The sequence below is a fragment of the Platalea leucorodia genome, assembly GCF_965183815.1.
Source record: "Platalea leucorodia genome assembly, chromosome: 9".
NCBI classification, from domain to species: Eukaryota; Metazoa; Chordata; class Aves; order Pelecaniformes; family Threskiornithidae; genus Platalea; species Platalea leucorodia.
Window position 1 is genome coordinate 25323658 of NC_138831.1, and position 123494 is coordinate 25447151.

The 123494-nt window shown below is 43.7% G+C and overlaps 1 protein-coding gene across 3 annotated transcripts; it reads right to left on the reverse strand.

Moving 5' to 3' along the window:
* Positions 1-23650: 23650 nt before the first annotated feature.
* PHF2 (PHD finger protein 2) lies at positions 23651-111078 on the reverse strand. Of its 3 annotated transcripts, XM_082321989.1 has the most exons (22): positions 110622-111078; positions 67699-67784; positions 62520-62634; positions 58838-58998; positions 56417-56558; positions 53398-53584; positions 52654-52816; positions 51105-51192; positions 50102-50208; positions 48810-48901; positions 47422-47511; positions 45721-46092; positions 44670-44789; positions 43290-43408; positions 42445-42623; positions 42150-42223; positions 40268-40425; positions 31761-32038; positions 29943-30038; positions 28912-29021; positions 27446-27707; positions 23651-24734 (listed from the first exon to the last, which is right to left on the reverse strand). In XM_082321989.1, the coding sequence occupies exons 1-22, from the start codon at positions 110717-110719 to the stop codon at positions 24646-24648; spliced, it is 3186 nt and encodes a 1061-aa protein (XP_082178115.1). In that variant the 5' UTR covers positions 110720-111078; the 3' UTR covers positions 23651-24645. The 3 variants fall into 3 exon arrangements, with proteins under 3 accessions (XP_082178115.1, XP_082178116.1, XP_082178117.1); XM_082321990.1 differs by lacking the exon at positions 29943-30038; XM_082321991.1 differs by lacking the exon at positions 27446-27707.
* Positions 111079-123494: the final 12416 nt, after the last annotated feature.

Consider the following 123494-nt stretch of genomic DNA (forward strand, 5'->3'; position numbering starts at 1 on the left):
GTGAGTGTCGTGGTTTAACCCCAGCCAGCAACTAAGCACCGCGCAGCCGCTCGCTCACTCCCCCACCGGTGGGATGGGGAAGAGAATCGGAAGGGCAAAAGGGGAAAACTCGTGGGTTGAGGTAAGAACAGTTTAAATACTAAAGTAAAATAAAAATAGAACAGTAGTAATAGTAGTAATAACAATAATAATAAAACCAAATTATAATAATACAATAGTAATACAAAGCCAGCGATACACTCTAGAATTGCTCACCACCCGCCGACCGATGCCCAGCCCGTCCCCCAGGCAGCGATCGTTGCTCCTCCCCGGGCCAACTCCCCCCGCTCATATACTGAGCATGACGTCATGTGGTATGGAATAGCCCCTTGGCCAGTCTGGGTCAGCTGTCCTGGCTGTGCCCCCTCCCAGCTCCTTGTGCATCCGACAGAGCGTGGGAAGCTGAAAAGTCCTTGACCAGTGTGAGCGCCACTTAGCAACTACTTAGCAAGAACAAAACATCAGTGTATCATCGACATTGTTCTCATCCTAAACCCAAAACACAGCCCCATACCGGCTACCAAGACGAAAATTATCCCAGCTGAAACCAGGACAGTGAGTAACATCTATACGCCCACGGTATCATCAGCTTGGATAAATGTAGTACAGTTTGGTCCCCAAACTGCCATGCTGAAAACGAGAACTCGGATGGCATCTCCTTGTGCCCTGTTCTGCCCTCGAGGTGCGAGCAGAGCTGGGTCCGAGGGCTGGCTTTGGCTGTGCTCACAGGATCGCTGTTGTCTAAATACATAGGGGGGGAAATGTCAAAATGTTAAAAATGGCAACGCTTTATCCACTGTCCACTACGGAAAAGCTTACTCCTTTCTTTTGACAGAAAAATGTCTTTCTCCGGCCAGCAGTTCCCTCTGCTCTGCATGGATTCAACCCAGCATCACTGAAACACCACTGGCAGTCAACACAGACACACAAATTGCATGTAGGTCAGGCCGTAAACTAGGCTAAAGGTAAAAGAGAAAACTTCCCAATTCTGTAAAATTCAGCGTGTTACATGTAGCAAACATGGAGAAAGTAGAAAAAAAAGGTTTATCTCTGAAGTGTGCCCTATGGTGTTCCACCTTTGCACATCACAGCAATGAAATATGAGTTGACAAAGTCTCCTAAAGGTGAATCCGAACACATTAGCCATCAGGAATCTGGCATTATGTCTCAAAAAAGGCTTTTACTTTGCAGGTGGGTCCCACACATTTCTCTGTAGGTCATGGTGGAGATTATGTTTCAGGTCAGCAGCCTAATGAGGAGTTGCCCTGCCGGGCAAAGGAATGCCATATGGCCTTTTTTCCCTACTTAACACATTATGAAAGCTAAAAGAAACAGCATTTGGAGCTGTCTTGGACTGTTGAGCGTTCGTGGGGTAAATGGGAATAAACATGCAATGCAGCTTGTGAACAAACGCTAGCAAAATTAGTTTTGTACTAAGCAATATTGTTTTTCTGCTATTTTAACAGATTCTGGCAGTTATTGTTTAGTATAGCTTGGCAGTGTATAAGAAGATTTGTTCTTTAAACAAGACCCCACTTAATTATTTACCAGCATCTCCTTTCCTGGTTAGTATAAGTAAAGGCAGCTTCCACATTTGTTCTGCCGCAGGAAGAAGGCACTGAAATAAGTCTGATGGGTAGGTTGGCCTCCCAGATCTTTCCAGGAAAACCTGTCACTCACATACTGGAAGTTCCTTGCCCTGTAAATATATTGTGATCAAAGGGCTACAGATCTGGCGAACAGGTGCTGCATGTTGTGGCTGTGGGAAGAACTACCTAAAGTTATAAAGTGAGAAGAAACCAACCTGGGAAGAATGAGGGATGGGTTTCTGAGACTGCCTTGAGTTCAGCTGGCAAACACTTGACAAGAATATTAACTTCCAAAAGACTTAAAAATGCAGATTTTTTTTTTTTCAGATTTTGTCAAAGCTTTTTTGGGGCTCACTTTGTCTGTGAGTCTGTCAGTCTGTTTCCCTCACTTTCTCTTTTTGAGCAGTGGGTTGAGAGGTTGGTGAAGGGATAGACTCCAGATGTCAGGGAAAAAAAAGAAAAAAAAAACAACCCAGAACTGATCCCAACAGAGAACGTTCTGAATCAATGGAGTACATAGTCTAACAGCCCGCGGACCCCAGCTCCATTTAACAAAGGCATTATCTGTGCCAGGAGCGATGCTGCCTCCTGACTGTATTTGTACTACAAGCTTATTCGTATTCAGAGGAAGTGCCCTGGGTCGGTGCATGTTCAGCTAGGTAACCCCAAGGTCAGGTTTAATTGATCTAAAAGGTGGCACATGGCAGTGAATGAGCTCTAATGATTTAGATAGTATCTATTTCACATCAAGAAGTTTCCACTCTGAACAGACCTAATCGAAAGTAATTTGAAAATTAGGGAAAATAAAAACCATGCCCACAATGACCTAAATACCTATTTCCTTGAATTTTATGCCCTAAATAACCTCATTCCTGGGAAGTTTAATTTTTCCCTTCTGCTAAATATACAATTGCCTGGGAGAAATGATTGGTCATAATCAAGCTTTTTAAAGCTGCAACTGTTAAAATATTATTGTTCTACTAAGAATTTTGGAGGGGAAAGCAGCCAGTATAGAAGGAGGGAGTGAATATCCCCAGGCTGTCAGAGTGAATGTCCATGGGAACTCTACTCATGCAGTACTGCTTTCACATTTTTATATATGTGTATGTTTATATATTTATCTTTTATTTACATATTTATATATTTATGTATATGTTTATATATGTGTATATATACACACATAGTGCGTGTATATATATATGTATGCAGTGTGGGGGTGGGGGTGTATATACATATGTTTAGGTATGAGACATTTAGTATCCTCAGCTTCACCTCCTGCTTTCACAAAAAAGATTATTTACCTTTTCAGAGAAAAGTGTGATTTTTTTCTCAGCCTCACTTAAAGAGGAAGAGTGAAAAACCAAAGGAGAAGGCAATGTGCACATGCAGATGGTGCCAGTGTGCTGGGCTGTGGTGTGATGTCCCCTGGCACAATGTCCCCATCAGGAGCAATGTGCTAGTGTCCACCAGGCTCTGAGCTATTGTCGTCTCGCCATACGTGTCTTATGCTGGTGCTTTACACTCCCTCCCTGGCCTCTGCACCCTTGCATCTTTAGGCAAAACACGGATTGCATGGACTACGTGGTCAGGAGAGGGCTACCCTGTGTCCACAGCCAGATGGGAAATATTTGCTGAAGAGATGCTGAAGACTTCACAGGTGTGTTCAGGTAATCCCAACAGGTTAGGCATCTCTGACCCAGACATGTGCCAGCAGGGTCAGGACAGCTGCATTTTTTTGCCCAGTGCTTTGTTGCACATCAGATGCAAACCCATAGAAAGCAGAGGTTTTGCACTGTGTCTGTGCCCTACGCATACTCTATACATTTGGTCAGGCATTTCCAGGTAAACATGTGACGCACTGATGTTCAACCAAGCCATGATGTCTGATACTTTTGGACTTTCTGTGCCTTGAGTAATTGTGGCGTGCCTACATTTGTGCTGGGAAATCCCAGGCAGAAACATGTTAACCCTCTAGTCAGGCATACAACCCTACACCCGTAACCAAAGAGGTTGTGGGATTTGGTTTGCTAGCAATTAACATATTGAAGTATTTGTTTGGAAAACTAGTGATTTCTTTATGACCTTGAGCCATCAAAGACTAAGCATGCAATTAGTTTTAGCTGCAGCAAGGCATTTAGAGTCAAGCATGTGTTTTAGTGCTTTGATAAATTAGGGCATAGCAGAAACAAATTTGAAAATAAAAAATATACAGAAAGTTGAGGGGAAACCATTTCAGCTTGCAATCATGCCATTTTTACAGGATACTCATGTTACACAGCTCTTTTGCTTGACAACAATATTGTGTGCTCCAGTGATGCGATTGCCTGTATGTGGATAAAGCTAAATACGCTCTGCTGTATTGCAACACTGGCAGAGTCCAAGTTGTATTAATCCCCTGTTGTGCTCAGCCCAGAGCTATGTAATTCAGCATAGGGGAAGCTGAAGGGCTTTGAAGCAGCAGAAACCTGATCTTGTGTTGCCTTCAGGTACAGATGGAACTCTATCATCTAGTTTAAATTTTAATATCAATTTCAGCAGAGGAAAATCATAACCATAAAGATGGTTATAACCATATAACCATTATAATCATAAAGATGGTTATAACCATATAACCATTATAACCATAAATGGCCTTAGGGGTACAAATAGTACCTTAGAACTTTCCTAAGAGAATTTCATAGTTATTAATCTACAAATTAATAAGATTTAGACTTTAAACAATTTGTCCAGAAGGTCCAGCTGTGGGAGGAAGGTGGTAATGGCTTATGTGCTAAACTAAAACACCTTGCAAGTCTCCATGGGGACAAGAAATGGAAGACGCATACAGCATTTTGGCTGGCTTCTGGGGGAAAGCAAAAGGGAAGTCCACAGTGATTGACCCTATGCACAGGAATTTGCTATGTGCACAATGGGAAACCAAGACAATCCACTTATTTCAGTGGTAATTAATAATTTTCTTACAGTCTTTTGTCATGCTGAATTTTACACTAGTTGCTTTTTTCTCACCTGTGTAACGTCTTGGTGCTGTTGCTTATTTCTTTATGGTGTTCCTAATATAAAGTCTCCCAGGAAGCCCCTTCCTTCAGCTCGTTCTGGGGTGGTGATGGCAGTGCAGCCAGGGAGTGTGTCAGGATCCGGCACAGCACGGCCTCAGGCCTGGAGTGGCAGCAGCCACTGAGGTCCAACCTGTTACAGCCTCCCACTGCTTTAGGGAAACAAAAATGAAAGAAAAATGCACACAGTCCCAATGGGTAGAATACATTGTCTTTTCTTTACAAAAAGAAAAAGAAATTGGGGGGACAATTTAGGGGACAGAGAGGCAAATGCCCTTGTCTGTCTGAAATTACACTCCTGTGCCTGAATGTCTGTCCTACAGCCTGTGGAGCAGTGGTCCCTGGGTGTGGAGGATGCTGCTGGTGTGTGCAGTGCGATCCTGTGACACAAAGGAGTGGAAAACGGGGCCATCCAGCCACCCTTCTATGCTAAAATGCCTCTTTCTTTATTCCTCTGTTACCATCTAGGCATCTCGTGGCAAAACATGGACATTTTAAATTATAATTTGCCTTTGCTGAGCTATCGATCCTGATTGTGCCTGAGATTTGGGAGTTTCCCAAATACAATAAGTGTGTTTACATGCAGTAGTCAGAGAGGAAATTACATGTGAAAGCACTCAATAAGGAGATGGTATTTTGTTGCAATTATACATAAGCCTTGTGTTTACATGGGGTTTTTAAGGAGAATTCAAAGCATATCTCCTTTTTGTGATGCATCAACAAGCATATCAAATGATTGTTCAAAAAGCTTGTGCTTTTTGCAAAAATAGAAACCAAATGGCTGAGTAATTTCCAACAGAAAAAAAAAAACTGCTATAGCAATTCCATGGTCTATTTAAAACTTCTTTATAAAACCTTTTAAATAATAAAACTCTACACTCCCAATTAAAAAAAAAACTATTGGCTCTGGTGGTTTCATGTTTCTAAACATTATACATTGTAGGGCCATTATAGGAACTGCATACTTTTCCCCCTCCAAAGACTGCATGTTCAACTCTTTCTCTTCTGCAGTTGGTCCTCTGGCCTGACCCTTTCCCTGACGTGGTTAGGGTCACGTCCCACGTCCTTGGCACTGCTTTGGAAGTGACTGAGTGTCTTTGGAGCAATTTTCTTTCACGGCACTTGGGCTTTGCTGTGTTGAGGACAGGCTGACACTGTCACCGGCTGAGTCTCCTGCTCTCAGCTGAGCTGGTGCCTCTCGTAGATGGTCCCATGCGGGAGCGCTCCTTCTGAACCCAAAAAGTGTTTGCTGGAAACCCTTACTCTGACCTGCTTGTACTGTCTGCTGCAGGAGATTTCACTGAACCTAATGGGACCATTCACAGAAACAACCATCTGATACACAGATGGTGAAAAATAAGAAGAGAGAAGAGAGAGAGGAGAGGAGAGGAGAGGAGAGGAGAGGAGAGGAGAGGAGAGGAGAGGAGAGGAGAGGAGAGGAGAGGAGAGGAGAGGAGAGGAGAGGAGAGGAGAGGAGAGGAGAGGAGAGGAGAGGAGAGAGAGGGAAAGGAAAGGAAAGGAAAGGAAAGGAAAGGAAAGGAAAGGAAAGGAAAGGAAAGGAAAGGAAAGGAAAGGAAAGGAAAGGAAAGGAAAGGAAAGGAAAGGAAAGGAAAGGAAAGGAAAGGAAAGGAAAGGAAAGGAAAGGAAAGGAAAGGAAAGGAAAGGAAAGGAAAGGAAAGGAAAGGAAAGGAAAGGAAAGGAAAGGAAAGGAAAGGAAAGGAAAGGAAAGGAAAGGAAAGGAAAAGTTGTAAACCTTCAGCTAAGCAGGAAAGGTCTCCTTTGGGAAGGAGTGATTGCAAAATGGAGGCTGATGCCAAAGCCATTCAGAGGACTTTTCTTTTTATTTGCTTCATATTTCTTTCATGGAGGAATACAAGTTTCCACATCCATGGGGTCCCGCAACACTGCTGCACTTTACCCTGACTGTATCCCTCGGCTGTGTCACCTGGCCAGCCTGAAACCTAAGCTTGTCTGTACAACCCAAACCAGGAGTGCTGAGTGTGGGGCTGTTTCTGCAGAGAGTGTGTTTGTCTGTGAGCAATGTAATGAATTAATACCTTTTAATTAAATTCTCCTTTGTCATATTAGCTGCTTTTTCAGTGGCCACTACAAATTCTCTTTCAAGTGTCACACTTGAACCTCAGCTAGTCACAGGCTACATTCAAAGGACACGTCTAACCTTCTGGTTCATGTTACAGAGGTCCCTTAAAAACAATTCTCTTTTTCCCTAACAGAAAGGTCTGGTAATTTAGCCTCAAAACAAACAAGTTAAACACACTACAAACTAAACCCAGGATCTTTGCACTCCCGTTACAGCAGCAGGCCAGCTAACATCATGCGTAAACAGGCAGATTGGCTAATGCTCTCATACTGTAAACAGGATACGTTGTTTTGTGCAGCGGCATGGCACCTCTGCTTTTGCATCCATCCAGTTCAGCAGGCCAGGAGGTGGGGCAATGGGGTGGCAGCATAGGCTCCCTGAGAGTAAAGAGTCAGGATTATACACAATTTAATCACTTACATGGGGTTAAGTTGATTGCCAGGTTTGTAGCAGTGCATGCACAAGCTGGGGTTTGAAAACAGCTGCCCATGCAGCAGTGGATTTGCTCATGCTCCCTTGGGTCCTTGCATATCACTGCTGAGCTCAGGAAGTCCATCCGTGCCTGACACGTCCAATGCCCAGGTGGCTGCTCTGCAATGGAGCGCTCTGCGCATTGCTCTGTCCCCTTTGCCCAGCCTGATGCGTTTCTTACCCCTCTCGTGGCCTCCTAGTAACTGAAACAGGGAGGTGAGCTGCTAAGTCTGTTCCTGCTGGAGGTCTGGACATGACCTGTGGGTAGTAGAGCATGTTGGACTGGAGCTGTTTTGTGGCAGAAAAGGTGATGAAAGTTTCTGTGGGCAACCCCTCAGATTTTTGCCAGGCTCAGGGGATCTGAGCACCCTTGGGAATGGAAGTGCCCTTATCATACCCATCTGACCAGGGTGGGCAGCCCAGGATGCTCTTCTGGCCCTCTGAGCTTCGCAAGAATTTTTCTTCCCTTCCAAGTCCTTTTCTAAAACCAACCTGAGTCCAGATGTATGTACAAGCAATCAGCATCAGGCAGAAAACTGAGAGGAAATCCAAGGTGTGCTTACCTGTGTAGGTGCACATTTATTACCAAAGAATCAGTTTATATCTTCACCATGAAGATATAAATCAATTTGTATCTTCACCATATCTTGCATTGATAGCTGCTTCAAGCAAATGAGGTCTCACTCTTACAGGTCTCGTGGTTTTCCCCCATGATGATGTCTCCCAATGACTTGGCACTGATTTCTACTTGAACAGTGAAGATCCACAGTACTCATTTGTCAGTCTCCAAATTTCCATCCCACCTCTCTTTTTTTGACTTCACTCTTTGCTTGGAGGTATCAGTGCTGCATGCGAGCAAGCAGAGCAAGGTACTGTTCCATATATCCAGTGCTGATTGTAGTAAATCAGAGGAAACTTTTGTGATTTAAATCTTCTGGCATATGTTTCTATGTTTAATGCTGTTTAATGAAAGCTGCTTTTCTTATGTGCATGTGTACACACACATTTTTAGACATATTTTTCCAATTACTTTCATACAGCAGATCACATTCAAATGGGACTCTGAGTCTGGACTGATGGTAGCTAAAAACACATGGACTTTTTGCACGCACTTGCAATATGCTAAAATCTTTTAGTTATTAACAAAGCCACGTTGTTGATAATTTTCTTTTGCAAGGGAAGATTTAGAGGCTTGGCTGTTTAGATAAAGAGGAACTCCCATGTAGTCCCAGACTCAAAACCATAATATTTCCTTTGCTGTATATCGTGTGATTTCTCCTGGATGGCGCAGTGATCTGCCTCAGGATTAATGAATGCTAATACCTCTGCCCCTACTTGACTGAGACACAGCTGATAGTGCAAGCCAAGACCTGGAGTGCGCTTTCCAGTGGAGACAGAGGAGAGACAGTGCTATCTACTACCTCATTTGAAACTCATGGCAAAGTGCAAGTCACCTGGTAGTCTCGGAGTGCCAGGCATTTGCTAGGATGAAGCAGTGCTTTTGTTCCTGGAGTCACTTTAGCAACCCTGAGCTCGGGAGGAAGCACCTGATGATGGTGTTGATCCATATCTAAGCACCTGCAGAAGATGGCTAAGCAGCAACTCAGGGAGGCTGATGGAAGTAGCAGTTATCTGTGGGTGAAGACAACATATTCTTTTCCAGATCCATTATTTTTCCTTTCCTCCCTTCCCTCTTTCCTCTTCCCCAGCAGATCCCCAAGTTGTGGAGTCTGTCTCCAGCTCAGTATAAGTTACCGACTATGTATTTGATTCTTCTTTTTTTAGCTGTCTCTAGATTCACTTTCATTCACTCAATGTAGAGGTACAGTGTATAGGAGACATACTGGGATGGGGCTGACAAGCATGACGTCATCCGTCCTACTCCAACCTGTTGGCCAAGCGGCATTTGCATGCCAAGTGCCTGCTTTTCTTTGAACCTGAGACGAACAGAAATGCGCATGTGTTCAAAATAGCAGTGCATCTCAAAGGCAGAAACATTTTTCTGATTAGTTTCAGGTTTATAACTTTCAAATTAAATCAGAGAAAGCATTTCTGCTTCTTAAAACCAGACTTTTCTGATCATCCTCTTCCTCCAGTCATGGTCATTCCCAAGCTGCCAGGAGCATGCTGGCAAGTGCTGCTGCTGTGGAAGAAGGGGCTTAGAAAGTACTTGGCAGTGTGGTCTCAAGAGGAACATCATGCCAATACCTTCCACTTTTAATTTTTGTTACCTAAAAGAGTCCCTTCCCTGGCAGTCCTTAGAAATACATCAGCTTGTGCAGGGACAGATACTAGTGGTCTGGTGCCTGGGCAGGCAGCTGGGGTCCCCTCGGTTTTGGCTCAAGGACCATGCTGGCCACACCCTGGCCACTGTCCTTCTATATCTCATGGAAAAAATGACTGAAGTGTGGTTTCTTGTACAGCAGACGCAAGGAGAACTCTTTTCTGTTGGGGTTTTCACACTCTGGTTGCAGCTGAGATGCTCTTTTCATACCCTGGACTGCTGCAAAGTGCTCTTCTGAGCAGGCGTGAGCACTAGGGCTGCTCTGCCAGCAGCACTCAGCCTCACAAATCCATCTTTCCCAACCTCCAGCCCCCAAAAAAGCGCAGACATGATGTGTTCCTTTCACATCCCCCAAACTCCCCGAAACAGAGTGCCACGTGCCAGGCTCAGGTTAACCCCCCAGTTTTCCATGCTGTCAGAGCTCCAGGAGCATCATTCTGACAGTCAAAGCAAGCTGCTCAGCCCATGCCATGTTTGCCTGCAAGGAAATGGGATGTTTATGTTTATTCAAATTGATACTGATGGATTACAATTTTGTTCCATTTAGCAGCTGTTTGGACCATTTTATACCGCAAAAGGAGATTAAGATCCAAAGTACTGTAAGGCTGTGTTATTAATAACAGCTGTTTAATAGCAATAACAATGAATAAGAATTTGAAGTATGGCTTTTAGCTATTGTTATGTCTAAGGTTAGTTTGTTTTTCCTATATATAAATATATATATATATATATATAAAATACATATATATATATATATATAAAATATATAAGGAATATACCGATGGGCAAAGTGAGGTCTTTCCAGATAACCCCCCCCAACTATTCTAGATTTCTCATCCTAGTCACTCATTACAGAAAATAATGTTTAAGAAGCAGTGTAATGCGTTTTGTGAATCTGTAGGTAGATCTGAGCTCAGGACTCCCACTGTAGGGCCGTGCAGAAGGGCTGCAGCCAAATTGCACATGGATCTATCAGCCACAAGCGCATTGTCCCATAGCAAAACTAAGCACATTTTTCAAAGGGAAATGCTTCTTAAATACTGTGTCCTGCCAGTCTGCCTTTGGTACACTGAATTAGCTGCTTGTTCATGGGATGCTGGCAATAACAATGCTCTAAGAAATAGCAAACCTTTAACTAGCAGCAGCAATGACACTTTTCTCCATTGGAATTGCTGCATAGACAACAACTTACTTCTGTCCCTGCTCACCTCTTAGGGTTATACCCCACCAGAAGCCCTGCGTAGCCCATGGGAGATGCTGCTGGGGCTTCTGCTCTCCTTGCTCAGATCTGGTGCCTAAGCCAGGGTCTGCCTTGGGAAAGAGACGTGGGCCAAGGTTTATCTATCTCACCCAGCCCAATGTGTAAATAGGGAAAGATGCCTGTATTTGAGGACTGCAGGCACCAAATGGCCTATTTATTTACCACTGTGCAAATCTGTACTGTGCACATATAGCAGGATTAATGTGACTTCCTGGGACAGATGTGTGCATATGAAGTGCCTCACCTGGCCAAGCAGTTACTGACCATTTAAGGTCAGAGTGGAGATAGTTTTCAGAAAGAAATCTCCCTTGACTTCTGCATATAAATAAATTGCTGCTGACAAGAAGTAACTATAACAGAGTCTGGTTCCTTGTCATTATTGGCTAGCGCAAGGAAGAAGATAATAGTTGAAAATACAGCTTTAAATGTGAGGCACCCTTTTATTTTGTACAAATACTCTAAAATTAGACCATATAAAGAACACTAAAACATATGACTATTACATTTTAAGTGACCGGTTAAATCCAAAGAAAAAAATCTTGGGTTCTTATCCTGTCTGACAGGTGGCTTACTTCTGATCCCACCTCTTAATCTTTGAAGTCATGTTTTCTTTCAAAGTCAGTAATTCTGTTTTAAAAGGAGATTGGGTTATGTAGGACAATGTATTATGAAGCATAGAGTGCGCTGCTGGCAAATAAAATATTTAAAAAAAAAAAAATTCAAGATCAATTTGTTGACCTGGCGACACTGCAAGACATATATCCATTTCAGAGGTCTGTGAGTTTGAGGTTGGATAGTTTTTATATATTTGCAGTATTTAACATGCATGGAATTGTGCACAAGTAATGAGTTCCAACAGGATCTGTTGGTAACATTCCAAACATACCTCTTGCTACTTTCTCTGCAGCGGCGTTCCTGGTAGCGTGTCACACACTGCACGGACATTGCAGTCTGAGTGAATGCAACTGCGAGTGCTGCTGGAGTGGGCTGGCCTGCAGCACATTAATGAATGATGATGGTTGGTTGGGAATTGGAAAGATGATGGTTGGGTGGGAATTTCCTGGAAAGGATCATGCCAATCATATGGAGTGAGGTCCTGAGGTTCAGGCTGAAGCTCTGCTCCTTACACTGTCCCTTACCTGCCCATTTAGTATTGTAGTTATCGTGTTCCTCCTTGCATGCACACGGCGGCTCAACCATCTGAAAGGGCTCTATGTTGCCTGAGGTTTACAGGCCTTTCCCTTGTGCCAGCAGGTGCACGGCATTTCATGGCAATGTAGGAATATGTGGCCTCCACTTAACAGGGATCAACAAGAAATTAATCTGATGAGATAGATAGCTTTTGTGGGTTTCTTCCTCCTCAGTGCAAAGTTATACTGAACCCTCTCCCAGCCCCTTTTCCCCTCTATTGCCAGAAAATGCTGCTGCGAAGGAACACGTGACATAGAGGTACAACCAACGTACGTACCCTTTCGGAGGAGGCGCAGCAGTAGGAAAGTGGTGTTGTTGGTGGTGTGATGTGGCTGGCAGTCCACCTCCAGCAGCGGCTCTGATGGCAGCGATTGCAGTGCCACGCTCTGCCCTTACCAGGACAAAAAGCCCTGCCAAGAACAATTGGAAGCAGATGCTCTTAGGCTCATAGTCGGTCCTCCAAAACCCGAGGATATCCATTTGCAGACACAGAAAGAGGCACGCTAACGTTGCCCTTGCTAACAGTTCACCAGCCTTTTTGTCTACTGCAAGGTAAGCATGAATCAAAAAACCACTTGCTGCCCAAGTTTTACAGATTTATTTCTCCCCCTGCTCCTCATTTAGCAAACCAAGATTGTTAAAACTCAGGAAAATATTTCATGAGGCTCCTGTTGCGTAATGATTGAGTTGGTGTTGCTCTTGAATAAAAATGATAGACGAGGGAGGTCAGAAATGGCCTAGGAAGGGTACAGCTGTTTTGCCATATAGTTTTGTGAGTTACAGGTTATCCAGCCTTGCCAAAGCAGAGGGGTTGGGGGAGATTAACTGTGGTCTTTGTCAACAGTCATCTGGTTGTTAATGTTCGTTAATGTATTGCTGAGAGACTAGTGGAAGGTTTTGCAGCGAGCACTGTGCAGATCTACAGTATCAATAGCACTACGCAAACTGTTTCTTTTGACAGCAAACACAAAATCTATAGAAACAAAGAGTCTGCTCTTTTTAACTCTGAGCACCAAAATAACGAGGACTTTTGGTTTACTTGCTCATTTGCTTTTATTATAGGTGACTTGATATTCTGCACAATAAGGAACATGCTCAGAGGAACAGGCCATATTTTCAGACATGGAAGAATTATCTGGAGAAATGCCATCCTTCCTCCTGTCTCTCTGATATCCTCTGGGCTCATCGCTCAATAGCTCTGGCCTGTCAGAAGAACTGATGAAGGCACCCAACTCTTTATCAGACCTTGAAGTGTGCCAACACCCTCCATTCCCAGTAATTTCACTATATGTAACCGGATAATTTACCTTTGGTGACCTGAAAACCCATGGCCTTCCTCACACACACAGTCTTGCCCTATAACCAACCCAGCCTCTCACCTTGTGGTCCCATTCTGCAAATGACAACTCTGTGAATATCCTTTTGTTTGCTTCTCCCAGGCAATCTTTGCCCCCCCCCCCCCCCTTTTTTTTTTTCTTGCAAGCTCCCTTCTGTACATGGAGTAACGTTCCTGTGACTGTCACAGGGGTAGTTATGTCCCTCCCTCTGAAAGGTCTGTTTTGACGTTCTGAACATATTGGACTCTTCATAATAGAAAGGGTAGGAAAGACTTTTGGGGACTTCTTGTAAATGATGTATTAAAACAGGCAGCACACGTGAGATTTATCAATGTGAGATTTTTAGGTGTTTGCTTTGTATCTCTCCCCTCTCCTTATACATGGTAGACAGTTAGCCACCAGGGGTGATGGCACCAGACCCTTACAATGCGTGTGGGTGGTCTCCAGAGAGGTCTGGGTATTGTGGGAAGGCCTGTAACTAATAAGAAGAACTTTTCTGTCGCAAGGATGAATCAGGCCAGTGTGAGTTGCTATAGTTGGCATTAGCACTGTGGTACCAGCTGGATTACTCCTCAGATTGTCCCCCTTCTGTGGGGAGATGCATGGTCAACTGAGCTGAACTCTGGAGAGCAAGAAGCCAATGGCTGGCAGCTTCCTTGATCCAAAGCCCACTGAGGTTGATGGAAAGCCTCAGCACTGTGACTCTGGCAATGTGGTGTCAATAGTTCACAATGATGAGAGTTTGGAGAGTACTTTGGGGAGCACCCACTTGGCTTGAATGTGAAGGGTGAGTCTGACAGTGGAGCTTCTGTCATTTCAATGAATTTAGACAGTTGGTGAGAAGGCAACCCACACCACACAGACACACGAGCAATCATCAGAAATGTTCGCCACAACAGCATCTCCAGCAGACATATTTTATTACTTGTGCTCATATCATGTCCTATGAAAAGTCAGTTTGGGGCTCTGACAATCTGCAGGTACAGTATTTGTACTTTCTCTCCTTTTCACCTAAAGAGCGATGAGAAGCGTCACTTTTATCAAGAGGAGAGCACTAAATGCAGAGCCAGGACAGCTCTAGAATATGAAGGGCGCTTGGGCTGCACCAAGAGGACACTTTCATGGCATTTTCACACTGGAAGTACACTTGGAAAGTGCACAGAAACTGGTCAGAAGGAGAACTCATCATGCTGTGTGTGCCATTGCTGTATGAAGGGCAAGTGTTCCTCCAGCATGACACAAAGGGGACATCTGCTCTGGCCAGTAACAACACATGCAACGCAGGATCCTACTGCCTGCAGGTCTGTGCTATCTAAACAGTTGAGAACTGTAGGAATCCAGCTAACTACATTGTTAGTCCTACCTAAAAAATACTCAGCAAGGCTCTGGAAGGAATAAAAGTGCAAAGTGATAATTGGGAGCTCAATGGAAATACAACTGCAATGGGGGTGAGTAAGCCATGGTGGTTTGAGAAGCATCAGACATGAGGAATGAGTCATTTTCATGAGATAAACCACCATATAAACAGGCCCCATCTGATGTTTTTTTCCTCTTCATATGCTACTGTACCCAGCTAAAACATACTGAAAACAAATGGCAGAGTTTCTTAATTGAAGTTAATTGCTTTGCCTGGATGTATTTAATTTCCTGTTCAATTTTAAGCATTGGGCAAACAAACTCTAGCGTTAATCTTTTCTTCTTTCCTATAGCAAATGTTCCTTTCTGATCCTCAAATCATATTTGTGACATTGTGCAGAAAATGGAGAATCACAATGTCCTTGGTGATTTACAGGGTTTTTTTCCCATTGCACATAGCTCAGAAGCTTATGAAAAGCTCTGACTGTTAAGGTCACACATTACAAAGCAGAGTTACTTTCTCTTTGGACATTTGTGGCTAGTGCAGGCTTTCGCCAGTGCTGGAAGCTGGTGGCCTAAGGAGCAACCAGAACCTTCCTGAAACAGCCCTGGATCAAGCAGAACGTTGTAGATGAAAAAGAAAAGCATTAATGAGCATCATGGATTAAATCTGCCTGGATATTAGAGGGGCAAAAAGTCAATTTACAGTGGTTTTCAAATGGCTCTGTGATAGACAAGCTACAATGAAAGTGTCTGGCAATGAAACAGTGTCTTGGAAAAACTGAGGTGTGTAGCTAGAGAAAAAGAAAAGTTTCCTTTGTCTCAAGAGCAAAAAAGTCACCTAATGCAATGAAGGCTTAATCCCTGCAGATGGTCTGAAGACACAGCATCTTTATTCTCTTCTCACTAGCATCTGTTGAAAAGTTGTCATCGCTGCTTATGCCTAATGCCGGACAGGGAACAATTTGTGTAAAACCTGCTCAAGATAACAAGCTCGTTAATAGCTTATATTCTGTGTAAGCGGCCAAGGTACACTTAGCTATGACAGTTTTCTTTCAGTGGGCTGGGGAGCTGTTATCAGCTCTGACAGGGCAGAACGGGTGGAATGTGGGGAACAAAAGCCCCACACAAAGGGAGCACTTTAGGTCTGGAGCGTGTCTGGCTTCCTCCAGCTTCCTAGAGGCTACACAGTGATGGGGCACACGGTGAGATTCTTTAATTAATATTTCATTCTCAGAGTGAGTTTCAAGTTATCCCTTGAGAGAAGTTAAAGGTTTGCACATTTTGAGGCAAAGTAACCAGGCTGGTGAGCTTGAATTAAGAAAGTATGTTGAAAGGAGCTGTTACAATCTTTAACCTTGGGCAAGGGACACGTAAACCATATGGCATTAGTTCACTTTTTTATTGTATAACTTGTTCTATGTCCTATTTTACAGTCTGCTCCAATAAATTTATACATAAATGCTGCTAGGAAACATTCACCCCTTCTTCCCTTTCTACCTCCTCTGGACTGGGGCATCTGATATTCTGTATTCCGCGGAGGTGTTTGTTTTCCAAACCAACCCACCAAATATATATTTTATGACAGCAATAAAATAAAGTGGCTATGTGGCTGGAACTGCTGAGCTCAGCAAAGAAAGTGAAAAAAATAGCCAGTGGAGGAGAGTTTCTGCTGCTGGCAAGTGCAAGGAGTCTAGATAAAGCAGGCTGGTGGGTCATCCAGCCTTCACAGTGAAGAGCTGTGTGACACATGGGTGTAGGGCTGCACACATACGGCACATTGGGCACTGCAGTAACAGAATCACATCAGTCATTACCAGCAAGATTATAACCACCGATGTAGCTGAAGGATGAAACTGTGTCACTCATCATGGGCCTCATCCTTAGGGTTCTCTGTCCAAGGGAATGGGAAAAAGAAAGGCTACTTACTGGCAAAACAGGCAGAAGCAATTCCTCTGAACTTTCACAGCAAGCCACTGGCCAACCTGGGAACATCATCCAGCTTTCAGCCTGCCAGCCCGGGACAAGCCCACGCCGTCAGAGCCAGAATGTGTAGCAGCATGCTCCCACCCTTTCCCTCAGGCTGGCGCTCACCGGAGCCTGCTTGAGGCCAGCCAAGAGGACGTGCACCGGCTGTGGAGGGAAGTTCTCCCCAGAGCTGATCAACAGAGGGTGGCCCTGCAAGCCTAGGTTGGTTGGAGCCATCAGGTGGCTATGGTACTATGTCAAAGCTGAGCTGCTCTGTCCAGCGTCTTCTCATTCTCTATGCCATGGGTTATTGTTAGGCAGCGGTCTCTTAATACAGCTGTAATTCCTCAGGATACAGCTTGCTCAAGAGAGCAAAGTAATTACAGATCTCAGACTTGTAAACTGGAGGTACAATAGGAAAAATTATGCCACTATGTGTTGACTGGTTTACCTATGAGCTTATCAGGTGCAATTTGAAGAAAGCCCTCCCTGGCTGTGCACAGAGAGAGAGAAGCACTTAATCCATCTAATGGCTCCCATGACATTGATATACTACCTCTTTCACTGCTGTGTTAAGGACCTCTCAAGCATTCTGCTTATGCACCCCTGGGTGACATTATCCTGGCGTGTTATGGCCGCTGGCACACCTAGGTTAAAAAGAATCCTGTGGTGTCTCAGGGGAAACCAGTTAAATTTTTATTGTCCATTCATCAAGGTACAGCCCGAACCCTGTAGAGACTCCTTCTGTGAGGAGCTGTGCTCGAATTATTTGCCCAGTCTACCACAGTGGTGCACCTTACTTGCATGAAGTGTCTCACCTTCACGGCCTGTGTAGCGCTGCACCTTCTGCTTTGATCAAGATGTTCCTACAAAACAGCATCTTGTTTGTTCAGCCTGCCAGCAAATGAGGGGGGGTATCGGTCTGCTGGGGCTGGAGGTACATCATGGTGCGGCAAAAGAAAGAGGAAGGGCAGAGAGGAAAGGAAGGAAAGGAATTTTGGGGGTCAGGGACTTCTCAGTAGGTCTGTGAATAGCACCACATTAAAGAGGGATCCAGCTCTGAGAAAGGGCCATTTGTTCCACATCACAAATGCAGGGAACATAAATCCTCTCTGAGGTAGATGGTCCCTGTAGTGTAAAGTGGACCAAGAATGAAGACGTGTGGGGAGAGAATACACAAATGGCCTTGTGCTAAAAGTCCTCCGGTTATATCGAAGAAACCAACACCCAGACTTTGTAGTACCTTCTTGATTGAACCATCACCATAAAACAGACCCTGCACACTCGCGTGGTTCTTACAGAGGTCTGCGGCACAAGTGCAGAGTCTTTGTGAAGTAACAGCAGGTTTTGCATGACCACAAAGCAAGGTATGCAAAAGAGCTGTGGTCACAGCAGAGGTCTGACCCGTGGTGCCCACTGCCCTCCCCCAGCTAACAGTGAGAAATGAGTGATGAACACCCTTACAGTATGGGCATGAGGCTCATGTGCAGGCTGGCGTGAGGAGCTGAACCAAAGATGCCCCAGTGACCTCAGGAAGAAAGAGTGCATCGTGTTTTCCTTGGGCTGCCAAAGAAAGCTTTTTAAACAGTAAATGAAGGAGCAGTGTAAACACAAAGCCTTTTAAGATGTGTCTCCTTGTCACTTAAGTGACTGCTAATTAATAATTTGATGGAGTTGAAGGTGAGGCAAAGACTCGTAGTCTGCACAGGGTCTGAAAACGCCTACCAGTGTGCGAAGGGGCGAGCCAAGGAGTGAGTTGAGCCCTGCCTGGCAGCTATAGGCTGTTATGTGCCTTTCTCTGAGAAGTGCGCCATGGAGCTAAATGTTTAGTAAATACATTTAGCTGGGGGAAAGAAGTATGTGAAGTTTGACAGAAGAGTGACCTAAAAATGGGCCTCAAAGTGGGTCTTCCCAGCAGACTGGAAACAGAAGGAAATTATAATTATTACACTTTTAAGAGAAGAGGAGAAGCAGACTTTCTCTCATGACATACAGAGAACAACTTCAAAACTGTTTACACAAATGCTGTGAATTCTGCGGGGTGGGTACGACAAATCCATGTCAGACGTTAATGGAAAGAACGGCGTTTGTAGTGCAAGATGGCAGCATGCCACCGTTTTAAGTAACAAACGTGCTCTCTGCAGTGCAGTCAGTGTGCCCTGATCAGAGATGAAAGATGAATGTAGGGCGTGTGAGATTAACGTGGGGCTGTGCCAAATGTCCATTTTTGAATGATTCTTGTCAGTTTAAAGACAGAAACAGTAGAAATCCAAATGTTGTTAGCAATCATTTACCAGGAGCAGCCAACAGCCTCTCTCAACGTGTACAGAAATTACCTCCCTGGCAATGGCATTCTTTCTATACTGAGCAGTAGATTTATGAATTTCCAGTTGCCAATCACTGTAAAAGTAAAATGTAAGGTGCACTTATTGTCCCTCCTGCAGGTAGCTCCACATTGGCAAAAAAAAATAATTAAAAAGTATTTCACCTGAGTCTGCAAAAGTGCCCAGTACAGCACCCATTAAGCACAGTGAGAATACCCGAGGGTGTTACGTGCCCTCAGCCAACTTAGCAGGAGTAAACGTGTTACACCCTGTGGCCTCTTCAAATGCCTATGGGGAATGTAAAGTGTACCCATGCTGCATGTGGAGCTGGACAAGTGGAAGGCAGCAGGATCTCCGCACAGCTGATCTTGGAGTGGAGGTTTGGAGCAGCATTCGCCAAGCACAGCAGCAAGGCAGAGGGGACTAGGACAGTCCGGGGGCTGCTAGAGGTATTGCATGTTGACTGCAGTTGTACAGGCTGTATTTTCAGTGTGAGATATTGTAACAAAAAAAAAAAAGTGACTTTTTGTCTCACTGGTATCCAAACAGCTTTCACTCGTGCTTGCTCGGAGGCCTGCTGGAGAGCCCTGCTGAGGAGCTGGGGAGAGATCAGACCTGTGCCAGGCATCCTTTGTCTCTGTTGTCAGCATGAGGCTGCTGTGTTGACGGAAAGCACCGAGCCAGCCAGAGGGTAAGTTGGGCTGGCCCCCCATTTTCCTATCTATGCTCTAGTTTTTTGTATTACATTTGTGTGGGATAAGAACTTGTCAAATGCAGAGCCTTCTGGAGTTCTTCCAAGAAGGGGTGGAGGAGTTGCCTGGAAATGGTGTTAACTGCACAGGGTCAGCAGCCCATCTGTAGAGACAAAGACGCTATTACACTTCTACCAACCATGCGTAGTGAATGCCAGGATTGAGCTACACACCTCATCATCTGGTGCATAAGCATATGACTGAAAGACACCGACTACTTGGGGGCACGGAGGAAGGGCAAAATCTGTGGAGGCAAAGGAAGCAATAACAATTCAGGAAATAGGCAAGAGATTTGAAATGACTGGACGGAATCACAGACTGAAGAATGATTTATAATGAGCCACTGCACGTTCTTCCTAGGGAAGAGACTGAAAAAGCCAAGATAAACCAGGAGAATGGCGAGAAGCCCCTGGCAACCCAAGAGGCCAGCAAGGCAGTCCTTTCTGAAATGCCATCATGGAATTATCCAAGAAGCAGCATGTGAAACATGTTTGCAGCACTAGCCTCAAACCTTACTACTGGCTACGGATAAGGAAGGGTAAGAAATGCTTTGGAAAGTGTAAAGACACTGTTCAAACTTCTGATGGCCATGCTACATGTAATGGAAACCACATTGTCCAACAATTAAAGTTGCCCATCCTGCTGCCAGGAGGCAGGCCAGGCCGACCAGCATCCTGCAGCAGGAATGCACAGGGGCTGCATTGCCTGTGGACAGCCCCGGGCCGATGTTGCTGGAAAAGCCTCTGTGCTTGTAAACGAGGCCAGCTCGAGTTGTTGATTAAGATGAAGCACTTGGGCTCTCCTGTCCATGCTTTCTAAAGGCATCCAAAGGGGACTTTGTGAAAGCTAGGATCCTCCCGGCTGAATCCCAGGGACATGGACAGTCAGGTTCTGTACTGCATTGTCCCATGCCAGCCCTGGGCTACTGCAAAGGGGAGCTGGAGCAGCAACTCTTTTGTCACTGGATGAGAGCTGCAGCTCTGTACCAATTTGCCAGTGCAGTCTCCTTTGGACTGTAGCAACTACGGTCTGTCATTGCTTATTTCTGAGGGTGTGTTCTGCACAAACTGAAGCAGAGCTTTGCAGTGGCCTCCTCGGGCTGCTGGTAGCTGTACACTGGAACGAGTCACAGGGCATCCTCAACTGCACTGGAATAAACCTGGTAAACAAAGGCTGTACGGGTCACCAAGCCTTAGGAGGTGTTAGGCATTTTATTACAACAGGTCCTATTTTACAGGCTGTGGTTGTTTCTGAACTGTGAACTCCCCCAGCTGGTGAAGGCCTGCTATTACCATCAGACACCTTCCTCCAGTCCAAAATGTCTCTGTGAGGACATACTGCAAGACCAACCCCAAAAACTCTCCAGCATTCGGGGTCAGTCGGAGGCCGGAGGGGAAATCTGAGCGATGCAGATATGCAGGATGATGCACTGACATAGCCTACTGAAGCAAGCAGTGCGGCAGCATGTCTCGTCTGTCTGTTTGTGAAGGGGAACAAGGTCAACATGCGTTTACAGATGTTGAATGCTTGGAGGGGTTTGTCTGTCTCATGAAGTCTGAGCACCGTGGGATGCTGGGCGGGAATGTGGGAAGAGCCAAACCCCCAGCAGCTGTGGGCACAGCAGTTTCTCTATCAATGCTCTATCGATATCCATGAGGAAACGTCACACTTAGACTGCTTCGGGGTGTGACTTCAGAGAACACAGCCACAAAACCTGGCCCATGGCACATGTTTCAGGTCACTTGCACATTCTTTTGGCCTTTTAACATAAGATTCTCTATACATAACAGATCACTGACCATCCCTGATGGACCTTAAAGCCTTATTGCTAACACATAAAAGCATCAGGAACACTGCTGCACAGCATAAATGGGAAGGCAGCATGTACCAAAGAAACTGCTGTTCACCTGCTTAGCAGCACACACCCTCACGTGGTCTTAAAGCACCTGGTCATGCTGCTGCACTGATGCAAGGGGACAAGCTGAGGTAGGAGTTTACAGCCAGCAAACATCGTACTCTTGATCCACTCTGAGTTCATGCGGGCACCAACCTGCTCTAGCACGTGTTGGAGATGGAGCCAAAACACCCTTCCAACAGGAAAATGAAACATTTTATTTGGGCTCTAGGTGAGCTTCTCACCAGTTCAGTGAGCCAATGCAAGATGCTCACTGGGAATACACAGGCAGGAGTGGGAAGATGTGGGGATGCAGGCAGGACACATCCCGGCTGGCAGTGGTTTCACCGCTTTTGGAGGGAACCCTTGAGTAAAGGTGGGAATTAGGTGGGATTGGGAGCTCGTGTAGTCGGAATCACCATCTATCGAAAGCACTACTGGTTTTGCCTGTGACTTTGTAAGGAGCTAATGGTCAACATTTGACTAAGTAAGTTCTCTGCTGGATGGCAGTGAGAGAGGACCAAACTGCTGCCTCTTTTGCTAGGTCCACCCAGGGCCTGAAGCCCTGTTCCCCACAGGAACATTCCCTGGGCCCCCATATATACCTGCTGCCTGTATATACTTGCCATGCTGTCTTCGGCCAAAAGCTTACCCTTGGTTGAAAATAACTTCTCAGCCTTCCTTTAGATCCCTCAATCCAAATGGGTTCTCAGAGCCTTCCCCTGGGAAACAGTCTTCACCAACTGACCACGTGTCACCACTGCCTGCCTGCCTTGAAAGCTGACATCTAACAGATCAGTTTTGCAATGCCTCATGCTGCATGTAGTATCAGGCATCCACCTCTCCTGCGCACCCATGGCCTTTGTGTTTGCCTGCTGTGCATCACTGAGACCCAGGACAGACACACGGTGTAGACATTTCAGAGGCAAAGCCTCCCAAAAAGGAAGCCATCCCTCAACTGCACACCTGGCTGCCTGTCTTTCTTAAGGAATTACTTACAATGAAGCTTCATCAAAAGGCAACCTGTTTGAAGAGATGTGGCCAGTGAAAAGATCCGCATTATCCCATCATGTCATTGTCATCTAGTAGCCAAATACAACATGATTGGGGTTTGAGGCCACATCATGCTTACCTCTAGGCAGAGGACTCTGCAATGCTAACCTTGAGCTGGCTGGGGCTGTCAGACGGGGTAATGGGTAACTGCACAGGCCACAGTTTGCTCGTGTCACTGCCAGCATTGCATGGCCAAGTGCCAGGTAGCAGCCTATGTGCGGGCAATGTGAACGGCCTTGTGTTAGGAAAGAGAATGGCAGGAGCAACAGCAGTGGCACATGTCTATGGGGACCACATTCAGCCTCTCTGTGATAACCAAGGAGTATTTGGAAAACAGCCCCAGGGACAGGAGGGTCAATCTGGAGAAATGGCTCAAATTTAACGGTGAGATATCTGATGTTTCAATGAGTGAAAAGAAGGGGAAAGCCTGTAGCACCTGGTGACCTCCAAGATGGAGGAAGGAAGCAGAGGGAAACGAGTATGTTTGCTTGTCCAAGGGAGGTGGATGATGAGAGCAGTGCCGGGTGGTGGGCAGGCATGTCTGGGTGGACCATGGGGTATCTTACCAGGACACTCAAGCCCATGCCAAATTAGCCAGGGCTTCTTGTGGTGCTGCAGCAAGCAGAGGTCTTGGTAAGGGTTTTGGGTAGCAGATGGGGCACTGGCTGAGCACCCTGTGGTATGCTTGTAAAGGGGCAGCGGAGCCCCCCACCTGCCTGCTCCTGCTGAGGAGGGGGCTGGACAGGGCCGAGCGCCACGCCAGGCTGCCTGCCCTCCTCTGCCCGCTGCAGGCCTCTGCCCGCTCCTCCCGCCCCAATGCCTGCAGGGACCCCGCAGCTGCCCCTGCTCCCCCCTGAGCCCACGCACTGCCCCTCGCCCACCGCACAAAAAGGCCAGGCCCAGGCAGTTGTGTACAAAACCTGAAATAGTTTACTTTGCTTTCTTTTTTTTTCTTTTTGTCTTTTTTTAAACTTTGCTCTAGGTTTACTTAGATTTCGTGAACTCGATACAAGAGCATTTGATATGAATCGGTAAATAAAACACCGTCATAGATAGCCACGATAAACTTTGTTAGAAATGTACATGTCGCGAAAAAATAATAATACTAATAATAATAATCATAATAAAAAAAGCCGGCGCGACGCCCAGGCCAGCGCGGCCCTCACAGCCCTCGCCCATGGCCGCGGGTGGCTCTGGTTCCCCGCGGGCGCCACGCCCCGGTAATGTGTGTATATAAACAAAGCCCATAAGAAATGTACAAATATAAAAAGCTACAAACATTAATAAATTACATCGTCACAAAACACGGAAACACTCCACAAGGTGCTAGTAAAATAACTGTCTCCCTCCTCGTACAAGAAGTTACGCAAAGAGCTGGTACCAGCGGGCGGCGCCCCGGAGAGACTTTCCCCTTATAAAAAACCGGTGGTGGTTATTCCAAAAGCTATGTACAAGCTACATTCTAGGAAAAGGATGCCTCGGGAAACGCAGCTACACAGGGCGACAGGGGGTTGCCTGAGAAACGCGCCCAACGCCTCACAGCCCAACGGCCCCCTCCGCGCCCCGACGGCCCCGGCCCGGCCCGACCCGGCCCCGTGGCCCCGGCCGGCTCCGCCCGGCAGCACCGCCCCACCCGGGCCACCCCCTGCCCGCTCGCCGGGCGGGAAGAGGCGCGGCGTGGCGCGGCGGCTGCCCGCCTCGCTGCTGCTGCGCCGGCTGCTTTCCCCGAGGGCCGGGCCGGGGCCGGGCCGAGGGCACCGGCACGCTCCTCCGCGGCCGGGATTAGTATTAACTTTTTGCGGCTAGTCACTCTCAGCACTCTGAGAAAGGACATCTATATTAAAAAATATTTATAGCAGGATTCTGTACACTCCGACCGCTGAAAGTTAAAGGGATTATTGTCGTGGTGGCGAAGAGTCAAGCGGCAGCGTCCCCGAGCGCGGCACCGCCGGGCTGCCCGCCCACCCCGCCGCTAGAGCAGCAGCTTCCCGTTCCGGTGGATCTTCAGGATCTTGCCGAGCCGCTGCTTGGCCGTGGCCATCCCCTTCTTCGTGCGCTTTCCTGGAAGGAGAGCGGGGGAGCGGGGTGAGGGCCCGCTCCCGTCCCACACCACCCCACAGAAACAACCCCTCCGGCCCCACACCGGCGCCTCCTTCCTCCGGAGCCCCTCCAGGCTGCCCCGCAGCCAGCCCAGCCCCCTGCCCAGCACCTCCACGGCCACCACCGCCCCTCAAGCCGTCAGAGAGGGCTCGGCGGGGCACACGGCCTCTGCCGACCCAGCGCGACCGCGGCTGGGGCACGCTGCTTACCTGCACCCAAGGACACGTCCCTTTGAGCACACCCCGCTCAGGGTGCAGGCTCATCTCATCCCTTCTCTGCTGGGGCTCCTCCTGCTTCCATAGTGCCAGCCCTGCTGCCCTGTGCGCTCACCCGGCCTGGCTTGCCACTCATGGGTGACCTATTTGCCCACAGGGTGACAGGTCGAACCCAGCCATGCCAGCACTATCCCATTCCTCAGTGCCTCATGGGAGAGCCTGCACAGGCACCCCACAGCTCCTCGCACCCAGCAGGCTGTTGTAGTGCCTGCTTTCACCACGCACCCACACACTCTCAAGGGATCTCTGGGCACCTCTTTGCCATCCTCCAAGGGAAACCTGCAGCACAGGGATGCTGAGCTCACACGCCACCATGAGTCCTGGGCCAAGCACTGCCCTGAGGACACCTGGTCCCTTGCCCACCGCATGGAGACCAATCCACGTACTATCACAGCTCCACATTTCTTGCCATCTCTTCCGCTAGCACTAGAGAGACCACCTGCATCCAGCCTTGCCAGGACACTGAAAAGACGTGCGCGCGCGCACACACACACACACAGACACAGACACAGACACAGACACAGACACACACCCCTTCCTTCCTACAGATTCAGGCTAGCACCAAGGCACTACAACACACCCAAAGTGAACAATGTTCCCTGTCCCCATACTGATGAGCTGTGCAGTTCAGTGAGGTCTGTGCTCCCTGTGTACTGCTCCGCAGGGACTGGTGCAGCTACCACAGCTGCTCGCTGCCCCACCGCTTGCCAGCTACTGCCTTATGGCCAGAAACTCCCCTGGTCGCCAAGGCACCTGGGACTGCCAGGCACAACACAAACCCACGCAGCCTTTTCTCTTCCCATCATGCCGCCATTGATGCATTCTAGTGTGATACCTGCAGAGACTCAGCTCCTCTCTACTTTTCCCATCTGCATTAAGTGCCCCAGCCTTAAAGACCATGACAGTGTGGATGACACTTTCCATGGGAAGTTTCCTCATTTCTCATCCTTTTGCCTCACTCTTTAAGACTGAGAGACCTTCCCTGAGGAGGTCCTAGAGCTCCCTAATTCTGCTTCATCCCACCATCTCCTTCCACAGTCCCTTCATTCCCAGTGATGCCTAATCTGGCAGTCCCCAGGCTCAGGAATCTCCTGTGCTCCATGCAGAGAGATGCCTTGAAGTCCCCTTGGTGCCCCCAGCTGTCCCAAGACCCTGCACAGGAGGCCCTGAAAGTGCTCTGCTCCCTGTGAGGTCAGCCACTTGCTTTCTTGGCACACGGCTCCTTCCCTCCTTTGAGGACTGAGCTACACAACGGGCAATGTGTGATCCATGTGCCTGGTCAGGCTCCCTTCACAATGCCCTGACTGGGTCACCCAGCCCACTGGCCAGACTGAGGTTCGGCTCCATTCAGCACTCCTCTTCCCATCACATCTTCCACTGGCTTGGACCTGTTTCACTAATGCCACCATTTCACCACAAAGACACAATTCCAGGCAAATACGTTCATTCCACTCCAGTTCTGCAGACAGCCACAGGTATTACCAGCTCCTGGCAGTACCCTAGCACCTACCACAGGCTATGCATGTCCTTCTGTATGGCCCATTCAAGCTGCTCTCATGTTTTACTCTTCGGCAGGACACCGTGCACTACCTCTAATTTGCTCCACTCAAATATACGGGAATGCAGGGAACATCTGCCACATTGCCTGACTTTTTACATCAGGGCCTCTCCCAGTGGGATTGCACACTTAATCTTCACACTACACGGTGCCTGTCCCACGCACCTGCCTCTGTCACGCTTTCTTAGAAAAGTTCAAGCAGAGAATAGGAGGTCCTAGCCCAGATTCCAAGACAGCCTCAGCTTTGTAACGCTTTCCCTACAGCAGATAAGCGACCTCTTCCTCTCTCTTGGCTTTGGTTGTGTAGCTGTGTTACTCCCAAGGTTTGATATTCCTCTGCTCCCTTGTGGCAACTCTCAAGACAGGTTTGCAGATTTGCACTGCTCTACACCCGCTGGGTAGGATGTCCTCATGGACGTGTCAGCACACGTACCAGTGTACAAACACCAGCCAACCACAGTGGTGCCTGACCTAGCCCTGGGCAGAACAGCCTTCATAGATGCATCTTCCCCTGCAGAAGGCTTCACCAGACAGGCTGGATCGTGACGTGACCACTGCAGGTGTTCCTCAGGAGCCTCGGGGCATGCTCAGGAGCACTTTCTAGCATGGGATGCCTCACACCCTGCAACAAACAGCCCAGCAGCAAAACGCATATTTGGGCCCACAGTGCCAGGACAGCCAAGGCCATGGGCCCTATCTCTGACCACACCTGACCTCCTGAAGCACTTCTACACACCCATGACAGACACATCATGTGAGGTCCCTGCAAAAGGCATGGATTACATGACCAATTCACCCTTCCCCATTCCTACACCATAACCCCAGACGTATCCTGGTACCTTTGGCAGAGGCATTGTTCTGCGAGGATGATGAGGGTCTCCTCTGTGTGAGGAAAACACCAGGTGCCATCGGCTGCGATCCCCTGTTAGGCTGGGCGACCCCAAAGGTGCTGGCCCCTGCGGTGTACTCGTGATCTGTGAGGCTGCTGGCATGTGACTCCAGCTTCGGCTCTGGCGAGCTGCCTTCCTGAGCCGGTTTGTTCGCGTTGTTGGTTGACAGCTTCTTTTTGGTATTTTTTTTCTTCTTGCCTTTTTGTTCCTCCTTTAAAATGACAAACATGAAGCTCAGATTAATCCCCAGAAGACCTTTAGCTACGGCAAGGGCCAGCGGCGTTGCTTAGGGTCCTGATACAATGAAAACCCATGAAGTTTGCCATGTACAAACTGCTCAGGGTCTGTTCCGATACCATCTCGCTCACAGCTCGCTCTGCTGCATGCACACGCTTGCCTTTCTTGCATCTATGTAGGTGCTTTGTGCAGAGCCTCCTTGTTTGTTAACTCTGCGTAAACTGCGGCGAGTGGGAGCCAGCCAGGACCAAAATGACCCTGCCTTGGGAGACCAGCGTGGTTTTGCATGAACAAACCTTTCGATGTTCCACAAAAACTGTCACCTCCTATCTTCAGGTATCTTCATACACTTTCACAATAGCATGGAGGATATTAAACATTCCACTGATTCACAGACTCTGCTTCCTGCTAGGACAGACATTATCTCTTGACCTGTAACTGCACTTACACATACATACCATGAGAACTGTCACCATCCTGTTTCCCTTGCCTGCCTTCAGTTCGCTTCTTGATGAAACCCTGCCACCATTCTAGAGCTCTTCTACTCAACCGTACGCATCACAGAAGCCCAATGCCACCAAAACCTGCATCTCCAGCAACTTGCCAAGGTGTCTCGCCAACCTTGCTCCAGCAGACCTTGTCACCTTCACACCTCAGTGTCACATTTGTGGGGCGTTAGGCACTTAGCATCTATCTGACCTCTTCAGAGACTGGACACTTATCAACACCCAAAGCGCCTCAATATCTTTGCTAAACTGACCCATAGTTACCCACGGTTCACCAAACCTTTGGAAGTAAATCCTTATGCTTCCCAGCAGCCAATTTCCATGGACAAGGCAATCACACCAGTCAGACTCTCAAATACACATCAATATGTGGTTCACGCACACTCCTTTCGGGCAGCCTCCTCCTGTCTTAGCCTGGTAGCTATGCTCGCTCGCTCACACTTCTTTACACTTCTGACACATCTCCTGCTCTGCGCTGCAGCATTGTCGGATATGTTGCGACGCTATTGGACTTTCATCCCGTTTATTTCCCCTGAGACTTCTGAGCCTTGTGTCACTGGCATGAATAAACACTGAGGAGGACTGGCACTGCACTGCTATTTGGGCATGACTCTGCTGCTGGGGGAGAGGGCTTTCATTTCCTGACAGCTACTACTTCTCAAGCAACCTCACCTGCTGTGACAACTTCGCAGCAGCAGCGGCGAGTCCAGTTTCAATGGAGGCAACTCTCGTGCCCTCTCGCACTGGTCTGTCTTGTCGAGGCACCGAGGGGCCAACTCGTGCTACAAGGAAAGCAGATGCAGATGAGACACGCAGAATGTGCCCGTGTGAGCAGCATAACCACATACAGGGCAGCCAGGCTCTGCCCTCCTGAGCAGGGAGGGCCAGGGGTGCCGCAGCCTCTGCCCTTCCTTCCCCAGGATGTGTGTGAAGGCAGGAGGTGCCAACAGCCTCCAGTCACAGTGGCTTGAGAAGCTGCCAATAAAGATGTAACACAGCTGAGCAACTTCACTGGCAGCTGCAACTGCCTGTAGCCAAAGCCACGGGAGGTTTCCGCCTACACTACAGATATAAGCGACTCCAGCATCATCTCCAAATGGACAGTGTTCACCGCCCCATCAGCTGCGAGTTGACATGCAGTGCCACAATGGATGAGACATGGGCTGCTTGTCACACATACAGCAAGCCGTGGGGACTCCCCTGTTAGTGGGCCACATCAAATGGGTCTAAGGGACCCCCTGGCCTCACTGCCTCCGGTGAGCTGCAACAGAAACACCCTTCCAGACCACCAGCTTTGGCTGAACCTGGAGGAGACCATTCCCACACTCTCTCTCATTTCTCTTTACACAGTCAACACCTAAAAGCCGTGGCTACTCAGCTGTCTGGGCTTTCACTGTTACACTACTGCTCAGGTGGCTGCCAATTGTTCCATCACCGGGAGGGTGAAGAAAAAGAAATGAACAACCCACCCAGGAATGACTTTTTCTTGCCAACTGATTGACGGAGAAAGGCTAACACTGCTCGGCATGAGTCCCAGCGCATGATATCACCTCCTACTGCACTGGAAAGGATTAATCCTTCACATGATAAGGAAATTGCTAGTTGTGGTCTTACAATTTCCACACTCCTTGAAAAATGGCTGGTTTTTTAGGGACCTGCACAACTTAGCCTGACTCTGGGCAGCACAGACCATATGGACTTACCCGTTGGACTGTAAGGGGCATCATCTGAACTTTTCCTTTTCTTTGATCGGGATTTGAATACTGGATTATCTTCATCTGATTCAAGAGAAGGGTAAACTACAGTAGGAAACAAAGGCAATAGTTTCAGTGTAGGAAACAGCTCTACCCTGCATAGAGGCCCACCTGCTCTGTACAGGTGTGGTGACTAGAGGCATCACAGCTAGGATAGCAAGGTCCCCCAGAGGTACCACTGCATGGTGACACAGCTGCAACACTCAGGGGACTTTCTCCTGCTCTCATCCACACACTACACTTGGGAGCTGCCGTCATTAAACTGTGACAAGCTGGTTCTAGGATACACAGTGAAACTTCTCAGACAGGAAAAATCAGTCATGTCTGTGGAACAGCAGCACAGCCAGAAGAGGCATAAACAGGTTTCCTTATCGCAAGCAAGACTGGTACTGAAGATACATCTGCCAACCACTTCATTCAGCACCACACCTTCCTGGCCCATACGACTCCCGCACAGTTAGGCAGAGACAAATGAGACATAATGTGAGCATCCAAAAGATGAATGTGAACCATTCTACCAAAGGACCTCTGGGATAAACACCAACTTACCTAAATTTTGTCCCAGCCTTTACTACAAAGTTTCTGTATTTTTTTTTCACATGCATTTGATTTTTTTGCCAGTTGCCATTTGTTACATTGCTACTGATTTTGGCATTACTGTAGCATTTGGCCATTGACACTAGAAGTATGCTGATCAGACATGGCACTAACAGAGCCTCTGGAAACCAAGCCTGCTCACCACAAAGACTCTCAATTCACTGGCAGCACAGACACATAATGAGCAAATCCACCCCTCAGTAGAGCAGAGCCTTGTTCATGCATGGCATCTGTCTGTAAGCCACACCCATGTCCAACAGCCTCATGGAGCTGCCCTTTCTGAAATCAGCTTCCAGCACTACCACTGCATCCCAGCGCATGCAGTGTACTCTAAATGGCTGGGCAGCCTTCTTCTGCAACATGTCACAGCATTTCCATTTCGCCTTGGCATTTCTGTTAATAATGTGAAAACACACACTCCATTTTTCGAATCGTAACAGATGATTTCTGATGGCCATGCTTGCCGGGGAGACTTAAACACACATGTAGACTCTCCTGTTGCACAGCATAAACCTCTACCAACTTCTTGACCTCTTTGGGACTTCAGGCTTTTCAGTCCCTATCAGTCTTCAAATCACTACTTTTCTTTATTTCCACACTTCTTATATTCAAAAACGCTCCTGCAGATTATTATGGCAGAACTGATATAACTGATGCAAACTGGCTTTGTGCCCATTTCTGCTTCAGATGCTTGCATTCTCTTCCACCACTCAAAATACCATTGGATCCCTTTTCCAAGTACAAATTCAACCTCTCACTCATCTTAGCTAGATATTTTATTGCTATTGTGTAGACAAGGACATTTCTGTCATAAGTACCAGTACCTGACACACATTTCTGGGACAGTTTCCTGTTTCTTGGCTGACTGCTGCGGTTTCAGTGGACTTCCATGCCTCTTAAGATCTGATTGTGAAATGCCTCAAATACAGTCTACCTGGATGGCCATATCACCACTGGCTCTGTAGTCAGTCTACCTATCATACAGCGTTTGCTTAATTTTGCTGTGTAGACCTCTTGCACTCCTCCATACCAAAATACCCATTTGATTTCAATGTGACAGAAAGTGAGCAAGCATATAATGAGAAACATGGGGGGTATTTGCAAACATGCACAAATACGTACATGCATACCCCAGCACACACTCACTCAGACTGCTTCGTTTGTACTTACCGTAATCTGAATCTTTAAAACAGGCATCTAAGTGGTCCTGATCTTCATCGTAATCTTCAATGTCAATACTGTTCTTTGTGCTTTTCTTTAGTAACCGCTTGCCAGCATTTTTGTTGCTGCTGCCACCTGTTTTTTTAGAGTTTTGTGTGGAGATGGAGTTATTCTTCGCCTGATTGGTACCCCATGATGTCTGGAGGCAGGACTCTGATGACTGGAGGTTTGCCATTGATAGCATGCCCTGGATTGCTTCTTGCGTGCTGGGTGAGGCAGGTGGCTGACTGTGGGAAAACATTGAGAAATACAAGAGCTATTAGTGATTCCAGAAAAACACAAACCCCTCACGAACAGTTGGCTCCTTTCACTGCACCATGTTGCTGGAAGAGATTTCCTGATTACTGCCCTTTGAGCAGCTGGGCATGCCACAAGTGGCACCAGTTATTTTTATGCTAACAGCAATATCACAGACAGCACATTAGATTTAGGGTTTGCAGAAGCCAGGAAGCTGTGTGCCGCACGGCTGGGCATGTCATGGGCAGCTCCCTAGGGGCTCACTGGTGGGTGAGGACATGGGTCAGATAACTTTTCAAAGCCCGTAACAGTATTCCCAACAACAAGTGTCTCTACTACCAACTCTGAGGACTTATGGGTCAGCACTGGAGGGGGATGTCGTGGTGAGCTTCTGCTACATACTGCCAAGCAAGTAGAAGAAGAATTTGAACAATTGGAAGGAAGCTCATGATCACAGGCCACGGTTCACACTGGGGGCTGTCACCACTCCAGGATCTGCTGGAAGAGCAACATGGTAGGGCACAAGCAATTCAAGAGATTTCTGCAGTGCATTGGAAGGGTTTTCTGATGTGGATGTGGGATGGATTGATTATGGGAGATGCTGGAGAGATATGGACTGGATGGGTGGACTACAGGGTACGTAGAACCTTGCTTTCATTGAACTTGCTTTTTGGTATTTTATCGCCAGTTGTCAACAGGCACGGCACATCCACTACAGAAAGAAATACATTCCTACAGAGTAGGCTGAGGTCAAATGATATGTAAATTCTGACTGGCATGTATGCTTAGCGAGGTGGGAAAACACACTCTCCACGATACAGAAGAACGTAGAAGAATGATAATCTCATCAGAGAATGCCAGAAATTAATTCTGTGACAGGCAGAACACATCATCAAATATTTCTAGAACTTTGGAGTTTGGGCAAATAGTGAAACGCAAAAAAACTTGCTGTGGTAATGATATTTTTTACCGTTATGCAATTGAAGCCACTAACATACAGCATTTCCCAAATAAATTAGCAGTACCACATCGCTTTCTCTTACTTGATCTTAATGTAATCCACTTTAAACCATTACAGGACTCCAGATAGAGTAATGTACAAGACATAATGGGAGCTTCTGGGCACTAATTGCATTTATAAATAATCCTGAAAATGAGTTAAGACTGGTGTTAGCAGCTAGCAACTCAACAAATAGAAGAACATTGAAAAAACTTATTTAGGAAAGAGACATTTTAATCCCTTCATTATCATGCCAGATGCCTCAGCCTTCTCCCTGTCAAAGGCATACTTTGCACCATCTATAAGAAATAAATGTATTTTCTTTCCATTTTTTCTCCTGACTGTTTTTGCAAACACTGGACTCTCAAAACACTGCAAACAGACCATCAAACACTGACCACTAAATGGGCAAATCAGAGAGGAACTGCCTTAAGCAACACAAGCTTCAACAAATAAATTGTGGAATATGATCAAAACCAGTGGTTCTGAGAGTCAAACCACAACCTGAATGTGTGGGTGAAATGTCTCAAAGAGACAGAGCTGCACACGAGGCAAAGTGTTTCTCATTAGGGCATGTGCTTGCATGTACTTCCATTAGAGGTATTTCAGCTTTCTAAGCCAAAAAAATTCAAGAAGAATCAGGAAGCAATTTTTAAGCTCTGGAAGGCCATATCCACTTTCTGTAGCTTCAGCAATGCTTTAAAAAAAACATTTATGAAAGTAAACTATTGGTGAGTTACAACTATGACTTAAAAAACATTTAAAATGAGCATGGGAGCAGGAGCAAAGCAGCCAGAGTGCTTCTGCCCCCGTGCTCCCTTTGCAGCAGCTGGCTGGCAAGGGCCCTTTGAACACACAGCGAGGTGGCACTTGGCGATAGCACAGACCCTGCCACTGCTCTGCAAATCCTAACAGCCTTGCTTTCCCTTCCTCAAGCTAAAAAATAATGTTGTAGATGAACAGAGGAAAGGACACTCTAACAAAATGGCTGGTAGCAGTTTGTGCCTTTTGCAGTGGGTTCCACTTCAGCATTTTGCACAGCCTCCCTTTGCAGGATTTTATTGTTTCCTTTTACTCTTGTAAAGACAAGGACACACAATTGAGAGATTAGTTTACTGCAACAACCATTTGCTGCCTAGCAAGCATCTGGTGATTTTCAGCTGTGTATAGTGCAGGAACTGAAAGAGGTCCACACTGGAAACTGCCAGCTTCCCCTGCAACACCCAGCACCGCACGGTAAACCTTGGTGCAGCTGCCACACTGTCCACAGGCAAAAGAACCACTCAGATGATTGCCAAAAAGGCATAGCCAAAGCAGCATGGTGGACGCCTGAATGACCCACATGGCTGGGCTGTAGAGGATGAGTCCAAGGTATGCCAGGCCTAGCTCTCACCCAGAGCCCATGCTGAGCTGGTACAGAGCCCAATGGGCCAAGATGGCACCCACACTGAGCAGCCTGAGCTCGCGAGCCTGATAACAAGCCATGTCCATCGCCATCACCAGCAATTGCCTTTCTGATGCTGCTCCCGAGAGTTGAAACTGGCAGCATGTTTTCACATTATTAACAGAGAGAAGCACCATAACAGAAGGGAAAATTTGCTGTTAAAACTCATCCCAAATAAAATCTCCCCCAGGGCTGACCAGCCTGCAACACTGGTTGGGACAGTGTGATGAGAAGCAGGGAAGGGCAATCTGAGGAAGAAGACATTGGTCTGTATGGCACAGATGGCTTTGAGCCCTACACACAGTGCTCTCTGCAACTATTTATTGTATTGGGTTTAAGCCTTGGGGCCTCAGTGTCCCAGAACAGCTTGCTGTTGCTAGCAGTATCTTCCTCAGGGAGGAGAGCACAAAGCATCCCTTCAGGCCACATTTTGTGGGGCTTTCACTTTGCCTGCGTTACCCGCCTAAACTTGACAAGAGCATCTTTTCCCTGACAGCATGTTCCAGGGCGGGTGGCAATAGGGAAACAGCCGTGATCGTGACCAGAATACACACAATTCAGCATGGGCAGACTAAGGTTTTACCTCCTTAGTTGAGGCTGGCCCCTGCGCTGTCTGGGCGCAGGAATCATCCCAACACCCTGAAGCTAGGAGGAGATATCATGCAGGGAGCACGTGCCTCACTTTTCATAACCAATTTACTACTGCCATCTCTCTCTGAGGGTTCAACATCTCTAGGCAGATCATCTCCTTCCTTTGATAAGCACTTACTGAGCCTTTCACCTATACTCTCATATTTAGAAATTGAATTTATTAATTTCAGCAGAATATTACTCATTGAGGGGTGGCTTCTTCCCCATTCTCCATGCTGCCTACACAGATGGCTGGAGGCACTGAAGGGCAAGGGGGAGATGAGAGGCAGTCAGCTCACTAATGTCTCACCTCGCCTCTGAATAACTATCACCCGGTCTCATCTTAAGATTAGGGGAAAAACAGATAAGGGCAAAGGAAAGTCACAGGAACCACTGAGCATTTTCTAAATGGAAACAAGAACTAACTTGAAACAAGAACTATCTCATGGGGTTGCAGAGAAGACAGAGCCAGGCCATTCTCGGCGGTGCACAGCAATAGGATGAAAGGCAGTGGTCACAAGCTGCAGCAGCAGAAGTCCTAACCCGACACATGAAGAAAAGGTCCATTCCGAGGGTGGCTGAGCAGCTCACACAGAAAGGCTGCAGAATCCCCATCCCTGAATATACTTAAAACTCACCAGGGCAATGCCCCAAACAACTGAGTGAAACTTTGCAGCTGGCTGTGCTGTGAGCAGGCGGCTGCACTAGGTGACTTCCCGAGGCCCCTTCCAACTGCCGTTACTGTGGAATACTTCAAATAAGAACCATTGAAAAACAGTTGTGCATGTAAGGGGAAGGCAATAAATCACCATCCTCTCTCTGTGATAGTAGTTCCGTGTCATTTCTGCATTTCCCCTCACCCCACCTGTGGCCAAATGCAAATGAACCACAAAGAAGTGGAGCCAAGATAGTGATGACTTATCAATACTTTGGAGAAGTCATGGTTGTATAAAACTAGGGAACTCAAATAATTTCAAGTACAAAAACCAGTATTTCCTTCCATTTTTTAATCAGACCTGGAAACAACAAATAATTTTTCTCATTTCAATATCATGTGACTACCAGTCCTTCCAAGCTTTTTTCCATATTCCAGTTCTTTCAGACTGTTTACACATTTACACATTTACATTTACATTTCAGACTGTTTACACATTGCCTTTCTGCAGTACCTCTGTCATTATCTCTCCCCATCTCACTACCATTGACACAAGTACGGGAGATGCAGCTCTCTAGAGCAATCTAGGTAATGCCATCAGGGGATCTGGTTTGGTCAGCTGCAAACAACAGTCCAATATTTTACAGAATAAAGTTTCACACAATTCAGATAAGGTCATTATCACAAAAAGCCCTGACCTGCTTCCTAAGTTACTGCTGGGGTTCAGCAGCTTCGGCGGTGGTCTGACAGGGCTCCATGCTTCCCACTTGAGAGCTGGCTCTCATCTGCACAGACCACTGTGTGAGCAAAGGAGATTCCACATAGACCTAGCTGCACTACTGCTACGTGGAGTATCCAGAATGTACATACATATATATATGTGTGTGTATATATATAAATACATACATATGCCTACCCTTTATCTGCCTTAGAAGTAGAGAAAGATGGAAATTGTTCCTGAGAGTCAGACATGACCACATTGGCATTATGTTGCAACACAGTATATTTGTATATCATGTTTCTTCCATTTTTATTTTTTTTTAAAAAAGCACGTTATGGCCATTTAAAAAGCCTAGCATAATTATGAAATGAAACAGTAATTTCATTTATGGGGAGCTTTTTTCAATCAAGCTGCAACACACACTGCCAAAGCCTAATTTTTTATACAAGAGCCAAAATTAATGTGACACATTCCCACTAAACTACCACACACAGTGTAGTAATTCATGTAGAGTTTAGTTATGAGACTGCGTTTGCGACTTTGATTTCAGAAACCGCAAAGTCTACAAATACACTGGGTACAGAGCCCAGGCTGAAGGGAGGAAAAATGAAAGGCCTGAGTCCTACTCCATTACAGAGTGGCAGTTTTAACCCACTGCAGACAGCAAAAGACACCTCTCAAGCAAGAAAGAGAATCTTTGAGGACCATTTCTTTAACCTGTTTCTTCTGCTTAGCACTGCATTTCTGCACATCGTCAGCAGGCAGCAAACCATGTTACACATGGAATGGTTAGTAATGTAAACATGGCCAAGGCAGATTTCTTTTAATTCTTACAACGGTTGATAAATTTTCTGATTTTATACCAAACTTCAAGCATGGGAGTCATATTACACTGGCAACTTTATTCCCAGAGTTAGATACGCCTACCTACCTGCTGACATGTCTAATTACCTGCCAAAATATAAGTGTAAATTCAACACAAACACTAGTTCCATTATGCACCATAACACAGAATGGAAAAGGAATTCACAGGAATAGTCAAATAGACAAGTGCCAACACGATTATTTCTTTTGAAGAGCAGGCAGAGAGTTGGGGCCAAATCTCAAGAGATGAGGAAAATCTAGAACCACTGACCCACTTGAGCTCAGACAAGAAAAAATATTCTGTTTCCTGGGAACTGCAGACACATTGGTACCTCTCCCCATACCCTCCACAATCACAGGAGGTGGCTGGCTGTTTTGATCAACCACTCCTTGCTAGGGGGGAAGGCAATAATGGAGGAAAAACAGGACTAAACTGAGATTAGACCTCTTCCCTAGAAATAGCAGCCTTGTCAAGATAAGCCTTCTAAGGATATGTAGTGACTATCTTACTTGATTTAAAAATCATTGGCTTTTTTCACCCCCATTAGGAATGAAAAGAGAAGTCTTACAGGAGACTGCATGCACACCTCTGTTCAACGCAGAGATGAGGATCCCTGTCACTGTGCTGCAACAACTAATAAACTCTAAATGTTGATGCACAAGAGCAAGACTATCTCTCACAGAGCTGCCTGGTACTTCACGACTGATGTACCCTGCATGAAGCCAGTCTGTATAATATGCTTTAATCTCTTCCAACCATCTAAGCTGTGAAAGAGACAATTGCCTAATAAATTGAGAAGGTTGAACCAGAAGATGTTTCTGGTTCAGCAACACTCCCTCCTTTAGATTTCTCTGTAGCTCTGTCACCACACTACAACCTTAAAAAACTCCATCTTCTCTCTCAACATCAAAAAAAACATCTTTTTTTTTTTTTTAACTCACTGATAAAATTTGCTTCTATGGTTTCCCTTGGTAACTTATTCCATATGTTCCCCTTTGACCACAAGGCATTTCTTTTGGAATTCTCAGTTACGGCTTCTAACTTCCAATCTTTCCCAGGCTTAGATAATATCTTCCTCTCTGAGGGGACCTTCTCATTCCACTTTAACAGGTCCTTTCAAATTTGCAAGCTGCACTTTTCCTGGGTCATGCACACCCAACACCCAGCAAGGGCACAGCACGGGTGAGGAGGATAGCACCAGTCTCTCTTTGTCCAGTCTGTTCTCAACTCTCAGACCACTCCTACAGCTATTTCTACTTCCTCCACAGGTTCTGTGGCTTTGCGTAACCAAGAGAGACCTAGAGAAAGCGGGGAGGAAAAAGATGCTCTTGGGGTACCCCAGCAATCACTGAACATAGTATCTGGCTTTCCTACTCAAAGCAGATGATTGCTTTTGCTGCTTTGCACCTATAAAATGGTGCAACACACCTCTTGCTTCCAATGCAACATCATGAGAAGGATAATTGCTGCTTTAAGCAGCCAGCCTGGAGAACCAACATGTCCTGCCTGCCTGGTGAAGGTGGTTTTCAAACGAAGGCAGAGTGGAGATGGAACTGGCTTATTAAAATGCCAAACAAGAATAGTCTTACTGCATGTTTCACATCACGTTTCCCACATCACCACCTAGCCTGTCATTCTCACCTTTCAGAGGATAATTCCTTTCTTTGCACAACAGGCATATTTAGAGGCTAAAAACTTGTGCCAGCAATTTACCAACAGCCCACAGCTTCCAAAGGTACCAAAGCTGTGGTCCCTGTGGAACAGTGCAAAGTGCTTAGGTGAATACCTCTGGTTTTCAGCAGACCAGAAGGGGGACAAATCATTCAGCTAAGACTGCAGCAGCAAAGATCTACTTAATCAGCAGACTACTAGGGAGCACAGGGCATAAGATGTAGCAGTTCACGTCTGCAGTGCCATTCTGTGCATGGAGGCCATAAACTCAGCTGATATTCCCAAAACCCCTGACTGGGGATTTGTTCCTAAGGTTTGAGTTAAGCAGGACATTTCCATATCTGAAGAGTCCCACTAGCTTCTTTTGAAATTACATACATGCTTCTATTACCTAATTCTCCATCAGTGGTTTAAGATCAGATGTGGCCTGTAAAGAGTAGTGAACCCATACATTTGTTTTGAGACAGGCCCAAACAAAACCCTTGTTTCAGACAGTCCTAAACAGCAGGATTTGAGTCTAGGAACCATATTTTCCAATTTTGCATTTCTTTTCACTGCTCACTGTTTGGATTACTAAAAGATCTAGTCTTGTACCTTATTAACTATATTCCAAAACATTCAGTGTCAACTTCCATGTCCACCTACAGTGGTCCCATATGAAACACAACCAAGCCCAGGCAAGCACTTCCATTTTAGGTATAGAAGTACCCATGAAAGAGCTTGTTTTTTTCCAAGCCATGTGTTTTGGTGGGGAGAAGAATGATGACCAGGGGTGTGAGGGAGGGTAGACGGTTTCCTATTTTCTTCTTTCAAACGTTCGACATTCGGGGAAATGCGCGGCATCTTACAACGCCTTATGGAAGGAATCCTGGTCATTTAGATTACTTTATTATATTATTACTACATTAAAAAACATTATTCATGACCTCAAGCTGCCTTCACTGAGCTCTTTCTTCCTTTTGAATGATTCATCTATTATAGTATTATTGCTAAAATGGATGTTCAGCATTTACAGATGTGAAATGCCTCTATTTGTTTAAATTATACGACCAAAATCTTTCCCACACATTTTCCCACCTCTCCCTCCAGATCACAGGACAAAGGAAGAATTTGCATACTGGAGCAAAAGCAGTTACTGAGCTGCAAAATTCATCCTCTCTCACTCACACACACAACCACAAAAGAGCAATTTTTCTTTACGGGCAAGAGGAAGAAACATCCTTTGGTGCGTACCTGTTGGTGTTATACTCTAAACCCCCAACTTCCTTGCTTGCCTGCAAAAGATCAAGAATTCCTGCTGAACTTCCACTCTCTTTCTTTACTTTGGAATTGCGCCCTGGCTTTGCCTCCGTGTCAATGTGAAGCAAATCTTCATCTGACGAGTCATCACTCTGTAAAAACAAGGAAAAGGCTCAAAAAAGGGGAAACTCACTGAGTTAGTCAACAAGAACAGCACAATAATTTCTGCAGTCTGCTGTTCCTCCAAAGACACAGGGCTAGCTGTCATTAAAGAAAAAACAAACAAAACAAACAAACAAACAAACAGTAAAAATCAGTTTCCTTGCAGCCTGTAGGCATAGTAGGTTTTTCTTTCCCCTTCCAACCCTGGAGAAGCAGCTTTGAGATCTGATCCTGCACACGGGATCAAACCACTGTAATGGTGTTTCCAAGTGCTGTGTTGCCTTCTCAGCCCCTGCTCCTGTACATAAGACCATGACCCATGTAGCAAAAAAAAAGAATGTGTGGCCATATCTCTGTCAGCCCAGATATGCATCAGGGCACAGGTCTGTATCTTGCAAGACTATTAACATAGCCAATTCAGACACAGGGACAGACCCACTTCTGCCATCCCTTCTGCTAGAGAACAGGATGATATGACAGAGGAATGGGATAGACACATATGAACAGTGGCATCTGAGGCCACTGAAGGAAGCTACCTGCATCTAACTATCTTTCTGGGGCTGGTATCTCTATGCACTATAGTCAAGCATAACAGAACAACTTTTTTCCCCATTCCTGCCCTGCTTTCAGGCCTCTAAAGTCCCAGCCCTTATTGCTTAGACTGCCAACCACTGTTCTCCCCAGGAACTGGCCTCCCTCCTTAACCTTCTGCACAGTGAGATACCAACATGTTTTTCCATGTTCTCTGTGCACTGGTGTCCAGATGTCAACTACTGACTCAGGCGAGGTGTGCACTTGCTCTTTAATATCCCTGAGCCAAACCAGGATGAAAAGTATTCCTTAGTTCTTAGGGCCTAACATTTCAGTCACCTACAGTTCTGTGTTAACAAGCTATTTTGCTTTTTCTGACTTATTCAGATATTATAATATGAATTTGTATTAACCACAGTTGGGCAAAACATTTAATGTCATTTAATTTCCAGCATTGAGCTTCAATGCTAACACAGAGCAAACTTATGCCTGAAGGTAAGCTATCAACAGGCACATTGACACTGCCTCAAGTTAGGGACGTGCTAAAGTATCATGCTGAGTCAAGGGCATTCTAGATGCAAGCCCGTAATAGGCAGAGGGAGACGCTGCTAAGTGATAGCAAACAAAATCTTTAATTGCTACTCAGTAGGTATGAAGGGCTTGTAGTAATGTGAAATGTGAAATGACATGAGTTCAATTGTACTAGCATTACGCCAAGTTTCATCTGTCAAACACGAACATGGAAATTTAACGACCAGTGTTCAATGCACATGGAAATGGGAGGACAGACACAGGTGGGGAGCACAGCTTGAGACAGAGTCCTGTGCCTGTCAGCAATGCAACATCAAGCCAGGTACAACAGAAAACTCCTTCTGACCCTTCCTATTCCATCTTACGGCTTGCTCCTGTTCTCGTGTTGTGATACAACTGTCACCGTCCCCATGCATGCTTCCCATCAGGCCTGATCATGTACAAGCAGTTCAAGCCACAGTACCAAATTATGTTTAGTCTTGGCAATGTCTGAATGCTTCCTATTCTGAGCAGACTGTGGCTGCAGAATGAAGGAGAGGATGTGACAACAGCCTGTAAGAAGGCTTTGCTACTGCCATTACAGTACTACCCCACGTACTGTGAGAGACATACAATGGGTGTTTGCTTGTGATAGGTACAATAATAACCATACCTTGTATGATACCGACTCCACCTTTGGCTTCTTAACAGGAGTGTGCTGCAGAGTGTCTTTTTTGTCTGATAAAACTGAATTTAAAAAAAAAACGAAAAACAAAGTCATGGTTCTTTTCCCTTCAAAAGATAGCACTCTTAAGCCATAACCTCTAAAGCCATTCAAATCCACTTATATTTGACTGACAGTTAAAACATGGCTTTATTATAAATCATATAGATTTTAAAGACTCATTTTGGACAATCAACACATAAGACTGTTGTGCAGATACAGACAAAATAGGAAATATTCTTACAGGGCAGTTCTCTTTTTGTAGTGTTTTTCTTCCTTCTGATTGGAAATTCATCAATTTTTAGTTCACCATCATCTGACACATATTCATATTCATCTCGTACAGGTTTTGCTTTATCTTCTTTAAAATTCTGCAGTGACCCAAACACACTAGTATTCAGCTGGGTTTTGACTCCCTTTGAACTGAAAAAAAAAAAAATTACAAATCCGTAACAATACTCTGATTAGAAAACATTTTGTGAATTGACAGAGAGGCAGACAATGAATATCTTTATGTAGAAATCTCAGTCGACTTGAATACTTTCAGAGGTGCCACAGCAATTCAAATAATTTTACAAACACACTCCTGTACCTACAATTTATATCTCAAAATATGATGCCAACTAGAGTAGCCTTGGCTGGCTTCAAATAAGCACTATATTATTTAAGGCTGTCTCAAGGTATATCATGATATGCACAATACACATGCAGCATGGAAGTTTGGTATGCAGAGTTCATTGAACAATTTCTTAAAAATGTACCCTGAGTAGGATCTGCACAAAAACCACTTAATATAACTCAGCTAGTAAGAACCTGAAGTGCCAAAACATGAGACACTGCCTGAATGCTTAAGACACTATTCTCAAGCAAACTACCAGCCTCAAAGATAGGTCGTTGCTGTTATGGTCAACTATGCTGCTTTCTAAGTAAACTCAAGTTCTAGAGCGAAGAACTTTTTGCGTAAGTGTATTTTCCACATTGACCAGAAAGGCAGATTTTTATCTTATTGTATAAAAAAACATAAATAATGACAAGGCTTTTTAATCTGCTTTTTTTAATTGATGTGTATTGTCATATTTTTTTACTTACCCAAGCAACTTCTTATTAGAGAAAGAGAAGGTAAATTTGTTGTCTTTGTTTCCTGATAAAGGCGTCTTTTCTGATTTGTGTTCCTCTTCCATTTTTAGAAGTGAATCAGGTTTACTGTTCTGAGAGGCAAAAGACCCAAAACAAAACAAAAAAAATAGTTGAATGAGTTGTTGATATTTCAGATTCCTAGGTAACCTCAGAGAATCCATTGATCTATATGCAGAGAAAAATATGTTCCCTCAAATGTGGTAAGTAATAGAGGATTATACTCTTCCTTAGACTACATGGGTTTTAGTTCACAGACTTGTCCCCATTCAAGAAGCACTTCAGCACCAGTTTAAGCAATGCCCGCCACAAACACAATGCCAAATTTAAATATTGCTCTCTTAAATTGGTGCAGACTGATGTAAAATACTACACACACATTTCGTGAATCAGAGCACAGGCTAAGCACACTGCTCATCATGATGCTTGTGTGCCTAAGGACAGAATCTAGCACAGTGCCTATAACCTCGCAAATGCGACTGCATTTTATTCTGAAGCTCCACTTGCTTCTTTCACACCTTCAGAAGAGCTTGAATTATGAATTTAATAATTTAATGTCAAAGTCATTCAGTGCAAAGGAAGCCTTTGATTAATTTTTAAGTATCGCCTTAATACTTTCCTAAGCTGTTCTGGCTGCAGAATTAATTGGTACATACTGATCTAATCACATTAACCGCGATTTTTTTTAACACAAAAAATTTAGATGTCTCTAATGTTAATGATTCATGATTCTTAGTGCATGTACTTTTGTTTTGTTTTGCTTTGGGGAATTTGTTTGCACCTTTGTCATTAGAAGTTCACAAAGCAGGTAAAGTTCAGACAGCTGTATCTGTGAGAAAGCCTAATGTCACCTTGTTTTAAATGGTACCTGGAGAAAAAACGTATTATTCTATGAATGAATTTTACTCACCCTACATTAGCCCTCCAGGAAGGCAAACTTTTAATTCATGTGGCATAATTCAGATTTCATTAGCTCTACTTTTACGCCATCATTAGTTATTGATTTCTCTGGAACTACTCCAGACTTACAAGTATTACGACTACGTTAAAGTAAGAAACACAAAAGAGATCAGCACTGAAAAATCTGACTATTAACAGTGTTCCCACTGGCTTCAACAAAGATGAAGATGGACAATTCGGCATATACTTTTGAAGAATCTGCCTCCCCCCCCCCGCCCCGTGATTACTTGATTATTTTCTGCTCAAAATTTTTTCTTTGGGAACTGAAAATTGGTGCCTTGTAGTCTCTGCTTAGGCAGACCTATGAACATTTCTCTACCCTTGACTTATCATTATGTGGCAGAATCAACAGCAGAATTTAACATAAGATATTACCTTATATTTCCATTTGGCTTCTGTTTTGCTTTTATTTTGCTCTCGAACTTCAAATTTCTCCACCTCATTCTGCTTACTAGCAGTTTCCTTATTGGGAACACTTAAAACATTCTTTGCAGCCTGGGGAAAAAGTCAGCATGTGCTCTTAAAGAGGATGGAGTGTTGGCATGTTACAGAAACACATTTTTTATCTGGAATATAACATGATATATTTTTGAAAACTCTTCTGATTCATTCTTTTTGAACCCAAATAGGAGATTCAATCAAATATTGCTGCTTCAGAGAATGGAGAAGACTAGCTGCATTTCTCCTTGATATACCAACATACAAGATTACTGTAAAAACCTGCTAATCTCCTTGCCTATTGCTCTGTGGACAGGTTTCTCAAACTGCATACAAACTACTAAAAAATTCAGAAGCATTTTAGAATAGACTTATGGATACTTCTTAACAAACAGTGTACAATACATTACTCCATCAGTGCCTCAGTGAAATCCTGGCCCCTGCTGAAGTCAGCAGCAAAATTCACGTGGAATTAAAGGACATCAAAATGAAACTTGTCCTACGTGGGCAAAAATGGAAGCAAACTATTGTTTTATCTTCATTCACTCATTCTAGAGCAAAATCTCATGCAAAATGAGATTCCTTCATCTCTGATAACCAATTATGGAAATGCACACAAGAATGCTAATAACACTTGAAATAAGACTATAATAGTTCAAGAGGCAAAAAAAAAGCCATTTAAAATGTCTTTTAATTTTCATCTCGCCTCAGTCTGGGAAGGGAACTGGCAGTAGTTTGCCAGACTTGGCTTGAATCAATAGGTTTCTTGAAGGCTCCATATCAAATTAATAACCAAGCAAACAGAAAAATCAAATTGAACAGTCAGGTAAAAAAAAGGGCGATAAGCTAGCATTTGCAAAACTCTGATTTATTTCAGTGGAGACAGGGTTTTACACTGTGTTGCTTAAATTATTTTTTCATGAGACCTAAGGACTGATTTTATCACTATTATGGTGAGAAAACAGGAAGAGGTTAAAATATGACCCACCTTCCCCTTCTTTGGCGTCTCGATCTTTGTCAAAGCCTCCTTTGTGTGTGCCTCCAGCAAGTCAAGATTTGGAATGGCTGGCGGTGGACTCTCTTTTGCCTTTTTTCCTTTCTTTTTTCCTTCTCCCTTAACTTTTGGTGTTTTGGGAGGCTTAGGGGGTTTGGGTGGCTTGGGAGGTTTGGGGGGTTTGGATGGCTTGAGTTGTTTGGGGGTTTTCACAGTTTTGGGCGTCTTTTTTTTAGGGAGCTTTTCTACAGGTCGGGGCGGAGGTGTCACTTGGACAGGTGATGGTGCCTCCTCCTTCTCCACAGGGCAGATCTCCTCGACATTTGTGTTGGCACTTGTGTCTGCTTTGCTGGCTTTTGAAGCATTCTGTAGCACAAAATGGGAAGGCATTCAGACCCACCTGTCTCACGTTAGATATTCCCCTGCACCCTCCATTCCTTGGGGAAAAAAACCCCAAAGATTCCCCCTTCGATGAAGGGGTAACTGCATTCACAGGTCAGGCTGGCCAGGGAATGAAGACCACAGCACATGCCACAGTAATGCTCTGCTCACCACCAATTACTGCCCCCACATTGCTCAAGCACAGGTTTGGCCTGGAGAAACTCAAGTGGCTTCACAAGGAATGTAACTCTCACTAGGTTATATCATCAGGTAGGACTGCTAAATGGACTGCCCATACAAACAAACATATGAAATGAATGGTCTTTTGTTTAAAATGCTAATCAGCTTGAGCACAAACCATTTCCATTTAATTCAGATGTGATAAATGTAGCAGAATCATGTTTCATGCCCTCAGGAAAAATAAGCAGTAAAATAGCTGCCCAATTAAAATTAACACTGTCTGACTAATTAAAAAGAAATTATTTTCTGCTTAACTTGCCATTCTGACAATCAGAAAACTTACATACTACATCGAAGAGGATAAAAGGACACGACAGATTTCAATTTTGAGGTCTTCGGATATAGTTAGAAAAGGGGTGGAATGTAATGCAATGTCTTCTTAAAACAACTGAACTAGCTATTGCCACCTTGCACTGTCACACATCTCCACTAAGTGGAATATAATACCAGACTTAGTGGATGATACCTCCATGTAACCTCCTTTTTTGTTTTTTTTTTGGGGGTTGTTTTTGTTGGGTTTTGTTTTGGGTTTTTTTTTGCGGGGGGTTATAATTATAATCGCATTTGCTATAGTGACTTTGCCTAGAAGCCAGTCAAGAGCAAGGCTTCCTATTGGGACAAAGTACAGAATAATAGTCCCAAGCTCAGACAGTGTCATAGGGAAGACCCATGAACATAAGGAAAAGCAGATACTATGTAGGGAGCATGATCACGGGGATGGCAAGTGTTCTTTGAGTTCTATCATATTTTTGGGTAGAGAGTAGCTAAAGTGAAAGAGCAAATAAGGATGGTGAGGGGATTGTGGCCAATGCGGCTAGGAGAAGGTGGAGGAGGAAGGATGTAGGACAGGCAGACACAGCATAAAGCCGAGTAGAAAGCAAATAGGAGCCCAGAATATCTGGCGAGTCAGCCACGGGCAAGAGTCCTGAGCAGTCCCCCTGCCGCGAAACCTCACATGAATTCTTTTAATGAAGAGAGTGGGAAAAAAGATTCATTTATTTCAAGTCATCCACTTTATAGCCTAGATTATTAAAAGACCCACAATATGGTTAACATTATGAAAAGAGCACAAACCTCACTTAGTCTTATTTCTTTGGCAAGGTCCTTGATAAGTTGTGCTGGTTTGAAGTTTTCTGGTAGTTCATCTTCATGCTCTGCTAAAGCCTAAAACAGAACAAAGACAGACTGCTGTTTCTGTGCATGTTTTTTTGAAAAAATATTTTAAAGAATCTCATTAAGTAACACATCAATATTTTTCCTAGATACTGAAATCAATACTGACTGCATCAGTAAGTCCAAATAAGGAAAAAATATAATTTTTTCCACTTCTGGATGTTATTGTAAATAGTTGTCCTGAGAGAACAAAGTCAATAGTCTTTTTCAGATATTATTGCATTTTCACAACTGTAATACCACTTTGCTTACCCCTTTAAATGAGATTCTGTGGAAAATTCCTTTTCTACATCTACAAGGAGAGATTGTCTTAGGCTGGTGTCTTCAATGAGTATAATAGGCATATACATTGTCAGCAGAGTGGTTTGGGAGCTCCCTGACAGGACTAACAACATTTGCATCCACATGTCATGTTATAATATTCAAAGTTCAGCTTTACCTAAATGCCAACACAGTCTCACTTCCTTTGACTCACTACTTCTCATCTGCATGGCAAGTAGAAAAATAAACAGGGTGACATGGAAAAGAGGGCTTCCACACCAGTCAGTCCTTCTTCCTCCCAGGAAACCAGGGAGCAATTCTGAATTCAGCCTCAAGCACTGGCTTTTTGCAGTAGGGAGCAGCCAAGTCCCTGACTACATTTAAATCTGGGACAGCCACCTAACTGACCTAACTGTGTATGCAACATTATGTACTCAGCTGCTCATCCCTTCTTAAAATGTCTGAAAATCCTAAAGCTGGTAGTTCCCCTGTTTATGTTTTATGATTGAGTGGCCTGTCTTCTGCAGCTAATTCCCCAAAACTCTAGGAGCAACACACTCAAGAATAACACTTCTGAAATGACTACAGCAGGAAATTCAGGCTGCAAATCCCTTTAAGCCTTCTCTCCAACCAACATGTATTTCCTGGCTCAATTAACATGTTGATTTGCGGGAACCGGGCACCTTGTGCACACAAAAATGCAGGCGTTGTTCTAGGCCTCACTCGCATACACAACCTCTGCTTAATTGATTTGGCACATGAAAATTCTCAGAGTCAGGGAGAACATTCATTCAGTATCCTTTTGGCAGTGTGCAGAATGGACTTTTTGAAAAACCCTAGTGGTACCTTTTTTTCTGCTGACTCCTCGTGTGGCACTAGGAAATCCCAGCTATCGCCCTCCTTCCCTTTGAGATTTTAGAATTAGCTGTTTTGCTATAGAGATATCATTTGTTCTAGCATTTGCTCTCTGTTCCAGTGACTGACAAACCTGAGGAACACACAATATTAAAACAGGCTGCTTCTCCTACCTGTTTTTTAGTCCATGACCTGAAAGCACCATTGAGAATTTTTGCTCCTTGGAGTAAATGAGCAGGAGGTTGTTGCCCACCTTTATGCAAACCTAAGTAGAGGAAAAAAACAATACCATTCAAACACTGCTAGCTAAAGTTGTTTTACATAAAGTCTTTAATTTGAAAAAGTCGAACTGTGAAAGTTAACTCTTTGAAAGTTGGTCACCACAAATGAATCCCTATTATAACTTGATCGTAATAAGGAGTATATTTACTGTGTCATAAATCCAACTCAGCCTTCCTACACTGTGCTCCTGTAAGTTATGTCTACACTGGCAATCCTTCTGGTTCTTTTCTTGGTCCCGTAATCAAGCTAGCTTTCATGTTCATACATCCTAGGCTGGGGGAATAAAAAGGTACCATCAGAGGTTCTTTTATTCTGACTGAAAAAGCAAGTACCAATATGTAGAAACAAACATTATATTGGCCAAAGCATTTCACTTCTGCATGAGTACAAGCTTGCCTAAACTTTTCCCCTCATTCCAGTTCTTGTTCAGAGTCGGTCACAAGGGGGCCCCCTTCCAGGTGACACCCAGAGGGACCCCTCACCTTGCTTATTAATTAGACACATTTTTCTCGTTATAAAAGGATCCGGTGGGTGTCTCTAGACTCGTTCTGTAAGAAGAGAAATAGAGGCAAAGAGCAAAGTGAGACCGAATCTGTAAAGAACATACACGCATGGATGTTTGGATCAACTCTGATTGGGAAGATTTTGAATTGCACAGAAAACTTTGCTCTAATTCTCAGTGCTCCTGCTGGCCACACCTCTGATGTTCCTGCGGCCCCATGTATATGCGACCTGCCCACGTACTTGAACCGGTATCAGCAGAATGATGGGAGAAGGAAGTGCTACTCTATGCCTTGGGCTGACGGAGCGTGTAGTTCATTAGGTTAAAACAGGGAATGAATCCAGGCTTGACAGGCAACTAAAAACTAAAAAAAATGTTACAACATTATTTGCCTCTGAGGCAACTTAAATACATTTTATAAAGAAGACTAAACCTTCCCTTAGGCATAGGTAAGAGGGACAGTTAAGGTCCCTCCTAGAGCGAGACGGCAGGATATTAAGGGGAGAGCTGGTCCAGACCAGCATGTTCTGCTTGTATGTTAAAAGTAGTTTTCAAATAGTTACAAGGCTGATTTTGGTCACCTGTCCATCTTCTATGTGACATATCAGCAGAAATTGAGAGTAACTATTTTCAGGCCCCCAAAGCTAAGCAATTAAGGCAAGCAAAGAAATGCAGTTTTACCTTTGAATGTCTCTAGTAGATGCTTTCCCATATACCAACATGCAGTTTCGAAGTTTGGAAACTGGGTGAGACTGACAATTTTCAATCGTCTTTCTACTTCATATGCCCTGCAATACAAAGCCACATGAATTTAAATCGTAGCAGGTCACAAGTATGTCACACAGTGACAAGCACTGCTCATAAATGCCCGAGGTTCATTTTGCAGTGCTTCATTTCTTTGTGCTGCTACCATGTATTCTGGCATCAGACCAAAAGCAAAATATAAAAATAACATTAAAAATAACATTGCATTAAAAGAAAAGCACAAGCAGGATCTGACATACAATAATCCCAAAAATCTGATGCTCTGTAAGAATCGGACACAGTTTCAGATGGCAGTCACTGCCAGTTTAGAACTCTAGCGCTACAGAAGCAACAGTGAACAGACAGAAGAGAAATCAGAACCAGAAGAGCCCTACCATGTCACGTGGATTTCAAGGAAAGTTTCAGCTATGCTAACTGATGAAACCTGTAGTTGCTGGTCCAACCTTTCAAATTTGTTAGAGCACTCAACACAAGTGTTTGAAGTAAGACACTGTGCGATACAGGTGTAAGATTGTTTAATTCCATTATTTGTCCAGCATCAGTAAAGAACTTTTTTTATTGTCTTACACTGGGCAAAGAACCCAGATGAGCAGGTGGGGGCTTATCCAGAAGGCAAATGGCATGTTCTAGGGTAAAACTCCTGACAGTTTTTAACAGTTCTTCCTTCAGGACTTGGCCACATCAATCCAAGCACCTCACATATCCTTCTATGCGCTATGCAATAGGTGTTAAGACAGTTTGGAATAACTCAGCATGGGAGAACACAGTAGAAGGGGGCAAATGTGGGTACGCTTTCCAAAATTGTCCAGTAGAGCTACATCAATGTTACCGCAAATGTAGGCTAATTAATAGGAGAGAGGATGGCCAATTTATTAAAAACTGAGCCTCTACCTAACTTTAGATTTGAAAGACAGATTACCTCATCTGCATTTCAACACTTAGACTATGTAGAAAATGTCCTGCAAAGGCCAGGCAGTCTACAGGTGTTAGAGTTGCATAAATCCAACCTAAAAGAGAAAGAGAAGAGTCCCAAGGATAAGAACTTGAATCACAGTAACAAAGACTTTATTCACAACATGATGTTTATGCTTCACTTAGCAACTTACTTCCTAGGCACCAATACAGCTCTGCAGCCCAAGTCAGCACCAGAACCGCATACGCTTTGAACAAAGTTGCATATGGCCCCTTGTTTGTTTTGCATGATAAAGGCCCAGCCCAGGAAGGTGCTACACACCTTTGACTCCCAGTCCCAGGACTTCCTTCAGTGGTGGCAGACAGTGAAAGGAGCCATACTGTTCACACTGACATTACCTTCTTGTTACTGTGAAAAGCAACAGCAGCTACATAACGGTAGCTGCTTTCACATCACCATAAAAATCTGTGACAGCTCCTTACACTGACTTTATTGTAGTGCCAGGAACAGGTGTTTTCCAAACACTTATTGTCATACAAAAATCTACCTAAATTAGTGAATCTCTATAAATTGCTCCGTGTTTATTCTACCATCTGCTCCACATATGGTCATGAGAGAAATACCTACTTTCCACTTTTTACAGTCAAAGTAAAATTCAAGTGTGTAAACATTCTGTGCAAGAATATACTCACACACAGAAAAATGGCATTACTGGATACTGCCTCCAAAACACAAGTACCAGTGCTGTTACTTACTCATGCTGCCTGGAAGCCTCAACTCAGATTATGGATCAAGTGGACAGTGCATCATTGAAAGGCACATAGAGGGAGAGAAAATCCCTGTCCCACACAGATTACAGTTTCAACAGGTAACACGGAGTGCTGGAAACAGCAATGCAAATGAGGAAATAATTGTTCATGGTGAGAAGAAGGTGAGGGACAGGAGTAGAACTGCATTCACTTAAAACTCTGCGCTATCTGCTGATCAACTCCCTATCCTTATGAAGATCCTCCCAGGAACTGAGAAAAACAAAATCCACCATCCCTAACCTGCAATGAAAGCCACAGTCTATCAAGTAACCCATAAAAATCTGTGACATCCAGGTCTTCAGCCTCATGCGAAACCACAAATGCACACCCACACTCGTGCAGGCGCCTTTATAGTTCCTTAGTGTCACAGGGAACCAATGACCATGAAAAGGATTTTGTGGGGAGTCATGGTCAGCAAGTAATTCAACATGAATTCTCTGTTAGATGGCAAGAAGTACCTATGTCATGGTTGGATACAGAGAGAGAACTCATGAATTACTGCAACCCAGCTAGACCAAGAGTGGAAAACTACCTACTAGTTGTGCTTTAAAAGGGTGCTAAAATATTGAAAGAAAGCAGTAAAAGTTCTGATTTTTTTTAAGCATATGAAATTATACTTCTACTGAGAATTAGACTTCAAACTTCGTCAGAGAAAGTGGTCAAATCACATCCCTCTAGCATTTTGGACATGCTATTTCAGCAGCTCTAAAACGAGCAAGAAACCTCACCTGCAATAGCCTGCTCACCTGATGGAATGAAGAGTGTCTGTCCTTGTTTAACTGTGCATTTGTAACATTTATCTACTTGGTCTGCAAAAAACATCTCACTGTGGTTTGCTGCCGATTGCCAGCGTTCATAAAGAGAAATATTTGCAGAGGCTGGTTTGATGAGATAAAATATCTTTTCTCCCTGAATTAGAAAATATAAAATTAGCAACAAGCAGCCAAACCAAGCACTGCTGCACTGGCACAGATTCATGTACACACACGCGCACACACAAATATTTATCTAAAGAAATATATAGTATTACATATTTTAACACTATCAAAATAAAATTTACTCGACAGCTTTGTACAGAATGGCTGAAATAATTAAATCGCTAGCTGACCATATTTGCTCAGATTTGTGGGACTGATGTTGCCAAAAGTTTACAGTACCAGATTCCATTATCCTGCAAAAGCAGGACACAGTATCTTTCAGGTCTTAGGTGATGTGTGTGCAGAAAGCACTAAACAAATATTAAAAACCAAATACAGTGAAAACACACAGACAACTTCCACACTCCAAGTGGCTTCCTCGCTCAGCAAACCCTGGCACTGCTGAGAGCATACCCACTTACAGCAGTTAAGGCTCTGCACATTTCTTACGGATATAACAGCACCATGGGGAAAAAAAACCTGAGACCTGAATTTTTGAGAGAATTTTAGGATGGCCCTCTCATGTAAAACTTAGTTCATTACTAGATACACTGCAAAAACAGGATGCCTCACCTTCAGCACGTGGTACCATGCAGAAGCTCCTCCCGAATCTATGTGGAAATCCGTGTAGCTGTCCTTCACACAGATCAGGCAGTACTTGGTAACTTTGGGTTTAGCCAGAAGAGCATCATCAGGCCAATAGTTTTCCACCCAGGACAACTTCTTAACTATATCTGGAGGCTCTACAAAACTGGACATCCTTTAGAGAGAGAATTGAAAACAAACATGCATCTTTTTAAAAAAGAGCACAAGGACCCTGATAAAACAAGCGGAGTGTGACTCTAATACTTGCATGGCAATCTGAAGCAGCTCCTTACATGTCACTGGAACTGCTCTTCATTCAGAAAAATTGTGAAAACTGTTTACAGACAGAGATTTAAGGCTTTTTAAGTATGATGACTTAGCAACAATCCTTTGACTTCTTTCAGTAGCAGCATTTATGATCAAGTATATGTTGTTTGTATTTTTCCAGTCCCTACCTCTTGCTATGTAGGCTCAGTTATCAATAGCACTGTTACCACAGCTGCTTTTCCAGCCACCTTCAGAAGAGAAAGTGAAATGTGTGCTCTCTTACATAAATGGTCTGGCAAATCTTAAAAATTTGCAAGTTAAGCTCAGTATTAAAAATCCTAATAACAATCACATTAATACTTAAGGACTAAGTAAGTCTTGATCTGATGCTGAAAATAACAGTGATCTTTTTATTTAGAATGACTAAACTACATTAAAACCTCAGAAGAAGGAAAAAGTCCAATTTGGGCTAATAATGTGAAAATATTTAAAATAAAATATACATAATATTTATTTATATAATCTATACAAATTAATATATTTACATTGAACATGTATTCATATTGCATATATTTATTTATATAATTTATATATTATGTTTACATTAAATATATAATATATACCATAAATCACAGCTAAAACTATGTAGTGGCATGATAAACAGGTATTAAAAGCATTTCATCCCAGAATGTGCTAAATTTTATATTTTAAAAGTCCAAAATTTGGACTAATATTTGCAAGGGGTGGAGGTTCACTCTTGGACGCTCTAAAATATCACGTCAGTAAGAATATCTGCACTTCAAACTAAAATTAAATGCTCCCATGTGTCATTTATGTTCACTGTCAAACACTGATAACAATAGCTCCATTTAAAATGGCAGGGAAAGATGGAGCAGTGCATTCAATTAAAGTGTCACTGTCTATGTTAAGAAATAAAATATTTGCTAGTTAATGTCTAAATTAGCAGCATATGAGTGACATCTCCAGCAGTTCTTCAGAACAAAAGACCTCCCGTTATTCTGGGATAATGGCAGAAAGCTAAAAAAATCTCAACTGAAGATAGTGGTAATATTTGAAGCCTGTAATTATTAGAGATGCTTTCTGCAGAAATGGGTGTGCACTAACTACTAAAATACTAACTACAGAGCTAAAGGTAATGGCTTTAAAAAAAATGAGCTTGTAATTATTCATCAGCCTTCTTTTTTAAGGCTACTTTAAGTCTTCTTGCTAAAATGGAATGCTCCCCGAAACAACCATTATTTTTTTTATGTTGGCACTCATCATCTTCTGTGTAGCGTCTGTATATAAAGGAATCTTTTCCTTCTCTGGCACTTCCCTTCTGTAAGTACTAGCTACCCAGAAGGACTACAAGAACTGTAAAAATGATCTGTGCAGTTGCATGAAGTTCAGTACATTATAGATGCATCTGCCTACTTCTGGAATAAAAGCACAGCTCAGGTGATGAATACAGCTATATAAAACACAAAGCAATAACCTGAGCATTTACATCAGCTAATTATCCTATATATAAAACATATACTATAAAACATGAGGAGAATAGTAGGCTTCCTGTCATTGAGGACTGGTGATATTCACATAGCCAGCACCATTACCTCTGGCTCATCACCATCATTACCTCATCACTAAAGCACCTCAGCCTCAAATTCAGAGCTAATCTGTACCGTCACACCCCTCAACTTTCCACCGAGAAGTCAGCATCACTCTAGTTCTGAACTGCTGTCATACAGATTACAGGTTAACTCGCAGAAGCACTGAAACTAAAACTATAATGCATGGTATAGGATTACAAAATTATAATAATTTCAAACTTACTCTCATTCAAGGACATCCAGTGACATGTTACGCTATACCTAGAGCCACACCTCATCTATTCACTTACTCTACACTACTTTAAATGGAAAATTTCAGTAAGCAATATATGATGCGCTCAAACCAGTGCTACACAAGCAGGATGTTCACTGCTGTACAACGCATTTTAAAAAAGAATGCTCTGAGGAGATCACCATGTTTCAAGATCACCTTAAGATGGAAAAAGGGCTGTTGTTGCCTTAGATCCATCAGGATTCCCATCTCATCGAATATTAAAAAATAAGCCCCCTTATGTCTATGTTCTCCCACGAACCCATATACAGTTTTATCATACCTCTGTGGTCATCTCTGTCCTCCTTTCTTTGGTCTTACCAGTATTTGTCGAGCTGTATCTAAGTACCTAAGATCATACTAGGAACATACGTTATCATTCACTACCAGGACAGGGCAGAGAATTCACTCCTGGACCATCAAGTTACATTCGAGTCATAAATCACTAGGATCTAGTTGCAATGAATTAACTATACCTATACTACTAGAGTTAAAATAAAACTGAAAGGTGCTGTTCTGATATGTGAGCACTGATGAATGTGCTGTTCTGATATGTGAGCGCATGAATGCTGACGATATGCAGGTGTGAATTACCATGACAAATGCTGGCCCATTTAGTCCACTGTGTACCATTCTCCTCATATAGGAAATAGCACTTCCATTTCCGTGCTTTGCCTGAACTGGCTGCATATGGATGATGCAGGAGAGAGTCAGAGCAACAAGAAGCCGCTATCCCACGGTTAAAGCAGTACCTCCTAAAGAGGGAACCAGCAGAGAAGGCAGAGGCTGTTCAAACTTCCCCAGCCGAACCCCACCACGTATCCCGGACACTGTACAGTGCAGCAGCCTGGACTCTTACCTTGTGTCTGAGAACTCCAGGTTGGTCACATTGAGGACCCTTTTCCTGTTTGTACTGTAGTAGTAATCCACAAATTCCTTGAGCTTCATCTTGCAATCTTTCTGTTTGGTGACATCAGTGACATCAACACTCCTCTCTGGTCCTACAAATCAATTCAATGAAAAAGAGAGATTGAAGGGCAGCCTGACTTGCCCCATTTTGTATGCTTGGGGGTGAGTTAACATTTTGAGAAACATCTCAATCTTTTGATTTTCTGATCTTCTTAGCCTTTGTATCTTCCCTGTTGTTTATGCATGTATACAAACATGTATAAAAGATGTGTATATACATAAAATGTAGATGCATAAAATGGTGTCTTTGTATTCATGTCCCTGACGTTATTATTTCTGTAGTTTTTATCTTTAAAGGATTACTGTTATTTTGAATCTATTAATTTCATTATGGATTTTATTTGCATAGTGAAAATTATACGCAAATATCTCTATATCCACAGAGTAAGCCCTACCCACCACACTGTAAAAGTCTCATGATTGTAGACAAAGTGTAATACTGTATAGGATATCTTGCCAAACTGATTTTCCAAAATTGTAAGTTTTCTTATGTTCTATTTTAAATTTTTGCTTTTGAAATCTATAATTGAGGAGTTTTGCAGGAAAATTCCCATTTTTTAACATGATATTTCAGGTGTGCCACAAAAAAATTGACTTTCTGTTATTTTACCCAAAATTACACCTATCAAAAATCCATCCCCTCTGTATTAGAGTACAGAGGATAAGCTGCTAGTACTTATATGTTTCTTCAACAGAACTTGTTGGATGCAAATCCCCAGTGTTAATACTAACAGTATTAGTCAATTAGTGGCATTTAACACTGGGCACACCAGAGTACACATGGGGAAAGTCAGAGCTTTACAAAGAGTGTCCATTTCTAAGCAGACTCTCTTATCCTTTCTGCAAGAAAAGCATCTCTCTGGTCTTTCTTCCCTTTAGTTTTAATTGGCCTTATTTTTCCTCTCCCAGTGTTTCATTCATGGTTTTTTCACATCAGGAGAGGAAAAAAAAATCTATTTGTTTTTTCATGAAATGCCAGAACAGTAATGATGTATTTGGCAGTCTCGGTTGTGGTGTTTTGTCCTCTGCTACTTTAGATTGTTTCTAAAAGACATTCTAGGTCCAATGTAATGAACTACAGAACAGTGAGATAAATCCCTGCCTGGGAAATCGCGTTCAAGTGAACTAACCCTATGGAGATTAGATCAGCACGTACTTGTTCCATTCACTTTCAAATCTGGGGCCAGCTCCAGATTAAACAACCCATGTTCTTCCCTCCAGCTTTTCACTAACTATTTTGTTGGTAGGATGGATTATTTCAGCTAGAGGCTGAGAGAAAGCCAGCAGATGCATAAGGAGCACCTAGGTCATAAAATCTGCTAAGTGGAGCAGATGGGCAAGGAAAATATGTTTCCTGTAGAAGGAACAGGATAGAGAGAACAATAAAATCAGGGGTCTTGAATTCTCCTTTATTCATAGTTATCTCACTGCACACAATCACTGCAAAAGCAATAGATACAGTCAGGAACACCAGTGGCTGGTGACAGCAACCTCCAGTTTGGGGAACAGGTCAATGGCCTGGTAAGGAAAGGGGAGGAGAAGGGGGTGGTTAGCAGACTGTATAAGGAGATAAAGGGACCATGAAACACAGACAGATACATTGGAGCTAGAGTCATGGCTCCAAAAGGACGATGCCTTGCCAGAAGAGGGGAAGGAGAGAGAATCGGACAGAAAGTGACACAGAGGAGGGACAAAGTGAGAGAGGACAAGAGACAAGATCACACGTGCTAAAGGAAGAAGGATATGGAGACAAGACAAGCGACTTCAGAGCACTTCTACGGCTCCTCGCCAAGGTGTGTCTTCCAAGGTGGGATGATGTGATGACTTGTGAGAAGATGCAGTACCATGCCCTGCTCAGGTTAGAGACAGGAGGATGCCAAAATGAATCCAAATGACCAACAGCAATGAAAATAGCTCTCACTGATAGCAGTGTTAAAAAATGTACTGCCTTTGCAGAGTGGGAGTCTCAGTATTCCTTCAATACAAAGCAAGATGGCAGTAATCAGCTAAGGCCTGAAGAAACAAGTTTTTAATACTACTATGACTGTTTCTTTTAATGCAGTGCTATGGAGTACAATGCAGTCTGGCTCAGGCTCACTGTAAGATACACAAGTTGGTACAAGAAACAAGAGTGAATTAATTGCTAATTACAACGTACCACTACATAACAAATACTGAAGTCAGCATAGCTCAAGACACAGACAACACTTTACAACATATTTTACATTTTTTTATACAAATAATATATATATTTTTTGAAAAGCAGCTGAGCTCCAAACAGTACAATGCTACCTGCTTGCCAGATACCCACCGACGTAGTTTTCAACATCGCTGACGTAGAAGGTGGGTGCGGGCACGGACAAACCGAGGCCATCCTTCTTTGGAACGAGGATGGGCTCTGCAAAGCCATTTTCTTCCAAATATTCTGTTGTTAGTTGGCTGCCTGGCACTTTCACGACTATATCTTCAGCACTGAAAAAGTAAACACAGATTCAATGGTGAGGTGCTTCCATGCAGAGTTTGGCACCTTCTGCATTTCACTACTGAAAGTAAAAAGTAATGAATAAGCAATAATATGCAAATTAGGTGCATAAGAAAAACCAAAAAGCCATTTATTGCAAAGCACGCAGGGCACACTAAAATTATCTGGAATCGATTCACTCAAGCCTCATGCACCAACTGCCGGAAACTCCTGAAATAACAGCTTACAGAGAAAGACCATTTTCCTCGACTATAGGGATCTGTCAAGTTACCAGTGATCAATGTTAAAGAAATTAGTGTTAAATGTTCCACTCTAAAGAAGGCAAGATTAAAAATGTTACATAATCTCAAATAAATTTTCCAGGAAATACTTTGCAAATCATTTTTATGTAGTCAAATAAATTGCCCTGGAAATATTCTGCAAATCATCTTCAAGTCGCTGGGAGGGGGTCTGTCCCAGTTTCAGCTGGGACAGAGTTGATTTTTTCTTCCCAGTAGCTGGTATAGTGCTGTGTTTTGGATTTAGTATGAGAATAATGCTGATAACACACTGATGTTTTAGTTGTTGCTAAGCAGTGCTTACACCAGTCAAGGACTTTTCAGCTTCCCATGCTCTGCCCGGTGCACAAGAAGCTGGGAGGGGGCACAGGCAGGACAGCTGACCCAGACTGGCGCAAAGGGCTATTCCATACCATATGACGTCATGCTCAGTATATAAACTGGGGGGAGTTGGCTGGGGGGGGCAGTGATCGCTGCTCGGGAATGGGCTGGGCATCAGTCAGCTGGTGGTGAGCAATTGTAGCACGTATCACTTGCTTTGTATATTATTATTGTATTATATTACTACTACTACTACTACTACTACTACTACTACTACTACTACTACTACTACCACTATTCTATTTCATTTTACTTCAATTATTAAACTGTTCTTATCTCAACCCATGAGTTTTCTGATTTTCACCCTTCCAATTCTCTCCCCCATCCCACTGTGGTGGGGGGAGTGAGCGAGCGGCTGTGTGGTGCTTAGTTGCCGGCTGGGGTTAAGCCATGACAGCGCCAAAGAGACTCGGGAAAGGGCAGCTTCATCAGACAACCAGCTATTTGCACTGACAACTCTCAAGGGGAATTCAAGTCCAATTTCTAGATCTTTTCACGAGCAAAACACTTTGAATTCAGAGTGAGAAATGACTGTATGTGAACGACCATCAGTCCCAAAAGCGCCCTGCCACCGTGTGTAGTTTGCCAGCTGGGCTCCGAAAATCGGCCGGCAGGCCGGGGCCACGGCTGCCGGCAGGGGGAACAGCAAAACTTTGACCGTTCACCCCAAAAAGCACTACCTCCCCGAGCAGGTAAGGCTAATACATGACTGCCCTCTCCTGCAGCAGTTCTGAACTACAGCTCACGTCTTCACACGGCACCAAAAACCGGCGGGAAAGGGGACGAGGCTGAGAGCGCCGCCATGGCGGCTGGCATGCTCGGGCCTCACCGCCTTCGCCGCCCCATGAAGCTCAACCTGCGGCAGAGCCCCCGACACCCTTTAACTGTGGGTGCTTCCCCACACCCTTTGCTATGGGGGCTCCCCCTTTGATCCCACCACACAGGGAGAACCCCTCGCCCTGAGCCTGCTCAGGCTGCCCTGGCAGGGATACACCAGGCGGGAGCTTTGAACCCCAGGGAGAACAAGATGGCTGGACGCAAAGAGGGATAAGCTATAAAAACCCAGCTTATTTTTGCGTCACCCCAGCCACAGTGCATCAGCAATGGCTGATCAGGAGGCAAATTTAATTAATAATTAAAAGGAATGTTCCTCATTTATGTGAGCACTGGTACCATACAACAGCAACGTGCAACGTGCAAAGAATGAGGCTGGAGATCTTAACGAGCAAGAAGAAAACCATGATTTACACCTAAACCTCTTCACTTACTTTAACAGTGCCCATATATATCTTGCATACTTGTTCAAGTCTGATTTGCTTCTATATGTGCCACAGAACCTTACACATAGTCGTAAAGAGATATCAGTACCACAGCACCTAGTAATGATTGTGCCAAAATGGAGAGGCTGGCACCTACACTGAAGTACTTGAACCATCAATTTAATTATTATTACTACTCTAATGTTATTTTGGTATTAAGCATTCAGGAGCGGCGTGACATGAATTATATTTTTTGCCTTTTTGCTCTCTTCACTGCTCCTTTTGATCCGAGCTTCACCAAGGGACTAACCATAGGTTATAATTTACTGTCATGTGCTGTGAATCAGCAATGATGTTGCTGTCTCTGAACTGAGACCCCCTTTTTCCGTTCATCACATTCTGACTGACAAGTGTTGGGTTTTCTTCTGTGAACATCTGCAGATTTCATTCATTTTCTTCAGAACAGAAAATTTCTCAACAAGACTTTGTTTTACTAATGGCACAAGTGTAGATGTCAGAGGCCTGAATTTTGCAGGCACTCCTTTTGGCTACAGACCCTTCTTTCTCAGAAACTTTAATTTGGCAGCAGGATTTTCTTACGTGCACATTTATGTGAGAAACAAACAAAAAAAATGGGGGTCCATATTTTTTTTTACAATTTGGGAGTGACTCATGAGATATTGCATATGTAAGTGCAATCTCAGTGACCATGCAAGGTTACTGAAATCATTCTGCCTAGGTCTTAAACCTTTTTTAAGAAATTAGCTTTGCAACCTGACAAATTGTTCTGTACGAACAGGCCCAAATAAAAACAGCCAAGCAAGTAAAAATACTGCGTCCTGAGTTCAGTGAAACACATCTGTAAGTGCTGCAAACACTTTGCAGAGGTATTTTCAGCCTTTTCCTTAACGAGCCTGACCAGTATCTGAAATTAAATGTGAAATCAAATTCTCCATAAAAAGGAAGAAGTTTGGTGTTTACCAAGTACACTTTACCAGTCTCCAAGGATTCTTCTAAAATAATTAGTCTTTAATAATTAAGGATTTATTTGGCTAAGGCCTACATTAGAGAACCAGAAGAAAATCATCACTCATACAAATAGCTGTGAAGCAGCCTAATAAAGTGTGGAACATGTCACCTAACAATTAGCACTATTCATTACCCCAAATAAGAGAGCCTCTGTCACTGTAGCAACTGAGGATGTCATTGTTCTTCTTTTCAAGATGGAGACAGACTTCAGCAAAACCATTAGTATTTTTGAGAACTGAATAATTGTATGCAATAAATTGGTTAGTTTCTTATGCAAGCGAATGTTGTAGGGGCCAAACGCACTCTTGTTCTTGTCTTCACAAATACTAGCTTCTGTAGAAATCCACAGGAACTGGGCTCAACCAAGAGTAGATTTTAATATGGCTGCACAAATATAAAAAAGGGAAGAGCCTGGGACATCTGCAATAAAACAGCACTCATTTAAACTTCATAGCTCTCTACTATATAATGTTTTCAGCAGGCATCATCATCAGCTTCATAGGAAACTGGCTGTATATGTTTTATCTCAACAGCCCTGTCCGTGCGTGCTGCTGAACAACCTACCTTGGAAAAGTACGACTTCGAAGTTCCTTTATAAAGACTTGGCTCCCATTCTGTACAGGTTTGACCTCTGTCGTCTGTCCAGTATCGTGTTTATGCCAATTTCTTTTCTTTTTCACTGAAAAAGAATAAATTGGACAGTACCATATGTTAAGTAGAAGATAATTATTAAGACATTTGAAGGAAGGACAAATCTTCATTTCATTTCTTATGCGAGCAGAGAAGAGGGAACCCCCACTATGCTGCACTGCATATTTTAACATTGCTCTCAATTCACCATTAGACAATTATACTGTAGCCTGAAGATCTATTACATACTGAACAGTGTTCGTTTTGTAACATAAGGGCAACCAGACGGATAATTACTGAGCTGCACAGCTACCACAGGCTTTATGCAAACACAGGCTCTGGACGTTTTGTACTTGCCAGACTACACGCTTAATCCTTATCATAAAACTCTTAGAAAGCCACTTTCCTGCCTCCTCAATATGCAGTATAGATCTTTATGAATATGTTTGTCATGAATTACCTTATTCTGTCTGTCCAGCAGTGGCAGATTTGACATCAGTTTTGATGGGCTCTGAATTATGCCCTGCACACAGCATGCACATAAAAGGAAAAAGGAAAAAAAAAAAAAAGACACAAGGGCACCACAAATGCAATTTCTAGAACTCCTCTTATTCCTAGGTTTTGGAAGGTAAGCCAGGCTTAGGCCTTAAGTTGATGACAGCAGACTGAAGGCCCCCTTGACTGTGCTCCCAGTGGGTAAGACATATAGGCAAGTTCATAATGGAAAAAGGGTCAGCTGGAATAAGCACAAATAAGTAAGTCAAGTGCCAATGTAGTTCTGCCTTGCCTCTTTGACAGCCAGATAATGCAGAGCAAGAAAAACTGGTCCAGCTTTTTCTCTTAGTCAGCACTATCTCTCTCAGCTGTTCCTACTTCCACAGTCTGTCCGGACATGCTCATTTTGGTAGTAAATTTTTTTTTCCCTCAAGTGCATATTCGTACCATTTCAAGCCTCCATTAGTAGAACTTCCATATGTCACGACTTTCTTTTATCTTTCACCCTTGTTTTAAATCATGAAACTCAGTATTTTATCCCAAAATCAAGATCTTGGGCTTTTCTTATTGTTCAAAACAGCTGGGGAAGGAACTAGACTCATCAGTAACCATGCACAGACAGCACTCTTTCCTCGCTCCTTGCACATGCACACACACACAGATCCACATACTTTTTCATTAAGAAAGGAATCTGGAGGCCACAGCTATAAGACATGAGGTTCAGAAAAAGCTAACTTTGTTTTCCCAACCACAACCCTGGAATAACTTGAGTAAAGACATCTCCCAACAAATCCATCCCAGGTTTTGCACAAAGCATGTTGGTTTTATTAGTTCCACGCAGCTCTCCAGCCTAGCTGGATATATTCATTAAAGCTGCTAGTTCTTTATCTTAATGACTCTCAGGCTTCATGTATTAATTCAATGCTCCTGGTAACAAAGGAAACAAGCCCTACATGAATGCCAAACCTTCCTCCTCTCCTTCCCTTTCCAGTGACTGCCTCCTCCCCCTCTCAGCAGATCCGAACCAACACTGGAACTCTTTGCACAAGTCCCAGTGAAACAGGTGTCACTTGCCACAGTGAAAATTAAAGAGCTTATCATATTAGCGTGCTCTTTTATTACACTTAAGCTAGCATGGAGCGTCGAGAAATAAAAGCAGTAAATCAGTGCTGAATTAAGAAATTCACTGCAACTCTTCAAAAAGCACTGGGGAGCTATTTCCCTTGGCACTGAGCACCAGCGAGCATCCACCTTTCACATTCACCTCTCATGCAGAGGCAACAAAGATGTCTCCGCTGCCAGAACGCGCTCCCCAGGAGGTGCTATCTCCTGGACAGCAGCAAGCCGGCTGCTGTAATCCAGTATACTACATCAAACAATCAACGTTTGGCCTATTTTCAGCCATTCTCTTCATGTTTCATCTTTACCATGAACACCACAGTAACGATTAAAGGCCCATTAATGTGCAACAAATACTAGCTTTGACCAGAAAGGCCACTTTTTCTTAAATGATTACAGATTTCTTTTTCTGCAGAACTTTCTGATCCAAATTTGACCATTGGAAAGTATAACCCACTCCTTCTACAGAAAACCCTCCAGCGGAAAAAGGGAATATAGTTTTTATGAAAACTGTATCTCAGAATGAATAGTTCTAGACTTCAAAGGTATACTTATATTATTTCAAATGTATTTATGAGGAAGGGATACATAGAAGCACCCTGTTAGTTCTCTATTGATTTATATTAAAGGTTGTAACTACTTAAAAACAGTTTCAGCCTGACTTTGGTTTGCTTGCATTTACATAACTTCACTGATTCCAAAGAATTTCTCCTGATTTTCACTGCTGCAAATGAGACAGCAATCAAACCAAACATTTCAGATCATGTTATGAAAATGAGTCAAGTCTGCCTAAACACAGCACTTAGATTTTATTTAAATGATGTCAGAAAATTTTGTGTGAATGTGTATAATTTTTCCCAAAGAGGAGTCCCTACAAATTTCATTAAACTGAAACGGCTTCAAATGTCATATGACAGGAAGCAATCTTCTGAAATAGTAGCCACTAAGCCACATTGGTAAAGTGGAAAAATGTAAGAAGAGGAAAATTATTTTTAAAGTTGACATCTGGAAAACATATATTGTGGAATGCGTGCTCCAGAAATACGCATATATTTTTAAATCCAGACGAGTTGCATAACAGACAATTGGTGTCTGTGTTTCCCTTTGCTGATCTTGCAATAATTAAATCCTACCAGTGAACTACTGGCTCTGGAACAACACTGACTCGTTTATTTCAACACTGATACTGCTAGATAACAAGTTTAAACATATATTGTAACAGTTAATAAACAAATACAAGTGATCATCTCACAGAAGTCCCAGCAGAGCCCAAGTGCTGTGTAGCAGGATGCTCTGCATACAAATGCCTGACAGAATGAATGCATTAAGCCAAGCTGTTCCCGCCTTCATTTAATCAGTCTTTTAAGTTTCCTGGCCTATTGCACTCCACAAGGAGGGGCTACAGGATAACAGCCTCATTTTTCAAGAGGATCCACAATTCTACGAGTTAATGGTGAAAATGGCTATGCAGCTTGAGAACCTGTGATCTTGCACTTCACCAAAACTTAAGGTAAGGTTATCAATAACTAATGTTTAAATGTTCCCAACATTTTTACACTCGACTACTTTGATGATTGGTCTTGTATGTCATTAAACTTTCTGCAATGCATTTGAAGGGAGAAAACAAAGTCGTATTGCTGTACTGCAGAATTATATAATGTTCTGTATTCCTATCACACTGATAACCTCATACATTGATAAGACTAGGACTAGCGACAGCGCTCCAGAAGCACTTTCTGCCATGCTGTGTAATGCAGACTGAGGGACGTACTGCCAAATTGGATTTTTATTTGGATAAAAAGAATTGGATAGCCAAAAACCTTCTTAAAGCATCAGGAGATTGTTGTCGATTCAACTCTCCTCATCTTAACTGGTATATTAAACTTGTAATCTTTTTATCAAAACTGCTATGTCTTGAATTATAAGATTATGCACTGCAGTTTTTATAGAATTGATATTTAATTCCTGATTATAAACTTTTGCTGCTTCTGATTTTTTTTCCCCTTGCACTGAAAAGTAGGTGCCTTTCATCATTCTTAATTCAAAGCAAAGTGAAAGAAATCAAAGCATCAGACATCTCAACGTTATACAAAACTCATAGAGGCTAGAAATCCTGTGCTGCTGCTTCTATACTGGGTCAATAACAGCCTGGGAGTACCTGCAGTCATAGCCCCCTTTTCAACACAACCCATTCTAATACCAAATTGTTCACTTGAAGATGATTTGTGGTTATTTGTTTGACCAATTTCCAGTGCATTTGTCAGAAATCTTCCAACAAAAATTAGAAAGGTCGACTCTTAAATCAAAACATTTTTGTCGGGACATATTGATTTTGTTAAGTCTTTCAGAACAAGCCTCCCAAGGGTTTTTTTGCCAGCTTGCCAGCTTTTTTTGTGGGTGCCCTGCTTGGGCCAAAGTTGTTAGCAGACCATCTGGGAGACAGGAACAGCTGCAGGTCCTTCAGGTTTCCAGTTCACACTTGATTTTGAAAAAGTCAAAGTGGAAAAATTATTCCCATTTCTGCCCCCAAAACAAACATTTCAGACTCCTCCCCTTTTGCCCTAGAAATTTTTTTAACTTTTAAGGCAGTACAGAAATAATTGCTTGTTTTTAAAATTACTGAATTTTAACTCAACAAAACTTAGTTTCCAGCCATCCGTTATTTCATACTAAAAAAGGAACACTATGATTTGTTCAGCTCCTGGGAGATGAGCACAGTGCTCTTCCTCTGTGTGCTGCTGTAAGGTTGCAAAGCAGTGAGAACCTCCACATCATTGTTGCTTATTTACAATAAATGGCTTTCAAGTAAAGCATTTCATCTTTTACAGGGATTGGTTCCTTTTCTTTTTTTTCCCCCATTGTATAATAGAAAGAATTTGTGAATTAATCTGACCAAAGCAAACACATCCTACAGTTCTTTCCCAGGCAAAACTCCCACTGAGATCAACTGTCACTTTTACTCAGGAGAACTTTTTCCTGTGAAAGAACTGCAAGAATTGGCACCCTCAGTGCATCCTACAATTTTGACTGCCACTGAAATCGCTACAGTTTTATATCCAGGCCAAGCATAACATACTGTTTCTTACTCTGCTCATCAAAAACACCATGTCATTTCCAAAACTCACCTTACTAGAACTAGCTGTCTCTGTAGGATTTTTCTAGCCCACAGTACTAAGTGCCTTCACAATTCTTAATTCTGGGCGAGGAAGGAAGCATTATTTTCATTGCTGGGACTGGGGACTGAAGCTGTCCAGGTAAGGTGCCTTGCATTAGCTCGTACACACGGCCTGAGGCCAGGCAGAGAGCTGCATCCAAAGCTCCACAATCCAATCCATGGTTTTCTCCCCCTAACATCTTTTTTCACCTCATGGTTTGAATTCTAGTATTTATGACACATGATGTTTAGGTCTGTCTTTTTGTAATGAAAAAAAAAGCTTCTTTTGTTTAAACATACAGAATCTGCTATGTATCTGAGGACCAGCTGTGCAAGTATACTTACAAGTGGACTTTCCATGGGTTTTCTCACAATTTGGACAATGATAGATGTCGATATCTGGTGCCTCCTCTTCTTCAACACCTACGCAGCTGGAATATATGAAGGCAAATATTACATTAGCTTGAGTCCATCTCCAAACATGCAAGCATGCAATTAATAATTAAAAACACCAAACCCCAATAAGCTGTGCATTTACTACGCAGCTACGCTGACTGCTAATGGTTATATCAAACCAAAGCTTAGGTGCTTTTTACACTAGTACAGTCAGCCTGGATTTTTTGCAGCCTCCATTCCTGATGTGGTACTAAAAAAGGTGTCAGCCAGAAGCCCACTACCAGCTCACAGTGGACCTCCATTAAAATGTGGCAGAGAGTGCTAAAGAATTTTTTTTCCCAGGGACACCATTTTGTATCTACATAGAGTTCTCCAAGCACCATCCCACACAGACCTCATTAACAAAACACATCTTCTTTACCAAGCATGTATGGACAGCTGCTAGGTACCAGAGTAATCTTGGCAAGGTATACCATACGCAAGACTTCTATAGGTTCCATCTCTATTACAATATATGAAGGTGAGGAGGAAAAGAAGACACATAGCTCACAGCACTTCTGGCTGCCAAGAAGATGGGTTGTATCATGGCAGCTGCTTAGAACACCCACCGAGATTATTTTGGATGGCACAACATATGCAACAGTACGGCGCAGCCTGCGGGCACGCTGCGTGAATGCAATCCAATGGCAGAACACAGCGCTGGGGAAAAACAAAATGAAACTGCAAAGGAATGAAGTACCAAAGATAAGAAGTTGTTGCGCAGTCAAAGCACCGAGCAGCCAGCCAAATAATCAAACTCCAGAAAGGCACTGTTCCTTCTGATGTAGGGAAAGCAAACAGGATTCTGCTCCTGCTTGCTCAGTCTGAAGTGGCCCAGGCTGCAAGGCATGTTTGCAACAGAAAAAAAGAGTTTCAGCTGGGTGCTGTGAGATACAGCCCTCGTGTCATGGCTCCATGAGAGCTCAACTAGGCAAGAGGATCCACAAGAGGCAACAAAGGTAGCTTCACCTTAACCACCTGCACAAACAAGGCTAGATCACACTACGATAAGAGCACTCTTGGAGTTTCTCTACTTCACAGCCTGAAATGCCTTCTCAGTGCTCTTCAGTTAGCAGAAAACACCAATATATCTGTTCTGCCAGAGAAAGGGTTTGGGAACATGTCACGGCAATGCCATCTCCATGCATGTGGTAGCGTTCAGCCTCCTTGCATCCCACCAGCAGTGCAAAGTGGTGATTAGTGCAGAAAGATGAGAACTTTTGGCTGCTGGTTCTGACCCATAGGAAGTAGAGGAGAGGATGTTTGCTTCTCTCGCACCAGCAAGGCAACAGGGTGGGTCAGTTCTGTCAAGTCACTTACAGAATCTCTCAAACCATTCTAATTGCGTTCAAGCTCAATACCACAATGTCAAGCAACAATACCACCATGTCCAAAATTACAAACAAGTTAAATAATTAGAGAAATTCATGTAGGTTGGATACACTGGTAATTACTAAACGTGATGGTCTAGATGCCCTAAACTACTGGTTGCTGGCAGACAGGAAGGTGCATGGATAAAGGAAGGACAATGTACGATCATGCATGCCCACCTCTCCTATGCCTTTTTAAGCCTTGCAAGTCACTGCTATTGTGAACCAGCTACCTGGCTCCATGGAGCTCAGAGCTCTTTTGATGACTTTGGCAGGGGGTGTGCAGGTGTGTACATGCACACGGCGTATGTGAGCACACACGCAAACACGTGCATGCTTGGGGCAGGAGAAGTAACTGTTAAAATACACCATGACGCTCTCTGTTTACAAAGGTGCCTTTGAAAGAACTTTTGAATCCAAGGCACACAGTGACATGTAACTGTATGCATCATGACTACAAACCACAGATCTACTTGCTTTTAGAAAAGAGCATCAACAAAACCCATATTGAGTCTGCAACCAAGCTGGAAAAAGCCAAACTAGCTAAGATATGGAAACAAACCTTTTTTATAACCATTGTAAATGTTTTGTCAAAATAAGATTCTGCCAGAAACCTTAGTGGATATTTTCATCCTGTTGCAGCCGCCAGTGTGCGTATGGGACCCAGCTCCCTCCAAGCCAAAGAGTAGAGGGTGAGAGAAGCTTTGCAACCAAAGCCAGAGAAACTCTCATTTTTGTGAGTTCAGCCTGTGAACAGGCTGGTAAACCAGACATTAGTTCTGAATCATGTAAAAGCAACTGCAGATTTGGCTGATGGTTTTTTTATTAAATAGTTACTTGAAAAAATACAAAATTATTGGGTCTCCCTGGGCAGACAGCATGGAAAACTGAAGAGTAAGTTTGCAGACAGGAAAAATCATTGCAACAATCCAGTCCTCAGAGTCAAGTACGTACAGGCAGTAAAACACCAGATTAAGCAGCAGAAAATTTAAACAAACCCTGGCAGATTAGAGCAAGCATAAGAGAATGTAGAGGATTCCTCTACCCATAAAGCTGCATCAGCTGCTTATGCCACTGGATTCAGCTTGTTAAGCTTAGTAAAGGTATGGATTAGGCTCTATACAAGGGCTTGAAAAGTCTATATTTAGCTAAACTAAGGAGATGAGACCCTTGGGCACTGAATGCATTGCTATGGGAGGACATATGAAAAGCTACTGCACTATGTGAAGGCTTCAGTGTGGTGGGAGCTATTGTTCTGAGAGCAAGTAAAAATATTTAACTAGAACAAAATGGAAAAGTAAAAATAACTGACCTCAAACGCAAACAGTCCTCTAAAAGATACAGTCAACTTTTCCAACTACAACATGGCTTTTGAATAAGGTTTGGCCATTTACAGCTACTCATAGGCACAAGCCGCTATCCTCACCATATGCGAAACTGCAAGTACAAACATCCCTACTGAGATGTCTTGGGTGATCTTTAACCAAAATATGAACCAGTTCCAGTTTGCACCTCTCAATGAAAAGAGCCAGGTATTTCCACCAGCAGAACTGTTTGTGGGTTTCCATGTCAATATATGCATAAAAAATTGAATTTCCACAGTTAAAGACAGACTGACAGAGACAACGCCTCAAGAACGTTCCTGCCAGAAGAAGAATGAGGATTTCTTGCCGGGTGTATTGGTTTTATGTGGCAAGGTTTTGGTAGCGGGGGGTCCATCAGCTCCTCAGCAGCAACCTACCCTTGAATTGGTCTCCAGAGCATTTGTACTTGTGAACAAGAACTAGAAGGAGATTGCCAGCCTTGGCAGAAGTCAGCGCAGAGTCCTGAAGCAGTCTCCCGCCTAATCTATGAATGTATTTTTTCTCAGAGTGGTTAATTAACAACAGAATAGAATCAAAGCATTTCTCCAGCTGAAGAAAATCAAGTCATCTATAGCAGCTGAACAGTGCTGTCCTTCCCATCAACCCTCCAAATTCGAGCACAAATGGTGCTTTGTGTTTTGCATCTATTTTTTTTCATGAGAACGCTCCACTTTTTGGTCCCTCCAGTTTCTTTTTTCAGCCCCATTTGCCTGAGAGAAACACAAACATGAAAAAGGCTCGAGCCAAGCGTTTGACCCCCTACAACGATCAAACGGGTTCAGAGTCAGACAGTGCAGGATCACAGGCGGCATGCTTGGGAGCAGCCTCCAGCAACCGGCCCTGCTGCAGCCAGCCCCACATTAATCTGTCAATATAAGCCCTGGATGAGTTACCATCGACAGAGAAGAACTGGAAAAAGCTCTCAGTAGCACTTTTGTGTGATTATTCAGATCCGCCAATGAGATAAAAACGGACATAAGAGGTTCAGCAAAGGAACTGCAAGGCAGTTGGTAAGGCAGAGCTTGCAAAAGGATGGGCAGGGAGCAGGGGGCCAAGTGGCAGGAGGCAGAGCTGGAAGCAGCCTTTTGAACAACAGCAGGAGCAGATTTATTTGCTTCATTTGTACCAGCAGCCCAGGAATCTGTTTCACAAAGCCTGTAGATACCCCAAAACTGTGCTGACATCCCAGCAAAATCTCACTCTGCTGCAAGAACTCACAAATCAAGTAGCGCAGTATTTACATCTGTGAAAGAGATCACTAAACACATCCTCCTGTTTGCACAGCAAGGGTACCTCATGGACGCTGGTGATCTTGTACTTGGAGGTATGTGCAGGTACAAAGTGTGTGTCCTCCAATGAAGTATTTAGGTATGTCCCTGACTATCTGAATTATCTCCAGCTGCTGCTTTTTAACTGTGTGACAGTTAAGGGGTTTGGCAGAACCAAACACGTTCTTCTCGTGGAAAGCACCAGGTTCCCGAAGCAAATTAGGAGAAAACTTTTATTTGGTAAAGGATAAGGAAGCAAGGAAAGAAAACTCTCCTCAGACATGCTGCAAAGCCTTGCGCTCGCTGTCCCATCAGTGTTAACGTGTGACAGGCTGCAACCATAACGTGCCAGCTGGGAACTGGGGCTGCAGCCGGCGTGGAGGGTAAGGATGCAGGATGCAGGATCATCAGCCCCACAGCGGCAGCCAGCATGCACCGCTCTACTATCGTGCTCGACCTATAGAAAACTTGTTCCACCTTTTTGCCCAAATGCAGTAAAGATGGCATAAGAGATTAATGATTGTGCATCCAAGAATACCTTGTTGCAACAATTTAAAACAACATAATGGTTGACTTTTAAATGGTACTTAAGTCATCTAACTCAGGTTGAGGCAGTGTAGTAAAGCTAAGTTGATAATGAGAGAAAAATGAAACATTATTACTGATGCATTTTAATTTTACCAAAACTGTTATAGGAAGAAAAAAAAAAAAGAAAACTAAAGCCTGATATTGCAGCTGTTTAAGCTGACATGTCACATATTTTACAGTGACTTAAATGAGAATTAGCACAAACAGAAGCATTTGCAGTCAGAGGCTACAAATTACATTTTTATTAGAAACTCTGCACTTTGCCACTTTAAAATGAAATTGCTTCTGTGTTCACAGTGAAGAGATGTTCAGATTTCAGTATTCTGACAAAGTTAACAATTTTTTTATGCAGGCAACAATAATAAAAAGTGCGTAAAATCAGAACTGTTTTTATAGCATGAATGGTTACAAGGACCTTGATTTGTTATCTTCAATGAGGTGACATTTTAAATAATTTTAGGAGAAAAATTAACCCACATAGTATGCATTCTATCAAAACTATGTAATCTCCATTATCAACCAGAAGACAAGTACAGAAAAATATAAAAAAATAAAACAACCAAACAAAAGGCTATTTGATGGGAAAGACAATAATATCTAGTAATACATAAATAGAGCAGAACAGAAAATAAAAATCTTAACCTCTGAAAAAAAACAAAGACGTACATTTTTATCCATTCCCAAGAAGCACTCTTCAAACACAGCACAAACATGAAACATAAGGTCTTCAGACAGAGAATTGGGTTTCTAAGAAAGGTTGCAAGCCAGCACAGATGGGAATGACGGCAGCTCCCCGGGATGCTCGGCACCTGCATGCTCCTGGAGGGTGATGCTGCATCCTTTGCTCTTTGCTAAACGGCCATTGACCACTCTGACTCCAGATGGGAAGGGGCACCCGCGCTCCCACCTCACCCCCTGAACTATAGGTCCCAACTTCTGGAGTGGGGAAAAGCCCACCTTTCCCCATGTTGTACACTTTATCAACTGAGAAGGTCAGCACAATTGTACCTTTTTGCAGATGAGGAATTTGTCACAGGCAGGATTGGAGGGGTTTGCTCATGTTACCAGCAAGCCAACAGCACAGCCCAATGCATGGCACAGGTCTTCAGAGCTCACTGCCCAGTACAGTGGTGCCTGCCACATCCATGGTCAAATATATTGCTCAGAATTTGTAACTAGCAAATAAATCACTGGACTAGTTGTTATATTCTGTGTATTTAACTTAAAATCTGTTTTCAACCTTTACCACTTCACCAGAAGCATACTGAAGGCTTAGGGAATTTTAACATTGGTAAAAAATGACACTTCAACTCTTATTTCACACAACCACATATCTGCTTCTCCTTTTCTCCCTGAATCAGTCCAAATCCAAGTAACTATTCCTAGCCACAAACCTGGGATACCAGCACTGCATTAAGTGTCAGAAAGTGGTGACCGATTTCGCGCTCCTTTCTCTTCTCTCAGAAGCTGGAGGCAGTGTCAATGTTACGTAAGCCAGGAGAGCAGAGGGTGGTTGTGCTGATGGGCCCATCCAGTGTGCTCGGGGTCTGGCAGGGGTACAGGCAGCAAGGGTTCTCGGGGCCAGCTGCTGGCTCTCAAGCAGCAAGCAGCTGCTCCACCCCAGCACATGAGGATAAAGCATGAAAGCCCTGGGTGGGGAAGCTATCACAGTGCCGAAGAGGCATTCATGGCATTTTTATAGGTAATAAAGGTCATAATTAGTAATTAACCTAAGCTCATCCCTACCCCTTACCAACCAGTATAATTTCTTGATGTGTCATTTATCATGCGTTGCACAGTAATAATGCTCTTCCTTAACAACAAGGTGTCATTTGTAAGGAAGGTAGCCATCCAGTTTCAGAAGCCTCCACCATCTGAGAAAAACTATAGGTACTGCGGGAAAATCAGGACTTCCCAGCAGCAGAAAGACTCACGCTCCACATTTTGATGCCAGGCCAACGTTAAGTGACAGCAGTTTCTTGTGTCCATATCACAGTATCCAGAAATGCAACAACCAACACTGTGGACACAAGAGATGTTAACACAAGAAAAGGGAAAGAAAGAAGTCATTCCAAGAGCAGTGAAATTAGCTGTTCCTTGGATTTGAGTCTCATGTGCTCTTTTTCTGGTGGCTGTTACGGGGTGAACTCTGACCAGGGCTCTTCCATGTATGCTTTCCAGTGTCTAAGGAGCAGATAGACAAGCCTTTTCCTAAGCAGAAGGATTTGTCTCATCTAATCAGCCATGTATTTTCACAAAACATACAGGAATTTTTGAGACCTCAAGCCTGCTTTCGGATACGGTTAAAGCTAAACAGCAAGTTTAAAAGTCATTTGGGAGAACAGAAAGACACACACGTCTGTGCCACTTCAGGAGGACGCCCAAGAGCAAGCAACGGTAAGAGAAAACCCATGTGTGCTGCCTTGAGCACATGTGCAAGCATCCAATACATGGGATTTGTGGAATTAGGGCCTAAATGAGAGATAACCCTAGCTATACTGGATAGCTAGTATTTCACGTCACCTTACATATGCTCACCCTCAGTGCATTAGAAATATAAATTTAGAGGGAAAGACCTCCTTTCAAAACACAACTGTATCTGTGTGGTTCCCTTTAGGAGCACAGCAGCTTCAGCAACATGCAAACATAAAGGCAAGGAAAATCTGCACTATTCATCGAGTTGTTTTGACTGTCCTTAATCTCAATTAAATTATGTAACTTCTTTGACTCAATTTCACCACCTGTAACACAGTAATATTAATACTTGCCTGATAGCCTTGAAGGCTGCTGCAGTATAATTAACAAACATTAGCTCAGCGTTTTGAAGATGACAATCACTGTGCAAGTGCTGGGTTGCGCTACCTACATGCAAAGCTTTTGCTTTAAAGGTTTGTCTCTACTGCCTGTAAATTCCGTGGGAATTTACGAATACATGTCTTCCTTGTGACGTTATCCTTTCCTGGGCTTCACAACTTCACGCATTTTCATGGTTACTTTTTTAAACTAAAATTTACATTTGGATTTCCACAATTCTGGGCCCAACACTGGGGCTCATTTAAAGCAAACACGCTGTGTATTTGAAACAGGAAGAATTAGCCTCCTCCAGCTTATAAAAATCTTGAAGGGGCTTCTTTTCTGTTTTACCCAATTTTGACCACGTTCCTTCAATCTGAAGGCGTTGGAGGAAAAACCAGGAGAAGGTGCAGGCTCTACAGTCAGCAGAGACTGACCTCTGGTGATTTCATACTGTCTAAGGGATGCTAACTACAGGCCCACAACCTTAAACTGCACCTTAGCAGGGAAATGACCACACTATTGCCACCAGGCTACAAGCAAGTACATATGGCGTATACCAGGAATACTGTGCTAATATAGGACACATATTCAAGTAACTAACTCAAGCACTCAAGTACTTCTGCATAGTTGCCATACCCATAAAAGCCATAAAATCATTCAAGTACTTGGGGGCTGGAGGTATGACATTAGAAAAGTTCTATTCCAGCAAACAGGCACAACGCTATCAGTCCTGCAGCTTCCTCCTGGCTGAAATCAGGCAGGACTGCAAGTGATGCTCTTCTTACTCTTGAGATATACTTCTCCCTTGATGTGAAAAGCCTGGTCCCACCACCCGTTCCAGCACCCAAAGAGAGGGATGTGCTGTCTCAGGGGCACAGGTGGGATATATCTCCACTTCTACCTTACTTATTATTTGGGAATTCTCTGGGGCATGGGGGTGTTGCCCACTCTTTTTGATGTTTGCAATTGTACTGGAAGTTAATTGCTTGCTTTTAAAGTAGGCACCCTTTCCTTTTAAAAAGAGGAACAGAGTAAATCTGTTTGTTACAGTCCAGTTGAGAAATGCAAACAGGATTGAATTACAGTAAGGAGCTGCTCTCTTTGCTTCTTCATCCCTGCACTTCAGCCAGTTGTATGAGTTTTGTTGTCTTGCATAAACTTTGCTCTTTGGTTGACTGAACCACATTTTGCAATTTTTTTCAAACTTGTTTGCCGTTGTGGTATGCAGCGGAGGATTAGCCCTTTGGGAGAAAGCATTAATTACTTGACCTCTATAAAACTATTTGTAAAAGTGAGTGAAATCAGGACCTCCCTGAAAACCAAATGTTACCGCCAACTAAGCCAGCTGTAGAATATTTTTTTAATTGCAAATGGCTGAGGGACTTCAGGGATGTTACTGGCCAGTGCAGGTGCTTGGCACCTCCCTTGAGTAAGAGATAAAAATCTGCCCTATTTCTGGTGTGAAGACCCTATCCCTGCAGTATATATGCATTGAAGTGTACATTCCACCTACATGTTTATCACAGCCGTATCTGCAAAGGTCTCAACATAATCTCTCAAACCCCAATGATGTGAAATGATTGGCTGCTTGGAATAGGGGCTTGCTGCTCTTGCTGAAAGCGGCAACCCACACTGAGCTCTACAGAAAACAAAAATCACAGGCAGATTTTTAAAAACACAGATTAAACATTTTTCAGAAGGTACACCCCAAATTGCAAGGAAAGCCAAAATAAAAGCATAGAAACAAAATGCAGACATTGAGAACTTAAATTACATTCAGAGAATTACAGATTTTATGTAATCAACAACATCCAGATTGTTCAAGCCTGAGTCATAAAACAAGTTTAAAAACACCAGAAACAAATCACATTTAGCAACTGAGGCTATTATTATAGGATATGTTTCCCTAAGGTATAATAGTTTTGTCTCTATTACACTGAACACTATTAATGATAATCCGTCCTCAGTTGCTATTTTTGTGAGTAGGCTAGTTGTTGTGGAAAAAGACATCTTGTTTTTTGAATGCGTTATATCTGATCCACTCGCTGAAGTCCCCAGTGATTTCTGTAATCTCAAGACATTACAAAGGAAACAAAAGTTTAGATCACCCTGCAGAGAGTTACTATTTTTACATGCTTGCATTGCTGCTATTCATAGGCATAAAATGCTAAACTACTCCAGTGGCTTAGATGCATAAAACCCATTTTCACCTACATTCAAAATACCATAAGGGAGATTCTTCTAAGTTGATGGTAAGAAGATGAGTCCTTAAATACATTGCACGCTACACCACTACTTCACCTTAGGAAGGAACGTGTTAGAAGAAAAACTGTATTTTTTCACCCCAAAAGAAGCAGTAAAAAACAATATGGGGAAAAAAAGGGAAAAGGTTTTTTTGTCTTGAAGCAAGCAGCTGAGTGAGGCTAAAGAAAGGGGTGTGATTTTTAAAGGCATCCCTGAAGCCACTTGGAAGCCCAGGTCTGATTTTCATTAGTGGTAGTCACACTCAACATATAGCCTCTGAGCTATATGTTAGTTACTACATATTCTTATTAGTGAATGAACTGCGTGAAGCATTTGATGCTTACTACATCGCCTGTCCCAGTTACGCAGAGAGATCATGAGCTCCGCCATCCAGCCATCCAACGACGACTCTCCATCCCTCAGTCTCACTCCCGACCCCTTTCACGCTCTGCAGAGCCAAGTTCCTTGTTAAGCAGCACAGGTCTGTCTGCATTTCTCTTTCCTTCAATTCTGCAGTTGTATTTCAAGTATGAGCCAGATTCTGGATGCTGTTCTAGTCTTTCTGGGCTGCTCTTAGGGCACAAAGGACCAAAAAATTGCCCTAATTGCTCAGCTGGGAATTACTCCAGCACAGGGGAATGCCTGAGTGCCACAGAACCAGCCTGCATTACCTGATTTCATACCAGGTAACAAAACTGCTCAATAACTTATCAAACACAAGACTAATTTAATTTTCCTTTCTTAAAAAACATACAGTTCTCCCAGTTGGAGTAACGCAGAGAACCAGAATCTTCACATACTTAACATACAGAAAGAGGACTGGAGCCCCAGTGAGCTGTTACAAAAACATCTCTTTATCTCTTTTAATATCATGTTTAGCTAATGCAATTACTTAAAAGCAGTTTCCCAACCTTTGCTGGTCTGTGGAGTCCTATATATTTTCCTGACATCCTCCACAGAGCAAATTTAAGCCTACTGATATCAGGCTTATTTTTCTTAGATCAAAAGTCTGTTAAAAACGGACAATGATTTCAAGGGGTCCCTGGAACATACTGAATTAGAAGACTCTTTTTTTCTGACACCTGGAGAAACTCAAAAAGATATGAAACAGTCTAGGTTTTGGCCAGCCAATCTTATAAGAAAGCAGGAGCAACTCAAAAGCTGTTTTAATGTAGAAGAGCCATCAGTGATTACAACCATACCAGCACATTTGATAAGGCACAAACACAGCTACACAGACATGTCAGTGCCTGAACCCAACAGTGTCAATACACCCTCAACTACTCAATCTGGATATTCACAGTGGTGCTAACATGACCCTGTTGCAGAATAAAATTTACATGTCCAAACGAATACTGAGTAATTAACAACAATTTGTCCCATTTACTTGACAACAACTTGATGGTTGACAACAACTTGATGGTATTACAACTTGACAAGGTAATACCATTTTCTCCCCTAACAAACTAGCTGGAGTTGAAGTTAATCATTTCGGTGCATTAGTTTTATTGCAAAGTATTTTTCTGGTGCACCCAAGACTGTTTCTTTATTGCAGCAGCTGTCTGGGATTTGAACACAAGTCAACATGCAGTCCACACCTTCCTTTTGGCCTTGCTATTTCTCCTTTCCATGCCAAATTCCTCCTTGTTGCAAGAGCCAGCCAACATTACTCTTCTCACCCAGTTATCAAGAAAGCCTCCAGGAAGAGCTGAGAGAGTATTTTACAAACATCAACTTGCATAAGAAATCAGTTTTCCTGGTTCTGTATTTAACCCCACACCATGCTTAGGAACCACCAATCTTTACAACAGGTGTTTAGTGTCAAGGAAATTCAGGGAAAAAAGCAGATTCTAGATTTATGTTTGAGACTATCCCCACAAAAGACATTTTTGACTTGTAAACTAGAGGTTATGCACAACCTGAATCTAAGACATTCACCTACACCTAGCAGTTACACTTGTGCAATCATGATATACAAACACACGTAGAGACTTTATGACCTGCAGAGTGTCTTTGTGCTGTAGTTACCAGGTGAAGTTACCTGGAGGTCTTCCTGACCTCCTCTGTGGACACTGGGTTTCAAGACAAGAGCTTCAACTATTGCTTCTTTGCAGAGGCTGGAATCAAACGACTCTCTCAGGTCTGTTTACAGGGTGCCAGGCAGCTTGTTCAAGTGCTAGAACAATACAGCTCCATTAACAAATGCTCTGCCCAGGCTCATATAACCTCCTCACCGGACCCATCGCACTGGGGAGCGCTGCATCCAGGGGCAAACTCTGCCCTAATGTTCATGCTCCTGGGGAGGTGGAGCAGCCAGATCGTTGTCACTGCACCGTGAAGCAAGGGTGGAAGAAGAGGGGAAACCACAGCCTGCTTATCTTGTCCGTAAAACTGCACCTGGCACTTCTGCAGCTGCACCACTTGCAGTACCCAAGCTAGCACAAGAGCCTGGCATCGCGCTCAGCCCTGGCGCTTTGGCAGCACTGCCCCCGAGAGCCATAATTAGCTCAGCTAGCCTCATGCACACTCAGACCTGCAATTCTATTCCCTCCAGGAGCAATGAAAAACTCTAAGCAGTGGCCAGATAACCTCCTGAAAGCAAGTACTGTCTATTTAAAATAAACCTCCCTCCAAAATGACTGTACACCTGTCTTTCTCCTAACTGTTCCTACCCTAGACTGGTTTCCAAGCTTTCTGCCTGTGTAACTTGAAAGCCACAGCTGTTCCACTCTTAAGAAGGTGCTTCAGTGGGTTTAAAGTTCTTTTGATCTCTAAGTCCTCAGCTGGCAAAACATGGCCTTAGAGAAGAGAAGGATCCTTTGAGCAAACAGCTTGCCTCTTATTTTTCGAGGGTGCATTGGGGCGTGCCAGGGTGTCCTGGGTTACTCTTCCACAGCCTTCTCTGAAGCTGCATTAGTACAGCTTTTGAAAAATTCTGATAACCCAATAACTTCTCACTTATTAAATTCTCAATTATGAAAAGTAATTATTAATAAATCAATGCAGATCCACTTCCCATCTGTCACAGTTTGGTCAAATCAACCAGGATACGTTTAATTTCAAATATTGAACATGTTTGACATAACTGTTCAAAATCCACCAGTCTTTGAAGTTATTCTGGAAAGTAAGGAGCTCAAAGAATCATGAGGTATTCACTGAAAAGGTTAAGCTCAGCTTTTGCCGCCCTGACAATAATGGAGGATATGACTCCATTGCAAGTGGGTACCAAACGAACCCAGGACCCTGAGCATCCACACAGGGCTCTAGGCTGTGGTGAAGCCTGTGCTACTTGCTGCTCATGTTGGTAATCAAACTGACCAACGTGAAACTGCTGCTGGTGAGCTTACAGATGCTTTAGCCTTGTAGTGTGGACGAACTGAAACCACTCCTGAGAGTCCATGCTCAGAAAAGTTTGTACTCTTGAAGACACAGGCAAGTTTCTAGATTTTCAAAGGCCAAACCCACGTCCTTCCCCACAGTACCCAAGAACCCCAGTATTTCATCAGGAAAACAACAGTTTTTTAAAGATAGATATTCATTAAATTGCAGGCAGCAATATAAACACTGTGGATGCCCCTCTAGAGAAACAACAATCTTTATCATGAGAAGCATGCAAAGCCATCTGTTGAATACAAAGCTCAATGTCCTGTCACAGATGTCTCGGTGCTCATTTCAACATGCTACAGCTCACTAATTACTGCTTTAATTTTCAAAACATTCCCTTAAAAAAAGGCAAGAAATTCACCAAGGAAACGGTGGTGGTCTTTGCTTAGGTGTGCATGCCAAAAAATCATTTCACTGCACAGCCCATGCTGACTTTGAAGCCCCAGCTCAGTTTGGATTCAGGTAACTTCTTCGATGCAGCTGGCTTTGATATTAGGAACGGGTGGCAAGGAACCGAGTCACAACCTTGGCTGTCATCCCCTGACATTGAATAGCTGAGCAGTTCCTGAGTTTTGCACTCTGTGAGAAGCTAAGAGGCAGAGACACAATTCTGCTTTTCTGAAGCAACAATAAATAGGTCATGCGACAAGCAGAGATGTAATCTCCCTCTCACTCTTGCTTTAAGCAAAACATGTAAATTTACAAAATAAAAACAGTACCAAAGAGACAGGAAGCCCATGTAGAAGACAAAATATTAACATAAATAAACTGTGAAACATCTTTACTGCACGTTTCCTGATCCAGTAACGTAAACGGCGATTCATATGAAGAATTTGAGATGTGCATTTCCTATTGTGCTCTGTTTTCTAGAAGCTGACACTCGTGTCATGGTACCATAGAAACAATACATTTCCAATTACCAAAAAGGCGTTAAGTTAAAATGCCTTGCAAAATGCAAATTCACAAAAAAAATTTTAATCATCTGACCCAATTTCTGCTCTTAGAGTCCATCCTCTTCTATGCATGTGGGAACTGAATTTGGATCTGCTTATGTCTTATTAACAGAAAGAAACCTAAATATGAGTAATGAAATTAAAAAGGGAAAAACACCTGTATTGAGACAAGTTAAAAGCATGCTAGTAATCCTAAAGCTGTTTTTCAAATACACACGGATCTACCCCAGGTCTTCTCATGACTGGATGTTTTATTCTGTGTCAAATACCTTTTCCCTGGGTTTCAAAGGAAGTTCGATCTTACAATCCCTTTTGTCATATTAATATTCAATCTAACTTTTCTCTTCAGTTTAGCTTCTGATTAAGTTGTATCATTTTATTTTTTAATTCACTACAAGGCACTTTAGTTGCCAGAACAAAACTCTATAAACTTGGATCCTCTGACATCAATAGTGGAATTTGTCAAATTTATCACCTATTGTCTCAGAATTAAAAAAAAAAAACCAACACTTTGATAGCTATGCACCACTGGAGACACAGATACGTCCATACATGTATAAACCTACATAGACAGAAACAAAGAACATTTTCATGTAACCACAGTCTTGACCCTAAATAGACTCCATGAAGTCCACCAGAGAATTACTATTGATTTTATCTGGGAGATGCTCAGAGGCTACCGTATTTGAAAGGAACCTACGAGTCTAAGATTATACATGTAGATGACAGACATTAAACTGTTTGCTGTGACCCATCTAGGGACAGGACTACTCACATTCACCCCAACAGGTACTGAGCTGCACCAGTGACAAGACTTGCAGGCAGAAGACACAAGATCAATGTATTAGCCTCTCATTTTCAGTCAGTAAGATTGTAAATATTAGCAACACATAGTGCTCCTTCATAGCTTAACATTAATGCTAGCTGCAGTCTGGGGGTAGAGATTGACACAGCAGAAGTGGCAGATGGAGGAGACTGAAGAATAAAGCATCAGATACATCAGTTATTGATAAACTCAGTCCCCGAGTCAAGTGGTCCTTCAGCATGCACTCATCATTGATTTCACACAGAAGTTGAAAAGCAGTTCTCTAAGAAAATTTTGCACAATCTGGGCCTTCAATTACAGCATTTTTCTACTGAGTAGCATTTGTACGAGGCATAGCTCTCCAAGCAGCAATGCTTACATCTTTGTTTAAAGCTCAACTGTGCTCCCCCACGCCTTAAATAACTGTACAGTGGGATTTGGATAAGGATGATGAAAGTTCTACTCACTGCGCCCAGTAAGAAGGGGCTAAATATTGCAGATTACCATCATATTTAGGGAGAAAAATGAGTTTGAAGTACAGTAATTCAACCAAGCTGGACTAGATGGAAAGCTTAGCCACTGTGGTGTCAACCGCACCCCATTAAAGCTCATACAATGAGTTGGCTGTGATGACTACCACACCCTAAGCCTCCCATAAGAGGATGATTTGCAAGGGTCGCAGGGGTCTACGCTACCTCTTTGTTAACACAATGTACCCTTAGCTCTCTTTGGCTTGTAAATAACTGTCATTGCCATGACCGGAATTCCTATAACTTCACTGAAACACAGTTCAGGATGACAAAGGTTTTTAAGGAGTGAGTGGACCATCCACCTTCCGTGTGTGTCAAAATCAATGCCTACGGAGAATATCTGTCAGCTAGCGTTTCTTAAAATCAAGCAGTTCTGATATCAGCATGCAATTAAATGATAAAAGCAGATATGTGCATCATCAACACCTTTCCACATCCACCAAGAAAACAATGATGTTTTCTTCAGTCCTTATTTTTGGGCCTTGATGAACCACTGTGGTCATTTCTGGAGCTGATTAGAGGAAGTCTGCTCTTGATCCAGACAACTGAGACCAAAACAAAGTCAAGGGTCCACCTGCAAGACTGGAACCTTAGACTGAGAGTTGCTCAAAGCAAGCTGTGCTTCAGCAAGGGTGATGCCTGTGGGCAGGTCCCTGCCAGCCACCCATCGGGCAGGCAATGGCTGCTTGCAGCACGGCACGGGTCTTTTCCAAACGGCGTGTGCTAAGGGCCCCTGAGCCAATTACAAAAATGTATGGCTGGTGATTTTGTGCTTTGCCTTGTTATGAATAATAAGATTACATTTTCTTCATAGATCTTTTGATTTTTTTCCTTTGGGAGACCTGCAGATTTTAATGGCATTAATTCCTATTTGCCAACCTTGTCCGTATAAATGAGGATGTTCATTAAATTAATGTTAGGCGATGAGCACTATAATTAGGACACATTTAAAATGCAGCAAATCTAAATCAAAGACTATCCAAGATGTTCTCTTTTTTACTTGAAGGAGGCCTACTGTTTAGTTTAAAATTAATTATATTTTTCAACAACCTCTTCTCACTAAGGCAACATACAGACCAAGGAAATACACCACAGACTGGCTCTTTCCAGTTGACATTTTTTCATACGCTCTGGGGTATGACATCTCTCATTCACTAGCTATTATATTGAGTTTACTGCATATTTTTTTGCCACTGATAGCGGTGAAGAAAGAAAGGAAAACAAAGAAACATGAAATATTGGGCTGCATACAACTAATGCAGTTGTGATTTTGGGAAGCAAAATGTAACATTACAATTTTGATGAGAAGTTGCCCAGCTTACAGCACTTCTATTTTATTTTATTTCACTGGGAAGAGAGGCTCATTGAGGACACATTAATCAGACACACCACCCTTGAGGAGGTATCAGCTAATGCAGATCTAAGTACACCAGAGATGTTACAACTTCAAGCCAAGGGCCACTTCATTCCTTCATCTTTTGTGTTGTCCCATGGAGATACCTCAGCAGTGCACCAAGCCATCTGTGTTTGCCATTTTAGGCCAGACTGTCCACAGTTGCAGACTAGTTGAGTTTTAGTCTTTGAATACAAAAGTCGCTCAGTGGGGCTCACTGAGTCATGCAGAAAATCCGTGGCAGACTTAAGAAGCAAGTCCAGCTCTCCCAATTCCTACTGGTGAAAGACAACACTTATAAGAATAGACCAACCACAAATAAGTTTAGGCTGAAAAGGTTTCTAAATAGGGGGTGGGGGTAAGAAGGGCCAGATGAGATTCTTTTCCCCCTTATTATTTTATACCAAATCAAAATTCTATTTCATCTCACTGTCATATAATTTAAAGTAATTAAAGGCTTAGAGATTGACCCCGATGTTTAGTCACACAATTCCAGCTGACTGCAATGTCTGTCATCTGGGTAACATCAAAGGCAACACCTTGAAGAGGTTACCTTTACCAGAGACAACATGGGGAGAACAGCTTATGCAATTTTTTGCACAGCAACATATTCCCAGCTATATCCAAAATTCATCGTCTTCCCATGACAACTGGATAATCAGAGCCTGATTCTGTTCTCAGCCACACCAGGCCGCCATGTAGGACCACGCTAATGGAAATGAAGAGAATCATCCAAATACAGCTGGCATTAGAATTTAGATCTTACTATTTCACAGTTTCTTTCCCAAATCCGTGCCCTAGTTACAAAGTTTGTCCTTGAGTTTCTTTGCTTGACTGTTGCCCTCTTGCCTTGTCTTCTGGCACTGCCAGCCTGGGTCAATCCCTCCACCCTCTGCCACATGCAGTACTTGCACTTGGCGCAGGACATCTGTGGAGACAACCTGTTACCGTGCCAAGGATTCACTGCTGAAAATGGGGCTCTGCCAAATGCAGCCTGTTTGGCAGAGAAGCTGCTCGGCCCTGTGTGATTACAGCTGTTCTGATTCTTGTTCTGCCCCTTCTCTTTACTGGATTTCCCAAAAGCAGATGGGAAATAAGCCATGAGGGACGGAACCAGAGAAAGAGGTGGTAGTAAAAGGCAAGAACCTAACAAAACTCAAGGAAAAAATTGCAAAGCTAGAGCGAATTAAAAACAAAAGGGCAAGAAGTACATTAAACAAATAACACACAAATAACCCTCCTCTCAAAATCATCCTCTTATTTTTCAATTTATTCCTTGTATAACTTGACTGAAAGAAGTAGCACTGGTCCACAAAAGAATCTGGCCGCACACAGTAATAAAACTTGCATTTTTTTCCAGGCTATGTGGACATAAGGAAATTGCAGGCAGCCTAAAAGTGCTCATCACAGCCTGGTGGCTGGGGAAGGTTACAAAGCCCAGTGTGCTGGCTGGCAGACCGCACCATTATGCAAGTGTTCAAAAGCACCGCATTGTATCCGAGGTATGCAACAAAAGATGCTGATGAGGGCAACGAAGCTCCCCATTTTAAGGTGTAAGCTGATAGTCTGCAGGTGTGAAAAAAGGATTGGTATGCACACATGTTTTTTCTCTGTTGCTTGCTTTCTCTCTCCCACCTCCTTTCACCAGTTACCTTCTGTTCTTTACATAGTTTTCCATTTCATCTTCAACTGATGTGCCAGGTGTTAGCTAATGACTGCAAAACAGACACCAGCCAAGACACCGGTCTGACTCAGCATGACAGCATCTAAGTTCCTCTGTTACAAAATATGAAGGAGATATAATATTCAAAATACATACCTGAACAGACCATTTTTGGCACTCTGCAGAAGAATTTAAAAGTAAATCAACACGAGTGGGCTGCACACCTCCTACCTCCCTTTGCACACACACTCAAGCGATACCCAGGTGCAGCACATGGTCCCTTCCCCAAAACTCATCTCACCATCCTGGTGGCACTCAGCTCTGTGACCAACACAGCGCTTCCTCCACATAGGGACCCATGTAGGTCTCTTAACCCAGTAGCCAAGAGACAGATGCAATAACCTCAATAACAGCAGTGTGACAGGAACCCGTAAGGAAAATCTGAACCACCTTTTAAATAAGCAAAAATGGCCTGATCAAACTCCATTAGATCAGTAGGAATTTTTCACTGCAATAAATAGGTGGGTATTACCTGAAGTTTTAGGTAACAGACCCACAGATCAGCAACAGAATGAATGCCTAACATGATCACTCTTCATAAATGTTCTCAGATGCAACTTTCACATCTTTTAAAATTTACGTTAAGCAACACAGAGGAATATAGCATGAAAACCCCACACATACTTGTACCTGTAATAGTGAAAAAAAGTTGAAATCTGCCAATGTATTTGTTCTCTCGTTGAGCTTCTCTGTGTGTTAAAGACAGAAATGGTAGTGAAATACAACCTTTATTAATCAAACTTGCATTCACAGTCACTAAATCAGCTTCCAAAACCATAACACAAGGATGGGTCTTCTCCACTTAAATTTGTCCCTTCCAGTCCTGATCAGGATCTTAGAGAAGCCACCAAGCATTGCAAGACCTAGGATTAAAGCAGTGAGAAACTTGATTCCCATGTGTGTCTCTGCAACGTATTTCAGTTTGTTCAGGTAAAAGAGCTTAATGCTTGCCCATGAGCATCCCACAGGATGGAAATGTTCTCCCTGTCTGGAATTTCTTGAAAGCACCGAAGTGTTTCTGTTTATTTCTGCAGGCATCAAGTTGTGTCTCCTGTGTCAACACAAATAAATTTTTTTATCAATAGGCCCAGCCTACTTGTTTACAGACATGATGGCACACACTGTTTGAATCTAGGTTTCGTCACCTCTACATATATAAAGGCAAAACATTTTTGCCTTTGTCTTTCAAACATTGATCAAGTGGTACTTGTTGGCAGCAGTGATGCATATACTCTTCCAGGAAACACAGAAAGAGGAAAAGAATACTATGGAAGAGAAAAACGGTCTCATCCACAACAAAATGGCCAGGTACTCTGGAGATCTGCATTATGTGCATAAGTCATTTTCATAAAATGACGTTAACATCTTCTATTTTGGTTCTATCTTACCGATGATAGGCACTGGCACTGTTGAGGAGAGACTTTCTTCTAGTCTCAAACACCACTTAGCACAACAGACCTCAACCTCAGTTGAAAACTAGATGCAAGAATGTAAAAAGTAAACAGTGCACATATTTGAAGGGTCTCATAAAGCTCTTGTCACATTTCAGTAGAGATTCCTCATTCCTCATTCCTATCATCACCAGAAACCATGGACCTTTGCAATGCAAGACTTTAAACTACATGCTGCTATGCACGTTGAGTCTGAGCAGAAAAAGATCAGCTCCCAAGAATGACAGAGCAGAAAGGGGCACGAGAAGTCACTCAAGAAAATACTTTTGAGAGAGTAAATATGCTTGAAGTAGAGCATTTTGCCCTGGAATCTGAAGAGTGTTTCTGTTGTGTACGGAGAAGAAGAGACTGGGCCTCTTTCAAGGACAGGTCATTTCATGCAATGGCAGCCATTTCAAATGACAGTTAACCCCTTCTGCTTTGTCCTAAGGAAAGCAGCAGCTTCACACTCTTTAATCAAGTACGTAGTTTTGGTGGTTGTTACCAGTTTACCGCACGGACTAGCCTAACGTTCACCTTACAGGCACGGTACCTTCAAACCTGTCATCCTCACAGGATACTCTTAATAAAAGCCTCTTGTCAGCAGAATAACTCCTTGCACTATGTTTCTTGATGGCTGAGATCAAAAAAACAAATGGGGTAAATAATGAAGTTTTCCCCCTGAAGTCACTGAGAGCCTTATATGAGTAAAGAGACTCACGAGCTGAGTACTGGTCCTGGGGCTCAGTCTGGATTTAAACTCTGTCATTTTAAATCAAAAAGTGGACTCACGCATAAAATTGTCCTTTACCCTTCCTCCCTCAGGCTCCCAGCTCGCTACCAGGCTACGTAGGCAACTCTCCAGATAGCTACAAATCTCCTGTCTACCTCCACACGCACTTCAAAACTTCTATACAAAATTAGGTGCTGGCTTGATCAAAACAAGTCATTATTTATCAGCTGCAAATAATCAAGTGATGAAGTGCACTCTCTAATAGATCCTGAGAGTCAAGTGCAACAGTAAACAAAAAATAATACCAATGTACTCATTTTCATGTACACGTTGGAAACCATAGGCTAAACTGCCCAGTGCAGAAGGGGATAGGAAAGGGAATTGTCTTGGGGAAAAAATGCATCCTTGCTTTACTGTATGATCAACAAAATTCCATGATATTAGTGTCTCAGCACTTCTTCTTCCTCACTCAACGTGCCACCTCTGCTATTTACCACTGCTCCACAAAAAGCTCCAGGATGCAGCCCGTATTAAAGTTACTGTCAAAATAGTGTTGTGTTACAGCCATGTAACAAAACCAGCATAAACTGTTCTCCACAAGGATGCACTGTGATTTAGCCTTCATTTGTTTTCGTTAATACGACACCTTCTGCATGAGTACAGGTCAAAACTGGTTTAGAAAAGTGTCTATTATTAGCAAGTGCCTTTTTTTCCTCAGCAAAAACAAACCGGTATTGTTGTATAAATGAAATATTACATATCTTGGAAAAAAAGGAAATCAATCAAACAGAAAAAAATTAAGTTTCTAGATCACAGCAGTCTAAAGTTACTATGCAATCAAAATCTCTGCCAGCATCATACTGCTAAAACTGGCCTACCTAGAACTGGTACGTGCCAGTGACAAATATCTTTTCCAAAGCTCAAAGTCAGAAACCCCAAATCAGCAATACCATACTGTTTGGTTTCTTGAGACCCCACAGACAGTTCACAATCTCAAGGTTTAATACAACACATCATGCATCCACGATGGATGAGGAGGATGGACACTTCCAGCTATCTAGCTGTGCTTAAACTGCTTGGTCCCCTCCCTCCTGCACATCTGCACTGTCAGCCCTCTGATATGACTGGTTGAGAGCAAGTAATTTTGCAGCCTGAAGACCAAGAGAACTTAACAGAACGTTTAGACAAACAAATCCAACTGTTTGCAGGGAAAACCTTGCATTCTCTCTCTTCTCTAAACACTCGTTTCCTTTGAAAGACATGTGGATCACACCTTCAGCTAATGTAAATTGGCCCAGCTGCACTGAAGTCAGCTGTAGCGATCTCTGCCATAAAAAAATGAGTCCATATCTTTTTCCTTCCCAGTTGTTTCATTTCCTATTCCCAGTCCCTGCCGTACGCACACAAACCCTTCCAGTACCCTTCCCCTCGCTGCAAAGGGGCCAGCAGCCGCTCCTGCAGCCGGTGGAAAGGCTCCACCTTGGCTGGGCAAGGAGATGCACTCGCTGCAACACCAACTGCGTGTCTCTGCCACCAACCAGTCCACGTGGAGTGCCACGACTGAACCTCTGGTTGCCTACAGAAAGCACCGTTACCAAATCTTAAATACATCTTACTCTTTCTGGATTGCAAGCTGTGGGTATGCAAGAGGAAGAGGGAGGAAAGAGAAGGACCTGCCTAGGTGGCTACGAGCATGTGTACATACTTGCTCCCTGGGCACAGCTGTCCAGCAAACCTTGCTTTATGAAAAACTGCCAAGCTTGTCTATGATTTTCAACACCCACATTTTCAGTAGCATAAAGCTGTGCCTCTGGCTGATCTTTCTCACTCTTGTTTTCTTTTGGGGAATAAGTTTCAGTTTCTGTGGATAGTTTAAAAGAAAACCTCTGTGGCGTTTGAATCAAGAATCAGGGAAGAAACAGGGCTTTCTCCCACTGCTAAAAAAGAGTTCAGATAATTTTCCTGTGCACAGATAACAAAATGGGTTTGGATTTCAACCTGGATAGACACATCTGCACTTACATTGGTAAAGATGGGTTTGCAAATAATAAAGCTCTGAAGAGAGGAAATACATTTGAATCAGATGTTTTTAAGCTTACCGAAATTAAATGATGTCTTTGCCTTCCTGTACACCAGTCTGAGGGCTCATTTATACAGAGTAATGTATCAGTAATTTTAATGCCGAAGTTACACTGGTAGATGATCTTCTAGATTAAACATCTACATGGGAGGTCCATCAAGTCTAAGTTTTAGTACTTCAGTTACTGAGGCTACATAAATACTTCAAAATAAAACAACTGATGACTGTCATAGCTGCTCTGCCCTCTGAAGAAACCATTCAAAAGGCTCAGAAAACACTTCTTCTTCGCCAAGACCACAGCACTATTTTCACAAGCATTTGTGCACAAATATGATCCCAGAAAAGGGACCACTTTACTTTGCCAACCCCATCACCAAGCCAGCCGCTCTTTAAATGAGCAAACAAATGCTCATTTCTCCAGCAGCCACCACGCACTGTAATATGCAGAGAAACTACTATTTTAGGAAGGCAGAGTTTGACATATTCTTTCTAACCACCCATCCACTGCATCAAGGATCTGGTCATTCTGCATATCACATACAAAGTCATACATACTGCAAGAGCACACCGGAGATGTGCAATATATGTATACAACTGAACTACAGATATATGCAAATAAACACATTACAAATAAACTAAACAGCAACAAAGCCCGGGGCAACATCATTACTTTGTACAACAATAACCACTTGTACCAAAATATGCATAAATACAATCTTGAGTACTGCATGTGTTTGATTTGCTTTAATTGCGACATCCATTTATATAACTTATTTTTAAATCTGAGGTAACTTATAACTGTAATTTGCATAGGCATTGTTATGCTAAGATCTCACTAAAAATACACATCAACATTTGGTTAGTTTCTCATTTTCATTCACAGTACCACTTCTATGTATTCTTTTGTGTGTGTGTGTGTATATTTATATATTTATAAACACCTGGCAGTCCTGACAGTACATTGACATTACCTTTTCATGCTCTACTTTGCATGGCAAACAATCTGAGCCAACTGTAATGCTCATGAGGGAAACTCCAGCAATGAACCGATGGTATACCAAGGAGGGAAGAAGGAAAGAGAATGATTTTCAGTCATATTTATTAAGAACTTACTATATTACAACCATCTACAATACAATTTAAGAATGGTAAATTATTAACAGAGCCCCCCAAACTATTCTTGACTATATTTCTGTTGTTGAGTTGCATAACTTACTCTTCTCTTTACTTCATTAGCTTCCAGCATTTCAAATACATTTTTCAAAATATTAACACCAAATTTCAAATGATCTAATTACAGCTTTGTCATGTTTTATTCCTATTTCAAGACAGTAAATCGGCTTTATATGCATACGTGTACATCCATGCTGCACTCTGAATGTCCCGTGCGGTTCTCTGCAACTCTGGCCGACTCACCTCAATAATAATTAACCAGTGTGACAATATGGGATCCTTCTGCCCACACAATGCTCTGCATTGTCTCATTGCTGAAGACAGCCATCAAGGAGATGGGAGATCTTCTCCTTTGATACAGCAGATAAGGTACATATCTCAGTATGACAGATACCATGCATGATAGAGGGAAAAAAGCAAACCTGCACGTTTAGAAAGAAAAAGACGGTAGTAATATTTGTACTATCCAGAGGCATAAACCACATAGATTTCCTAGGATCAGGCATTCAGACTAATCACTGGGCTGGTATAAAATGAAGGAGTGTCCTTTATGTCCGTGGACTGATAATGATTTACTCCACCTGGTAATTCAACCCTGAATGTACACACTTCACTGGCTAACTGGTACTAACTAGTCTCCCTCCTGGCCTGCAAAGAGATTGATTTCACTTTTACAAGCTGTACGACATAATAGGTTGATGATAATGGATCAGTCAATGGGGCTTGATCCTGGGGCCCCTTTCCTCCCACTTCACTTCAGCAGAAAGTCTATTTACTGAAACAGGTCCCAAGACGCCGCTGCTGAGCAGATTCCTTCTGTGTACTGCATTGTTTGGTGTTTATCAGTGTTCATCAGCAATTTTAGAGCACGTATCTACACACCATATCAACACGTGTTGCAGTAAGTTTTTCGTTACAGCTTTCACAACAGCATCTCATCCAATGACATCATGCCTTGCAGAAACCAGTAGCCCATTAGGCATTGTAGCAGTGCAAGCTCTCAGGGATTTGATAGGCGATTCCTAGAAAATGAATTTGCTATAAATTAACATTACATTTTACAAAACTGTTCTTCTAAGCTCTATTTTGGGATGAAGTCTTAGAGCCTGACTCAGCAAACACACAGCATTACTCTCATGACACGGAGGTGAACTGGAGCTTACTCATGTGAGAAACACGGCTTGACTGCAGACGTGACTGCAGCGATTGGGATTTCGGTCTCCCAAGAAGGGAAGAGAGGTTCACGCTCATTTTAACCTAGGGAGACATGTGGTGGGATTTACAAAACTGTGTAGCATGTGACAGTCTAACCAAAAGCCAAAAGGTATTGCTGGTCTCATATCTGCTCGTACAGAAGCAGGACGATACCGAACACTTGTGAAAGTCATGCACACCGTGTAAAGCTGAAGTTCAAACAAAATTCCAGAGTAACACACAAATACTCTGTAAGGTAATTCTGCCTAAACTGAAATGTAAGCTAAACCAAAGAAACAGCAGGAAGCAGATAGGGGTTTTCAACGTTCTGGGCAAGACACTCAACAGACCCAAACCTCCTCTGAATACATGGAAGAAAGAATTCATAAACTCAGTAAGTATCAGAATTTGATTTAACCAGGCATTTTAAATGGAACCATGTTCCCAGCTCCTTTTCTGGGAAACACGTGGCATCCTGCCCAGGATGGCAAACATGGCCCCGGGCAGCAGCAGACCTGCCTAGCAGCCAAGACCCCTACTCCCAGCGCTGGCTGCTACCAGCACTTCCCTAGTTACACCTTTAACATTTCCCTATTAAAAACAAAACAAAACCCCACCAACTTTAATTCAGCTGAAATGGGCAAACAAAATAGTGTCTCAATGAAGCTCTAAGCAACTCTTAAAATAGAAACTTTCCACTCGTCATTGCCTAGTGTGCCAATTTACTCCTATGTTTTGTTTTGGTTTTTTGGGTTTTTTTTTTAATCTCTTTGTTCACTACCTTTTTGACATTGCTGCAAAAGCCTGTCTTGGCCAGCCAGAACAGATACAATCTTGTAATACTTTCTGCAGTCTGAGTGGAAAGCAAAAGACAAGCTTCAAAAGTAGCTATTAGGTTGTATTCATGGGCCATAATGGTCTTATTCTGGCAGTCAAACTAGATGCATTTAAGATGATGCTTTTTTTCTCTCTCCTTATCAAATCTTTTATGTGAGTTTGTGTCATTTAAAAGCACAAAACGTTTAAAAGTTTAAAAAGTAAATTTGAAATCAAATATAAGCAGTAACATTCAAAGTAACCTGTCTAAAACTGATTTCCTTAAGCTTCATACGGTTCCATTACTAGTGAATAATAATGGAGACATTAATTTGTTTCCAACAGGAAACACATGACGCAGTCTCCTGCAATTTTTAGTCTATTTTCAAATTACTCCAAATGTGTTAGGAACCACTAACTTCACATTTTTGTAACTAATTTGGTCCAAACTGACATGGGAACCCCTAAATATTTCTTAATAACACATTATTTTGAACTGCAGAGGAGCAGTAACAGAACCTAAAATACACAGCAACATTCAGTGTCATTAGTAACTGAATGTGCTCTCGAGATTGCACATTGTTATGGGTGTAATGTTATGCTGTTGTAAATTGCTATTTGCTTCAGCTGATTCAGACATCTGTAAATCGACAAACACTGCACACAACTTATGAAGCAGATTTCTATTTACCAAAGAACTGTAAAAAAATGTAATCATGTTACATTTTGAGACATGGATTAAATGTCTCCACAAACACAGTGAATGGCTCTGATTGTTCATACACCTGGAGCCTCTGGGTCTTTCAGACTACAATGCTTAGCACATGGTACTGAGATGCAGCTATACTTCTGCGAAGTCTTAGATGAAGTACTGTTTTCATTCTGATACATATTCCTAAGCACAATTAACATTATATTTATGTTTAACATTATGGTTTAAAATTATAATTTTAAAATTATCATTTAAAAGTTATGTTGCACATATCAAGACAGTACATTTACTGGAACTCATAAAAAGAGTAGGAAGATGCAGACTGTTACCAATGGCACTTATTTCCAAAGGTACTTAAGTTATTATATATAAATATATATAAATAAGTTATTATATATTATATATAATATATTATTATATATAATATATTATATATATTATATTATATTATATTATATTATATTATATTATATTATATTATATATTATAGTATATATAAATTTTCTCTTTTTCTCCAGATAGTTTTTATGCCTTTTAACAAACGTGACATAAAGTGCTAATATTGTTTCCCTGCTTGTGGCTTATCAATGCAAAATAAGAGTTCAGCCTTCCTCTCCTTGAAGGGTAAACCTTCCGTAAAGAGTGAATGTTTCCAGTCCACGCAGGCTGGCTTTTTCCTAAGATACTCCATCGTTCCTTAAATGACTGTGAAATTTTCTGTGAAATTTCTGTCCCCTTGAAGACCTGTGGCATGAGCAAGACCTGGGATGGAGCCTGCCGCTCTTGCAGGCATTTTAACATGGACTTTGGTGGGAAGTCAGTGGTCCACGGCAGCTGAACCTCCCCTGCACCCAGCCCTGCCAGCCGTGGTTTGCATTTAAAGCAAACAGTTCTGCTTCGAGCAGAATTTCAGAGCTCCAAGAACGCAAAGAAACACAAAATTCAGAAAGAACAAAGAAAAAGCAGCAGCAGCCAGCAGGTTTAGACTGTGACCATCAGCACTCAGATGGGCTCTGAAAACATAATACATTCCCGCTCGCTGCTAAATTCAGTTTAAGTGCTGTTCAGAAACACCTCCTTGAAGCCTACTTTTCTTCCTAACACCATTCGCCAACTCTCTCACCATGAAAATACAGAAAAAATATTCTGAATAGCATTTGTATCGAGTACTTCATATTTGTGAAAAAATTCCTTTTACCAAAGTATAAAACGACAACTCTGCTTGTTCTGCCTCCTAAAAAAAAAAAATAAACTCAAAGAAACAAAAAAAACAACCAAACAAAAAAATTGTCAGCCCCTCCCTGAGGAGAGCCTCCCAAGAAAAAGCATAGGCTTGATCAATAAAAAACTTTAAGGCTTGGCTTGTCATTTCTTTAACATAATGGGTAAAAACATCTCTGATTACAACTGATAGATTGAACTGATCATTTCCTATTGTCCTTTATTTTGGAAGCATAAGAGAACAACTCCAACTATTGCTTATTCCAGCCCTTTCGGTATTTTTCAAACAGTATTGAAGTAATTTAATTTCAGCAATGACTTAATTTCAGCATTTTTAAAATGGAAAAATCTAGCATCATTATAAAAAGTGATATAAGTTGTATATAGCACTTAAGTGGTTGGAGAGCCCATAAGCAGCCTGGTAGTTGTCTTGCAGATGAGCTATACACACAGTGTAAGAGCTTTATTTATCTCTTCAGGCTGTTTGTTCTGCTACACTCCCCCTCCTGACCTCTGTAAATAGCAGGCGCTCGCCCCTGCCCAGCACAGTGCCAGTGGTGGACCCTGGCTGGGCAGCCAGAGCATCTCACCCCCCAGGACCACACTTCAGGGCACGTCCAGTGAAGCACATGCAGCTACGGTGTCCCAGTGCTTGGGCCATCCTTGACCAGTGTGTGCAGCTGATGCGAGTTAAGGCCAGCCCTAGCCTGAAAGTGGGACCAGAGCACTCTGCCAGTAACAAACTCAGTGCAGGACTGAGCTTTACACCATTTCCTAAAAGCTGTGCTGCACTTTTTAACTCATGGCTTCTCTGGATGTCTACCATAACCACCCTGTGGACACCAATTTTCTTACCTACTCCCCACATGATACAGCTTGCAAACATCAAAAGTGAACCTGAAGCACAAACATCTACTTTATACAGTATCCAACTTACACAGTATCCAACAAGGCCAATGGACCGCATTCAGCTTGAAAATCAAAAGAATAAAATCTCATCACCTGAGAACCAGCTCACGTATTTTTTCTCAGTTACAGTGAGCAGTGAACATGCAGGAGGAAAACAAAGCTGATCAAAACCAAACCTTTAAGTTACGTAAGAAGTAAAATCAGGTAACTTCTGCTGAGAAAAAATGAAACCCAAAATGAAATCCAAAAAACCTCCAGAAGAGCGAGCAAATGACATTACCCACATTCCAGAAACCACAACTTGTACACAGATTTGTTGATTCAAATAGAACGTATAACGAGAGCTAAATATTCTGACACACTCAGGAAAATCACAGTGGATTGTCACTTATCTGCTATGCCGTATCACTGCCAAGCTGCAAAGGAGTGCAGTATGTTCAAGACACACATTCTGCCATAAAGAAATAATTTTCTTAAGATACTAAATAACAGAGGAAGACTCCACACGATTACAAGTTTGCTGGGCTTCTACCAAATAGAAATACTGCAAAGGTCATTGATGCATACTTGCCACACAGTGTAAGTCAGTGCCAGGCAAAAAGGGACCTAAGGGGATGCCTGTAATAGCAAATTCAGATTCGGATGCAACTCAAGTGGTCAGCCAGCCACGAGGATGGGAAATCCAGCAAACCCAGACCACGGCACATCTACCAGACCTTCCTGGTCCTCTTCTGACTCTGTCTTCCAGAACAACTTTCACTCCCCTTCCTCTTCCAGAGATCAACTATTCATTTTCTTCATCACGTTACATGTCACATTTAAAATATTAATGTATTAATTAATGTGCATGCATGAGAGAGAGTTAAACTAAAGCCAACCACAGAGAGGTTAACTGATTTGACAAAAACTCGGGACAAAATGAGGAGCAAAGCCAGTAATGAAACCTTGCAGTCCCATCTCTATGTTCTCTGCATTAATCTCTGTGTTTAACCAGTGTGTCTGAAAATATAAATGTCAAGTATTTAACACAGAGTTCTGACTATAATAATTACACAGCAACTTTAAATCCAGAATATCTTTATGCTCCGCAATTCTACGAAACACACAGAGACAGTTGCAGCAAATCAGCGTAAGGCTGCATCGTACTGTGCATTTCAACCAGAACACCAGGTGTGCTGCAACAACAGATGAACATGCTGAAGAACCAAGGAAAGCAGAAAGAAATGCATAACTTTTCCCCAAAATAAATTTTTAGACTATTGCATTGAACAAAACATTATTACAAAATCCAGTCTGGTCAAATCACCACAAAGCGTCCTGCTCACCGCGGAGGATACCTGCTCAACAGCACCACTCCTTCTAGCATAACACTGGGTAATTGGCTCAATTCTCACTCCAAAGGCAGCATGTTATTTACTGAATCCTCATTACTCATTTTACCAACACTATGGGCCTCTCATCCGAGTACTGCTCACCTTTCATTACTTTGTCCCCAAGATCTCTGAAGATGATAGTTGTAGGTGCTGTGGATGGAATGGGCACGTTTTGATGAATACAATGATGCCATTAGTAATCTAGGATTGCTTGAACATGTGGGAGTAAAACTGCAGGGGACTATGAATAATACTGCAGGCTGAAATGCAGCTGTGGATGAAAAAATGTTACTATTTCTGATACTGTTTATAAAGCGTAAACTGGAAGACAAAGTCAGTGCAGAAGGCATGGTATGTCAGGACACACACAATGTTCTGAATGAATAAAGAAGGCTCTAAAGAAGCTAAATACATTATTTCTCTTAATTCTTTGGAAACCTAGAGAAATGCTTACACAGGACTACAAAATAAGCAAGTATTTCAGAGATGTTTCACCTTCACCATTCCAGCACGCCTTTTGCAGGGCTCGGGAAGAATTATTCTCCTATAGGACTGTTTAATGCCCTGCTGTATTTTGAAGTTTTATCATGAAGTGTTAAACATCAGACCAGACTGACTAGAGAACCTGAACCCTTGTAGCAGTACCAGTAAATCATTTTCCTCAACTACCACAATATTTTACACCTGAAAAATGCCGACAGTTGGGTATGGGTTTAAGAGTCGTGATACCTACTCAGACTGACTGAGAAATACCAAGCTTTCTGCAGAACTTATGATGAACTGTTCCCACAGCCAGCAACTGCTGAGAGCTCTTGGGTTGTAGCACTGCTACCATGACATCAAGGTTGTGACTAAATCCAACACAAGCCCGCACTGTCAAGTGATTTCACTTTTCTTAAATACTCATACTTTGACTTATCACTGCTAGTTCACCAGATTGAAGAGAGTTTTTCCTTCTATGAACGCAGAGCACAGTCTTCTGCTATTATTCATGAGCTAATTCAAAAGGTAGAAAACTAATTTCAGAACCGACTTGCTTAAAAAATAACTAGTAAACCCTTATTTGGCTTCTTTATAAGTTTAATGCAGATAACAAATATTTGATGGTTATGCCTCATAAGTTACCGTAAATATAGACAAAGCAAAAGGGAAACATTGTTGAGTGGAAGATATGTGAAAAAACATTCATTGAAACATGATCAAAAATTAAAAGGTCTCTGTACAGAACTAGAAAATTAAGCATATTTCTTGGACTGTAGAAGAAATGTTCAACTATCTTCTCAGCAGAACTCAAATGAACAATTATATCATCTCACAATTAAAGTGAGCAGAAGGACATCAAAATGTTGATGGAAAAATCTGACTGAGAAAGAGGGCTCTTCAACTCAACTAACAAAATAATAAGATATAACACCTGGAAACTGAAAATAAGCAAACTTAGATTGGAAATACATGTGATTTTTCCAATAATGAAACAATAAACCATTGAGACAACTCACTAGTGGATTTGTTGACTTTTCCTCAAGAGTAGATGTGCTTTCATTTGGCCGATGTGTTTGTTCTGATGTAAAAAAAAGTTGGTTGATGATCTACATAAGAGTTCAGAATACTGTCAAGCACCATTTTGGCATTAAGATCTGTAAATTCATAGGATCTTCTCAGAACAAGCCTGAGTGTTTCAAGATCTCCTCAATCATGCAAGCAAGAGTAAGCTCACCCATTTTAGAACCAAAGTCCTGTGTTCAGCTGTAAGCAAATGGCATCCTCTTCTTTCTCAGATGTTCTCTAACACCCTCTACCATCTTTGTGGCTTTCAACAGTAAAGCTTAACTGAGAGGCCTTGTCTCTAGACCAGAAATTAGTGAAGTCTTCAGAATGATTAATCCCTAGTCAGCAACTAAATGTAAAGTACAAGCTTTAGTGTTTCAGTAGTCACTCCAGGGATGAGCAAGCCGAGACTGCCAAGAGGTTGCCTATGGACTTCTTTTCTAGCTAGATTACACACAGTGGGAAAGCAGCCTTAGGTTATTTGGTCATCCTGTGGGTCTTGCTGCTTTTGATGGTACTTCTGAGACTTTGCTTTCTGAAGTGATTTCTGAAGTGACCATGGAAAAAATACTTAATAACCCTACAAGTTCACCATTCTTTGCTCAATTAGTATTCATTTGGGTATCCAGCAGGATTCCTCACCACAACAGCATTCTTTAATTCCACAAAAATATTTCTGGGATAGGAGTTCATATGCTATACCTATAGTATACAGACCTATAGTAGTCTGTAAGGAGCTAGATGTTCCAGTGGTCCTGCTCCCCATTAATTCCAGCCAATAAACTGCACATTTTAGCTAAAAAAATTTGAAGTACACTAGATGATACACTCTAATTCTACATTCCTTAGCAACTGCTGCAATTATATTTAAGGGTATTTAGTGATCACAAATGGAGAGAAAGAAAATCACAAATGGATAGCATGATGATCCAGGAGACACTCTCCTTGTTCAGACACAGGTCAAACAGCAACAGAAGTCTAAGCCCTTTCACTTCCCTCTCCTGCCCCGATCCAGAGACTTTGGTGAGATGTTCAATGGAAGAGATTAAATATTGCTTATATTCTGGCTATGGGGATTGTATTCCTGAATAATGATCACTGGCTGTTTCATGTGCTCCCACGTTACTCTGCGTTCATCCAAAAACGTAATGAAAACCATTTGCAGTCTTTGTTGTATCTGGCATCAGAAGGCAGAGGAGAGGGCTGCGGAGTGCCCAGCACTAGGCATGTACAATGAGATACTGTTCTGCACCGTAGCAGTAACAATACGGCTCCGAGCTGAAAGGGTAAATCACAACCACATGGCTCACATTTAATGAGTGTATTTTTATACACATGAACAATCACAAATGCATACTATAATCATTCGTACTCCATGTGCAAATCCCACGAAAACCCAAGATATCATCTGGTCGACCAGATTGCTCTGCTGTCCACATGTAGTGTAGACATGGTGTCATTGTGCCAAAGGAGCACAGGAAGATCATTTTTTAAAATAATGGGTATGTATTAACTAGGGTTTTTTTAAATCATTATAATTTGGCCATATCAAATCCAGCTTTTCCAGACCAATGAATGGCACACATGACATAGGAACAGTATTCCTGCCAATTTTCACATTTCCATCACCTTCCACTCAGATGTTAACAGCAAAAAAGGAGGTTTAGCAAAAAATCACAACTAATGACTCCTAGCAGAAATATCTCACTTTTTTTTTTTCACTTGTTACATCCTTTCAGTCTGCCAGATGAAAACTTCAAGGAAAAATGCTCTCTGTGAGAGTAAATGTACCGTATTTCTTGCTAACAGAGGAAAACACAATGAAATCCATAAGCAATTCAATAAAAACATAAAGGCAACCATAATTCCAACTGCTCTCACATAATTCTAGCTTATCAGATTAACAATTGCAAATACAACATTTAAAAATATTTTTGTTTTTACAATTCTGATTTTTTTCCTGTCAAAATACACTATTGCTTAACTTTCTGCTTGTCTCAACTACTTGCTAAAACTAATGGGTAAAATACTAAAAATTGTTGAATACCCCATTAGAGGCCTACACCAGTTAGCTGTGCAACTTTAAGCACACAAACACTGCAGTGAAACTCGGTATCCTCACATCTGCTCAGGTCTGTAAGTGCATTACTAACACATGGCATCATCTGGGAAGTAGCACACATTGTTTTTTGGGGATGTGCCTGGGATGAAACTAAAAGAGAAACTCTTCTGTGGACTTCTGGACGGGTGATGTTGCAGTCTGAGCACTCCACGCTCCCAGTGAGCGCGGTCACAGGGACACCACTGTCCCTTGGGGAGTGTTCTTCAACAGGGGCTGAGCTACTCAGTCATTACGTGGAGTAGGGGCCCAACCCCTCCACATGAGAGACTGTGGAATTTGCTAAAAACCTTGTTCTTGCCAATATAGTCTCTATGGAAGGTATTTAGACCTAACAAACATCTAGGTAACATCCTAAAATAGATCGTGCATAATGCCCTAAAATAGATTGCGCACAGTCTTATTGTTTTCAAATAAAAATCTAGAAAGGAATTACTATTCACATCACTCAGCAAGTGTAAGATTTTCTAATACACACCCACATTATGGTGTTCCCAGCCACAGACAAGACGCATAAAATGGCTACTATGAAAAATCCAGTTGATTTCAAGGAGTTAGCTCACCTATATCACAAACAAGCCTCTAGCACTGCTACGGTGCACCTTTATATGATACTTTTAATGTCACAAACCACATTTAATAAAATGTTTTCAGGAACTGTAAAATATTTTAGATATACAAATTTCTGACAAACAGGAAAATAAGTCATTACAACTATAAAGTTACTGCCATTTACCTGATGGAGTTTTGTTCATCAGAATAATACTGTAATAAGAGTGTAACACTAGTAGTGGGATTTTATATTTGCTGTGACCCAGCATCTGAATATATTTTTGAAGTGTAATAAAATTTTGCTAATAAAGCTGTGAGTGAAAAAGATCATTTGCTTTCGACAGTGAAAGGACGTTCTGTTCATGCTGGACAAAAGGCTGGTGGCCTCAGCAGACCGCTCACGCACAGCGCGCGGCTTGTTGCAGCCTCTGCCCACAGTGCAATCCAAAAGTGTAACCCAAATTCACGACGGCAGACCAAAGCTGACTTTAAACTCGGGGCAGCTGCACAGCTCCAGGCACCAAGTATTTACTGTGAGTCCTCGTGCAATTGTACAAACCGGCCCTCGGCTGAAGCCATGCTTGCATTATTACAGGCTGCCATATAGGAGATGGCATCCAGGCTAGAAAAATACCCTTACCCTTAGTTTTCTGTGTAGATATAGTACATTACTAATATAAAATGTATATTGAACAGAAAGAAGAAAATATATTAAGGTAATATTAAAGACGATGGGCTTTAGAAAGCCTTATAGTGATTCTAGAACACTTTTTCTCTTCACCAGTTTTTCCCCATACATAGTTACACTGCTTTGATAATTTTTTTCAAGACATTTTTAACCCTTTCCTTTATTATACAGCTATTTAGCAATAAGGAAAAAGCAGTGGGTAACCAAGCCCCACTTTGCTTGCAGAACTGATTTTTTGTTGCCTGAAAAATGACATTGCTTTAACTTTTCTGATTAAAACCCAGCACTTGCTAAGGGTGCAGTCCCGCTACTACTGAACTTAACAGGCACCAGGACTGCTTACTAAACACAGTCAAGCTAAAGGTTCGGGCTGCTGAAGAGCACTCATTAATTCATACTCTTTTTCAAATGCTTCTTTTTAATTAAACATGAATTGTGCTTAATATCCGTAACGTTTTATCCTTTCAGAAGTAAAATCTGAAATCATTTCAGAGGTAAAACCCTCTGAAATTAAACGAATCTTTATATGCAACACCCTTCTGTGATCTATACTTACTCTCTGGCACCAGTGTACCAGACAATGTACTTGTAAGCCAGCTCTTCCCACATTACTGTCCACACTTAGTATTACTTAGACTTGGATTTTCTAAAGCATACTTTAACTTGGAGAATAATTCCATGATTTGTGAGCTGACACATCAAAACCTCGATGTTCAGACCAGCTAAGCACTCATGATACCTAAATTTGTATTTGCATAAACTGAAGTAATCAGTTCTTTTCACAGCTAGACTCGATGTCTCAGTTAAACACTTTTTCAAACTGAAACCTCAGGGTTTTCTAATGAGCAAGCTTAAATATAAGACACCTAGGCACTGTAAACCTAGAGGTGTCTAATAGTGACGCTCAGTCCTACAGCAAAGAACTAATCAAAAGAGAAACATCCATTCTGCATCAAAGTCAGCTTTGTAGACCTAGATGTTGCATGGACATCCACAGAAAACCTGTCCACTACTTAGGCAGTGGTCCAGAAGAGGACAGAAGACTCAGAAATGGGGAAGCTGATGCACTTTCTGCTTGCATATCTAAACATGGAGCCTGTCTTATCATTTAGCAAGAGTGCTGTGCCAAGTGCTTTTCCTGGGGATGTCAGCATTACAATACCTCCATGTAAAAGGGTGAACCTCAATTTCCATGAAAACTTATTTTTCTGAGTAAGAATTCAACCCTTTTAATTTATACCAAATACAAGTTTTCAACCCACTAGCATATTTTCTCTACAAGATAAAACTGCAGATAAAACTTTGCATTTGGAAATCCACTACACAAATTGAGACTGTACTTTTAACAAATAGTTGCAAACTATTCTTGCAGCTGTGATTGATACTGCAATGGCCCAAGAGACTCTCTGAGGTCAACTGAAAGTTTTAATGGCATACTAAAACTCTGACATATTTTCCATTCTGAATCTCAGGCTCTTTCTCAGAGCACAAATGGATGTGAAATGGTAAGACAAGAAGTTTATTTAGCCATGCCAAAGGACTAAGAACACAACACTGACTGGCAACATGCAAAACTGACTCACTTTACCATCTGGCCAGACTCCCAATGCTCTGGAAGTTGGTGTTAATCATCACTGCGGGACCACACAATAGTACAAGGCAACAAACCCAGCATCAGTACTGGGACAAGTGTGCCACGTGTTTCTACCTCTATGCAGCCCTGAACATTTAAAAAGAATTTTAAAAAAGGTGTAAAATGGTTTTGAAATGAAAAAAGCTTAAGTTCTCCGAACGGCTTTCAACTTACAGAATAAAGCTATGTTACTGAAAGGAAGACGAAAATGACAGCAATTCCAACCTGAAGACAAGAAGGATTTAAAAAGTTTTATCGTAAGTTCAAAACTTCTTCATGTTCCATACTAACAATTCGTATTTTTAAAAAAAGTAGGTGTTTTGGTTTTGTTTATTTCCTCCTAAGGCAAACAATTCCCACTAAAGTGTCCATGTGGATACTTTATCCAGAATAATTAGCATGCTTTATGGGCTCTGTAAAATAATTTGTAAACAACCTGGTTTTCTTTTTTTGCTGGAATAGAGCGTCCACAAGGGAAAGCATTCAGGTATAGGTATTAGCATAGCTTATTCACGATAGCTGCTCTGGTCAATCTCCCAGTATAACTGAGGCTGTAATGTTGACTAACTCTTCAGGAAAACTTGAAATAATCTTAAATATGTAGTTACTGGAAAAACTTACATACCTTGTTCCTATCCGAACTCTGCACACTAAAGGAAATAATTCTGTGCATGGTACAATTAACCTCAGTAATTCCCTCTGCTGCGATAACATTACGGCAAACAACACTGTATTTTTAGGATTATCCTCATCTTAAAATTTTACCCAAATTTCCAAATTTGGCCACAGCTAGTGATAAGTCCATGTAAAAGAGAAGAACTAGATGCTGCTAGGCAAAACTAGACTTATTTTTACAAGGCACAATGCTGAATGCTCCAGTAGGAGAATACAATCTCCCCATACACAGGGTTTTTAGTTTTGCAATATAACAGACAAGTGCATTTCTTAATCCAGCTCAAGTTCATTCTGTGCATTGAGGCACCTTGATTAACACCCATCGTAATTTTATGCTGCTACGATAACTGCATGAACTACTTTTACACAACTAAACCTTTTATAATTTTACTAAGTTATTTACTTCAACTATGCCTGAGGCAATAAGTTTCAAAGTTTCAATATATATGGGGTATAAAAATAAATACAAAAATACTTTTTATTTTATTTAGCAAGTGATTGTATGATCCCATCCTACAACACCAAGTGCATGTTATAAGAACTGGTAACAAAATATCCACTGCAGAGAAAATAAATAATTTACCTCCCTTCACCTACAGCTGTAATAAATAACCCAGTACAGATTTCTAGTTGAACAAACTTGTACAAAAGGACTTTCCTTGCCTTCAATATTAGGTCTTGTAACACTCCCATAATAGATGAGACCCTCAGAGACCTGTCGTTAAATATGACTTCTTCCAACCCTCGGTGGTTTTCATTCACAACCTGTCAGCAAACCTACCCTAACTGCTTTCAACTGCAGCAGAGGCACTTAGAACAGAGGGTGTCCCTGAAGCAGGCAGCTCCTAAACCACACACAACTTCATAGATCACGATCAACTTCATCACCTAGAAGCACAGCAGAAGGCAGTGCTCTTCACACAGCGCAGGTGTAACATGCTTTGGCCAAACCGCTCCACCAAGCCAGTGAACCGTCTTGTCGCACATCATCTAAAGCAAGCCTGCACAGTACACGGCACAGAAAACATCTCCCTCAGCCTGCAATGCTGCCTGCACAAACCCATTTGTCTGACCAGGCCTACAGACAAGATAGCAGAGCAACTACCTGGGCACCTGCTGATTCTCACCTTCTTCATCCATCAGCACATGATGCAACTCCCTCCTCCTCCTCTCCTTGCCTTCCCCAAGTCCAAAGAGCCATCTCCCATACCAGCAGGCTTTACAGCTGTGGGTTATCTACAACCCCAGCTATTGCTGCTGCCTCCAGCCCTCCTGCTGGGTGACACACAGAACAGTGCCAGGAACTCCTCGTCAGGTCTGGGACCCAATAAGTGAGGACATAACACAGACGTACTATGACAGAGCAATGGAGGAGCCAGGAAAGCATGGAGCACCAAGGCTGGCTATTTACAGGAAAGCAAAGGACTCGAAGCAATTGAGGTGTGTGGGACTTCATTAGACCAAACATCCAGACCAAAGAACATACAGTCTTCACAAACAGAGGAGCCAAACAACCCCACTCCCTGCTTTCGAGTTATTTTCCTTTTGCCTGTAAGATCATCTCCATCCTTCCCAGACAGAGCTTGAAGTTGCTTGTCTCGAGCTGCTCAGGCAAACGGGAAGCACGGAAATGATTGAAACTCAATGTAACGAGAAGACACAAATAGCATTCTGTGAACATACTGGTGGCTCCATAGCTCAACACGCTTCATAAACAGTGTCCAAGGGTCTCCGATGATGAGTAACATATGGAGTTGTAACAGAGGGGCTCAGAAAGCTTTCAGAAAGAAAGGAAGAGAGCTAACAATGACAAGTTCTTTACTCTTTCTTCCTACAGACCAGCAACACCACACTGGCAAGACTACCAAAGGCTACCGACCTACAAAATCAACACGGATGCCTAATCTTTGTCTGTCAAAAGAAACCTATCAGTCATATGTATCAATTCAGCCACCCAGTCTAATGCAGCAACTTCACTGCATGCAGGCCTAAGACTGCAATGATGACAGGCACGCCGGCAAGAGCAGGGAGCACTCCAACGTGCTGCCTTCCCCGCCACGCAGGAGCTCAGATCCAGCAGTGAGGGGACCACCTGGGCGTTTCTCAGGATTAAGTAATGATTTCTACAGAAAGATCTAACACCACTTCACAAGAGAAATCCTACCTGAAAAAGTCAATAAAAACAACCAGTGAAATCTAAAAGCCCCGGAGAACCCTGAATCCATCCCTCTGGCACTTGTATCGGGAAGCAACAGTGATTTCCAAACTCTAGTCAACGGCACATCAGCAAACGGCCGAGTACTGGGCGGTGGTCTGGAGAGCGCTCATCCGATGTGTGCCGATGGCTTCATCTCCCCGTTTCCAACTTCTAAACTGCAGGAAGTAAGTTTAACATGCATTTAATATTTTTATAATACGGATTTACCATTGGAACTGCTGAAGCTGCCACAGAGATGTTACCCAGCCTCAGATGCGAGGGAGACTATGACTGCTATGTGAATAAAACCATGAAAAACATTTCTTTCATGTGGAAACTACCGTCAGAAAGGAAGCATGAAGACACCTGATCTGCTTCTACAAAACCAAAACAGAAATGACACTTTTTTTTTTCTGAAATGCACACTGTATGTCATGTTAAAAAGAGACCTAAGTATGATTAAATGAACTGGTCAAGCCTCCTTAACGTCATGCAGCTTTGCACACTTGCTTATTTTTGGTTGCAGTACAGTTAATAGTATGAGCGCTTTGAGTGTCTAGGTGAGAGACAGGACAATTTCATACAACTAAATCCTTATTTTTATTTTTCTTTGTTGAATATTTATTTGTTCATATAATACCAAAAAAAGCAAACAGGGACAGATACAAGCTGTTTTCTACTAAATCACTCAAGGTACTTCTCTAATACAATTATCTTAGCTTTTGACTTGGTGAGAAGCCTCCTCCTTCTCAGTTTTCTTTACTTTAAAATGCATCTCTGGACGCTACCGTGAGCTAAGCAAAAAGGGTAAAACACCTCTGTGACAGAGCTACAACTTGATTCTGTCCCTTTATACCACAATATGAAATACCTTTCTTTGTGTGTGCATGAGGTATCGCCCCTGAGCTGTTCACAAAACGATCATTTTCTTGATCGGTTACAACTAAGCACTTTTCATCAGTTTTAATCAAAATTCACCACCGTATGCAGGCAGCTTAACTCCTTTGCTGTTTAGCTTTTCACGAATCCACTCTATCACCACTTTGCTTGAAAATCTTATTTTTTCATGTTCTTAAGGCTTCCAAGTTTCAAGTGCCCAACACTTGAAGCTTCTCTCCAGCTTCTAAATCAGCCTCACCTTGTCACCTGTGCCCAAGTCTTAATCAACGCGGGGAAGTGCGCATCCTTTAAGCCTCATGTCCGGACCCACACGTGTAGAGCACCCCACCGTCAACACTGGCACTAGAACTACTTATTTCAGTATTTTGCTTTGTGTTTCTACACAGCTTTTTAAATTAATTGGCGAACATCATCCCTAATGTCACAGTGAAGTTTCTTTAACAGCTTTTTGTCTGCACGGGTGGTTTTGGGGAAGATCTGCAGTTGACCCAGGGCCTACTTGGGCATCTGTGAACCGCAACAGCAGCAGGCAGTGCCTCCTGCCTTCACCTCCTCCACCAACTATTTTGAGGCAATCATTGGAGCTGGTTAAAATGAAAGAGTTACAGTTTAACCTTACTGAATATCTGTTACAAAAAGCGCTCACTCAGGTGATTTACTGGACTTTAATTTCACTTTTTACACTTTCATCACTCATGAAGAATCGCTGCAAAGCCGGTAACACTCCATCATCCTCCTCCGTAACCCCCGATGCAAGGAAAACCTGTCCGCACAGCTGCCCTCCGCTTCCACCGTCCCCTCCATCACAGCGACCCTCCGGTAGCACCGTGCAGAGCGTCCCGGCCGGGCGGGTGTCTCGCAGGTGCAGTCCACGGCTGGTTCACTCTTTGAACCTCCCCTGGCCGACAGCCCCTCAGAGACCCCCGCCTCTCCCGCATCTCCCAGTCACGGTCTGAAGGCCGCCGCCGTGCCGCACCTTCCCCTTTGCCCCCGCCACCGCTCTCCCGGGACGCGCAGCCTGCCCGCAGGTCGGTGCTGAAGCGACTTCCCGCGTAATTCGGTGAATTTTAATGTTCTCATCTTTTCAGTTCTCGGCTTTCCAGTCACCAGCTTCCCCATTTCTCAGAGAGGAGGAAAACAGCAATACATGCTCCTGAAGTTGCGCCCGGCTGCCGTAACTCGCGCGCGGCCACCCTCCCATTGTCTGCCGCACCGCCGCTCCGTGAGGACGGTTTGGGGAGAAATGAGCCGAAAAGCGGAGTTCTCCGCCCCGGCCCGCCCTGCTCGGGCTCCCCCTCCCCCGCCGCCGCCGCCCGCCGCTTCCCCTCGCCCGGCGGCCGCCGCCGCTACGGCAGGCCCCGGCCCCGGGCGCTCCGGCGGCGGCGACAGGGCCGGCCCGGGGGCGGTGGTGGTGGTCGGGGCAGCCGCCCCCCTGCCCGGGAGACGCCCGGCGCCCGCCGTGAGGCGCGGCGGGGCGGCGGAGGTCCCCGCCGGTCGCCTCCCCGCGGGGCGAGGGTGCTCTGCCCGGGCTCAGGGGCGGGCTCTGGGCGAGCGGGGTCTTCCCCGCCCGGCCCTCCCCCCCTCAGGGCAGGCGCTCTCCCGCCCCGCCCGGCTCCCGGCGCGGAGGGGCTTCCCCTCGCCCGCTGCCCCTCCACCACGGCGGGCGGGGAGCTGGGCCCCGCCGCGCTCCCCTCAGCGCTCGGCCCGCCCCGCCAAGGGTTAAGCCGCAAGGCTGGCGCGGCGATGGTAGCCCTGTCAGCCGGGAAACACCTCGGCTGCCCCCCGCCCCGCTCCTCCCCGCTCCTGCCGCCCCGGGGAGCCGCGGAGGACTGGGGAGGGGGGGTGCCCGGAATCTCCCCCCCGGCCAGGAGGCCCGCCCGGCCCGCCGCGCCAGCCGCCGGAGCCCGCTGAGAGGGCGGCGGAGCCCCGTCTTCCGCCGCCGCGGCCCCCCGCTACCCCTGCCCGCCCCGGCCCCCCGGGCGTGCCGCGGCCGGCTCCCCCGCCGCCCCGGGCCCCATTTCCGTGAGGGAAGCGGTGTGGAGGCGACGGGAGGGCGGCGCGGGACACACAACATCCCGGCCGTAAGAGCCCGCCGCCGCCGCGCTGCGCTGCCATCGCCCCGCCGGCCGGCGGGAACGATCCCCTCCCGGAGGAAAGCACAATGGCCCCCCCACCCCCGTGACACCGGAGCCCCGGGGATGGGGGGGGGGCTTTGTGCGGGTAATCCAGCAAAATTTACAAAACAAAACACACACAAAACAAATACAACGGGGAGAGAGCGAGCGAGAGACGGGGGCAGAGTGGCTCCTCCTCCTCCTCCTCTCCAAAAAGGCCTGTTGGAAAACTGCACACGGCGGCGGCTCCGGCAGCGCCGCTCCCCGAGCTGCCCGGCGGAGAAAAGGCGGCGAAAGGCGACGGGACCGCGGCGAAAGGGGGGGAAAGGCCCGATCTCTTTGTGTTACCTGCCGTGAAACCAGTCCTTGCAGGCATCGCACTCGATCATGAAGCGGGTTACGTCGTAGGGCAGCCTACAGATGCAATAGACGGGCACCGTCGCCATGTTAGCTCCCTTCAAAACAAGGCTGGACGCCCGGAGGAGCGGAGCGAGCGGGGCTGGCGGCGGCTCCTGCCACGGGGTCGCTCCGGCGGCTGCTCCTGCCGAAACGCCCGAGGATTTGCTATGTCGAGGAGACGGGGTGGGGGAGAAGGGAGAAGGGGGGGGGGGGGGGGAAGGGGGGGGGAAAGAAAGAAAAAAAAAATCAGATAATGCAATTACGGCTCCTCAAGGGCGGGCGAGCAATGTCAGAAAAATAATAAAGGGCTCCCAAAGTTTGGCTGCATGGTTCCTCCGGCTCTGCAAGCGCCGACCGGACTGGGGCTTTTTTTTGTTGTTGTTGTTGTTAAATGATTATTATTGAAAATGTTTGGCGAAATGCATTCTATTGCGTGCCCCCTGGTGACAGTACAGTACCGAGGCTTTTCATAAACACTCCGAAATGTAGCCCTTTCCTTGTAATGTCCTTACGTCAGCTTGCAACATTGCAATATTTCCTCTGCCGGGGCTGGGGCTGGGGCCGGGGCGGGCGGCGGGGCCCGGCGGAGCGACTGGCGGGGAGGGTGGGCTCTGCCGGCGGGGGGCTTTTTGGAGTGGGAGAGTGGGGTTTTTTTACCGCCTGGCTGCCAGGAGGGAGTTTTTTTTTAAGGAAAACGACCCGGCGCAGTGCTCTGCCCGCCGCCCCGGGGGTCTGGCGGGGGGACCCCGCCGGCAGTAGCGCTGCCCGCCCGCCCGCCCCGCTCCGCGCAAACAGCGCGGGGCGATGCTCGGTGCCTGTCTGCAAGAGCGAAGCACAAAAGCACTCATTTGACGGCAAGCCATCACGGAGCAGGCACACTTAAAAGTAGCTGTAAGTATTGCGCTGCCCTACCAGCAGAAATAACGCCCTGATGGTCTGGTGTCTGGGTGGTCATGGTGGGTAAGGGCCTAGAAACATGCACAGGTGTTGATTTACATTAAGAAATAAAAAAATTACCTTCTTTTTAGTTGGTAGAATTATATTACTGCTTTTAAAGTTACCCACCTCTGCCCGTGGCAGCCCTTTCACTGTTGCAAGTAGGGCTGCTACACCAAAGAGGTAAAGAGAAATACCTCATGCCTGCGAAGCACCAAGTCAAAGCGGGAGGGTGCCAGATATGTCCTGTGAAGGGCCACTTGGACACATAACATCCGTGTAGCCCAAGACTGCACATACCCACAGACACTGGCTTCCTCTCAGACGGAGAGGGGTCAGCGGCAGCGGCAGCAAGGGCGAAAGAGGAAGCCTCCAGTTTGAACCGAGACTGAGGATGCAGAACCTCTGTCCCCCTCAACTCTGAAGAGCTGTTAGGGTGGTGAAAACAATCGTACTGTGGGGCATTTTGATGGGATTTGTGTCCCAAGAGCGTTCAATAGCCACTGGCATGCTTCCCAGAGAAGTGTGAGAGCTTCCTACAAAGTACTCACAAAAGGAGTCCCAACTGAGGCGTGATTTTAATTCCAGTTATGATGGATTCAGCGTCTCAAATTCATCTCACTTGAGAGGGGAAAAAAAAATCTATTTATCTTAGCGTAAAAAGCGAAAATGGACATTTCTCTGCCTTTTTTCATCAGTCTGCAAAAATCCACAGAAAACACCTGTGGAGGACAAGGGAAATTCAAGGGGCCAAATAACTTCAATTCTAGGTTTTTCTACAGAGATATACATTGTCGGTATAGGCAGAACCTGCCTAGGACAACTGAAGAGGGACTGTCAAAATTCTTTGCCTTGCCCACTGAATTTACATGCCACAGAAATGACTTTCAGCCAGTGTTCGTGCAAAGCTACCTTTGAACTAGTGTCAGAAATGGCACGCTCTGGCCCACCGTGGATATTTATGAGAGTGAATTTAAATTTCTGACATAGCTCAAGGTGTGGTAATGCGGGTGGAAGATTATAGGCCTGCATTTTAAATCGTGACTCAGTTGTTTTGAATGACATGTTTTGAATGTCTTGAGACGCACAAAGGGGCCTATTTTCTTCACCGCACTGAGCGGCATAAGTATCTGCCCTCTAAAAATCAGACCTGTTTTAAGTTTAAGTTGATCTGTCATGATTTTAATTGCTCAGAGCTTCAACCAGAAAGTAGAAGAGCAAGTCTAGGGAGTAAAGCAGGATGAGGAGGAAAGACTTGGGAACCATCACGAGAGTTACACACACCTTTACAGAGCCTGTTCACTGTTCGTCAATGCCAAGTTCATCTACCAGCACCTCTCCACTCTGCAGGATAGGTTTGAACAGAGTATTCAGTGATTTTGATGCCCTTCAGTATGGGACAGTCATGCAGAAATTGGGCTTCTTGCCTCTGCACACCCGAATGCATGCCAGAGTGCCTTCTTCCTTTTGTAAAACCAGTATTGTAATTTTTAAGGAGCATGGAAGCACTTGCAAGCGTAGCAGCTCATCACATCACAGTGTGTGCTCATCTCCCTCTCCCGGTTGTTTTATGGGCTTTGCTCACACCAAGCCCATATGACCTGTGAAAAGTTATATCCTCGTTGCCTTCCCTCAAGCCCCACAAGCATCTCCATGAAAACAGCCCCATTTCCAAAGCACTGCACAAAATTCTAGTGTCGGCACGTCTCCACTGCAGCCGCTGGTGAGCTAAACCTTCTTAATGCTGCGGCGATTTTGGTGACCACAACAAAGGGCAGTTGGGATGTACGAGGGTGTAGCCAGACACTCCTCCGCAAAAGGGGCTGGAGCAGTTTAGGGCTCCTCAGCTGTCCCATGATGCTCCTTGGGTGATGGGTATATCCAGCAGCAGAGCTGTGCTCACAGTGTCAGTGTTTTTACTCCTTTCCTCTGCAAAGTCAGTTGGATTATCTTAAGTTGTGCTGGCAGCTGCTAGAGCCAACATTGCTGATATTGGGTGGAAAAAAATTATGGGAAACTTGGTGGCTCTGTTCTGGCAACTCGGACATCTTACTAATTGTTTTTCCAGGGATTAGCAGATAAAGAAACTAATTGGTGAGGCTGTCTCATTGTCCTGACTTTTCTGTGAGTATTTCAATCTAGAAGCCATGCAAGCAGGGTGCTTGGCTGCTCTCGGGCAGGGAGGAGTGAGTGGTGGAGCCATACTGAGATGCCTCTGCAAAACGTAATTCAATCATCGAGTTAACTTTTTTGAAATTTTGAAGTGAGTTTTTAATACATACTTTTAAACCAATTGGAAAAAAGTCAGCAGCATAGGCCCAAACAGCTACCCAGACAATATCTGCATGGTGGTTGCAGACCCTGCGGGCAGTAAGCGGTTGGATGTTCACATGGCTGACGCAGCGGTAGGAGTCCAGGGGCTACGTTGCATGAAAAGATCTGCTGCGATCTTGGAGTTCATGGGAGAGGATGGGATTTTTCAGGAGTATTTAAATGACCTGGGAGGAGAAGTCTCACTGATGGTGACATCCTGAAGTGGGCATTTCAGAAAAGCCTCCAGCTGCTCCCTTTAGTTTGAGCAGTGATGGCTCACAGTACTGAGCTCTCTGGTCCCATCTCTGGTGTGGTGCTCTGAAAGGGCTCAGGCTTGGTCATCAGCACAGAGGGAAGGTTTGCTATAATTTTTTGAGCTTCCCAGTTTTTCTTATCATTTTGTAGTGTTCTTCCTATAGATTTCCTCTGCAGTGGTATATATACAAGGTCCTTCTATTTTATGATGTCCTGTAGCTTTAGACACATTGTCTCCATAGTTATTTCCATGCTACTGTAGGGAAGTCAACCAAGTTATCTTTTTTCCTCTTGACCATATCTACTCTTTAAGTAAAAGTTTGCAAAGAAGCTGTCTATGAAACCAGCCTTGAAAGAACAGGGAACACTGAGCTGTAAGCAAGAGAGGCGTCAGCAGATGACAGCTTACATCACTTCCAGTTTTCCCCTCTGACACCAGATTTCCCTATTGCAGTAATTGGTTTGATCTCGCACCACACCATACTGTCCTATTTCGGTTCTATTTCAGTTGGCACAAACAGTTGAGCAGCACCCATCAGGCCATGGCTGTCCTACAGGGAACTCTACAGTAAATACACAAAAGGGGTAGTTCAAATGCTGTAACAAAACACCCAAATCTCAAACCAGGAGGAATAACGAGATGTGCAGTTTGAAGCAAGGCATTTGAGGATGTAAACAACATTTTTAATTTAAAATGGTTGAAGTCATAAAAGGAGACTGGTTTAAAAGGGCCTTTCATATAGAAAATTAGTTTAAAGACCTAGTTAAAGAATTTGTTTTGTATCCATAACTCTTAATGCAGTTTGCACTTATCAGTCCATACATGCACCTTCTCACTTAAACACTTCTCTCTTGCCTTATATTTCAGCACGCAATCTAATGTCATGCACCATCATTACATGGAAAAGTTACTTCATTAGGCATCAGTGTCATACTGACATTAAAATCTTGTATTTTTTGCGGGTCATCAGAATCTGTACAGAGTACACAGACAAAATCTGAACTTTGACCATCTCATCAGGTGTCAATAAAAATTTATCAGTTTCTCTTGTACAATTTTAAATTTTCAGATGTTTTATTTTATTTTTTTAGGGAAAACAAGTGTAATAACTCAGAAAATTCACAGCCGCCGCGCCCCCCCCCCCCCCCCCGGTACTGCCATGCTCAGGGGCACGCGTGGAGAGGAGGCGTGGGCAGAGGCAGGAGCACCGGGCAGGAGCCTGCCTTGGGAAGCAGCTAGAAGTGCAGTAGAAAGCAGTGTCAGTAACTCTACCGGGGCACCAATTCTACTTGGTGGATATCAGGCAGGATAACTGCTCAAGCTAAGCAAGCAGGGGCTGGGCGCAATATTGCCAAGACCTGGCAACCAAAACCTCCTACAATTTGATGAACATTGAGTACAGAAATATTTTTGAAGTGTTTTTTCCCTGTGTTTTACAGCAGGGTGTAAAGCAGTGAAATGACTTGTCACATTTTACCAAGCTCAGTGACAGAAGCAACCGCTTATTTCAGCAGCATTAAATGTGGTCCTGAAGTTCAAAGCCCACATGGCAGGAGGTATCATGCTGGCTGCGTCTTTTCACTCACTGTTCATGTTAGGTGTGCAGTTCTTCATTTAATGTAACCTTCAGGAGAATAACTTAAATAAACAATAAAAAAAAAAAAAGACCCAAGGAGCACCCCGTGCCCCCTGTGCTGGGGTCCACAGAAAAAAACAAAACCTCCGTATGCCTCCCAGCTGCACCCAGGGAGTTAAAAGGGCAGTGGAGCCTCATTTAAAGACCAAAAATAGGGCAAGAGTAAAAATTAAAAAATAGAAATAAAAAATAAAAATAATAGAAATAAAAAAAATAAAAATAGGGCTGCTTGCCCCAGGGTGCCCCATGGCTTGGCTAGGACAGGTTCCAGTTTACATCGTAGCCCGTGGTCAGGGAGCACTGAGCGGTTTGATGGGACCACTATCATCCTTGTGGGACCATCACCGTGCCGGGCTGCTGTGGGGAGAGAGAGCTCTGCGGAGACCCCCAGGCCTGCTGGCAGGGTCCACCCCTTATTCTCCTTGACCTGCATCAGCCCTAATCGCCTGCGTTGGGTGGCATCGAGTGGGAACCACTCACACCACGAGAATCACTTGTAATCACAGAAACCAGCACCCGTGTGGCACCCACAGCTGCAGCGCTCGGACCCTTCCAGAGCCTTTCATTATCAAATCAGCTCTGCTTTGTACAAGGTGCTCCTGGGCTAGAGTTTGCATACTTGCTCCAAGAGTTACACTGTTTCCCAGCATGGGTATTATAACTGTCCTCATCATTTGCTAGTGTTGGAGTTTCATACACACTAGAAGATCCCCAGTGCTTAGGAATTGTTTTGATAGAGGTTGGGGGGAAAAAAAAGAAAAAGAAAGGACGATGTGTACGTGTTCCCCTCTCCTGACTCCATCCAGTCTCCCCATCACCACCAGCTCCTCCCCATTGAGCATGATCGGGTTAGGCTTGGCAGCCCTCTTCAGGCTCTGCGAGCAAATGTAACATCTTAAGCACCGGTATTCACATTCATTTACATTAAAAAAATAAAAACCCCAAGACATGATATTCCAGCACATCCCTCTCATGCCACAGCCAGTTATTGCCTCTTTCTTAAGTCCTGGTTAAACTCTTCCATTTTCTATAGCAACAGCCAATTTAGGCCATACACAGCAGCTGTAAATCAAGATTAGCAGGTACAATAACCCCCCTGGCAATCCATAATAACCTCCGCCACCAGTGTGACTGACCTGGGAGGGCCGCAGCGTTCCCCCAGGCAGCAGGAGCTGCCGGAGCGCAGGTGGAGCTGCCACCTACGCAGAGATGGCAGCAGCACCAACAAGGAGACCTCCCTCAAAACTAATCTGCTGGGGGAGAGCAGCGGTGGTCTGCTCCGCTCCTTCCCTGCAAAGGCCTCACTTCATCTGCTGCACAGTACGTCTGAGCCCCCCAACCATGCCTGAGCCCCCACAAACCATGCCCCAGGAACAACGGCCTGAATACACAAACATCAATGCGAAGTTAAAACCAGAACAAAGTCCCCAGGCAGTGCTGCAAATAAAAAGAATCGAAAGGAAGAAAGAAGGGAAAAATATGTTAATATTTATTAAAACATATTTTAATAATCTTTTCTCTTATGGTTGGTTCTTGGAGCAAGACCAGCCAGACTGCTCATCACTGCTATCGTAAGACCAGGAGTCACTGACCAGGTGTGAGGGCTGAGATGCACCAAGTAGAAAAACTATTAGAAAACATTCAGTTGCGATCTCTGTAAATCAATACTTGGTTGCCACATTTTGTAGAAAAAGTCATGTTCTGGGGGGGAAAATACCACGCTCCTCCGGGACTCGGTCCACAGCACTGGGCACAGGAGCATAGTCGCTGGCTCGGCCACTGCGGCTCTGCCCAGCCTGTGCAGGCTGCCAACCTGGGCAACAGCTTTCAAAAAATGCTATTTAAAAAGGGATTTTGGCCACAGTTACTCAAGTAGTGTGGCCACCATGGAGCCTCATGCAAAATGTTTTTTATAAACAGTTAAACCGTTTGTAAACAAGGTTTCATAACTTGGCAGTTGGACTCAATTTTTGTTATTTTTCACCCAGAGCACGCTGCTGTGCTGGGAGCTGCCTTCTGTCCCCATCTTTTACACAGTGTAGTCCAAGTTGGACCAGAAGCATTTTCTAGTCTGAAACTTCATAAAGGAGGAAGATGCCCATCACTGTCGTCAGTCAAATTCACATTTATTTTGCCTTTCCCCACTATGTTTTATTAGGGATCAGGAAGCTCTGGTGTTTTTTTTTGTTTTGTGTTTTTTGTTGTTGTTGTTGTTGTTTGGTTGTTTTTTTGGTTTTTTTTTTGTTGTTTTTTTTTTTTTTTTTTTTTTTAACAAAGCCAAAGAAGCCAGAAGTTTACCAAGTAAAAGACAGTTTCAAAGTGTTTGTAAGTTTTCTCTTTCAATTTGCTAAGAGCCTGTTATAAAACAGAAGAAAGAGTATAAATAAAGCAGAATTAAATGTTAGACGAATATGACAAGGGGACACAAAGCAAAAGAACATTTGCATTGATGAGGTTTACTAAAATGGCACTTGGGGACATACTTCTTGGAGCTGTGCAGGGAAGGTGCTACCTGGCCTGAAGCAAGTGGCAAAATCTGCCGCTGACCGCAGACCCGCTGAGACTTCACCCCGAGACACAACCTCAACGCATCCTCTGAAAAGGTGGATGAAAACCAAGTGTGATCTGCCTACCTCCAGCCCAGCAGCAGTGAGTGAGCTCGCCCAGCCTGACCCACAGGCCAGGGTTTCTGCCCTCACCCTTGTCCCCTCCGAGAAGCTCCAGGCACCCATGGGTGCTGTATCTCTGGGCCAGCACCCCTGGGAGCTGTCTGTCTCCAACACCATCCTCCAGCAGCTGCTCAGCATCCTGCCAGCTGGCCCTCTGCTCCCATCCCATCCCATCCCATCCCATCCCATCCCATCCCATCCACGCAGCAGCAGTTGCACAGGTCCTCATTCCTCTCCCTTTCCCTCAGTTAGTTCTTCACCTGCATCCTTTGTCCTTTGCGCTCATCAGCTGCACCCAGCAGTCATTTAATATGTCAGATAGCAGGTCACTAAATGTTATATTTTATTACAAATACTGTAACAGAACCACTATGAACTAAGCTGAATGTTGTCAGTACTTTACGATGTTGCTGCTTTTCTGTAGTACCTTGCCCAACTTTTATTTAATATTTTTGTTTTCATCCTTCACTCGTGGTTTTTTTTTTCCAGTTGCTGTGTTATTAGTTCACATAGCCATGTGTGAACAGCCACGATTTCAACCAGGGCACACCCTGGCCATTTATCTCACAAAATATACCAGCAAGCCCCAGACCTAAATGCCAAACCAAGGACAGATTACAATCCCATAGCACTTTCAGAAATACCTTTTCCTGCCAAAACCCCTGAATCCCTCATGGCATTGGCATCCTCTACTTGGTATTAAATGAAAATAAATGGTATTTATCTCTTACTTGCTGCTTTGCTGTGGGAAGGGCTCAGGAGCTTCTCGGTCTCTTCCGCCTGGTCCAAGGAGGGGTGTCTCAGGGCAAAACTCAGGACGGGTGCTCTGGGCTATGCAGGGGCCATGGGTTTGCCCTCAGCTGGTCTGCGCTGGCACATGCTGCATCCTCCCCTGTCGCTGCATCCCATCCTGCCACGGTGTGCTGGACCAGGGCACGGCAGGTTGAGCAGAGCATGGGCCTGTGGTTCAGGTCAAGGTCTAGGACAAGGCACAAGCGAGGATCAGGCAGCAGATGAGTGTCAGGGGAAGAGACCCACAGCCCTTCCGGGTTTGCAGGAGCAGCCACAGGCACTTGCACTGGCCCCAAGGAAAGGAGGGTGTAGCCCCCATAACTCATCAGAAAAGGAGGAAAAAGGGGACATGAAGAATCCCCCAGGCTCGGGGCAGTGCCCAGAGGGGAGCAGAGCAAAACCTGCCGTAACCATGGGCAGGAAGGAATTACACACTTGCTCTGCGTGGATACTGCCACTGGCTTAATGAAAGTTATCAAGCAGATTTAAGCAACTTATTTTCTTTTGAACAACAGTCTTTTAGGGAATGATTAATGCAAAAATACTTATTCCTTTTTATTAACTTGTAGTAGTCACAGTTAGAGATGGGGGCTCCTAAACCCTGCAAAAGTCACCCTGAGGGTTCAGGTGGCCATGGGGATGTGAGCTGCTGCTGTTGAGGCATTCACCCACAGGTGGGTCAGATGTCTCAGGGATGGGGGACACCAGTGGGGCACAGACATGGGGAACCATCCCACTCCAACCCACTGCACGACCCTGCCAGCTCCCAGGGGAGAGTGGTACCCAATGGGGATGGGGCTTCCCTGGGAGAGGGGGCAGCAGATGCTGGTGATCCCACCTTACCCCAGGGCTGCGCGTCCGCCAGCTCCCACCTGCGCACCCTTACCCAGCATCTCCAGACTCGTCTCTGGTTGTTTCATGGGCTTTCGGCACAATAAAAAGGATTACACAGACTTTCACTGAGGGAGCTGTCATCTACCTCAGGTCTGGATAATTACACTCTTAAAAACGTGCCTACGATCTCACTTTTCATCTCTTCACAGCACCGGAGCGATGGCTGCACTATCCCATTCCCCATCCTCGCCGTGACCAGGCACTGGGGCTCCATCCTGTGCACCGGTGTGAGGGACCCTGCTCGTGAGGGGTCGTCAAAACCTTTTACCAACAGATGTAGGAACAGCTCGCCAAGCCGTTGGTTGCTGCAGGAGTCTGCTGGTCACAGGGCTTTCCCCAACCCTGCAAAACTCACCCCTTCAAGACTTTTCAAAGAGGATCTGGAAGGTAGTGCAGTGGCTGCTGCTCTCTCAGGCAGGCTGCTGCCCCCCTCACCCATGACGCAGCCATCCAGCGACGCAACCACCGCCTTAAATAGCACAACCATGAACACAGGAAATAAAATGGTCGCAGCTCTTCCTTGCCCGTGCTGCTCGCCATCCCCAGGGGGCAAGGGGCTCTTTGGCCACTTACTATCTAGCAGATCACTTAAATCGCATTTTCCTCGGTCTGTAACACAACACTGCACTTCACATATGAGAGATGAGAATGAAAAACACTCTGGGATGCCCACGCTGGGCTCCTGCTGCACTGACACCCCTGGCCCCTAAAACTTCTCCACTGGCAGTAATTACCCACCTGCCTGCATTTAAGGACTCACTGAAGACTGGATGTAAAAAAAGCGCTAAAAGTGATTGACTGTGGTGCACATAGATCATTATTAGTCGTTAACAACACAGTTAAACAATTAGCAAGGCCAGCCCAGGGAGGAGCATTGATGCTTTAGTTGCTTGCAAGTGAGTGGCGAGCAGGGCTCTGCCCTCAGCTGACAGCTGAGCCCGCTCGCATGGGATGGACAGTGGCCACACGTCCCCACCCAAACAGCTGATTCTTTCAGTTTAACTCTTGTCTTGGAGATGGATAATGAGATACTGGCCACATAGGAAGCGTTTCTTTACTGAGAGGGTGGTCAAACCCTGGAACAGGTTTCCTGGAGGGGTGGTCGATGCCCCGTGCCTGTCAGTATTTAAGAGGCATCTGGACAATGCCCTTAATAACATGCTTTAACTTTTTGTCAGCCCTGAAGTGGTCAGGCAGTTGGACCAGATGATCATTGTAGGTCCCTTCCAACTGTTCTGTTCTGTTCTGTTCTGTTCTGTTCTATTCTATTCTATTCTGAGAGGTCTAAGAACCATCATCTTTATTCCTATCAGTTTTCACTTTAGAAATAGAGGCTCACTTCTCACAGAGCCCTTTGGCCTTTATAAATAACAATAAGCCCCTCCACCCTTGGGCACCTATTTCAGACGCTGCATCCACAGGGGCATGCTTAGATGCAAAGACCTCCTGCGTGGCCAGGAGCTGGCTTCAGCCCCCACTCTCAGTGCCCGAGACCTTTTTCTGGGCCACTAACAGGAAACCTTCAGGCAACACATGAAAAGCCCAACAGCCCATTCCCCTGCTACAGCAGGCACGCTGCAGCCCCGTGCTTCCCGATCCCAGCGTGGACTGGCAGCGGAGATGAACGCAGGTAGAGGGGATGACTGGCAAAATACAAGTCAGCAGCATTGACACCTCCATGCTCAGGGCTGAGCTGCTGTCAAACAGGAGTCCGCAGCATTGTTACAGGAGATGCAGGCAACCTGTCTACACGTGGGTAATAGATTATTAAAAAGCGTTAACTATTTTAATTAGCACATTAAAAAGGTCCATGTAACATAGTGTATAACAGAACATAACATCCTGCTGGTGTATAAACTCATGTGTGAAAGGCGTTCCTCAGGAGCAAGCCCAGGCAATACTGGTCATTCCGTAGGATCACTGATTCCAGAATCAGTTTAACTCTTTAGAAGAGGACTAAATTAATTTGAAATGCATCTTGATTCCTGCAGAAAGCTACTCAAGACAAGAGGAAAGACAGGCAGCCTCGTGCCTGCCCCCAAGGGGTGCAGACTCACAGAATACCGTTGGGGTCCCCCAGCCTACCAGTCCCTGCTCAGCCCCAGAGCACCCCCTGAGCCCTCAGTTGCTGACCTGCACATACCCATTGCAGAGGGCAAAAAATAAACCTGTTTTTGGTTCTGGGCTTGACACTGCTGTTCCCAGTCAGGGAACTAGGGAGCTCTGGTACCTGTAAGATGTCCCCACCACTACTTCCACTAGCATCTACAACAGCTGGAGGCTCATCCTCCTCCCACCCCAGCAGTTTCTGCCCAAGGAGCTGGGTTTCAGCCTTTGCAGGGCGATGGCAGGGGTTTAAATGGGCCACGAAGAAAATACATGCTCCAGGTCAAGTACAGATACGCCACGCAAGCCAACCTTTTTCACCATAATTTCTGCAAAAGTAAATGCAGCACCTCAAATATGGGCCAATGAACTAGGTAATTTGCTGTACTTTCACATCCTAATTTTAGTCATGCTTGTGTGGATTGCTTGTCACCCTTTGGCTGCCCATGAAAAATTTTGCTGGCATAGTTACATTGAGGAAAGGAACGAAGTCATCACACTTGCAGTACGTGGCACATCGATGAAATCTCCCATGCATGTTTATTTTTGTTGCTATTTCTTATTCCATGCCAGTGACCAGGTTATGCCAGAGAAGTGAAATACATCCTCTCTACCACTGGGAAAGAGGGCAATTGATGCCTTGAACTTTCACCAGGACAAGAGGTTGGATAATATTTCCAGAACAGACAAGCTCTAACATGGGGTGAATAACACAGCATCAGTGCAGGGTAGGAAGGGACATGATCCTGCCAGTGCTCAACAGCGAGATAGCTGCTGTGACACCAAGCACAACCGCTCCTCGCCAGCTTTTTTGACTTCAGAAGGAGAGAGGAAGACTGCCATCATTTGCACAAAACACAGCTGTGCTGCTATGAACTGCATCTACACCCAGAGCACAGAGCTGTTAACACCACTCATGTAGGCACAACACGAGATCAAAAACGCTCAGGCACCGGAGCAAACAGATGAACATGCAGATAGAGACAGCAGACAATAAGGGCGTGCCCAGACAAAAAAATCTCTCCTGATATCAACCAAGGTATAAATTTATAACTCTTCATGTTATGTCAGTATGATCCATGATGTAGAGAAAACTCCTGCATAATGGAATAATTTATTCTCAGCTACGAGGAGCTGAGATACAGGAATTGTTGATCATCTTATATTTCAAACCCTGTGAGCACCTCAGGTTCGTCTTTTTCTTCTTTAAACAAATGCTG

Coding starts and splice junctions, on each gene's coding strand:
- PHF2 (XM_082321989.1), bottom strand. CDS start 110,719: ATGGCGACGGTGCCCGTCTATTGCATCTGTAGGCTGCCCTACGACGTA. Junction 67,785..110,621: donor AAGGACTGGTTTCACGGCAG/GTAACACAAAGA, acceptor CATATATTCCAG/CTGCGTAGGTGTTGAAGAAG. Junction 30,039..31,760: donor TTTTAAAGATTCAGATTACG/GTAAGTACAAAC, acceptor TTCCTACTGTAG/TTTACCCTTCTCTTGAATCA.